The sequence below is a fragment of the Amia ocellicauda genome, chromosome 5 (genome assembly GCF_036373705.1).
Source record: "Amia ocellicauda isolate fAmiCal2 chromosome 5, fAmiCal2.hap1, whole genome shotgun sequence".
Lineage (NCBI taxonomy): Eukaryota > Metazoa > Chordata > Actinopteri > Amiiformes > Amiidae > Amia > Amia ocellicauda.
This window is the reverse complement of record NC_089854.1, coordinates 11,875,396-12,018,403: the sequence shown is the minus strand read 5'-3', so window position 1 is coordinate 12,018,403 and position 143,008 is coordinate 11,875,396. Positions and strand designations below refer to the sequence as shown.

The following is a 143,008-nucleotide window of genomic DNA, read 5'->3' as shown; positions in this document are numbered from 1 at the left end:
AATGCCATACTTATGGGGCTAATTTGATCCCATAAACTGTGTTCATGTTAGTGACTAGTAAGATTGTAAGATGTTGGGGGTAATTTTGTCCAATATTTGAAACTTCCCCTTGTTCTGTGCAGTGGATGTACTATGTGTTTCTGTACTATGTTCGGTTGTGATGTCATTTCTTGTTTGCCTCATTTCATTTTCTGTTAAACTCACTTGCTCTGTCAGTATTTCTGCTGGGTTCCTTTATATTAGTGATGCTTTAAAAAAAAAAAACATTTGGTTCTGAATGTCTTGGTTAAAGGTGTCATACAAAAACAGGTAACATACAGTGACACTTGTGGGCTATCTATCTTTCTATATTCCTCTGGTAATCTAACTGTCTCTTGTTAGGTTAGAGTAAAAAGATTAAAGGACACAATAAATATGGTTCTAGTTTATAACAGTGTCGTTTGCTTTCATGTCCATAATGTAACGTGGTGTATTGTGTGTCCCTATGCTGTGTCTCTGTGGTGTAATGTGGGTCTCTGTGCTGTACTGTGTCTGTGCTCTCCTTGTTGTCCACAGTATCCTGGACTTGAATGCCTTCGAGAGGCAGAACGCAGAATATATTCCTGGGCATGGTGTCAGAGGAGGGTACCAGTGAGTGAGAGCACCACCGGGGCACAGGGCAGACACCTCAGTGTAGTGCAGTGTAGTGCTCAGTGTAATGCAGTTCAGAGCATTTCAGCGCCAGGATTAACTCCAATCCCCAGGATACAGAAACACACATCAAAAGACAACAGAGGTTCTTCATTATTGTTGACATGAATGGTGTCCCTTAGTTAGGCTCAGTTAGGAATTATTTTGTGATGCCCACTCAGAAGAAGTGCACTTCACTCATGCATTACACCCTGGACTGTGTCACAATTAATATACACTCCCATCCCTACAGTTGCCTCCTAATATACCACCAATACACTGGTCAAGTCCTCCCTTAGGATCTGGACACAATTTAGATGACAATTTAGTCTACAATCATTCTCAGTAATGTCCTTTCTCTATCAAAACCATGTATTTCCCACCGTCCAAGGCAAGACAAGGTATTTTATATTTGTTATGATCATGGCATTAAGTCTCTCAGAAATGTGTATGTTGACAACAATTTTGCTTAATTTCAACAACTCTCTTGCTAATTTGAGTTCCCTCATAACCTCTTATTTCGTTACTTACAGGTCTGTGACTTACTCGCAACAAGATGCCCCGGTTTCCCATATTACCTCCAAATTCTTCTATTGACTTGTTAACTTGAGTCCAAATTCTAAAGGCCCAGATCTACTCTAAACTATTTGTTTTACATTGCCCAGCATTATCCACATTACAAATGCTATGGGAACAGGTTTTAGGTGAAGAATTTACAGATGATGACAGGAATGCCATATTATCTAATTATTTTTCTGTCTGTGCTCAACATTTTGCATCGCAGTTATTTGACCAAGCTGAAACTCTCAAAATGTTCTCCTGAATTGAAACCAACATGACGGGGAACGCCAGGTGTGGTGAACCCAGGTGCAGAGCACAATAGACAAGTCAGGTCAGGCGAGGGGTCGATACCCAGCAAACGGGAACAACAAGGGCAAAGCAGAACTCGAGGTCAAGGGAACTAGTGGGTGGTCAAGAGATCGTGCATACAGGCTGGCCAGGAGAATTCAAGGGTTGGGGATCAAAGGACAAAAGCAGGGGACTGGTATACGACAAAACAATACTAGAGATAAGGCTCAGAAATATGACTATAAAGACTACAAGACTTCGCAATAAAGGCTGGGAACAAAAGGCTATATATATATACAAGGGGATAATGAGTAGGGAACTAGGAGCAAGGACTAATAAATCAATAATGAGGTGAATTGAAGTTTAGAGCCTAAAACACTGTGGCAAGGGCGGGCTCAGGCGGTGATCTTGGGAACTGTCAGGTAGTGGGTGTAATAATGTGACAGATTTAAACAAGCTCCAGCCACTCTTTTGCATATGTTCTGGACTTGTCCCTAGCTACACTCTTATTGGTCCTCTTGAAGCTGTATCACAGGTCTTACAATGGCAAATTTCCCTGTACCACTGATTGTGTTGTTTGGTGTTGTACCTAGCATGATCTATCTGTCCAAGGCATAGTCGAACAATGTGGCATTTGTAACTCTCCTGGCTAGATATTTAATTTGACTAAACTGGAAACAAGCTGCACCGTCGACTTACATCTGTTGGATTAGGGATGTCCTACACTTACTCAAATTAGACAAAATTAAGTATACCCTCTGTGATTCCACAGTGAAATTTTACACAACATGGCAGCCTTACTTGTCTTACTTTATCTGCCTCCAGTTATTATAATTATTATTTATTTCTTGGCAGACACCCTTATCCAGGGCAACTTACAAAACATAAGCACAATACAAAGTGCAAAAATACAGTTCATTGCAAGGCATCAAATATTACAAATTCAGAATTACATAATACTAAGTAAATCAAAGAATAATACATTTTACAAATTCAGATTTACACAAGTGAATTCAATAAATGTTGTACATCCTGGATAGTAAAAGCTAAGTGCAGACAAGATGTTAGGTCACAGTCAAGGGCTACGGGAAAGGGAGCATAGGGGAAAGCAAAATAATATGAGTACAAGTAACACAAGAAGCATGTTAAAACATAAAGTGCTATCCTACAGGAGAGTAAAGGACTGGAGGAAGGGGAATGACCTAATAATCTCCTACTTCATTGACTCATGTTCTCCATACTTCACCTTTAGAAGACCTGCTATATTTATATTTATTTTTCCTAACCTGTCATTCTCTTTTCTCTCTTCTCATGCATCTTGTCTCCTCTCTCTCTCTCTCTCTCTCTCTCTCTCTCTCTCTCTCTCTCTCTCTCTCTCTCTCTCTCTCTCAAATGTATTGTGTAATCTGTATAACACCATTTGTGAAATGTCTTCATTGTAATTATCAAAAATCAATACACAAAATTGGAGGGGAAGACAATAATGTTGAAACAAAGTGTAGGGGGTATTTGGAAATTGGCAAGACAGTTTCTCTATTTTAGCAAGTGCTAAATTTCCAAACTACCAGTAAACTCTTATTGACCCTTTAGTACTTCTTCTTTTGTTGCTATGCTGTTACTGTTTGTTTTTGTAAGGAGAAATTCTATATGTTCACCATGTGAGACTGATTGACTGAAGACTGACTGATTATGCCTGTGTGCAGAGACCCTTCTGTGAATGTCAGAGAAAACCCTGTCAGGCTGTGGTTATCTCTCCCTGCAATTGCTTAAATAAACAACTTTGACTGATTCTGCAACCCAACCTCAGAGTGAAGACTTGTTTTTTTCACTATAAGTATTATTTTAATTACCTAATTGTCTTCACATTCTGAGCCATCCAAAGTTTTGCTAACAAGGCCAGAATCTGATTTATCTGTGTAGAATTTAGGCAAGTGTATAGCCACCTGTGATAGATGGATTTCCTTTATCGTATAACCCAAGGGTCCCCGACAAAAAATGCATGAGGATAAACTCAGGTCTAAAAACAGCCTACTCCAATTTATAAGTATTTTCACAAGAATGAGAAGGATATGTTAGTTTTAAGCATCAGCCATCAAAAGAAAGAGGGTTGCATCCTCAGTTCAGTTCATTCTTGTGTTTCGTGTTTCTTAGCCCGTTCATAAAAGTGTAAAGTGTTTGAAATCTTTCACCCCTGTGTTAGTCCATTATCTCCTGCTAAGGATGACTGGAACAATATGCAGGGAAAACAGACTACTGTATTCCATCTAGAGCAGAGCCAAGTTTTCTCGTCTACCATGCTCTTGAAAATGTCTTGTTCATTTTCCCCTTTGTGAATTACCAGCTTGTCTTGTAATTTTAGTTGTTTAAATATTGTTGTTTTTAAAGACTCCACACTGTACACACTGCAGGCACAGCTGTATTAATCACCATCTTTACAGTCGCCTAAAAGTGCAGACTGACACGAGAACAGTGGAGGGCTCAGAGTTGTGGAGTGTGAGGGGCAGACGCCTGGCTGCCCCTAGAAGCCTCTATTAGCACTTCCCGCAGTTCCCATATTTGATCACAAGGGACCATAATAAACCTGCCTGCTGGAGTGGGGTGCTGAGATCCCTGCCCCAATATTGAGCAACAGCTGGATTGAAACCGAATCGCTGAAATACTGATTTTAACTGCGAAATATCAACACTTGTTTAATTGGATTAATTGATTGTTCAGAAATTGGGCAGTTATTAATAAAAATGAATTTATGATGTATTGATGTGGATAATGAGTTTACGATGAAGAACTATATTTTGGGTGGATGAATGAGACATACCTGCTGTTAGTACATTCTTATATGATGATCATATAGTTTAGTTCCTTATTCTTATACATCAGAAAGTTACATCTTATGCAGTTGCCAATAAACAAAATGAAGTGTGCGGTTTAACACCTTATATTCTTATCTCTGTTGAAGAAATGTACACATCACATCAGGTTTGGGTTCGAAGCAGTCAATATGCTTTATTCAGCAAAGCTGGAGAGAAAGGCAAGTTTCTCTAAGGCAGAATCTCTAATTCTTAGAAGCTTATCTTGCACATCCTGCACAAACATCACACTCTGTTACATACTTTACCCAGCAAGAAGTCTGAGGATTGACATCTGTTTCAACATCACCCTATGGCCCAAGTAGCTGACCTCCTTCTGGAACAGACTGCACTTTCCCGGTTGCTATTTCAGTCGGTATTCCCAAAGCATGTCACAAGCTATGGGTGGCAAATAGCAAGTGTACATGACAAGGACTACGCCACCCCAGTTTAATGAGAATGGGGCCTCATGTCCCCAACTTTAAACCCGCACACCGAGCCATTTCTAGGCATGAGTGACATAAGCAGCTGCTTAGGGCCCACAGCAATTTGGGGCCCCCCCTAGAAAACATAAATAAATGTAATATATTTTCAAATTTTTTACTTAAATTTATATTCATAAATTGTCATAGTGATCAGTTTTCAAATAATTTAGTGATTTTGTTTATGAGCGAGTCGTGCCCAGGGGCATCATGGAATCAAACAATGTATGCGCTAGAAACCTGTAATTGATTTGTGGCTGCATAGCGTATGTGTGTTAACAGTTTGGGTGTGGCAGAAAATTAAAACAAAAATCTTTTAGGATTGACCTAATTTTAATGTCAGAAAAAAGACCAAGAACATACCAATCTGGCACCAAAAAACTTTAAAAAGTTAAAAAATAATAATGAAGAAAAACAAGCACAAGAGAAAGGTATGCAATTCAGTCCCAGAATTTAATAAGTAATTTCCCAACAATAGAATTGCTGATATAAAAATGTTGATATCACTGATTTGACGATTAAATGTTAAAACAGCTTGCCATACCACTTGCACTGCTCGCTCCACACCAACTGACTGACTTCTGACTTCAGCCAGCCATCTATATAACCCTGATCTTCAGGGCAGGGGTGCAGGTGAAGCAATTAGCGGAGGAATGGGGGTTAGTCCAGGTGAGAATGTCATTCTGGAATGTGTGCTCAACAAAGAAAATAACACAAACGTGCAACCAATAATAATAAACAAAAATGAATACAAACACAGCAATCAGATAATCAAATAATTAGGTAATAAAAAGAAAAGTGTTATAGGCATCAACCAAACAAAATCATAAATTAATTAAGGTTGAGTCACGGCCCTGTCTGTGACATTATCTCCCTTCTTTCTCTTTCACCCCTTATTTCCCTTCTCTCTTTTTTCCTCCCTCTCTTTCCCTTCATCCCCATCCCTCTCTTTCTTACTGTCCACCACTCTCACTCCCCTTCTCTCTTCCACTCTCCCTCCACTTATAATCATTCTCTCTATCTCCCTTTCTCCTTCACTCTCCCTCTTTCTCTCAAATTCAAATTCAAAGTGCTTTATTGGCATGACCAGTACTACGTATTGCCAAAACAAGAGCGACAGATGTCAAACAGTTTCAAACGCAAACATATACATGTAAATCTACATACATACATGTATGAATACATACACCTATTTATGGTTAACAATTAACAACAATAAACAGATTGTTTTATATGCATGAATGTAAATTACTTAAATTAAACAATGATTCAGAGAAACATCATAAAAATACTCATAATAATATTAGTATAATTGTCTGTGTACAGGAGTGTCCCCTGTGTGAGTGGACTCAGTGTCCACTGTGTCCCTCAGGCTGTGGCAGGCAGCTGTATTCTGGACTGCTAGTGTTATGCAGCTGATCTTCTCTCCTAGGGCGACTGGGATTTTTTCAGTCTGGTAGGTTAGGAAATGTCTTACAGAGCTCTGTTATTTTGGGGAAAATGTGTATTATATGTTTATATTTTTTGCATTTAGAATACAGTGCAGCTCTGTCTCTGTCTCAGTATGTCCTCTCTGGGCAGCCAGGTCTCAATGGCCAGGCTGTGAGCTGAGTGAGCCTCACTGAGCCTGTATTTGGTCAGGATTTTACTCAGGTATTCTGCCAATGTGTCCTGTCCTTTTTGGGCCTGATAGCACTGCAACTTACTTTGTGCTTTTGTTTGTGTTGCCCAGTAGGTAATGTAGTTTTCTTTGTGCTGTGTGATAATTTGGTTGACTCTGATTGTGTGTGTTTTTGTGTTGCTGTCCTGACGGTGATTGGTGTCAGTGTGTGTTTGTGCAGTGAGACTCCAGACCAGCTGGCTGAGGGGGCTCCTCTCTGGCTCAGCTCTTGGTATTGCAGGGCCTTGTGGTGGTGGTAGTGTGGGTCACTGTTTTTTAAATGTAGCCAGAATTTAATTGGTTTTTAATATTAATCAATTGTGGATATTGGTCTAATTCTCCCCTGCATGCATTTGTGGGTGTTTTTCTTTGAACTCTCTCTCTCTCTATTCATCCTCCCCCCTCCCTCATGTTATCTCTCCCCTCTCTCTCTTTCTTCTCGCTCTTTCTCCCTCCCTCCCTCCCTCCCCAGGCTCCTCCTAGTCTCTGCTCTATAAGACTGACTCTCCTGCACTACAAAGCCTCCGTCAGTCCATCTGTCCAGCTCCTTGACACTGCGTCCATCTGTCCAGCGCCGACTCCATCTCTTTGTCCATCTGTCAGTGTGTCCGTGTGACTGTCTGTACCTCTCTGAGTGACCATGGCTTACTGCGCTCCTCCAGGTTACCAACCCCAATGCAACCCAGTGAGTAAGAAATCTCTCTTCTATCTCTCTACAATTAACCCTTGCTTTTCTCCCCATGTTAGTCTCTATTCCATCTCTTTCTTTCCACCTCTCTCTCCTTCTATAGTTGCCCCTATGCTTTTATTTTATTTTCCGTTTTTCTTTCTCCCACTCCCACTTTCCTTTTTTCTCTGTTTCCCCTGACTCTCTATCCCTCTTTTGTACCATCTCTTTCATCTCTCCTCTCCATTCACGCTACCTTTTCCTCCCTTCATCTTCTATTTTTCTGTCTCCTCTCCTTTTTCTCTAGATGTCTGCTGGTTCCTCTCTCTCTGGTCAGTGTGTGTTTAATGTCCTGTGTGTGTCGCAATATTGTTTGCGTGTATATAGTAAGTCAGTGTGTATGTGTAGTGTTGTAATATAGTGTTGTGTTTGTGTGTGTTATCCATGAATACAGTGATTTGTGTGTGTGTTATCCAGTAAAACACTGTTGTTGTGTAGTAATTGTTTTTTAGTAACCCAGTGCTGTGTGTTTTATGTGCAGACTGTGCCGTACCTGGGCCCATTGTGCCTGAGTCCAGGGATGTCTGTCTATATCCATGGAGTGATCCCTCATCATTGCAACAGGTGAGAATAGCTGTAGGTGTAGATGTACCTAATCACTGCAGGTGTAGTTACACACGGTATACACTGTCTGTACTCCCCACTGGAACACAGCGAGTGCAGGTGTGCAATCTATACAGTGAACACACACTAGGTGTACACTCTGTAGCTATATACACTCCACCACCTTCCTTGCCTCTCTCTCTCTCACTCACCTTCTTCCTGCCCCACCCTCCCTCTCTCTTTAATTCTAGTTGAAGCTATATTGGCAAGAATAAGTTCAATCACTGTTGCCAAAGCATTGATAGACAGGTCCAGTGCTCAAGAACAGGGCAAAGGGGAGCAGTAGCTACAGTAGTTTACAATACAATATTCAATTCAAATTAATTCAAAGGGGCTCCATTGGCATGATCAATCACAGTATTGCCAAAGTCTCTCTCCCTCCCTCTTCCTCTCTCCCACTCGCCATCTCTCAGTTGTAACCTTTTTCTTGCTGTTCCCCTATTTGTCCCCCTTCCACTCTCCCACACACCCCATTCCCCTTCCCCTCAGGTTTGCGGTGGACCTGCAGTGCGGTGAGTTTGAGGGCACTGACATCGCTCTGCACTTCAACCCACGCTTTGAAGACTGGAATATGGTGGTGCTAAACACCTTCAGGAACGGGGCCTGGGAGGAAGAGGAGCAGACTGAACTGCCCTTCAGAAAGGGGGAGAGCTTCGAACTCATCATCATCGCCAGCGCTGAGGGCTACCAGGTCAGAGAGAGGGGGAGAGGGCAGGGGGAAAGGAGATGGAGGGGAGAAGAGGGGCAGGTCAAAGAGGAGGCAGAGAGGCAGGTCTCTGTGTGTCTCTTAATGGTCCTTAATGATCATGATGTCTCCCTTTCCTCCTCCCTCCCCCTCTCTCTCTCAGATCAACGTGAATGGCTCTCACTTCTACTTGTTCCGGCACAGGATGCCTCTGGAGAGAGTGAGCATGATCAGGATCCATGGAGACGTCACACTGGAGGCTCTCAACATCATCGGGGTGAGGGAGGGAGGGAGGGAGGGTAATATTTGTCTTTGTCTCTCTCTGTCTATCTATATGTGTGTGTGTGAGTGTCTGAGGGATTAATTAATTAATAATAATAATAATAATAATAATAATAATAATAATAACAATAATAATAATAATAATAATAATAATAATAATAATAATAATAATAGTAAAGTGTGTGATTGGCATCATAGGGGCATGGGGGTCTCTCTCTCTCTCTCGCTCTCTCTCTCTCATGCTATATTCATCCATCTCTGTTATAACCTTTCTCTTGCTGTTTCTCAGTGTGATATAGTCCCTCTTTCCTCCACAGGGGGGAATGGTTGTGTGTCCATCTCCCACTCTCTCAGTGGGTCTTTCTGTGAGTTTTTGGCACTGTGTCTCCCCTACTTTGTCTGCTAATGTGTCTCTCACCAACAGAGTTATTGTGTTATTGTGTATCTAATACTGTGTGTAAAATATCCATTAAGAGTCACTGTGTCTGTCTGTTGATCAGTATGTCTGTCTGTCTCTTATGAATGTGAGGGTGTCTACTGCAGTTTGTACTACTTTGTATCTTAATAATAATAAATTAATACTAATATTTCCCTGTCTGGTTTGTCTTCAGCAGGGAGGAGGAATGGTATACCAGAGCGGAAATCTACCGGTGAGAGAGAGAGAGAGAGAGAGAGAGGGAGAGAGATGGGGGGGGGGATTTACAGACAGTGAAGGGGGGGATAATGAGAGTCGGTGACAGTGAGGCTGTACAGTCCTGCACAATCCCAGGGCTCTATATTGACTCTCTCTCTCTCTCTCTGTTTCCCACCTGTGTTGCTGCAGATCATGTGTGAAGCTCCAATCTATAATCCAGTGAGTACTGTGTATTTACTTGTTGGTAGTGTTGATTGTTGTTTGTGTGTGTGTTTGTAGTGTTTGACTATGCTGCATGTAGGTTTTGTTTTTCAGCTGTTGTGGTTGTGTAGTCATGCAGTGATTGCAGTGTGTATTGATCATGCTGTTGTATAGTTATTGTGGTGTGATATTCTGTAACGACTATACTGTGGATCTATGGTACAGTTGTGCAGTGATGGCATTATGTTATTGAGTATTGCCTGCAGTGATGGAGTTGTGTTGTGTGTGCAGCCCATCCCGTACTGTGGCATGATCCCGGGGGGAATGACGGCCAAGCGCACCATCATCGTCCGGGGTATGGTGCCCTATGGAGCCGACCTGTGCGTCTGTCCGCCTGCCTATCTGTCTGTCTGCATCTTTATATGTGTCTTTCTGCATGTGTGTGTCTGTCTTTCACTGTCTGTCTGTTACTGACTGACCTTCCTCTGTGTCACCCCCTCTCCTGCCCCTCTACCTGTGTCCCCAGGTTCCATCTGAACTTCATGGTGGGCAGCACACGTGACGTGGCATTCCACCTGAACCCACGCATATTGCAGGGCACAGTGGTGAGGAACAGCTACATGGGGGGGTGCTGGGGGAACGAGGAGACCGACCTGGACTACAACCCCTTCCAGGAGGGACAGTACTTTGAGGTGAGAGTGAGAGACACACGGACACACAGCACCAATGCACACACACACACACACACACATATACAGCATTGACTCAGACCGATTCCCACACATACACTGACATGTACACTTCCCGGTGCTGACTCTTTCTCTCTTCAATTCAATTGGCATGACAGTTATACATTAGTATTGCCAAAGCATTATATATATTTTTATAAGAAACAATATAACAATATTTAAACAATACAGAAAATACATATATATGTATATATATACCACTCCCCACACCCACCCTCATACAACACAAATACAAACAGAACAGGTTCCCGTCCTCCCCTCCCTCTAGCAGGTATGGTGTCTATACACTGTACTGTCCCTCAGGCTGTGACAGTTGCACACATATTTGGCAGCCAGTGGGGCTGTGTGTCCTTCTCCCAGCACGACTGACAGTGTTTCTGTGTTTGTCATTTGTGGGAATTGTGAGATGGAGAGACTGATTTTATTTATACAATTCTCCCGTGTTTGGGAGTTTTTTTTACAGGTCAGGAGAAAGTGCATCTCTGTCTCGACCTCTCTTGTCTCACAGTGACCACAGATCCTGTTCTTCCTGGCCAGCCAGCTCTGCCTGTGTCGGCCTGTCTCTGTGGCCAGGCTGTGGCCACTGAGCCGGTATTTGGTCAGGATCTGCCTGTGCTTTGTGTTTCTGACAGTCACCAGGTATTCTGTCAGGCTGTAGTTTCGACTGAGGGTCCGATAGCACTCGAGATTGTTTTGTGTTTTAGTGTTGGTTTCCCAATGGCCCAGATAAGAGTGTTTGAGGTGTTGTATAATTTGGTTCAGAGGAATTGGCATTGTTAGTGCAGTGCTGTCCTGCAGCTGACTGAGCGCAGCATCGCTCTGCTCAGAGAGCCTCAGGACCAGCTGGCTGAGGGGACTCTTCTCTGGGCTGAGCTCCTGGTTTTGCAAGGCTTTGAAATGGAGTGAGTTAGATACGCTATTTTTTAGGTGAATCCAATATTTCAGTGCACTTTTTTGAATAATGACCAATGGATAAAGGCCTAATTCAGCCCTGCGTGCATTGTTTGGTGTATTTCTCTGTACTTTCAATATATTTTTACAGAACTCTGCATGCAGGTGTCTGTGGGGTGTTTGTCCCAATTTTTGAACTCCTGGTTGGTGATTGGTCCCCACACTTCACTGCCATATAAAGCTATTGGTTGAATTATACTTTGCTCTCTCTCTCTCAGATCTCGGTACGCTGTGGTAACTGGTGCTACAAGGTGTTTGTGAATGGTCAGCGTTTCTGTGAATTCACCCACCGGCTGCAGCCCTTCACACTGGTGGACACTCTGCAGATCGAGGAAGATGTACAGATCTCCTACATCCACTACTGACCCCGACACTCCACCCCTCATCCACCAGTCTTCCATCTTGCGGCCACACCGTCCTGAATGCATCCTGTTTAGATCTCGGAAGCTAAACAGGGCAGGGCCTGGTCAGTACTTGGATGGGAGACCTCCTGGAAATACCAGTCTCTCATCTGTCTGTATTCCCTCAGCCCTTTCAATCTCTCTCTCTGTCTTCACAAGAGGCACAGAGGGACAGCCAATGAAAATCCCCCACACAGTAGCCAACCTCTCCCTCCTATTCCCACACCCACTGTGAGGAGAGGGCTGCACTGAGATGGGAGAAACCCTCGTTTATATAGTGCCTTAGCAACACCTGCCCCCCTAATCAAAACCTGTTAGAACATGTCATAGGCAATTGAATAAATAAATTAATAATTTTTTTATTACACCTGTCTCTTTATTTGTTGTCATTGGTCATTCAGATTAATCAATTATTTGTATTAATAGGTGGATGGATGGACAGGTACATAGGACAGCAGGTGTAATAGTAGCGTGTGTATCTTACAAAACTGATAGTGTGTAAAGTAAGCAGAAATCCCATATGTCCAATCGTACAGAAACTCAACCTTGTGACACTTCAGTATAATCTTGCATATCTTGCGTCTCTTTAGTGTCCCAGCATGGCGGAGTTCTGTACAGGGTGCAGAGACAGCCTGGATCAGCTTTTGAAGGCCACTCCCAGCCACTCCCAGCCAGGCCAGTTCTCCCAGCACGACTGACAGTGCTTCTGTGTTTGTCATTTGTGGGAATTGTGAGATGGAGAGACTGATTTTATTTATACAATTCTCCCGTGTTTGGGAGTATTTTTTACAGGTCAGGAGAAAGTGCATCTCTGTCTCTACCTCTCTTGTCTCACAGTGACCACAGATCCTGTTCTTCCTGGCCAGCCAGCTCTGCCTGTGTCGGCCTGTCTCTGTGGCCAGGCTGTGGCCACTGAGCCGGTATTTGGTCAGGATCTGCCTGTGCTTTGTGTTTCTGACAGTCACCAGGTATTCTGTCAGGCTGTAGTTTCGACTGAGGGTCCGATAGCACTCGAGATTGTTTTGTGTTTTAGTGTTGGTTTCCCAATGGCCCAGATAAGAGTGTTTGAGGTGTTGTATAATTTGGTTCAGAGGAATTGGCATTGTTAGTGCAGTGCTGTCCTGCAGCTGACTGAGCGCAGCATCGCTCTGCTCAGAGAGCCTCAGGACCAGCTGGCTGAGGGGACTCTTCTCTGGGCTGAGCTCCTGGTTTTGCAAGGCTTTGAAATGGAGTGAGTTAGATACGCTATTTTTTAGGTGAATCCAATATTTCAGTGCACTTTTTTGAATAATGACCAATGGATAAAGGCCTAATTCAGCCCTGCGTGCATTGTTTGGTGTATTTCTCTGTACTTTCAATATATTTTTACAGAACTCTGCATGCAGGTGTCTGTGGGGTGTTTGTCCCAATTTTTGAACTCCTGGTTGGTGATTGGTCCCCACACTTCACTGCCATATAAAGCTATTGGTTGAATTATACTTTGCTCTCTCTCTCTCAGATCTCGGTGCGCTGTGGTAACTGGTGCTACAAGGTGTTTGTGAATGGTCAGCGTTTCTGTGAATTCACCCACCGGCTGCAGCCCTTCACACTGGTGGACACTCTGCAGATCGAGGAAGATGTACAGATCTCCTACATCCACTACTGACCCCGACACTCCACCCCTCATCCACCAGTCTTCCATCTTGCGGCCACACCGTCCTGAATGCATCCTGTTTAGATCTCGGAAGCTAAACAGGGCAGGGCCTGGTCAGTACTTGGATGGGAGACCTCCTGGAAATACCAGTCTCTCATCTGTCTGTATTCCCTCAGCCCTTTCAATCTCTCTCTCTGTCTTCACAAGAGGCACAGAGGGATAGCCAATGAAAATCCCCCACACAGTAGCCAACCTCTCCCTCCTATTCCCACACCCACTGTGAGGAGAGGGCTGCACTGAGATGGGAGAAACCCTCGTTTATATAGTGCCTTAGCAACACCTGCCCCCCTAATCAAAACCTGTTAGTACATGTCATAGGCAATTGAATAAATAAATTAATAATTTTTTTATTACACCTGTCTCTTTATTTGTTGTCATTGGTCATTCAGATTAATCAATTATTTGTATTAATAGGTGGATGGATGGACAGGTACATAGGACAGCAGGTGTAATAGTAGCGTGTGTATCTTACAAAACTGATAGTGTGTAAAGTAAGCAGAAATCCCATATGTCCAATCGTACAGAAACTCAACCTTGTGACACTTCAGTATAATCTTGCATATCTTGCGTCTCTTTAGTGTCCCAGCATGGCGGAGTTCTGTACAGGGTGCAGAGACAGCCTGGATCAGCTTTTGAAGGCCACTGGGTTTCAGTGCAGGATGCTGCTAAAACAACAGTCACTTTGATAGTCACCCAGTGGAGCTCTTGGCACTCATGGACTAAATACATGCAAAGCAATTGAAACCATAACCATGCAAACAATGGTCTACAATTTCAGAAAAGCAAACCTTGAAGGTATGAGGCAGCACTTAGAAGACGTAGACTGGAGCACACTGGATACAGATTCAGTTGAAAATGGATGGTTATATTTTAAGAATATACTACTTGAGGCTCAGGAGAAATTTGTACCAAAACTTAGCAAATTGAGGACCAAAAAACATTGGCCAAAATGGTTTAATAGAAGTATGCAAAAAAATATAAAGAGAAAGAAAATGTTGTATAGCGCATACAAAAGGGACGGAGACAAATCAAAATACATAGAATATCTTGAGCTGCAAAGAGATCTTAAGAAAGGGATCAGGAAAGCAAAGAGGGAAATAGAAAGAAACATAGCTCTTGGAGCTAAAACTAATGCAAAGAGCTTTTTTCAATACTACAAAAGCAAGAGGACAATAAGGGAGGAAGTGAAACAGATAAAGGGCAAAAATTGAAGTATCTTGGAAAACGAACAAGATGTAGCACATTTTCTAAATGAGTATTTCACAGAGGTTTTTACAAAAGAAAAGACAGATAACATGCCACAGGTTAACAATCAGTCCAGGCAAATCCTAAGAGAGATCAGGATAAATCAGGAGGTACTAAAGGGACTAGCATAATTAAAAACAAAGAAATCACCTGGGTCAGATGGTATATTTCCAACAGTACTTAAAGAAATTATTTATAGGCCGCTAAGTCAAATATTCCAAATGACACTTAGAACAGGGGATGTGCCAACTGACTGGAAGACAGTAAATGTCAAACCAATCCACAAGAAAGGGGACAAAACTGAGCCAGGAAATTACAGACCAATCAGTCTCACCTGCATCACCTGTAAAATGTTGAAAAAAATGATTAGACAGGAGGAGCATCTTAATGAAAACCACATTCTTGGAGATAGTGAACATGGGTTTAGACGAGGCAGATCATGTCTTACTAATTTATTAAAAAAATTTGAACATGCAACTGCAGCTGTAGATCATGTGAAAGCATATGATATGATATACTTAGATTTTCAAAAAGCTTGTGATAAGGTTCCACACCAAAGACTGATCCTCAAATTGGAAGCTGCAGGCATTCAGGGTAATGTAAGTAGATGGATTATTAACTGGTTGATGTCTAGGAAACAGAGGGTGTTGATTAGAGGAGTCGCTTCTAACTGCAGTGAGGTTGTTAGTGGAGTTCCACGGGGATCAGTATTAGGGCCTTTGCTTTTCCTAATCTATATTAATGATCTGGACTCTGGGATAGTTAGCAAACTTGTCAAATTTGCTGATACTAAAATAGGTGGCTCAGCAGATACAATCTCGGCAGCACAGGTTATTCAAAGGGACTTAGATAATATTCAGTTGTGGGCCGACACCTGGCAGATGAAATTCAATGTGGACAAGTGCAAGGTAATACATGCAGGTAACAAAAATGTCCACTATAATTACACTATGGGAGGAATAGAACTAGATGAAGTAATGCATGAGAAAGACCTAGGAGTCTATGTGGACTCCTCACTTTCTCCATCCAAACAGTGTGGGGAAGCAATAAAAAAGGCAAACAGGATGCTAGGGTATATTGTCAAAAGTGTAGAACTGAGAACAAGGGCAGTGATGTTCAGACTGTACGATGCACTAGTTAGAGCTCATCTGGATACTGTGGACAGTTCTGGGCTCCACACTTCAAGAAAGATATTGCTGCTCTAGAGGCAGTTCAGAGGAGAGCAACCAGACTTATTCCAGGTCTGAAGGGAATGTCCTACTGAGAGACTGAGGAACTGAACTTTTTTACCCTGGAACAGAGGAGACTATGTGGGGACTTGATCCAAGTTTTCAAAATCATGAAGGGCATTGAGCACATCAAACCAGAGGAGCTTTTCCAGATCAGCAGGAACACAAGCACCCGGGGACATAAATGGAAATTGGGCTACAAGGCATTCAAAACAGAAAACAGGAGACGCTTCTTTACACAGAGAGTTGTCACAATCTGGAACAAACTCCCCAGCGATGTGGTAGATGCTGAAAATTTGGGAACATTTAAAAATAGACTGGATAGGATCCTTGGATCACTCAGTTATTAATGGACACCAAACGAGCACGATAGGTCTTATGTTCTTATGTTCTCCAAGGCGGATCTCCTCTTTCGTCCCCCCCCTCTTTCTCACCTTCTGCTGATCTCACTATCTCAATTCCCTTGGAACCTACGAATCTCCTTCTTCCGCTAAGAACCTAGGAGTCACCCTCGATCCTGTGCTCTCCTACACTCGGCACATCACTACGCTGCAGATTCTTATCGGATCTCGTTGTGGTTCCACCACGCTGGGCAGAAATAATGGCACAGGATGCAAACCAACAAGAACTTTATTTGCGAACAGGCTGGACCTAAACTTCACTGACTGACTCAAGTTTCTAGCTCTCGTTCTCTCAACTCTCATGCGGGAACCGGGGCACCCCTATTTATTAGTTTGTACCCTGGGACTGGGACTGGCAATGGGGTATATTACTAATTCACAGAATTGTGTGTATGTGTTGGAAACATTGCTACAATGTTGTGTGTTAGCAGTGGGGGCATTTGAAGGTGTTTTTTCATCCCGTCCCCCCACCCCCTCTGGAGTCCTTACCTTGACTATACATTGACCAAGAATTTTGGACCCTGACAAAAAATAATTGACTACCCCTGGCTTACTACTGTATCTCGTGTAAATTCTAAATTTGTAAAATGTATTTTGATTGAACTGTACTGTATTATTGCAGTTTGTATTACTCTTATATTTTGTAAGTCGCCCTGGACAAGGGTGTCTGCTAAGATAATAATAATAATACTGATAATAATAAGTTAATAATAATAATAACAACAATAATAATAATTTCCTTCTGTCACTCAAGGAAGTGACCTCAGTGACCCTCAGAGACCCACTGTTGCAAAAATGCAACATTTATTTAAAAGTGAAATACTAGCATTCCCTGACTAAATGTAGATTAAAAACTACATATCCCAGCAGCAAAAAGTGTATCATAGCAACACTTTTGGAGGGAATACATTCACACAGCATTTAAAAGTCAAACATGACCGCCTCCCTCTGACTCCCCTGCTCCTTCTTTTGGCATATTTCCAAGTAAGTATTTGACCTGTAATATTTTTTCCCTATATTCTAAATATGTTTCATTGTAGAATAATTACATAATCTTGAAAAAATATACAAAACATGATTGTGAGACATTTTTTTGAATGTTGCAAAAATGCAACAATGGGCATGAATGGCTGCCATTTTCATGTATTATTTATACAATAGGCCCCATCACTGAATCATGGGTAAATGTTTGCCAATGATAATTGTAAGAGGAATATAGCCTATTATGATCATTCATTTGCGCAAAGTATGTTGTGCTCCAATAAAATCTTCAAAATAAAATATGACTATAGGCAGGTGTTTTTCAATTGACAGTGAAAGTGAGGGTGAAAGCCAGGGAGAAAGTGAGAGAGAACATGAGAGTAGCGAGAGTAGCGACATTGAAGATAGGCCTGGCTCAGCACAGTACAGGCAGAATGGTCCGGGTCAAAGTCAGCTTCGTTGGCAAAAGAAAGAGTTCATAAGATCCAACACCAGCTTCACAGGTGTTGATATTGAGGATCCCTCCAATTGCACACTGCAAACACCATTGCAGTATTTCCAGAGATTTGTATCCTCGGAGATGCTTCAGAATGTGATGGTCAACAGCAATGAAAACAGTGTCCAGAAACATGGGAGAATTGTTGACACGGGATGTCATGTATCTGAGAATGGGTATAGTGCAAATGCCTGGTGTTAGGGTTTACTGGGAAACCGACACTCGTTATGACCCTGTAGCTTACGTAATGCCTCGTAACCGCTTTCAGTCCTTACTTTCATCCATCCACTTCGCCAACAACATGACTGCTTCAGATGAAGAAAAAAAGGACAAACTTTGCAAGATTAGGCTGTGGTTAGATGCATTCAGAGAGAACTGTCTACAGATAGTGCCTGAGGAGCATAACTCTGTGGATGAAATGATGATTCCTTTCAGGAGGAGGTTCAGTGGCATTAGACAATACATGTGTGGGAAGCCCCATCCTTGGGGCATTAAAGTCTGGGCAAGAACAGGAATTTCTGGGATACTCTGTGACTTTGATGTTTACCAAGGTAGCATAAAGTGTCGTGTGAAGTCTGACCTTGGTTTATCAGGAGATGTAGTTATAAAGCTTGCATCTACATTGTCTGCAGGTCACAACTACAAGGTGTTTGCTTCTTTACTTTCTTTACCTTAACTTCTTTACATCTGTGCCCCTGGTTGCCAAGTTTCTTGAGTGCGGAATCCACTTTGTTGGAACAGTATGACCTGTGTGCCTGCCAAACCTCAAATTAGCAGAGGATCTGAAAAAAAAGGCAGAGGGAGCTTTGACTATAGGGTAGAACAGAGTAATAATATCTGTTGTGGTACGACAACTGGGCCATTACTCTTCTCTCCACTTTTGATGGTCCACAGCCACTTGACAAGATTACCCAGTGGGACACATCCACAAAGTCCTATGTGGAAGTCAGCAGACCATCCATTGTGAAGACGTACAACCAAGTCATGGGTGGCATTGATTTGCTTGACTCCTTCACAGCCAAGTATAAGATCAGTATCAGGTCCACACGTTGGTACTTGTACATTTTTTGGCATACCATCATCCTTGGAGTGGTCAATGCTTGGCTGTTATACAGGCTTGACTGCAAAGCCCTGCAGATCCCTGAAAAAGAAGTCCAGAAAAGGAGACACTTCCAGGCACAGCTGGCAACCTCTCTCATCCAGATCAATAACTTAAAGAAAGGCAGACCATCCATGGATGAGGTCCCAGGCCCCAGTGTGAAAAAGATGCCCCGCAATGCTCCTCCCCCTGATGTTCACCGGGACACTTGCCACTGAAGGCAGAAAAAAAAGGTTGCTATGTGTAAGGATGGCTATACAACAATCGCATGCATTCATTTGTGCTTCACTGATCACAAAAACTGCTACCTTTACTTTCATATGTAAGGCAAGCAAACAAGTATTGTTTTTAATTGTTTGCTTTTAATGGTGATGAAATGCATTAATTGCATATAATTTGTCACACTGATTATTTTGTATTATGCTGTATTAGAGTTTATGCAATTTCATGTTAATACAATTGCATTTTATATATATATATATTTAAAAATTGAGTCAATGCCTAATGTTTGGACTTTGTTTAAATCACAATGGTAAAATTTTGTGACCAATAAGTCCCGCTGCTGCATATTTGCAACGTTCTTACAAAATCCACCCCAAAACTGAAAATGCCCAAAACTAATTATTTTCTTGATCAGAGGCTTCCTAAAAACAGTTTAAAAAGGAGGGATGTGAAATCATTAATTCAATCAATGCTTGGGTTTCTGAGGGTTAAGTACTGTTCATCAGATGCCGACAGCTTTTTGGGTCTTCCACTGCATTGCTGGTCTTCAACTTGCCCAGCTTCTTCATATTCCTTTATGACAGCTGGAACACCACATTTCGAAAATTAGGTTAGGCAGGCTATTGCTCACTGAGAATTGCCCTCTTGATACAAAACTATGATTTTATGTCTGTAAAACTGTGTTAGCTTAGCCATTTCCAAACCAACTGATATATTTGAGATAGCTAGTGAATAAACACTTTTAAAAGGACGAAAACGGCAGCGCAGGAGTTGTGTTGCAATTGGAAAATAAGTCTTTATTACAGGCCAGCCTGGAAGAATAACAGAGCGAACAGTTCTCTTCCGAGTTTTACATTTTATAGTTGTAAACAAAAGGTGAATAATGTGCAATCAGCAGAGGGCAGTGTCCTGGATGTGCAAGTGGATGTTATCGTTACTGTTACTGTACTGTGTACAACCCTAGCCTTTCTACTTCCTCTTCCTCCTTTGGACGGTAGGGTTACCAAATAGTGGGGGTGATGTCACCGTTTCCTCTGCAAAGCATTCTGGGATGCGCAAAGGACAGTAGGGGGAGAGAGAGGTTCAACTAGTTTTGCACGTGGAACCAGACAAGGAGAGAAAAGTGGCTGTGCAGGGGGAGAGAGACACAGACAGACAGACAGACAGAACTATACAACACAATATTTTACATACTCCATTCAAAGAAATATATACATATTCACATACATTTGAATATTTATGCAGAGCTGAGATGTCTTTTATTGTATTTAAATTTCTGACAAGACCTCAGGTCTTTCAGCTAGAAGAACAAAAGTTTGGTTTCCAAACCTCTCCTTGAGGCACCACAGCCATCCTATGTATTTGTTAAATTCCACAACTAGCACACCTGGTTCAGCTAATCAATACCTAATTAAGTGGAATTTAACAAATTCATGGAATGGCTGGGGTGCCTCAAGGAGAGGTTTGGAAACCAAACCTGTATTCTTCCAGTCATCTCACAAGATATCAATTACCTTTTAGAAAACACAATAAACTCTTCTTACTTTCTGTTGTAATCATGTTTATTTGTATTTATTCTAATGTTATACAGTGTTTTTACAAGCAAATAAACACTTACTGCCCATATAGATAGTGTGACAGTGTGGGGGGTGTCCACACTGTCTGGGTGTGATTTAAGTGACACAGACGCAGGAATGTGGGGAAATAAGTGTGTTATTATTTACAGTCCTCAGTGCGCAAACAAAACAAAACCAAACAAATCCCTAACTCCTCTCGAGCCTAAACTACACATTTAAATGGGTCCCTCTCTATAATCCAAACAAAACAAAAGCACTAAAGACAGCAACCAAGTCCAATCCATAGTCAGTGTGTGGAAGCAAAGTTCGTTGTCCAGAAATCAATCTCATCCACATCGCTGGGGAGTTTGTTCCAGATTGTGACAACTCTCTGTGTAAAGAAGTGTCTCCTGTTTTCTGTTTTGAATGCCTTGAAGCCCAATTTCCATTTGTGTCCCCGGGTGTGTGTGTCCCTGCTGATCTGGAAAAGCTCCTCTGGTTTGATGTGCTCAATGCCCTTCATGATTTTGAAGACTTGAATCAATTCCCCACATAGTCTCCTCTGTTCCAGGGTGAAAAGGTTCAGTTCCCTCAGTCTCTCCGAGTAGGACTTTCCCTTCAGACCTGGAATAAGTCTGGTTGCTCTCCTCTGAACTGCCTCTAGAGCAGCGATATCTTTCTTGATATGTGGAGCCCAGAACTGTCCACAGTATCCAGATGTGCTCTAACTAGTGCATTGTACAGTCTGAACATCACTGCCCTTGTTCTCAATTCTACACTTTTGACAATATACCCTAGCATTCTGTTTGCCTTTTTATTGCTTCCCCACACTGTTTGGATGGAGAAAGTGAGGAGTCCACATAGACTCCTAGGTCTTTCTCATGCGTTACTTCATCTAGTTCTTTTTCTCCCATAGTGTAATTATAGTGGACATTTTTATTACCTGCATGTAGTACCTTGCACTTCTCCACATTGAATTTCATTTGCCAGGTTGTCGGTCCACAATTGAATATTATCAAAGTCCCGTTGAATAGCCTGTGCTGCCGAAATTGTATCTGCTGAGCCACCTATTTTAGTATCATCTGCAAATTTGACAAGTTTGCTAACTATCCCAGAGTCCAGATCATTAATATAGATTAGAAAAAGCAAAGGCCCTAGTACTGATCCCTGTGGAACTCCACTAACAACCTCACTCGGGTTAGAAGCAACTCCTCTAATCGACACCCTCTGTTTCCTATACATCAACCAGTTAATAATCCATCTACTTACATTATCCTGAATGCCTACAGCTTCCAAGTTCAACATATTATTTGCATTTTGTTTTGTTTCTATCCCTTTTGTATGTGCTATACAACATTTTCTTGATATTGTTTTGCATACTTCTATTAAACAATTTTGGCCAATGTTTTTTGGTCCTCAATTTGCTAAGTTTGTGTACAAATTTCCCCTGAGCCTGAAGTAGTATATTCTTAAAATATGACCATCCATTTTCGACTGAATCTGTATCCAGTGTGCTCCAGTCTAACTCTTCTAAGTGCCGCCTCATACCTTCAAGGTTTGCTTTTCTAAAATTGTAGACCATTGTTTTATACTTGGTCCTTGTTTTTTGAAAGAATGCTTCAAAGCTAACCATATTGTGATCACAGTTTGCCATTGGTTCTCTAACTAGATAGTCCCTCTGACTCTATCTTGGTCATTTGAAAAGATCAAGTCAATGCATGCACTCTCTCTGGTTGGTTCCCTCACAAATTGAGTTAGAAAGCAGTCATTTACCATTTCTATTTCTGCTTCTGTAGTCCCAACTGGGCTTTGCCAGTCTATGTTTGGGAAATTAAAGTCCCCCATTATAACAGCCACATCCTTGCTACATGCAGTTCTGATTACATTGTACAATGCAACATCTTTCTGAATATCAGAGTTGGGTGGTCTGTAACACACTCCTACAACTAATCCTCAAGATCTTTCATTGAAAAATTTAACCCTCAAAGATTCTGTTTCATTACTAGGATCTAATGTGTGCTATTCTGCCTCAGTCATTTTTGACATATAATGCAACCCCACCCCCTCTTCGATTTTGCCTGTCCCTCCTAAACTGTGTGTATCCTTTCAACTTGTATTCATCCACATCATTTTCTATAAGTCATGTTTCTGTCACTCCTACAACATCATATTCACATGCCAACACTGTGGCTTCTAGGTCTAACATCTTGTTCCTTATACTCCTGGCATTGAGGTACAAACATTTCAGGACTTTCCTACCAGCAGTTTCCCTTTGCTTTCTTTCCATAGTGGAACATCTTGTCAGAGCTCCCTGCCCCCCCTGGTCCCTAGTTTAAAAGATTCTCAATTACTCTGCACATATGCTCTCCCAATGCATTAGCCCCCCTTCTGTTTAGATGTAGACCATCTGGTTTGCACAGGTCCCATCTATCCCAGAAGAAAAACCAATGCTCCATAAATCTAAAACCCTCTTCCCTACAGCAAGATTTCAACCATGAGTTAAACTTTCTAATCTCTGCCTGTCTCCCTGGCCATGCACGTGGTAACGGAAGTATTTCAGAGAAATCTACCGTGGAGGTTCATTCTGCTCTTTAGTTTCTTTCCTAACTCTTTAAATTTGTCTTGCAGAATCTCTGCACTTCCTTTTCCTATGTCATTGGTTCCAATGTGGACCATGACCAGTGGATTCCCCCTGGCTATGGCCAGTAGCCTGTCTACTAGTTTAGGTAGATCTGCAACCTGAGCACCAGGCAGGCAAGATACCACGCGGGTCTCTTTATCACTAGAACACACTGTGTGATCTATGCCTCTAAGAATTGGTGAAACTGCCTGGACCTAGAGACATGTTTGAGGTGAGTTTTAAAAACCCTCAAGTGCTGGAGAGTTTCTGGAGTATTTATCGAGAAAAGAAGGATTGCATGCCCCTGAGTGTCTTTGTAGTTGACGCTCTGACTGATATTGAAATTAAAATCGTAACAAATTCAGAGTATGATGTAGAGGTATGGCTGAGGAGACACTGCGAGATCCTTTCAGAGAGTAGGAGAGTCAATGATGAGGATGGGGTTTGGACCGGTGCTCGGCGGTGGCAGGTGCGCCTGCAGGTGGAAGTGGCCGCCATCGGTAGAGTACGCCACCTGCCGAGCACCATAGGTTTAGGTGCAAACGGGGCTTGTCTTCTACCATGGCATGCCCAAGCTTTGCAGGAACTGCGGGGCCCTGGGTCATTTAGCCGCAGCCTGCACTGTTATTAAGTGCAAGGTCTGCGGCGGGGAACATCAGACCAGGGCCTGTAAGCAGGAGAGGGCCTGCAACCTGTGCTGTGGGGGAGGGCACCTTTTCAGGAATTGTCCCTCCTCCTATGCAAATAGGGCACGGGCCCACAGGGGGAGTGGAGAGGAAGAAAAACAAATTGAGGCTCCTCTAATGGAGAGACCTCAGGATGTGGGTAGAGAGGAAACAGTCCTCAGGAGTCTCATAGGCTCCCTCTCCGACTCTGGGTCAGAAGTGGAGGCAGAGGGGGAGAAGTGGACGTGTGTGGCAGGAAAGAGGAGAAGGGCAGAGAGGAGGAGAGTGAGTGGGGGGGGTGTAATGAGTATACGGGTTAATTCTGCTAGCTCCCCCCACTAGCTCCTCCCCAGCAGCCGAGACCTCTCCCCCTCAGTTTTATACGCCCCTTTCCGAGTCTGGAGCGGAGAGTTGTGGGCCTTCTCCACTCCCCCTTAGTTTAAAGGCTGTGGGCAGCCTGGTGGAGGACTGGCCCCCTAATAGCAACAGACTTTCTCAGGGGAGGGGACAGGTCTGCACTCCCGGTGGTAGTGTGAGAGCCACAGGTCCTCAGGAGAGGAGAAACAGCATCAGTGTCTTTGACCACAAACAACTTAGGGCCGCAATGGTGGAGTCACTGGCGCTGGGGGTGGAGGCCTGTGGCAGAAGACCGCCGGGAAGGGAGAGACCGGCCCCCTCCCCAGTAGTATTAAGATCATCGAACAGGGTCTACCCAATTGTCTCCTCGGTCGCACACAGGGCCTCTGCTCTGCCACCTGCTCGTTGGGCCTCGGTTGCAAAGGAACCAGGGAGAACTCCCAGCACCACGTGCTCTGAGCAAATGGTTGAAATCATGGGTGCGAGCGCTAAGCTTGGTGAGGGAGAAGAGAGAAGTGGAGAAGAGGAAGGGTTCTTTACATGATTGTTATGGAGCGGGTAATTGCCCTCACTGCCATTATGACTCTAGTTATTTTATCTATAAATGTGAGGAGCATTGCTGAAGTGAAAAAGAGGGATGATGTTTTAAACTCTCTGGCTGGTATGAAGGCAGACTGTTTATAGGAGTGTGGCATTCCGTTCCAAAAAGAATACAAAGATCTCCAGGACAGTTGGACCCTGGATGAGTCCTTCTGGAGAGGACGGGATTGCTGTACTCCTGAAGAATCCCTTCATTGAAGTTAAAAAATTTAGAGTTATAGAGGCAGGCAGGTTGGCCATAAATACAAGGGGGCTGTATTGAGGCTGGTCAACGTCTGTGCCCCCACCAGCCAGAGAGAGAGAGTCCTCTTTTTCCCTCAGCTACGCCCGCTCCTGATCGGCATCTTACCAGTTATCATTTCAGGAGATTTCAACTGTGCCCAGAGGGATGTAAGCCCTGTAACGATAGATCCCGCAGGGATCTTGCATGCTTTCGTGGAGGATTTTGAACTCTGCGACGCAGGTCAGGACCTGGTCCCCTTGTTCACCTGGGTGAGTTCTTCTGGCTCCTCCTTCTCCAGGATAGATCTCGTCCTCCTCAGTAAGCCACTGGAGAGGACCGCCATGTGTTCAGAGGCGGTCTTCTTTTCAGACCACAGGCTCTTGATGACAGAGGTACTCATCCCGAGTCGGGGCCTGGGATCTGGAAGCTCAACACCTCTCTGCTCGATGACCCTCATGTAGTTAAGACCTTTAGCAGATGCCTCGAGGAGTGGAGAACCCTGAGGGACCTTTCTGATTCTCCCATAGAGTGGTGGGAGATGGTGAAGAAAAGAACCAAGGGCTACTTCATTCAGCTAGGGAAACGGAAAGCTCGCAAGAGGTGGGTGAGATATTCCCATCTGGCCTCCAGATCGGCGGCTGACAATGCCATGCTGCTCAGGGGTGTCATGGCCTACTCGAATGAGAGAAGGCTTCCCCTGGTCCTGATCAGCTTGGACCAGGAGAAGGCCTTCGACACAGTGTGCCACGAATTCCTGCAGCTGGTCATGGAGAGGATGGGTCTCGCTCTTGGCTTAAGGAGATGGGTTAAGATCATTTACAGCAGCCTAAGAAGCAGGGTCCTTGTGAACTGCCACCTAACCAAACCATTCCCGGTCAGGTCGGGGGTTTGACAGGGTTATCGCCTGTCGGCCCTGCTGTACATCCTCTGTTTGGAGCCATTGATGCATGCGATCCGCCGGGACACCCGGTGACAGGTTTCCATCTCCTGGGCGCCGGCGGAGAGCAACTGAAAGCCCTGGCCTACATGGACAACGTGGCTGTGGTATGCACGGACGCGCTGTCCATGGCCAGGGTGGAGGAACTGCTGAATGGCTTCTGCAAGGCGACGGGGGCTGCTGTCAATAAGGCCAAGTGCGAGGTCTACCTCTCTCAGGCATGGCCTGTCGGCCGGGGCCCACCAACCATGTTCCCTGTGAAGCCATTTATCAAGGTTCATGTACAGAAGGGGCCTGGCCCTGTTTGACACCTGCCCCTACAAGGGCTGCCTGGGAAGGGAGACAGAGGCTCACATTTTTAGGGACTGCCCCTCCGCTTGCAGGGTCTGGATCCTGTTTTTCCCATTCCTCCGCAGGTTTGCTGTTCCTGCGCGGGTGACCACCCAGCAGATCCTCTACGGTCCAGCAAAGGGTTTGACATCTACACCCCTGAGGTGCTGGTGGCATGTCATCTGCACAGTGAAGAAGGCCCTGTGGGAGGGACAGAACATCTGCCTTTTCAACAAGCAGGAGCTGGACCCAATAGTCATTGTGGGAGGGGTATGGTCCTGGTTCGAGTACGTCAATCTAGAGATCCATCAGAGGGACAAGGATGAAGCCTTTAAGAACTGGCACATTCAAGATCTGGGGGAGCTCAGGATCCTGTGATGGGATCCCGCCTCCGGGGACGGATACTCCCCCTGCTGGAGCCCAAGTCCAAGACCTTTCTTCTTTATTAAGAAATTATTGCTTTTAAAAATTATTAATTGGTTTTAATGAAATGTATTTATTTAAAATGCACTTGTTTTTATTTTCTGTTAATGTAAAATATTTAACCTTAATAAACAGTATAATATTTATCCCCCCTTTATTCCCATAATTTAGTTGAATTAAATTAAATGTTGTTGTGGGACTAGAGTGTTAAAATATTTTCTGGGGGATATTTTCCTTTCAAAAATAAGATTGCACCAAAGGCATCAGAGATCAGACTGTGAATAGAAATAATCAGATCCAGTTTAACACTATATGCTTGAAACCATGATGTTAGTGTAGATATGACAACTAAATACCCAAGTTCACACTCACAGCCAGCTTCTTATCCAACAATCCCTTTTCCTTCTACACCTTCCTCATCTTTAAGGGACTGTAATTCAAATACTAGGTTGTAAGCAAGATCAAGCAGTACAGTACATAGACTATATAGCTAACTATAAATATAGCTAAATGGTGAATATACATTTATATATGGTATACTGTTGGTCAGCACAGAGCTCTATGCAATATCTGCATAAGACTGGGATAAATTATATTGAACACCACTGCATTTTGGGGTAATTAACAATCAATGCAATTAAAAAAAACAAAAAAAAACAAATGTGCAATCATTTGTCAGGATTCTTCCCTGGCTTTTGCAGACACAGCAGTATTGGCTTTATTCAATATAATGTACTTTGCTTCCTCATACTCTTCCATAATAAGTGCTGAAATAGGCAGCATTTTTTTTTTTTTCTAAACCTTCGCCAAATCCTAGTGTCAACCCACCACTGAGCATCCTTTTGTGTCCAAAACAAGAACGTGCACTTATCCTCGATTAGCAAAGTCTGGCTTAAGTTAACTCGCTAATTCAATCAGAGATAAGGGATTTTCAGTTCTTCCAACAAGCTCATTAACTTAAGCCAGGATAAGTCAACTTAGCCTGGATTTGTTAAACCACGTGCCAAGAACATTTAAGATCTTATATTTATCACCTCGTATGGGTGACCACGTGAACGCGGCTATGCCACCTTATTTAAATAGAACGAGGAACCCACAAATTTTCCCCCCAGGCATGCTCAATGGGACCAAGGCACACACAGATAAAGAACAAACAATTTATTTTACAGAATTCCAATTGCAGGTTGCTGCAGATCAAGTGTGTGTTTGCTGAAAGAGAAGTCTCCAGCCTTTTATAGCTGGTTCGCAGGGTTAGGAGGGCAGTTGAAAGTAATTGAGCAGGAGGAATACGGGTGAATCCATGTGAGAATGTCGTCAGGTGGTGTGCGCCCAGCAAATAATCAATCAATAAACCCATAAACCACTTAATAAAATAGGCTAATTAATGAAAATAAACACAATGAAACCACCACACAGCAAATAAATAATAAAATAATAAAGCAAACAAGTGATAAGTGAAATAAGTGCAACAGCAATACAACAAAGGAAGAAAGGATAGTAAATTAATTAGTGAATAATCAACCAATTATTAAGTGATTAAGGCCATAACACACTGCTCGTGACATATTCAAATCACTCAGCCAAGGCATTTTTAGGAATAATAAGTACCAATTTTATTCACAAATTGTAGATGAAACATTTAAAATAATAAGCGACAAACATCTGATCTTGCGTCTCAGTGACTGAATTCCCGAACTGAGCAGGGTCCTCTGTACACGTCTGGGTTCAATTCTAGATAAACAGAAAAACAAAAAAAATATCTGTAAACTACAAGGCATTCAATAATTGCAATGCCGTATTTATTCTTGTAACTATAATCTTAATTGTCCGTATTTACCACTTAAAATAATTATGACAAAGTTCCCTTCTCTCCAGTTGCCATTACGTTACATTTGTGGCTAATTCAGTGTCCCCTTCAAAAAAACAAAAAAGAACAAGTAGTTTCAGTGGGTTCGTCACACACTATGCCTATAGCGAAGTAGTGGAAAGCTGGACTGAGATAGAGGCCCTCACTCCCATTCTTCCAAGGTGTCCATGCCCACACACACACACACACACACACACACACACACACACACAGAAAGAGACAAAGACAAATATTACCCTCCCTCACTCTCTCACCTCGTTGATGTTGAGAGTCTCCAGTGTGACGTCTCCAATTACCCTGATTGCACTCACTCTCTCCAGAGGCATCCTCTGCTGGAAAGTGTGGATCTGATTGCCATTCACATTGATCTGAGAGAGAGAGAAAATGAGAGGGGGAGGGAGGGATAGAAAGAGACATCATGATCATTAAGGACCATTGGGGAACAGACAGAGTCACAGAGATCTGCCTCTCTCCCTCCTCTTCCACCTTCTTCTCCCTCCCCTTCATCTCCTTGCTCCCCTCCCTCTCCCCCTCTCTCTGACCTCGAAGGCCTCAGCGCTGGCGGTGATGATGAGTTGGAAGCTCTCCCCCTTTGTGAAGGGTACTTCTGGAACCACATCCTCTTCCTCCCAGTATCCGTCCCTCAAGGTGTTGAACACTATATCATTGTCATCAAAGCGTGGGTTGACGTGCAGGGCGATGTCACTGTCCTCGGAATCGCCGCACTGCAGGTTCACTGCAAACCTGAGGGGGACGACAAAAGAGATGGCTAATGGGTGGAGGGAAGAGGGAGGGAGAGAGACTTTGGCAATACTGTGATTGGTCATGCCAATGAAGCCCCTTTCAATTGAATTGCATTGACTACTGTATTGTAAACTACTGTAGCTACTGCACCCGTTTGCCCTGTTCCTGAGCACTAGACCTGTCCAGTGAATTGAACAGAGAGGAGAGAGAGAGAGAGGGTGGGGCATGAAAAGAGAGAGAGAGAGAGAGAGGCAAGGAAGGTGGTGGAGTGTATTTAGCTATAGAGTGTACACCTAGTGCATGTTCCCTGTATAGATTGCACCCCTGTTGAGTACACCTGCGCTCGCTGTATTCCAGTGGGGAGTACAGTGTACACCGTGTGTAACTGTACACCTGCAGTGGCTAGAGTATAACTATGCTCACCTGGTGCAATTATTATCGATCACCCCACTGATGCTGACAGACATCCCCGGACTCAAGGACAATGGGCCCAGATACGGCACAGTCTGCACACACAACACACAGCACTGGATTACTACACAACAATACTGAAATTACTACACAACAGACACACAGTGTTTACTGGATAACGCACACACAAATCACTGTATTCATGGATAATACACACAAACACAACACTACATTACTAGACTACACATACACACTGTATTACTACACACCAATACTGTATTACTATATACACACAGAATAGAGTACTGCGACACACACAGCACATTACGCACACACTGACCAGAGAGAGAGGAACGCAAGAGAGGGAGAGAGAAACCAGCAGGACTCTAGAGAAAGAGGAGAGGAGACAGAAAAGACAAGGTAGAAGACAGAGGGAGGAGTGAATGGAGAGGAGAGAGGAATGAAAAAGTACAAGAGAGAAAGAGACAGAAGGGAAACAGAAGAAGGAGAGTGGGAGTGGGAGAAAAAACAAGGAAAAGAAAAAAGGATAGGGACAAATATAGAAGGAGGGAGAGGGGGGAAAGAAAGATATGGAGGAGAGATTAAGAAGGGTGAGAAAAGCAAAGGGATAATTGTAGAGAAAAGAGAGATTTCTTACCAGATCCATGGTCACTCAGAGAGATACAGACAGTCACACGAACACACTGACAGATGGACAAAGAGACAGACTCGGTGTTGGACAGATAGACGCAGTGTCTAGGAGCTGGAGAGACGGAAACTCGGTAGTGCAGGGGAGCCACTCTTATAAAGCAGAGACTGGGAGGAGCCTAGAGAGAGAGAGAGAGAGAGGGGGGAGGGACACAGCCACCCTGGCTGCCCAATAGGTCACTGCCTGCCACAGCCTGAGGCGCACAACCTGACACTCTGCACATGATGTATTATCTTTTTGGATCTGTTTTTTAAAATAGAAAGGAAACGGAATGGGCAGGATAGATAGAGATATTTTCCACTGGCATATCCAACCCAAGCCAAAACCATGTCAAACATTTGTTTTGAGCCGTAATGCATTAATGTGGTAATATAAATTTTGACCCAAACAATTATTGTGCTCTATGCCTTGGCTCCAGCTTCCCAGTGACCCTCACCAGGATAAGTGGCTTTAAAAATGGATGGATGGCAAGTCTCCTTGAATTGAATTAAGGCATCTGCTAAATGTGTAATAATAATTACATAGCTAGAAGAACAGCACCTACCATATACTCACTAATAATACTTAGTTATAAAGTTACAAAAGTTTACAAACTCTATGGTTTAGAAGATGACCATATGGATAGGTAACATATGGGTGCATGCAGCATTGTGCTAACCTTTTAATATTTTATTTTCAGGCAAAAGTAAATGATCAGAAACCTCCAGTTTGTGAAAATAATTTGTGCAGGCCATTCAGGAATCTGATGACAAATACCTGCAACGTCTCTGAGAACTGAAAGAAAGACAATCAGGGATCCTGATGCTGCAACTTCTGTTTCATTGAACAAAGATTTTATTTAGGTTCTGGGACAATTGGCACAGGAATTGATGGTAAAAAAGTACAGAACCCATTCCACTGGATTTAAAATTTTTGATTTTGTTTTGTATGTCTTTGTTATATTTGGTATATAGTTTTATTGCACTTTAAAGTTAATGTTTTTTTATAGTTAAGTTGCACTTTAAAGTTGTTTTATTTTATATACAGCTCATTTGCACTTAAAATAATGTAATAAAGTTTAATTGTGTTTGCACAACATATTAGTGTTTCTTAAAAAAACAGACATGGTAGTAATGTAAAACAAATGTTATTGTACAAAGGGGGAAAATGACTAACAGGTAACAATACAGAATTTTCTGAAACAGAAGGTATTACAATTATTTGGTAAATTAACAAAGGTTGCATACAGTTAGTACTTCTAAACATCTGTTGTTATTATTATTTCTTGGCAGACGCCCTTATCCAGGGCGACTTACACAATAAGCCCCAATAATTACACAGTGCTAAAGCATGCAAGAAGAGCTTTGCGGACATCACTCCCTTCAGTCCCACCCATCTCTGCTCTTGCAGCAGGTACAGGCCAGTTCCTTCTAGTTCCAGATGAGCAGATGTGCTGTGTCTAGTATTGATATACCTTTGAAGAATTTACCGCTCTGACCAGTTTCACAGGCGTTGTTCCAAATTCTTAAGTAGGATGATGTTGTGTATTCAACAGACGAAAAGGTTAAAGAAAAGAGAGGATTGACAAGAATAAAAAATCAGCTCTATTTACAAACTTACAACAGCAGCAGGGCATAGCGTTTACAATGTACAGTGTCCATTTTACTCCTTGTGTTCTAGAAACGTACACAACATATACAACATCCAGGTACAGCCTTACATCACTTAATCATCTCAGTAGCCAATAAAATATGAATAAGGTTTCCCTCTCTATGAACATGCCATCCAATTACAGGCAACCACATACCTTTTAAAATAACGAAGTTTAGCTTAAACTTTGTATGTTAAAACTCTTTATACACTACTGAAGACTATGCTGTTTTATTGTTTGATCAAATAGTAGAACTACACAAATACTACATAAATGTAATATTAACAAATACATAACACAAACTGAATAAAATAAAGATTTAAAAGAACGATGTGCAAATGGCATTGCAAATTGTTTTTTTAAGTGGTATAAAGTTTCCGACTTTAAAAGGAGCATTTAAAATACACTTTTTAGATTAAAATAAATACTATATGTAAATTAATGAGTTTCAATGTTGTTGTTTTTAAGGGTTACAAATGTGTGCTTTCAGTTATGTTTTGTGTGGAGGTTCCTTCCAAAAATACTGTAGAGATCTGGGACTGTGGGGGGTGTGTGTGTGTGTGTGGGGGGGTGTCTGTCTGTGTATTGGGGGGTGGCGGTTAATGGTGTGTGTGTGTGCTTGGTGGTTTGCATGTGTGGAGCATGTGCATGCTAGCTAGTGTAGCGGGGAAAGTTCCAGGGTTAAGGGTTAGCCCTGCGTGGGAACACGGGGGCGCCATGATTGGAGGAGCCAGTCACGGGGCCAGAGGGCTTAAATAGGGGTGCCCTGTTCCTGTGTGTCAGTTCGAGTTGGGATAGTTAGTTCAAGTTAGTGGAGTGAGTTTGAGAGTTAGTCCAGTTCTGTTGAAAGAGTGCAGAGCGTGTGAGTGTTACATGCTTGAGTGTCACTCCAGCCTGATAAAGCACTGTGCTGAAAATAAAAGTTCCTGTTGTTGAACCCTGCATCCTATTCATTATTCGCTGCCTTACGAGGAGAAACACAAATTCGTTACAATACCAACATATGACTTGACATTAACAATGATCGCATCCGATTGCAATGTTTCGCTATTTGTTTTAAAAATAATTTGTCACACACTTTTCATCACGAGCGACAATTTTCACCGATAATTCATCATCAAAGTCAACAACAAAACATTGTGATCAAGACGTTTTCTGTTAGAAATTACTACTTAAGCTGTGCTAAAAACAAATAGTGCTATAAGTACATATTCATTTAAATATCACATAAATAAAACCCCAATAGCACTATTAATAAATAATAAATAACAGATAGAGTACATATTCAATTCAGTAGCTACATAAATTAAATCTGGTCACTTCCTGTCTCTCGATTTAAATCGAATACTTCTTACTGTCCAACAGTGATTTCAAAACAGCCTTTTATTAAATCTTATTTATCCACGGAATTTGTAGTCTGTGTTTCAACTCTTTAATCTCACCCTTTTTATCAATAACTCCGGCTACATGCCTGTAAGCAGACTTCCTACAGAAAACTGCCATGCCCAGAATGCATCACTCTGTTGGCATGTTTAGATGTCGTGCGTTCATTTCACACAAACATTTGGTTATTATCATCACCCTGGTTCCCTGAAAAAGAATACAACCTTGACTGAATGGGAAGAGCCTTCTGACCTGCCGATCATGTGAAATCTTGTACTAAAGCTGTCATACAGGGGCCCTGCTTGCAGGAGGAGTCCCACTCTTGTGCTTGTTGAAGAGGGAAAAATTGACTTTCCTAAAATCAAACTGGACTATGCATTAAACATGGCCCTCACTTGCAGATGGGTTGGTGACCAGGTTTGCATAAAGACAACCTGTTCAGAAACAGGTTTTGCCAGTCAAAATTGCAGACAATGAGGAGTCGGGTTGTTTGCTTGCCTGCTTATGTAACATAGCAACCCTGAATCAAAAGGTATGTGACATCCTGCTGTGGTAGGAATGGGATGTCTGCCTCAGAAATTGGACAATCAAGCAAGCACATCTCCAGTCCATTTCTCTGTCTCACTTTACATCAATATCATATGATTGGTTGTCTTAGGTCCCACAAAGTAAAATGTGTCCCTCCCAGACAATACGCCCATCAAAACTACATGTACATATATATATACACATCTGTATTTCTGTCAATGCATTAAGAGTTGCTACATTGCTTCATGGGTGATTGGGTGCTCTTCCCTTGCATTGAATGCATTGAATAAAAAATCTGGAGCGGAGAATCAACCTGAGTCCTGCGTCTCTGTGGATAATGAATCAAAAAAGCACTACACTGTGAAGTGTCTCCTCCTCACAGTAGCAACCTGCCATGTCTTCTTTCACCTGGGTCATGACAGAAGGCCAAAACCCGCCCCCTCGGGTGATTGACAAGCATTAAAAAGAAGTTCGTTTGCCAAATGAAACTGAAAGATCACTTGGTAAACAACACAATAAATTAATGAACTGATTTATGAATTGATTAATTAATTTACGAATTGACTAATTAATTTATAATGCTCCATAGTAATGAATGGATCAGATGTATTAATCGCCAAGTTTTGTAAGGTTGTAGGGTTTGTTGTGCAGTCGGTAAAGCGCCTATATTTGGATTATCATTAACATATAGTTATAGCGATAATGAGGGATTACAAATATAATTAAAATATACGATTCTTCATGTGATTGATCACATAAAAATTTGTCTCTGTTTTAAACATTTTAATAGTTTTAAATAGTGTAAACAGGGGGAAGCTAAAAACCGTGACATTTAATAATTTTGAGATAATTTACAAGACATCAGTACATTTAATTTAAATCCAGGACGAATATTTCATGTTTGCGTGTATTTATAACAAAAAAAGCAATGTATTTCGTAAGGGCACATTGTATTGCAGTCTGATGCAGTCCTTTCTCCGACAGATTTCGCGATCTTTTCAAACACTCTTAAATGTCTTTCTGTGCCAAGCAATTAACCCTGTGTTGCCAGATGAATCGTTTTCCCAAGGTAAACACACATAGTCCTTCTTGTGAAAAGTTTCTAGCGCATCTCCCGCATCGAGAGCGTCCGCCATTACTGCAGTTACAATGTCAGAGTGCAGACGCGCTGCGTCATGACGTCACAGTACTGACCCGGACCAGTTTGGGACTCAGCCGATACGATATATGAAACTGCGCTCCTGAAACTAGTTCGGGCACAGGCGGAGGTGCAGCTGAGCCCTAGTGGAAACCCCCGGCATGGCACGGCCAGTCTGAGGTGCAGCTAAACGTGGCTAGTGGAAACGGGGTAAGAGAGAAATGGACTGGAGATGTGCTTGCATGATCTTAATGCATTGACAGAAATACAGATGTGTATATATATATGTACATGTAGTTTTGATGGGCGTATTGTCTGGGAGGGACACATTTTACTTTGTGGGACCTAAGACAACCAATCATATGATATTGATGTAAAGTGAGACAGAGAAATGGACTGGAGATGTGCTTGCTTGATTGTCCAATTTCTGAGGCAGACATCCCATTCCTACCACAGCAGGATGTCACATACCTTTTGATTCAGGTTGCTATGTTACATAAGCAGGCAAGCAAACAACCCGACTCCTCATTGTCTGAAATTTTGACTGGCAAATGTTATGCACATTTGATCTACAGCCAATCCACAAGTGAGGGCCATGTTTAATGCATAGTCCAGTTTGATTTTAGGAAAGTTCATTTTTCCCTCTTCAACAAGCACAGGGGCAGGACTCCTCCTGCCAGCAGGGCCCCTATAAGGCAGCTTTGGTACAAGTTTTCACATGATTGGCAGGTCAGAAGGCTCTTCCCATTCAGTCATGGTTGTCTTTCAACTTGAAATGAGATCACAAAAGATTGTTAAGGAGCATGTTTGTTGGCATGGCATTATTGGTTTGATGTCAGACGTATGATCCCCATAGAATTTACAGTAGTACACTGAATAGAGCTAAGTGGTAGTCCTGTAGGCTAATTTCATATTCCAAACAATGTAATATTTCTTGTTAAAATAGAATGCAAAAATGTCAGCCAAATCACTTTTGGCATCAGCTCTTAACTCATATTAATTGCATATATTATATTGTACTGAGCCCACAGTAATGAGTTTGCATTGTATACTGTATGTCAGGTAGTTAGTTCTAACACAAAGGTTATGAAGCAAAGTTGGCCTACGTGGTGCATTGGTCAATTAATAGAACTAACAACTAAAGAAAATATAGAAAACAGTGTTTGGAAACTGCACTGTTCTCGTTGCATGTGCTGACACAATTTAACAGCAAGCCAAACTCCATCCATTAAATGCAGAAGATTCATCTTAGTTTGCAGCTTTAATAAGATCCTGGAATGCATTCATGAATTAGAAGTGAAACTGCAACATAATACAACACTGGAATGTATCAGAAATGTGAGATAACGTACATCGTTCACTGCCACATGCTAAATGAACTTAGGATACATAAATTTTTGTAAGTAAACTAATTTGAATAATAATGAGGAAATTAAGCAGTTGCTCTCTTATAAGCATCCAAATTACAGCTAGCTAATACACTGCAAATGCACTAGACAAATAGCTAACATATACTGCTAGTGACAACACTAAGGCATCTACTTTCAAACTGTAAATGTAAGTTTTTCTGAAATAACTATAAATTGTTATTATAATAATTTATAATTATTATTTCAGAAAAACACTAACTCATCCGATGGCTTTTGTACTGGAAACATGAAACACATACCAGTGGCGTAGCATTGCAGTAAGTGTCAGGGGTGGAAAGTAACGAATTACAACTACTCTCGTTCCTGTAATTGAGTAGCTGTTTCGTGTACTTTTGAGTATTTTTCAAATCTGGTAATTTTACTTTTACTTAAGTATGTTTTGAGTGAAGTATTGTACTTTGCTACTTTTATAAAGGCATTCGTTACAGAGTACAAATTTTGTAGGCTGTCATGAAAAAAAAAAATGTGGGTGACAAAATGACCAATAAATGAAGGAGCAATACATTCAAATGTACAGCATCCCGCCCACAGCACTCCAATCACGGCCAATCACAGTGTGTGTGTGATGTTACGGTTGGTCAGTCAATTAATCAAAGATTTCAGGTCAGTCCTCCAGTCCAGCGGCAGAAGCTAAGGTACGTTAACTAGCTAGCTATGAGTATTAGTGATTAGGGGTGTATATTATTAAATCCAAAATGAAGATCGATTGATTTCGACCACCGAATTTAAAGATGGGAGTCGTGATTTATTTATTTATTTATTTATTTATTTATTTATTTGGCTTTGCCAAACCAAAATTAATTCAAGTATCAGCAAAAACAAAACGACAGTAGACAGTAATTATTACAGGACACTGTGTTGAGAAGCGCGTTTTCTGCATTGATGTGCGCATCTGTAAGACCGAGCCATTTCAAAGCGCTTTCACGTTGCTGGGCTATGTTTCAGTTTTATGCTATTTTTATAACTGATTCTTTATGGTTTATAATTGTATATGTCTGTTAATATATATGCATACCGATTTATACACCAGTTTACACAATTTATTTTATTATTATTTCTCGTTTGTGTATATGCTCTCATTTTGATACATAATTGAAGAATCGCAGGTGATATACACTCACCTAAAGGATTATTAGGAACACCTGTTCAATTTCTCATTAATGCAATTATCTAACCAACCAATCACATGGCAGTTGCTTCAATGCATTTAGGGGTGTGGTCCTGGTCAAGACAATCTCCTGAACTCCAAACTGAATGTCTGAATGGGAAAGAAAGGTGATTTAAGCAATTTTGAGCGTGGCATGGTTGTTGGTGCCAGACGGGCCGGTCTGAGTATTTCACAATCTGCTCAGTTACTGGGATTTTCACGCACAACCATTTCTAGGGTTTACAAAGAATGGTGTGAAAAGGGAAAAACATCCAGTATGCGGCAGTCCTGTGGGCGAAAATGCCTTGTTGATGCTAGAGGTCAGAGGAGAATGGGCCGACTGATTCAAGCTGATAGAAGAGCAACTTTGACTGAAATAACCACTCGTTACAACCGAGGTATGCAGCAAAGCATTTGTGAAGCCGCAACACGTACAACCTTGAGGCGGATGGGCTACAACAGCAGAAGACCCCACCGGGTACCACTCATCTCCACTACAAATAGGAACAAGAGGCTACAATTTGCACAAGCTCACCAAAATTGGACAGTTGAAGACTGGAAAAATGTTGCCTGGTCTGATGAGTCTCGATTTCTGTTGAGACATTCAGATGGTAGAGTCAGAATTTGGCGTAAACAGAATGAGAACATGGATCCATCATGCCTTGTTACCACTGTGCAGGCTGGTGGTGGTGGTGTAATGGTGTGGGGGATGTTTTCTTGGCACACTTTAGGCCCCTTAGTGCCAATTGGGCATCGTTTAAATGCCACGGCCTACCTGAGCATTGTTTCTGACCATGTCCATCCCTTTATGACCACCATGTACCCATCCTCTGATGGCTACTTCCAGCAGGATAATGCACCATGTCACAAAGGTCAAATCATTTCAAATTGGTTTCTTGAACATGACAATGAGTTCACTGTACTAAACTGCCCCCCACAGTCACCAGATCTCAACCCAATAGAGCATCTTTGGGATTTGGAGGAACGGGAGCTTCGTGCCCTGGATGTGCATCCCACAAATCTCCATCAACTGCAAGATGCTATCCTATCAATATGGGCCAACATTTCTAAAGAATGCTTTCAGCACCTTGTTGAATCAATGCCACGTAGAATTAAGGCAGTTCTGAAGGCGAAAGGGGGTCAAACACAGTATTAGTATGGTGTTCCTAATAATCCTTTAGGTGAGTGTAGCTCGTCTGTTTGACCTCTGATCGGCTCAGCATGTTTCTAACTTTCCTTTTGAATTCAATCATGACAACCCCAGAACTGTTCATGCAAGTCTATAACTACTTAAAGTGTGTTTCATAAGCCCTGACTGTTAATGTACTGATAATAAACTGTTATTGTTGATTTCCCGGCTGGCAGTGTTAAAATAATTGTTCGATTTTTGTCAAGAAATGTTATTAATTTGGAGACAAGTGTGTAAAGAAAAATAAGAAATAAAATTTGAAAATTGAACTGAATCGAAAATGTGTGCAATCGTTACACCTTAGTGAGCAAACATTTGAAGAGCCTCGTGGCAAAACGTGATAAAAGCCAAACCAATGCTAAAAACATTTTTTTAATTTTTTTATTCGCAACATTTGACATTCCTGATTGATGTCAAAGGGCAATGTATTAATTTTAGCCAATCAGCATCACACTCGTTTTCAAAATAGCACTGATCTCTGAAACAGTGAAGTTCACACGATCACAGTGAATACATCATTCAGCAATGTTGACGAAATATCAAACAATTTCACAAATTACAAACCCATACTTTCTTTTTGGAAAGAGATGTTTGTGTAACATGCCTCCTGTCCTGACCAATGATGTCCCCCACAATAAAGTTATATCAACGTTTGTTAGTGTTCTAGGTAAGTTAACAGTGATTTCATTTTTATTTATTTATTTAAATAGCAGCAACAGACATTTAGAAATAAAAATAATACAAACTTTTAAATCAATAGAAGTTACTTTATTGTTATACATCTGTGCACACTGGCCATGATTGAGAATATATTTATTTATCTATCTATCTATCTATTTATTTATTTATTTATTCTCAATTATGTAACAATAAAGTAACGGTTCTATTGATTTAAAAGTTTGTATTATTATTAGTATTTCTAAATGGCTGTTGCTGTTTTTTAAATAAATAAATACATATTCAGACAGGTGACAAATTTAAAGAAAAACCTGAATACATGAGTGGAGGAACATAACGAATGCAGATGCCTCCAAACAGGTGTACTGCATGATATAATTAAGATCCTATGATACTCGGTGGCATTTATAAAAATACTGAGCAGGTGCAGTTGACCTCGATTTGGATCAAGATGGCAAAAGGAAAGGATCTACAGTGAGGGAAAAAAGTATTTGATCCCCTGATGATTTTGTATGTTTGTCCACTGACAAAGTCTATAATTTTAATGGTAGGTGTATTTTAACAGTGAGAGACAGAATAACAACAAAAAAATCCAGAAAAACGCATTTCAAAAAAGTTATAAATTGATTTGCATGTTAATGAGGGAAATAAGTATTTGACCCCTTCGACTTAGTACTTGGTGGCAAAACCCTTGTTGGCAATCACAGAGGTCATACGTTTCTTGTAGTTGGCCACCAGGTTTGCACACATCTCAGGAGGGATTTTGTCCCAGTGCTCTTTGCAGATCCTCTCCAAGTCATTAAGGGTTCGAAGGCTGACATTTGGCAACTCGAACCTTCAGCTCCCTCCACAGATTTTCTATGGGATTAAGGTCTGGAGACTGGCTAGGCCACTCCAGGACCTTAATGTGCTTCTTCTTGAGCCACTCCTTTGTTGCCTTGGCTGTGTGTTTTGGGTCATTGTCATGCTGGAATACCCATCCACGACCCATTTTCAATGCCCTGGCTGAGGGAAGGAGGTTCTCGCCCAAGATTTGACGGTACATGGCCTCGTCCATCATCCCTTTGATGCGGTGCAGTTGTCCTGTCCCCTTAGCAGAAAAACACCCCCAAAGCATAATGTTTCCACCTCCATGTTTGACAGTGGGGATGGTGTTCTTGAGGTCATACCTCCTCCTCCAAACACGGCGAGTTGAGTTGATGCCAAAGAGCTTGATTTTGGTCTTATCTGACCACAACACTTTCACCCAGTTCTCCTCTGAATCATTCAGATGTTCATTGGCAAACTTCAGACGGGCCTGTACATGTGCTTTCTTGAGCAGGGGGACCTTGCGGGCGCTGCAGGATTTCAGTCCTTCACAGCGTAGTGTGTTACCAATTGTTTTCTTGGTGACTATGGTCCCAGCTGGATTTTTTTGTTGTTATTCTGTCTCTCACTGTTAGATACACATACCATTAAAATGATAGACTGATCATTTCTTTTGTCAGTGGGCAAACATACAAAATCAGCAAAATACTTTTTTCCCCTCACTGTAAGTGACTTTGAAAGAGGGGTCATTATTGGGGCACGAATGGCAGGAGCTTCAGTCACAAAGACACTCAACTGGCTGGTGTTCTCCACAAGTGGGCGAGTGCATGTGTGGTGACACCAAGAGAATGGTACAGGCCTGACTGCTGGACCCCTACAGTGAGGGGGTCCGGAGGCTCTGTTATGCTCTGGGGGGCATTTTCCTGGCATGGTTTGGGTCCACTTGTCCCCTGAGAGGGAAGGGTCTCTGCAAATCACCTTTATCCTATGGTGACACATTTCTCTCCTGATGGCAGTGGTCTCTTCCAGGATGACAATGCCCCCTTCCACAGGGCACGACGGCTCACTGAATGGTTTGATGAGTATGAAAATGATGTGAATCATATGCTATGGCCTATATATATTTAGAGTCAAGCGTTTGCTTGGAGATCATGTGACGATACTTTGATAAAAGTAATGTGTACTCCAAGTACTTTTTAAATGAGCTACTTTTTACTTGACCAGTTTTTAAGACCAGTACTTTTACTTCTACTTGAGTAGGATTTTTCAGTACTCTTTCCACCTCTGGTAAGTGTGTATACTATATGGGCCATACATGGGTCTGCAACACCTTCATGCACTACCACAGTTTTATGCCATATGAGCGTAGTGTGGGCTACCATCGTCAAAAAAAAAAAGTGTGGGGTAATGTGGTAAAAACATAGTAAAGTGCAGTGTTATCTGCTGTGGTAATAAAAGCACAAAGGGGTTACCAGGTGATTTATGGAGTTATTGTTTACTTTATTATGATCATTTATTTCCTTCTTACTGTCTAATGTGCAATTATATTCATATATATTTTCACCATATGAATTATACACTGAACCAGGGATATGCAGAGGGGTGGCACAGGCCACCCTTTTTCTGTGAAGAGCCCTATTTGTCCTGATCGACCCTCCCCCTTTCACTGAGTGACAGTTCACATAGGCAACTGAAATAAATTCATGAGGGACATAAGGGATTTCTGCTTACTTTACATACTATCAGACATGCTACTATTATGTCTGCTGTCCTATGTACCTGTCCATCAATACAAATAAGTAACTAATTGATTGGTCATTCATACTAATATGAATCACCTGGTTCTCCTCCTACCTCAGTGACCGGACCTACCAAGTAACATGGCGAGGTTCCTCATCCACCCCCCCAACCTCTCCTCACAGGCGTTCCCCAAGGCTCCGTCCTGGGTCTGCTCCTGTTCTCTCTCTACACTCGCTCCCTGGGCCCCCTCATCGCATCCCTTGGTTTCTCCTACCACTTCGATGATAGGAAGATCTGGGCATCATCAGCCTTTCCCTCTTCTGACCCTCTCATCCCCTCGCATCTCTTCCTGTTTGTCTGCTATCTCCACCTGGATGCACTCGCACCACCTCAAGCTCAACCTCTCCAAATCGGATCTCCTGTTTCTCCCCTACTCTTCCTCACCTTTTGCTAACCTCTCCATCTCGATCCCCTTGGAATCCACTACACTCTCTCCTTCTTCTTCCACTAAAAATCTCCATCACCCTCAATCCTGTGCTCTCCTACACCCAGCACATCACCACCCTGACACGCACCTGTAGATTCTTCCTGAGCAATATACGCCGAATCCGTCCCTTCCTCACCGACTACTTGACTCAGCTGCTCGTCCAGTCACTGGTCCTCTCCCGCCTGCACTACTGCAACTCCCTCCTGGTCGGCCTGCCTGCAACTACTACCCGCCGCTCCAGCTCATCCAGAACTCTGCGGCTCCTCTGGTATTCTCGCTGCCCTGATTCGCACACGCTACCCCACTGCTCCACTCCCTCCACTGGCTCCCGATACTGAAACGCATTCAGTTCAAGACATTGACCCACACCTACCGCGGTCTCAACCACACTGCACCAAGTTACCTTCAGACACTCTTCTCTCCATACATCCCCCTCCAGACCACTGCGGTCTTCTGGTGTCAGAAGACTAACTCTGCCTCCTCTCCACTCCCCTTCCTCCAGAGCCACTCCTTCTCGTCCCTGGCCTCTTTTCAGACAGTACTTGTAATATTAGTCCTTTTAATCCCAGTTAGATAGCACTTCACAGAGTTTTATTATGCTTCTAGCATTTTTGATTGTTTTCCTCCTAGCTCCCTTTCCCGTAGCCCTTGACTGTGACCCTATATCTTGACAACACTTAGCTTTTACCGTCCAGGATGTATGACCTCACTTACTGTACTCGCCTGTGTAAATTGGAAGTTGTAAAATGTATTATATTTTGAATTGCTATATTTTACATAAATTGAATTTGTAATGTTTGATGCCTTTACTTAACTGTATTTTTGCACTTATGTTGTAAGTCACCCTGGCTAAGGGCACCTGCCAAGAAATAAAAATAGTAATAACAAATAGAGACAGATGTAATTAAAGATTTATTCAATTGCCCATTAATATATTAAAACACTCAATTATTCCCCCCTGATGTTTTGATTAGGGGGGCAGGTGTTGCTAAGGCACTATATAAACAAGGGTTTCTCCCATCTCAGTGCAGCCCTCTCCTCACAGTGTGTGTGGGAATAGGAGGGAGAGGTTGGCTACTGCGTGGGGGATTTTCATTGGCTGTCCCTCTGCGTCTCTTGTGAAGACAGAGAGAGAGAGAGTGTGAAAGGGCTGAGGGAATACAGACGGATGGGAGACTGGTGGATGAGGGGAGGAGTGTCGGGGTCAGTAGTGGATGTAGGAGAGCTGCACGTCTCCCTCCACCTGCAGAGTGTCCACCTGTGTGAAGGGCTGCAGACGGTGGGGAAATTCACAGAGACGCTGACCATTCACTTACACCTTGTAGCGCCAGTTACCGCAGCGCACCGAGATCTGAGAGAGAGAGCGCGAGCGTGTGTGTCAATGTATGCATGTGGGAATCAGTGAGAGTCAGTGATGTGTGTCCGTGCGTGCGTGTGTATGCATCGGTGCAGTGTGTCCGTGTGTCTCTCACTCTCACCTCAAAGTACTGTCCCTCTTGGAAGGGGTTGTATTCCAGGTCGCTCTCCTCATTCCCCCCCCCCCCATGTAGCGGTTCCTCACCACCATACCCTCCCGTATGCGTGGGTTCAGATGGAATGCCACGTCACGAGACCATAAATTTCAGGTGGAACCTGGGGACACAGGTAGAAGGGCAGGAGAGAGAGGGACAAAGAGGAATGTCAGATGGTCACAGGCAGACAGGCAGACGCACCGGTTGGCTCCGTAGGGCACCATGCCCCGGATGATGATGGTGCGCTTGGCCATCATTCCACCCGGGATCACGTCACAGTACGGGATTTGCTGCACACACACACACAACGACAACACCATCACTGCATGGCAGTACTCAACACCACCATAGATACACAGTACAGTCATTACAGAATAACACATCACAATCAAAACACACTGCAATCACTGCATCATTATGCAACCACTGCACAGCTGAAAAACAAAGCATTAGACTGGAGCACACTGGATACAGATTCAGTCGAAAATGGATGGTTATAATTTTAAGAATATACTACTTGAGGCTCAGGAGAAATCTGTACCAAAACTGAGCAAATTGAGGACCAAAAAACATTGGCCAAACTGGTTTAATAGAAGTATGCAAAAAAATTAAGAAAATAAAAATGTTGTATAGCTCATACAAAAGGGATAGAGGCAAAACAAAATACAAAGAATATATAGAACTGCAAAAAGATCAGGAAAGCAAAGAGGGAAATGGAAAGAAACATAGCCCTGGGACCTAAAACTAATGCAAAGTGGTTTCCCCCCCCCCCCCAATACTAAAACAGCAAGAGGTCAATAAAGGAGGAAGTGAAACAGCAAAAATGAATATTGGAAAACAAACAAGATGTGGCAAAATGTTCTAAATTAGTATTTCACAGAGGTTTTTACAAAAGAAAAAAAAAAAAAAAAAACTGATAACATGCCACAGGTTAACAAATCAGTCCAGTCAAACTAAGAGATCAGGATAAATGAGGAGGAGGTACTAAAGGGACTAGCAGAATTAAAAACAATCAAATCACCTGGGCCAGATGGGTAAACTTTCTTATGTTCTTTACAAAACCTACATGCAGCATAGTCAAACACTACAAACACACACACGACAACCAGTACTACAAACAACACTGCACACACAGTACTCACTGGATTATAGATTGGAGCTCCACCCATCATCTGCAGCAACACAGGTGAGAAACAGAGAGAGAGAGAGAGAGAGAGAGAGAGTCAATATAGAGCCCTGGGATTGTGCAGGACTGTACAGCCTCACTGACTCTCCTCATCCCTCCTTCACGGTCTATAAATATCCCCCCCTTCATCTCAGTCTCTTCTCCCCTCTCCCTCCCTCTACCCATCTCTCTCTCACCGGTAGATTTCCGCCCTGGTATCCCATTCCTCCTCCCTGCTGAAGACAAACCAGACAGGGAAATATTAGTATTAATACATTAATAATAATCATTACTATTATTAAGAACAAAAGTAGTACAAAACTGCAGTAGACACCCTCACATTTGTAACAGACAAACAGACACACAGTGACTTTTGGATATTCTTGCTTGCCATCCTGTAACAGACACACAGTATTAGGGACACAATAAAACACACTCCTACACACATACACGCTGTTGGCGAGAGCAGGCATGTGCACAGATAGACCCCATGGGGGGGCTTTACTCAACGAGTGCCCTCCTGGCCGATATTTAATAATTGTATTTTATATGACCTCCGGGTGGCAAAGACACGCGGCCCGGGGTTAGATGGCTTCATTGCTCTTGAGCGATCCCTCAGGTGCAGTACCATGCACTTGTGGATGAGCTCACTGATGCTACCCTCATAGCCTGCTGTAAAATAGTTTTGCTTAATGAATGCATGCATGCATCCAGATCCAAAAAAACGTTTCGGTAGATGAATAATCCAATATCAGGTAATATTATTGAGAATGTCATGTTTACTTGTTTGCATTGTTTTAATTACGAATGCACATTAAAACAGCGATTATGTTATCAATAGAATTATCAGTATAAATAAACTGTTGGGATTGCCACCTATACTAGCCTACTCGTAAGCAAGCTGGTCTAGCAAATCATCATTAATGATAGTTAACGTTACCTCCTTGTCATGCAGGACAACTTACAAATATATATGCAATGTCTGAAGCATGTAGTTAAGTTTTGCCTCAGTTATGTTATAGTCCACCTAGAGCTGAGGTCTGAAAGTTAAAAACGCATTGTTTAGTGTAGTATTGTTATAAACTGGCAAATAGGTACTACGTGCACGTGTGTGTGTGGACATAATACGGTTTGGTTTCTTTTCCTCTCTGGGTGATGCTCAAAAACACATTACTGACGTCATACAGCCGTATCTGTACTGCAATTCTCAGTGTAACAAAATGATACAGAACATGAAAACAGAAAGTTGTGAAACCCCAAATTCAGGGGGCTTTATGTATCAAGCATTTCAGTGTAGGACTACTGATCTAGGATCAAGGTATCATTTAGAACGACCCAACGAGGTAAAATTGGGTGAGATTTATAGTGCTGACCTGGGATCAATTTATATATACAGTATAGTGTATATATAATGATCTGATAAATGATCTGTAATCATGGATAACACACACAAACACTATTACTACACACCTACATAGTGTATTACTATATACACACACACAATGGAGTACTGCGACACACACAGCACATTAGAGGTCCCCCCCTATTTTTGCCCGATTTTACTGTTGTAGTTAGTTAAAAGTAAAAATATGACGAGGGCTAAAGGCAAGTATCTTATATGGAAACACTCAGAAAATAAATTGTGCGTTTGCCCCAAAGTTAGAACAAAAATCAAATTAGAAGAAAAACAAGTGCTTACAATGACAATAAATTCATTTTTTTTCTTAACACTTGTAGTGCTCCAGGCAGATTTTTAACACTGAACAGTGAAACGTCAAAGTCTTATGAACTTGTGTAAACAAAAAACTCAAATCTGACCTCCAGAACAGAAATTACAGCCATTTATACGAGATAGAATACTAGTAGAATATAAAAAGGAAAGAATTAGTAAAAAAAAAAAAAGAATACTAAACAGGGAAACAGAATTCCAAACATCTGGCTTTTGAATATTGTCACTTTAGGGCGGGGGTACTCAATAGGCGGACCGCGGTCCGGATCCGGACCCAGACGCAATACAATTTGGACCGAAGCCAAAATCAACATTATATAATTTAGTCATGATCCAAGCGAGTTTTCATTGGTGCGTGATTTCACGCCTATATTGTTTTCCTACTAGATGTGGTTTATCCATCTTCTGTGTCTGTCCAATCCAAAGATCCAATCAGGAGCTGTAATAACTGTAATCACCATGACAACTCACTCACTCGTTGGCCGCGCTGTGTGTGTCTGTGTGTCTGTGTCTCTGTGTCTCTGTGTCTCTGTGTCTCTGTGTCTCTGTGTCTCTGTGTCTCTGTCTGTGTGTCTCTGTCTGTGTGTGTCTCTGTCTGTGTGTGTCTGTGTGTCTGTGTGTCTGTGTGTCTGTGTCTCTGTGTCTCTGTGTCTCTGTGTCTCTGTGTCTCTGTCTGTGTGTCTCTGTCTGTGTGTGTCTCTGTCTGTGTGTGTGTGTGTCATTCGCAAAGCAGGCGCTAATCCATCTGCGGTACTTCCTTGCTAGCGAAAATCATGGCGTGCTCAAAACCTGACAAAAAGAGAAAAGTCGATTCTGAAAATCGCGAATTTAAGACAGAGTGGACTGACAGTTATGCATTTGTGCTGCCAGTGGGGAGCACAAAACCAATGTGTTTAATTTGCAACGAGACGGTTGCCATTGTCAAGAGTGGTAACGTGAAACGTCATTATGACTCAAAGCATGGACACTTTGACCACAATTACCCGCTTAAATCTGAGGTAAGAGCCAGAAAAAAATCAAACATCTGCAATCATCATACCATGCAACATGCAGTGTAATAGTTAGATCAGCCACCCAACAAGAACGTGCAACTGAAGCTTCATTAAGAGTGGCATGGGTCTTAGGAAAGCACAAGAAACCATTCTCTGACTCGGAGATTGTGAAGGAATGCATGAATGAAATAGCAATTGCCCTGTTTGAGGGAACTCAAAAAGATGACATCATACAAAAAATAAACCAAATATCTTTGTCTGACTCCACTGCTGTAAAGCGAACTGAAGTCCTTGCTGAGGATTTGCTTGACCAAATGAAGTCTGCAATAAAAAAAGGCTAAATGCATTTCATTGGCTTTGGATGAATCCACAGACAACACAGACAACGCACAACTTCTGGTGTTTGTCAGATTTTTTTGATGGAGAAGGGAGAATTCTGTGAAGATGTGTTAGGCCTCACAGCCCTCCATGGACACACAAGAGGGGATGATATTTATGAAGCACTGATACAGATGTTGAGAGACAGAGAGATAGACCTGAAGCATGTTATTTCCATTGCTACTGATTGAGCTGCATGTATGACTGGAAGAGAGAGGGGATTAGTGGCACGCTTGAGAGCTCATTACCCTGACCTAATAGCATATCATTGCATAATTCATCAGATGGTTTTGTGTGCCAGTCTTGAAGAAAAGTATGCAGAGGTCATGACAACAGTAATGAGACTTGTGAACTTTTTGAGGGCATCATCTGCTCTGCAGCATCGCTTGTTGCGCTCATTCCTAACAGAGGTGAATGCAGAATTTGATGATTTGCTCCTTCACAACAATGTCCGGTGGCTTAGTAAAGGCAAGGTACTGGAGCGCTTTTGGACATTACGGAAAGAGCTGGAAATCTTTCTGTTGGATCAGAAGAGTGCAAAAGCAAAACAATGTGTGGAATTTATGCAGAATGAAGAAAAAATGGAAATTGTTGCATTTTTATCTGACATTACCTCCCATCTCAATGATCTGAACACATCAGCTGTCTGTGCCTTTCAGAAGAAACTGGAGCTGTTCAAGTGTGACTTACAGCAGGACCTGCTTCACTTCCCAAAGCTTTTAAATCAAACAGCAGGAACACATCATCATCACAATCATGCTGAATTCCTGGACAAGCTGATAAAAAATTTCCAAACTCGCTTTGGAGATTTCCCTCTGGGAAAACAAGTCTTACTATGCATGGAAAATCCATTCCTTGTCAAAAACATCGCAGAATTTTCAACTGAAGCCCTGAAAATCTGCCCATGGGCTAGTGCTGCTTCTCTTCAATCAGAGCTAATTGAGCTTCAGGAAAACCTTGCACTGCAGGAGTCTCCCTGTGACCCTACCACCTTCTGGACTAAGATGGTCCCTGCAGCAGGTGTCCCTTCCTTGCAGAAGGTGGCCCTTCAAATTCTCACCATGTTTCCCTCAACATATTGTTGTGAGTCAACCATGAATATGGTGAAAAACAAATACAGGAGCACCCTCCGTAATGAACACTTACATCAGTGCCTCCGCCTGGCCCTCACACCTTTTATGCCCAAGTTTAAAGAGCTGGTGGCACAAAAAAGGTGTCACTTTTCACACTAATAAGGCCAGACCACATCACCTTTTGTACATAGTTTGAACGTTTTGTGGGATTTACCACCTTTTTTGTTGGAGTTCTGTTTTTGGATTTTGTCTATCACTGTTCCGGACCCTGGACACAAGGAAAATTTGGTGAGTGGACCTTTTAGGTTTCTAATTGAGTACCCCTGCTTTAGGCATTACATTAGACATATGCTATGCTTTACAACAGCTCCTGTCTATGTTGATGCAGCGCCAGCACGCTGCCATGGCATTTTATTCTTGCCCAGAGCACACGGTCAGTGGCTCGCATAGTGCTGTAAACAGACCCGGCATCTGCGATTCGTTTTCGAAGGGTAAGGGCTTTTCCTTTTGCGTCAGATTCCATTTATCTACTTCGGATTTGGTTTTCTTGCTGTATCGCGTCTTTCTGCTTGCGCCCTGCCTTCCTACTGTGGGAGCGCTCACAAACAGCTGAGCGCAGCCTCGCCTGCTCGGATACGCCCGTATTTTGGGATCATTAGAAAGCTACAGCCCTGCAAGAACTTGACAAACACGTTCGCCAACGATGGACAGGATTTGGGTAATAGGGCATGGACTGCGCTCCCCTCTCGCCTCTGGGGCGTCACCAAAAAAAAACATACGCGTTTCTTTGAGAGCCGGTATCAGCGCTGCTTATACGGAATTGGCCACAACTAGGCTCATTCGAAAGAAAAGAGCTGCGGTTCTCGGGAGTGACATCTTTGAGCACCCATGGGAGACAGGATTTGAGTAACCTAACGTAGAACGCACGTCCCGCCTCCGGGACGATTTGCAAAGGACAGACCCCAGAGAGTTACACACACTGACCAGCGAGAGAGGAACGCAAGAGAGGGAGAGATAAACCAGCTGGAAGAGGATAGGAGACAGAAAAGACAAGGTAGGAGACGGAGAGCAGAGCGGAAAGAGACGGTACGAGAGAGAGAGAGAGAAACAGAAGGGAAATGGAGAACAAGGAGAGTGTGACAAAAAACGATGAAAAGATAAGAGCATTGGGACAAATATAGAAGCAGGGAGAGGGGGGAAGAAATAGATGGAGGAGAAATTAAGGGTGAGAAAAGCAAAGGGATAATTGTAGAGAGATAGAAGAGAGATTTCTTACTCACCGGGTTGCATTGGGGTTGGTAACCTGGAGGAGCGCAGTAAGCCATGGTCACTCAGAGAGGTACAGACAGTCACACGGACACACTGACAGATGGACAAAGAGACAAACTCGGCGCTGGACAGATGGACTGACGGAAGCTCTGTAGTGCAGGAGAGTCAGTCTTATAGAGCAGAGACTGGGCGGAGCCTGTGGTGGGAGGGAGGGAAGGAAGGAAGGAGGCAGAAGAAGGAAAGAGCGGGCAGGATGGATGAAGAAAAAGGGAGAGTGGAAGAGGTAAGGAGAGAAGGGGAGTGGTAGACAGCAAGAAAGAAAGATGGGAATGAAGGAAAACATGAGAAGGGAATATGGGCTGAAAGAGAGGGCTGCGTTCTGTTGTCCTCCCTATCCCTATTGTACGCAGCTGTCCGGCTGTGATTGCGTCACACCCCCGTCACTCAAACTCCGCTGTTTCGTGTTCGTGTCCCATCTGATGTCCCCGACAAATGGCCGTCATTTCTCAACTTGGAGACAGAGAGGCGACAGACCGCAACGTCAGTTCGTGTTGCTTCCTGTTTGTAATTACCTCCCGTTTTCTTCTCTGTTTTGGTTTCGTCACATTGTAATCTGTTATTGGTTTTTGTTCAGGTCAAAACGGGTGAGATACCCATGGGTTTACACGTAGGGATATATGTTGTCTATCACATTAGGTATTTAGGTAGGGGCGGTGATCACCCCTTGTGTTCGTGGTCAGGGTTATTTAGATTAGCTAGTGTAGATAGTTAGGGTCTGTCCAGAAATACAAGTCAGGTAGTGGATTCCCTTCTAGACTAGCTTAGATAGGTTTTTGTTTTGTGTCAGTATTAGATGGGTAGTGTTCAGGTACATTTCCTCTGTGGGTGTTTGTTTATTATTGTTATGATGATGATGATGATGATGATGATGATGCTGTCGGTCCGGTTTGACTGTTGTTCATAGTTGTATATACTCCGCTCCACTTTGTAAAGAAACCCTGTCTGTATATAGTTGACTGTCCGACGCTCGACCCTCGGCCGGCGATTTCACCCATCAATCACTCGAGTCGTCCGTCGTTGAACTATAAACGCGCAGCGATGCTCCAGCTACTTCAGTTGCACGTTTCCATGTGTCCTGATTAATAGGAAAACATATTGCTGATTGACAGGCTGTCTAAATGTCTAAAATACGCCCAGAATCATTTCAAATTGGTTTCTTGAACATGACAATGAGTTCACTGTACTAAACTGGCCCCCACAGTCACCAGATCTCAACCCAATAGAGCATCTTTGGGATGTGGTGGAACGGGAGCTTCGTGCCCTGGATGTGCATCCCACAAATCTCCATCAACTGCAAGATGCTATCCTATCAATATGGGCCAACATTTCTAAGGAATGCTTTCAGCACCTTGTTGAATCAATGCCACGTAGAATTAAGGCAGTTCTGAAGGCGAAAGGGGGTCAAACACAGTATTAGTATGGTGTTCCTAATAATATATATATATATATATATATGGTGGGTCTGCAAACCGTGAGCTCTATACTCAAAAATGTCGGTATTTCAGTGATATTGTCAATATTTTTTCAGAACTTTTTAATTTTAAGCAAACTTAGTCGGCGTGCAGCTCTGGGGTCCAGATGCCTCTCTGTACTACTCAGACTCTTGGCTTTATAATGTTTTGCACTGCGCCAAAGTACTTAAACTATTAAAAAATATAGGATAGTGTAACATAACATCCTTGATCACCTCTCCTGACCACCCGGCTTCTTCAGATTTCCATATGGCGTTCTTCAGACTGGCTTAAGCCTGAACGACTGCGATGCATTTTACAGTAGGAATATATAAATGTTTTGCATTGAATTTGATTTAAATTGGCCTTACATCAATTACGTTTCTTGTAGACTTTTAATCCAAGTTCCATGCTTATACTGTTCATGTTCTGTAATATATGCTACTCTAGTAACGCTGATTGGCTAATTCATATTCTCTAACTGTAATCATACTATTAATCTATACTCACTTTTATTAAAAGGATCGAGGAATGACATTTGGGCATAATATGCCCACTTTATTTTTGGCCCATCAGCTCCACGGCCTCTCCTTAGGAATATTGTTTTAATGTCTGGCATAAACATCCCTCAAACATTTGAAACGTTTTTGCACTTTTGCTAGAATAACAAGACGTATTAAACATGTGTAACATATACCACAACAGTGCTCTTAATTATCTAGAAATATGATGTGAATAGATATGGTGTGATTATATTTAGATAATGTAAATGTGTGTACATTTAATTTCAATTTGAAAACGAATGCGTATTTTTTTTAATAAAGAAAATAAAGTTGTGGATCAGCCTTGTGCATTAAATAAACTTTATTGTCCATGACCAAAGTAATAAATCGTCAGCGACGAGGTCGAAGGTCAGTTGATTGAACTCTCCGGGACGCGACCAGCGACTGTCGCCAGAATATAAACTGCAGCGACACCACAGCGATGCTCGCCGGGCGCTTTGCTCTTCAGTGACGGAGTGTAAACCAGCCATAAGTGTTGTTTTTTCACTCACCTCACTCTCCCACTACTACATCTGTGTGTTCAGTGTTATGTCCCCCTCCTTCCCTTACATCAGCCACTTGAAGTCGTAACATAATTGGGGCTCCCTTGTGAAAATGTAGTATACTAAAAGTACACTTGGGTTAAAATAGTTCAAAAATAGTATGCTATTAGTATAATATTTTTGTACTATTTTCACCCAAGTGTACTTTAAATAAACTTCTTTTTCGCTCCTCTGGGAGTTATATTCTCTGCTGTAGCTGCACGCAGATAGTTGTAGTGGTTGTATGGGTGTTGTGCTGTGCAGGTGGTTTTTGCTGTGTATTTGTCACAATTATGGCTAGTTTTGATTTACGTCAGTGTCCCGTCTCTGGATCAGCTTGATGTGTGTCGCAAGGCTGATTTACATGCAATAGCAGATCACTGCTGTTTACAGTTCTGAGGAACATTGCTAAAGCTCAGCTTAGGCAGATCGTCATGGCTAAGTTGGTGGAAGGGCAAGTGCTCGTTGTGCCTCCGGTGTTGCCTGTCCCTGTCCCTGTCCCTGTCCCTGTCCCTGTCCCTGTCCCTGATCCTGCCTCTGTCCCGTTGCGCCGCGGACTGAGGAGGCTGTGGGGAGCGCGGAGGAAAACACTGCTGTACAGGCTACGGGTCCGGGGACAGTGCCACGCCGTCAGCCCCTCTCTCCTGGGTGTCTGGGTCCGCGGCGAGCCTAGACTGAAGACCCGTCGGGCACGTCTTCATCTAGAGGCGCAGGACAGGGAAGGGCAGGTTGGAGATTCGCAGGATTATGGCAAGCCGTTGTGACATTTCATCCTTAACTGGATGTTAATTAGTATGCATTTTTGATGTCAAGAATTCAATTTCTGATAGCCAAAATACAATTACTGATATCAAAAATACCAGATCATTCTTGATATCAGCAAATTGAATGATTGATATCAGCAATTATGGATTAAATGTCACAACGGCTTGCCATACAGGATGGAAACTGGAAGCGACGTCGCTCGCTTGTGGCACTGCGGGCGGCTCTTTCCTCGGTAGCTCCACCAGCAGCCCCCCGACACCTTTGATGCAAGTCAACAAATCGCTTTGGTGCCCCCGTTCCGTGAAACAGAAGTTGATTCCTATTTCGGTGCTCATTGCAGCGATGGCCAAAAGATATGTGGCCTCTTTTGCTACAGTGCAAGTTGTCTGGGAAAGCTCAGGAGGTGATGTCTGCGCTCTCTATGGAGCACAGTAGCCTTAACAGTATCATAGTACAAACTGTGCTCCATGAGCTTGTACCTGAGGCTTACAGACAAAAGATTAGGGACCTCAAAAAGTCTCCTAACCGGACTTTTGTGGAGTTTGCTAGGGGAAAAGGAAACCCTGTTTGGCAGATGGTGCGCTGCCAGTCAGGCCACTGATGTTTTCTCTCCGAGAGGTAGTGTTACTGCAGGAACGTTTGGTTATTCATCTGAATGAACAAAAGGTAGCATCACTGGCATAAGCAGCTGTGTTAGCTGACGAATTTGTGGTAACGCAAAAAAGTGTTTTTGTATCGTCCCATATGGACAGTAGAGCGGAAGTGCTTTTATTGTCACCAGTTGGGTCATATTGTTGCCGATTGCCCAGGCCTGAAACGTAAATTGCAGCCAACTCCCTATCCACCACAAGCACTGGGTTTGACTAAGACAGTTATGCCTGAGGTTAGGTGTGTTTCTCATTCTCCCGGCACTTACTTGTGCCGTCTTGTCCGACTCGGTTCTTGTCCCAGGGTTTGTAAACGATAGCTTGAGCTCCCCCTTGTGTCCTAATAATGAATCCAATGTGGGAGGATTGCTTGCTGAAATGAATGTCCCGGCTTTGCAGGTGAATGTCACTTTGCAGGTGAACAGCTTGTTGTCTCACAGCAGGCGGATTCCAGCCTTACTAAGTGTTTTTCAGGGAGTTATCAAGGAAAACGTGGCTTATTTTGTTGATGATGGTCTCCTACTGCGTAAGTGGACCCACGTCACTGGAGAAAGTGATTGGTGTGTGGTGTATCAAATCCTTGTCCCCACCGCTTGTCGTCAGCATGTTTAATCCTGACCAGAGTTGGAGTGGGTTTGGAAATAATGCAACAGACACACAGGAGAGAGAGACAGAGAGAGAGAGAGACAGGTGAGCAGAGGAATAGAGAAAGAGTCAGATAGATAGCCCATCACTGTATGTTGTTTGTTTGTTTGTTTAGCTGACACTTTTATCAAAGACATTCAAAACCAAATTATTTAATATTTTTTAAAGCATCGTTAACTTAAAAGGGCCAGTAACAGCAGACATACACCTCACAGTGCAGAGCAAGTGGGTTAAACAGACAATGCAGAAGACAGAAGCGCTACAGTAAGTTAACAACAGAGCCGAGCACAAAGCCCAGTTTGAGTACCGCTGGTCTAGGACACAAAAACAGTGTTTATAGTGATGTGATAAATTAGCTGTACAGAATCTGTGATGTGAAGGTCACACGACTACCTATATTTATTAATAAAAAAACAGTGTACATATGTATTTTAAAGTATATTTATCTTAAGAATGAACTGACCTGTTACCCCTCCCCTTCTACGAGGCGCACAAACTACCTTCACCATCTCCCCGCAAACATGCACGCAGAATCGTGGCCTGGTGGTGAAATGGAGGAATGTATACTGAGCTGATCAACACTGGATACATTTAATATTATTAGTATGCATGTGACACAATGATCACTTATTTCCTTCTTATTGACCAATGTGCACTTAATTCTTAATACCAACTTATGATTGCTAATTGTTCTTTTTCACCATTTGAATTATACACTGAACCAGGGGCGTGCAGGAGGGTCAGGGCCGCCCTTCTTTCTGTGAAGAGTCCTATTAGTCCCTCCCCCGATCTATGCCTTGAACCATAACCTGCAACTTGGAGCACACTTCACCAGCACACCCCCCAACACCTCCCCCCGGCCCCCCGACCAAAGTGCCCCTTCGCTTGTTTCAGCCACTGCCCCCCCGCAAAGCTGGACGTGCCTGCACTGAACACAGATATGAACGCAACATGCAAGTTTCCAAGATTTCACTGAGTGACAGTTCACAATCAACTGAAATGAATTCAACAGGGACATAAGGGATTTCTGCTTACTTTACGTAATATCAGACATGCTACTATTATTATGCCTGTTGTCTGATGTACCTGTCCATCAATACAAATAAGTATTGAATTGATTAAGAACATAAGAAAGTTTACAAAAGAGAGGAGGTCATTCAACCCATCGTGCTCGTTTGGTCTCCATTAATAACTAAGTGATCCAAGGATCCTATCCAGTCTGATTTTAAATGTTCCCAAATTGTCGCTTCAACCACATCGCTGGGGAGTTTGTTCCAGATTGTGATGACTCTCTGTGTGAAGAAGTGTCTCCTGTTTTCTGTATTTAATGTATTTAATTTCCATTTGTGTCCCCGGGTGCGTGTGTCCCTGCTGATCTGGAAAAGCTCCTCTGGTTTGATGTGGTCGATGTCCTTCATGATTTTGAAGACTTGAATCAAGTCCCCACGTTGTCTCCTCTGTTCCAGGGTGAAAAGGTTCAGTTCCTCAGTCTCTCAGTAGGACTTTCCCTTCAGACCTGGAATAAGTCTGGTTGCTCTCCTCTGAACTGCCTCTAGAGCAGCGATATCTTTCTTGAAGTGTGGAGCCCAGAACTGTCCACAGTATCCAGATGAGCTCTAACTAGTGCATTGTACAGTCTGAACATCACTGCCCTTGTTCTCAATTCGTATGATTAGTATGAATGACCAATGACAAGAAATAAAGAGACAGATGTAATTAAAGATTATTTATTCAATTGTCCATAAATGTATTAAAATATTAAATTATTATATTTAACTAACAGGTTTTGATTAGGGGGGCAGGTGTTGCTAAGGCACTATATAAACGAGGGTTTCTCCCATCTCAGTGCAGCCCTCTCCTCACAGTGTGTGTGGGAATAGGAGGGAGAGGTTGGCTACTGTGTGGGGGATTTTCATTGGCTGTCCCTCTGCATCTCTTGTGAAGACAGAGAGAGAGAGAGAGTGTGAAAGGGCTGAGGGAATACAGACGGATGGGAGACTGGTGGATGAGGGGAGGAGTGTCGGGGTCAGTAGTGGATGTAGGAGAGCTGCACGTCTCCCTCCACCTGCAGAGTGTCCACCTGTGTGAAGGGCTGCAGACGGTGGGCGAATTCACAGAGACGCTGACCATTCACAAACACCTTGTAGCGCCAGTTACCGCAGCGCACTGAGATCTGAGAGAGAGAGAGAGAGAGAGAGTCAGCACCAGGAAGTGTGTGTGTCAATGTATACATGTGGGAATCAGTGTGAGACAGTTCTGTGTGTCCATGTGTGTGTGTGTATGTGTTTGTATGCATCAGTGCAGTGTGTCCATGCGTCTCTCACTCTCACCTCAAAGTACTGTCCCTCTTGGAAGGGGTTGCAGTCCAGGTTGCTCTCCTCATTCCCCCAGCACCCCCCCATGTAGCTGTTCCTCACCACCATACCCTCCCGTATGCGTGGGTTCAGATGGAATGCCACGTCACGAGAGCCGCCCACCATGAAGTTCAGGTGGAACCTGGGGACACAGGTAGAAGGGCAGGAGAGAGAGGGACACAGAGGAAGGTCAGTTGGTCACAGGCAGGCAGACAGGCAGGCAGGCAGACAGGCAGACAGGGAGACGCACCGGTTGGCTCCGTAGGGCACCATGCCCCGGATGATGATTGTGCGCTTGGCCGTCATTCCCCCCGGGATCATGTCACAGTACGGGATTTGCTGCACACACAACGACAACACCATCACTGCATGGCAGTACTCAACACCACCATAGATACACAGTACAGCCATTACAGAATAACACATCACAATCAAAACACACTGCAATCACTGCATCATTACGCAACCACTGCACAGCTGAAAAACAAAGCATTAGACTGGAGCACACTGGATACAGATTCAGTCGAAAATGGAATATATATATATATATATATATATATATATATATATATATATATATATATAACTTGAGGCTCAGGAGAAATCTGTACCAAAACTGAGCAAATTGAGGACAGAAAAACATTGGCCAAACTGGTTTAATAGAAGTATGCAAAAAAATATGAAAGTATGAAAAGTATGAAAGAAAATGTTGTATAGCTCATACAAAAGGGATAGAGGCAAAACAAAATACAAAGAATATATAGAACTGCAAAGAGATGTTAAGGAAGGGATCAGGAAAGCAAAGAGGGAAATAGAACGAAACATAGCTCTTGGAGCTAAAACTAATGCAAATAGGGTTTTTTTCAATACTTAAACAGCAAGAGGTCAATAAAGGAGGACGTGAAACAGATAAAGGGCAAAAATGGAAGTATCTTGCAAAACTAACAAGATGTGGCAAATGTTCTAAATTAGTATTTCACAGAGGTTTTTACAAAAGAATACCAGATGGTATATTTCCAGCAGTACTTAAAAAATGAGGGAAATTATTTATAAGCTGCTAACTCAAATATTCCAAATGACACTTAGAACAGGGGATGTGCCAACTGACTGGAAGACCGCAAATGTCATACCAATCCACAAGAAAGGGGACAAAACTGAGCCAGGAAATTACAGACCAATCAGTCTCACCTGCATTACTTGTAAAATGTTGGAAAAAATGATTAGACAGAAAATAGAGGAGCATCTTAATGAAAACCATATTCTTGGAGATAGTCAACATGGGTTTAGACTAGGAAGATCATGTCTTACTAATTTATTATAATTTTTTGAACATGCAACTGCAGCTGTAGATCACGTGAAAGCAAATATGATATACTTGTCATATATGATATCATGAAAGGCATTGACAACATTAAACCAGAGGAGCTTTTCCAGATCAGCAGGGACACACGCACCCGGGGACACAAATGGAAATTGGGCTTCAAGGCATTCAAGACAGAAAACGGGAGTCACTTCTTCACACAGAGTTGTCACAATCTGGAACAAACTCCCCAGCGATGTGGTTGAAGCGACAATTTGGGAACATTTAAAAACAGACTGGATAGGATCCTTGGATCACTTAGTTATTAATGGGCACCAAAAAAGCACAATGGGCTGAATGGCCTCCTCTCATTTGTAAACTTTCTTATGTTCTTTACAAAACCTACATGCAGCATAGTCAAACACTACAAACACACACACGACAACCAGTACTACAAACAACACTGCACACACAGTACTCACTGGATTATAGATTGGAGCTCCACCCATCATCTGCAGCAACACAGGTGAGAAACAGAGAGAGAGAGAGAGAGAGAGAGAGTCAATATAGAGCCCTGGGATTGTGCAGGACTGTACAGCCTCACTGACTCTCCTCATCCCTCCTTCACGGTCTATAAATATCCCCCCCTTCATCTCAGTCTCTTCTCCCCTCTCCCTCCCTCTACCCATCTCTCTCTCACCGGTAGATTTCCGCCCTGGTATCCCATTCCTCCTCCCTGCTGAAGACAAACCAGACAGGGAAATATTAGTATTAATACATTAATAATAATCATTACTATTATTAAGAACAAAAGTAGTACAAAACTGCAGTAGACACCCTCACATTTGTAACAGACAAACAGACACACAGTGACTTTTGGATATTCTTGCTTGCCATCCTGTAACAGACACACAGTATTAGGGACACAATAAAACACACTCCTACACACATACACGCTGTTGGCGAGAGCAGGCATGTGCACAGATAGACCCCATGGGGGGGCTTTACTCAACGAGTGCCCTCCTGGCCGATATTTAATAATTGTATTTTATATGACCTCCGGGTGGCAAAGACACGCGGCCCGGGGTTAGATGGCTTCATTGCTCTTGAGCGATCCCTCAGGTGCAGTACCATGCACTTGTGGATGAGCTCACTGATGCTACCCTCATAGCCTGCTGTAAAATAGTTTTGCCTAATGAATGCATGCATGCATCCAGATCCAAAAAAACGTTTCGGTAGATGAATAATCCAATATCAGGTAATATTATTGAGAATGTCATGTTTACTTGTTTGCATTGTTTTAATTACGAATGCACATTAAAACAGCGATTATGTTATCAATAGAATTATCAGTATAAATAAACTGTTGGGATTGCCACCTATACTAGCCTACTCGTAAGCAAGCTGGTCTAGCAAATCATCATTAATGATAGTTAACGTTACCTCCTTGTCATGCAGGACAACTTACAAATATATATGCAATGTCTGAAGCATGTAGTTAAGTTTTGCCTCAGTTATGATATAGTCCACCTAGAGCTGAGGTCTGAAAGTTAAAAACGCATTGTTTAGTGTAGTATTGTTATAAACTGGCAAATAGGTACTACGTGCACGTGTGTGTGTGGACATAATACTGTGTGGTTTCTTTTCCTCTCTGAGAATTGCACTACAGATATGGCTGTATGACGTCAGTAATATGTTTTTGAGCATCACCCAGTGTAACAAAATGATACAGAACATGAAAACAGAAGAAAGTTTTGAAACCCCAAATTCAGGGGGCTTTATGTATCAAGCATTTCAGTGTAGGACTACTGATCTAGGATCAAGGTATCAAGGTGTCATTTATAATGACCCAACAAGGTAAAATTGAGATTTATAGTGCTGACCTGGGATCAATTTATATATATCTACAGTATAGTGTATATATAATGATCTGATAAAGGCTCTTGATGTATTTAGGTGGGGTTCCCAGACACAGATGACTATAAAATGGAAAAACTCTATGCTGGAATTTTGGTCCAGGTCTAAGCCTAATCTGTGTTTAGGAGACCAACCCTTAATGATAAACATGTCAGTTATTAATTATTAACATAGTGTGTGATTATGAATGGCGGTGTGGCAACACCAGGGTGGGAATAATGGAAAGGGTGTGTGTGTGTGTGTGTGTGTGTGTGGGTGTGTGTGTGGGTGTGTGTGTGGGTGGGGTGGGGGGTGTAGGGTGTCCCTTTTTTTAATTGAGCCCCTGCCCCCTAAAATGTCTGTGCATGGCCCTGGGTGAGAGATAAAGTTGTGGACACACAGTACCAACAACTCACACAAAGACTTACTGAGAGAGAGAGAGAGAGAGAGAGAGAGAGAGAGAGAGAGAGAGAGAGAGAGAGAGAAAGAATGAGGAGAGAAAGTGAGAGAGAGAGAGACTCACCCCCATGCCCCCCATGCCCCCCATGCCTCCTGATGGGTAGACCTGCATGCCCCCCTGTGGAAGAAAGAGAGACTACATCACACACTGAGCATGAGGGAGAGAGCCAGGAAGAGAAAGTATAACAAAGAAATGGAGATGGAGACGGGGAGAGGCGGAATGTAAGGATGACAGGAAGAGGGATGAAGATGGAACAAGATAGAGAGCGACAGACTCACCCCCATGCCCCCCATGCCGCCCATGCCTCCTGATGGGTAGCCCTGCATGCCCCCCTGAGGAGGAAAGAGGAACTGCATCACACACTGAAGCTATTTTCACACCATCAGTTCAGCCCTGCTTGCGTTCACATTGGCCTGGTGCTACATCACACCAGTTAGGATTCACATGAAAGTGTTTGAACCCTAGGGGAGCGCTACCTCTTAGGTTGGAAATCTCAACCCCAGTCTCTAGCAGGGGCGAGTAAGCTCGGGCAGCTTTAAGGAAAAGGGAGAGAGATGGGAAGAGAAAGGACAAAAGAGAGATGGAGATAGGGAGGTGCAATTTAAGGATTACAGAAAAGAGGGATGAAGACAAAGAGACACTCACCCCCATGCCCCCCATTCCTCCTGACGGGTAGTCTTGCATGTCCCCCTGTGGAGGAAAGAGGGACTGCATCACACATTTTATTTCTACTATTATTGTTATTATTATGATGATGATTATTATTATTAAGGTATATTGCAAATTCGATTTTTGACTTTCTGAATTTGAGAAAAGGAAGAATTAATGAGAGTGGGAGGCAAGGAGATAGAGAGGTTTGGAGAGAGAGAGAGTGAGAGAGACAGACTCACCCCCATGCCTCCCATGCCGCCCATGCCTCCTGACGGGTAGCCCTGCATGCCACCCTGTGGAGAAAAGACCTGCATTACACACTGAGCGAGAGAGGGGGAGAGAAGGAGAGGGGAGTGTGGCAGCATGAGAAAGATGGAGATAGAGAGAGAGACAGACTCACCCCCATGCCCCCCATGCCACCCATTCCTCCTGATTGGAAGCCCTGCATGCCCCCCTGTGGAGAGAAGAAGAACTACATCACAAACTGAGAAAGAGAGTGAGTGAGAGACAGAGAGAGAGAGAATTGAACTCAATCACCTGCATTCTTTCAAGGTATCTCTGTCCTCCTCCCTCAGACACTCACACACAGAGATAAAGAAGATTACCCTCCCTCCCTCTCTCTCTCACCCCGATGATGTTGAGAGTCTCCAGTGTGACGTCTCCCTGGATCCTGAGGGCGCTCACTCTCTCCAGAGGCACCCTGTGCTGGAACATGTAGAACTGACGGCCATTCACATTGATCTGAGAGATAGAGAAAAAGAGAGGGGGAGGGAGGGAGAGCGGGAGACATAATCATGAAGAATCATCAAGAGACACACTGAGACACACAGAGAACTGGCTCTCTCCATCCCTTCCTTGATCCCTCCCCACCCCTCTCCCCATCTCTCTGACCTGGTAGCCCTCAGCACTGGCGATGATGATGAGTTCGAAGCTCTCCCCCTTTCTGAAGGGCATTTCTCGAACCCGCTCCTCTCCCTCCCAGCATCCGTCCCTGAAGGTGTTGAACACCACCTTATCCCAGCCATCAAAGCGCGGGTTGAAGTGCAGGGCGATGTCAGTGCCCTCAAACTCACCGCACTGCAGGTCCACCTCGAACCTGAGGGGAAGGGGGATGGGGTGTGTGGGAGAGGGACAAAGAGGGGAACCACAAAAGAAAGGTTACAAATGAGAGATGGTGAATGGGAGAGGGGAAGAGGGAGGGAGAGAGAGACTACTGTATTATAAACTACTGAAGCTATGGTGCCTTTTTCCCTGTTCCTGAGCACGAGGCCTGTCTGTCAATGCTTTGGTAACACGGATTTAACTTACTCATGCCAATAAAGATTTTTTCATTGAATTAACTTGAATTGAAGAGAGTGGACAGAAAGAGAGAGGGTATGGCAGGAAGAGGAAGAGAGAGAAAAAGAGTGGGTGGGGCAGGAAGTGGAAGAGAGATCGAGAGATTGGGTGGGGCAGGAATAGGGTGAGTGAGAGAGAGAGGCAAGGAAGGTGGTGGAGTGTATTTAGCTACAGTGTACACTTAGTATGTGTTTACTGTATAGATTGCACACCTGTTGAGTACACCTGCGCTCGCTGTGTTCCAGTGGGGAGTACAGACAGTGTATACTGTGTGTAACTGTACACCTGCAGTGACTAGAGTACAGCTACACCTACAGCTGTGCTCACCTGGTGATATGATGAGGGATCACTCCATGGATATAGACCGACATCCCGGGTCTCAGGGACAATGGGCCCAGGTACGGCATAATCTGTACACAACACACAGCACCGGATTACTACACAAGTGTTTTACTGGATAACGCACACAAACACAACACTGCATTACTACACTACACACACACACACTGTATTACTATATACACACACACACAATAGAGTATTGCGACACACACAGCACATTACACACACGCAAGAGAGGGCGAGAGAAACCAGCAGGACTCTAGAGAAAGAGGAGAGGAGACAGAAAAGACAAGGTAGAAGACGGAGAGTGGAAAGAGACGGTACGAGAGAGAGAGAGAGAGAGAGACAGAAGGGACATGGAGAACAAGGAGAGAGTGGGAGAAAGACAAAACAAGGAAAATGATAAGAGCATTGGGACAAATACAGAAGGAAGGAGAGGGGGGAAGAAAGAGATGGGGGAGAAATTAAGGGTGAGAAAAGCAAAGGGATAATTGTAGAGAGATAGAAGAGAGATTTCTTACTCACCGGGTTGCATTGGGGTTGGTAACCTGGAGGAGCGAAGTAAGCCATGGTCACTCAGAGAGGTACAGACAGTCACACGGACACACTGACAGATGGACAAAGAGATGGAGTCGGCGCTGGACAGATGGACTGACGGAGGCTCTGTAGTGCAGGAGAGTCAGTCTTATAGAGAAGAGACTGGGCGGAGCCTGTGGTGGGAGGGAGGGAAGGAGGGAGACAGAGAAGAAGGAAGGGGGGGAGATAACAAGAGGGAGTGGGCAGGATGGATGGAGAAAAAGGGAGAGTGAAGGAGGGAGGGAGAAGAATTGTAGGTAGAGGGAGAGTGGAAGAGGTAAGGAGAGAAGGAAAGTGAGAGAGTGGTGGACAGTGAGTAAGAAAGAAAGATGGGGATGAAGGAAAAGGGGGAGGAAAAAATTAGAAGGAATATGGGCTGAAAGAGAGTGGGGAGACAATAGGGGAAGAGGTGGAACAGAGAGAGGGGTGGAGAAAAGGAGAGGGAGGGGAGGGATTGGAAGGAGAGATGTGGAGAGCTATGACTGTGACTCAGACAGAGAAGGAGGGAGAGGGGGAAGAAAGAAAGACTATGGAGTGGCAGTTTCTATCAGACTGCACGGTGTACATTAGCACAGAGGGACGCTGTCACCAATGGCTACTATTGTCCATCACAGCCCAGCCCCCTCTCTCTCTCTCTCTCACTCTCTGTGTCACAGTCATTCTCCAGTAGGCGAGAGTCTTGGGGGTGGGTAACGTCTACTAGCAAGTAAGCACACCTGTACCTGCTCCTATACCTGTACATCTACACACACACACACCAGGATTATATTTTGTTCATTTCCTCTTCCTGTCAGCTCTGAGGCTGATTGGGTGTTACCCCAGCCCTTAGTCTGTGACTCTACACCCTCACCCTGGGCTTTAAAGGACCCCCGTGGCAGTGTCTACAGTGGCTGGAGTATGGGAGCTTGTGCGGTAGTAGGAGTAGGACAGCATCTGTGATTTGTTCTGTTCAATTCAACCATAGTAGCGTCTTTGAACACGATACTCCTACTACTAATACTACTAATACATTATAAGTAATAATAATACATAATAATAACTGTAATAGCCACAGTCATCACCAGGATAGGTGGGCAATAAATGATAGATTTAGATACAGTTGGGAGTTTTTGCACATGGAAAAAAGGAGTGGGAGAAAGAGAGGGAGGGGAGCAGGCTGTACTGGGTGGGGGAGTAATGTTTGTCTTGTGGGAGAGGAGGTGGTAGGGCAGTGATGGTTTGGCCGTTGGGCTGGTGGGGCAAAGGCAAGACTGACACACCGGTCAGTGACGCCCTAGGGAGAATTGTCTCCATTCCCCTCCCCCTCCACCCTCCCTCCCACGTGAGTTGCCCAGTTGCGCCAGCTCAGGCCAAAGGGGAATTAATAATGAGTTTATTAGTATGGGAGTGTGCTTCAAATAATTTTCCAGGCCTGCTTTTCCGAGCCAGTCGATTACGGTGGGGGGTGGGAGCGAGGATGGCAAGACTGTGTGGGAGGAGAGAAAGAGATTGAGAGGGGAAATGAGAAAGGGAGTAGGAGAGAGAGAGAGAGAGAGAGAGAGAGGGGACTGTGAGAAGTGGGGAGAGATGGAGAGAGGGAGTGTATGGGGAGCTCCAGTAGAGCAGAGTTCAGTGAGGTTGACACAGTAAGATACACACATAGTAATGAACACAGTGAGACACGCACATGCACACACTCACTCAAACACACATGTGTTGCGCTGCCCTGTTGCTGCTATACACAGAGCGGTGTGGCAGCCCTATCTCAGTGCACACCCTGGCAGTGATACAGAAGGTGGGGGCGCTCCTGTCTGCGTCTCACCGAGAGCTGTGGGGGAGGAGACCCTGACAAATCAACTCCCTCGATAAACACAACACCCTGAAAACACACATGTATACTGAACACGGATCACAAATAACACTGGCCAACTTACTGTAGTGTAGTGTAGTATAGGGTACTGCAGTATAGTGTAGTGCAGTGCAGTATCCATGCTGTCCAGCAAAAGGATGTCATTAACACCACTAATGGAGAACTCACTTTTCCTTTCTATCGCTCATTATCTGCCCTTCCATATCTCTCCAGCGCTGCAGGGAGAGGCAGTGAGGTAACCATGGAGAAAGAGACGGAGTGTGTGAACAGGGCGATAGAGAGACAGAGGAATGCAGAGGGTGGGAGGGAAGGATGGAGCAATACACACACACACACACACACATACTCGCATACAAACACACACACACACGTACACTCACATATAAACACATGCACCCACACACTCACTCACTAATGGACATACACCTTCTCATTCAACTAAAAAACACACACGATCTCTTACATACAAACACACACACTTAAAAACAGGACATGCACACATATGCTGACAGACAGAGATATGCTCACACACACACATAATTACACTGTTACTGCCACAATAGAAACAAAACAAAAAATAACTACAAATCAGATTGTATTATTATTTTTTTATCAGTTCAATCTGCAATTAAATACAGGCTGCTGTCTGATAGCGTGCATACCCACACACACACACACGCAGTCACGCACACACTCACACTGTGCAAAACTAATATCATCACGATAGGGTGACACCACAGAATTTTGGGTGTCACTCAAATTCTGGACACATAATGGGGAGGTCAAAGGACAAATGTAGAAGGTAACAGGGTCACCTATCGTATTTCACATTCTCACTGCATTTAAATATTTCTAAAACTCAGGTTAGGAACAGAAACAGAATCACTGCGCTTGCCCCTTCAACGGGCATGGTAAGGTGCTGTGTTGCAGAGATTTTATTTCAGCTCCCAGAAAACAGAGAGGCTGAAATTAGGCAACAAGGCAATGTACACCGAAAGAATTGCAAAGAGTCAGTAAAGGGATGCCTTATCGATGTCATCACAGAAATACAAATACAACCTCAAATAATAATAATAAAACTGTTTGTTTATTTATTTATTCATTCATTTATTAATCGATTTCATTTCTGGGATTCAGGTGAACAGAGAGACTGGCAGTTTATGCAATTTTCAGACAGAACAACATTAAAACATAAGAAAGTTTACAAACGAGAGGATGCCATTCGACCCATCATGGTTTATTCTTCTTGTTATTATTATTATGATTATTGTTACTGCTAGTGGGTTTATATTTTAAACAGCATTCTTTACATCTTAGCTTTTACAAGGAAGCAAGACTAAAAGCGTTTACATTGAAACAGGAGACTTTACACTGAGAGTGGTGGGGGGCTGGAACTGACTGACTGCCTGATACACTGACTTTTAGATTGACAGACTGACAGACACACTGACTGACTGACTGATACACCATCCCTATAGCTATTCCTGATACATCCTATTTTCATTGTGCTGTACAACACTGTAAATGTACTGTAATACTGTACTGTACCACATTGTACCTGTACTGTTATACACTATACTGTACTACACTGTAACTGTAAATGTACTGTACTGTTCCACACTGTAACTGTACTGTGCTATTCTGAACAGTACTGTACTATACTGTAATGTACTAAACTGGACTGTGCTGCTCTGTGGGAGACAGACTGTCTGAACAGAAGCAGGTGCAGTGTCTGTGTCTCTATACGTGTGTACCTGTGTGTGTATCTGTCCAGCACAACTGATCACCTACACACAGTAGCAAACTGACCAGACTGGCTCAACACTGCCCTCTAGTGTGGATGTGCAACAGTGCAAGGCACTCCACACTACCTCACTTTCCACTCGAACCCCAAGAGACCGTAACTGTCCGCACTGTGAAATCTGTCAATCAATTTTATTATAAAGTGCCTTTCTTGACACACTTATCTCAAAGCTCTGTACAACACAGATAAACACACACACACACACACACACACACACACATACACAGACACACATCCCAGCATGACCCGTACTGGCAGGAATAATGACTGACAAATTCAACAAATCTTGGTTATTTACTTCAGTTCTCTCGTTCTCTATCTCTCTCTCTTTCATTCTCATTATAACTTTCAAAGACACTCTTCTGTCTATTAGAGGTTTTACATAAAGAACAGAAGGACAAAAACAAATAAATAAATGCATTATAATCACAATAATAACAATAAGAATAAAAACAACAAAAACAAGAAGCACATACCCTGCGGTGCACACAAGCTCATAGTCTGGGGAGGATTTTTAATATATATTTTTGCAAACAATTAAATATTTTTTAAAAGAAAAGAAATACATTTTAATAAATAAAGGGAAATGGAAGAAGAAAGAGAAAAGATAACATCTACTGCTACTACTGTTTCTAATAATAATAATAATAATAATAATAATAATAATAATAATAATAATAGTGAAGTAGACTGTCCACCACTGGCATCTGTTGTGTACAGGGTTTCAGTGGCAGCTGTATTCAATGTAGTAGGCACTGTGTTCTCTGTCACCTCCTCTGTAGACAGACAGCTAGACTAGCATGTAACGAACATGTAACTAGCGTGTGAGAGACTGTGTGTGTGTGTAATGTGTGTGAACAGCTCTAAGTTAAAGTGTGTCTGATACACGCGCAGGTATTTACAGAATTACAAAGCCCTCTCTCTCTAGCTCACGTTCTCTGTCTTGTGACAGTAGCTGGGGGCTGTACGTCTGTATGTGTGTGCAGTGCGTGTATCTGCCTGTCTTGTCTGTCTGTCTGTCTGCAGGGATGTGAGACAATCGGTAGGTGGCAGTGGCCAAGGGGGTGTTGGTGTCAGCTGTGGGATCACTCCGTCAGAATGCAGTCTTGATGATTTAATTGCTAGCAAACAGAGATACAATTAATCTCCCCCACTGAATGAACCATCTTCATTACTGTAGACAAACACCACCCCCACACTGCCTCACTGCTCTCCTTCTCACACACACACACTCAGTCACTCACACACTTACTCACACACACACACCCATTCACTCATTCAAACACACACCCAGACTAGCAGGTTTATCCCAGCAGATCCTCATATTGCTTTCTGAAACAATCTCCAGCAGGGAAGAAATCCCAGCATCTCTCCTGATACATCTTCCACACATAGGACTCCTAGAGAAAGAGGAGGGGCAAGGGAAGACGTTGGGAGGGAGAGAGGGAGAGGGGAGGTAAGGGAGGGAGGAGAAGATTGTGGAGAGTTAAGGGAAGAATGGGAAGGGATGGAGAGGGAGGAGGAGAGGGAAGGGGGGACGGGAGAGAGGCAAAGGTGGGAGGGAGAGCGTTAGAGAGGTAGGGGAGAGCGGGAGCGATAAAGATGGAGGGTTTGGGGAGGGAGAGGAAAATGGGTAAGAGAACAAGAGGGAGAGAAAGAGAAAGAGGTACTGTCAGAACTGGAAAAAGTAAACTTGAACAGATAAACAAGTAGATGGACAGATGGATACACTCACCTGTCCAGTGTGCTCCGTCTCGTCTTTATTGATTAAATACATCAGGAAGAACCTGCAGAGAGAGAGAGGAAGAAAGCACACACCATTATAACAATAACAACAACAATAATAATGCATCAAAAATTCTGGCTTTTCGCTATGGTCAGTCTCTCACATGTAGTTGGCGAGGTTGTGCTCCTCCAACGTGTGCGTCTCGAACCCGTGCGGAGTCGTGTCGAAGTAATCGCTGCCGATCCCACAGATAAAGCACTTGGTCTGATAGAGAGATGCAGCAGTCAACAGCAGGCCACTGGCTTATAATTGCCATTTGGATAATTTGTCCTTCAAATGGTTCATTATGTAATTGATTAATTGGCTGTTGAATTGTTTCATTATTTAATTGTAGGATTTCTGGGAGACGGACAGAGAGAGGGGGGATTAGTACTGTACCTCCATATCCTCCTTGACTTGCTCCTGCTGGTCTCTCAGCTCTCCAAAGGCATCGATAATCAGACCTACAACACACAGACACACACGGTCAGGTGAAATCCAACACTGTGCCCTCCTCCTGTGATCATCTGGAGTGTGTCAAGTGAGTCTCAAGTGTTCGTGTCATGTGTGTATCAGACTTGGTGTGTGTGAAAGATGCGTCTCTCCAGTGTATGTCAGGTGTGTGTCAGAGGTATCTTGGCATGTGTGCCAGGTGCATGGCTTGGCATATCCCAGGTGTGGGTCTCGGGCGAGTGCGTCAGGTGTGAGTGTGTCGGGTGAGTGCGTCAGGTGAGTGCATCAGATGTGTTACCCTGGATGATGGCCAGCAGGATGACAATGACGAAGAAGAAGAAGGTGATGTCAAACACCACGCGGTACAACTCGTACTCATCTCCCGCGGGGTCCTCGATCTCGTCTCCGATACCCCCCCCGGCACGCACACCCACATACATGTGAAACAAGTAACACTGAGAGGAGAGGGAGGGTGAGAGAAGGGGGAGGGAGGGAAAGAGGGAATGGGGGAAAGAGAGGGAGATAACAGTCAATACATGATATACAGTCTAACCACACATCCAGACACAATATGCAGTGTCACACAAACGCACAGAGACACACACACACAGACATACCTACACAGAGACAAAGAGACAGGGACACACAGATGCAGACAGAGAGCGAGACAGAAAAACAAAGACACAATTTCAAACATTGGCACACACTCTCTGTCACACACACACACACAGAGACACACACAGAAACACACTCACAGTCATCATGTCGTCGCACTTCATGTCTGGCTCGTCCTCATCTTCACTCTTGTTGTAGAATTTGCGGAAGAAGTTGAAGGCCACGACTGTGTAAAGATACACCACCACGGCCAGCAGCCCAACCGTCATCATCAGCTACACTCACACAGGAAGAGACAACGAGAGAGGGATGGAGGGAGGGAAGGAGAGAGAGTGTTTCAGTACAAGTGTGTGAGTATGTGTGTCTCTGTGACAGTAGTGCCTCGGTGGCGCCCCCTACCTGTTTGCCGTTGTGTGTGACGGAGGACAGGATGGTGCGCAAAGTCTTGACACCCATGGCGATATCCAGCAGGTGGCAGGCGAAGAAGAAGTTGTTGTAGTGGCCCAGCAGTGACATCACAAGGTACCACACCAGGTACAGGAACGACTGTGGACAGCACAGGGCACAGCAGGGTCAGATTTAGTGTCACACACAACGCACAACACGATAACACAATAACACAACACAGACATAACAACATGCAGCACAGAGCTGCAAGGGGTCAGTCATACACAACACACAACAACACAGCACAGCACAACACAACACAGACTGTGGACAGCACAAGGTGCGGGAGGGTCATACACACTACACAGTGTCAATAACACAGGACAACAGACATGACTGGTCAACAGCCCAGACACAGTCACACAATATTCCACAACAAAATACATATACAAAAAATACCTAATATATACACAATACGTAAGATAACACATCTACTCACATTGTCCGTGAACACCACTCCAAACTTCCAGATCTGGTATTTGATGTCGATGGAGGTGATCCTGTATCAGTGAAAGACAGAGCGAGAAATGATGAGAGAGATGAAGAGAAAGAGATTAATATGGAGACAGAGATGGGTGTGTGGTTCAGTGTAGTTTCCAGGCCATACCAGCTGAGCACTGAGTTGTCCGGTTCGCTCTTCTTCTCCTGTTGCTGAGCGCTGATGTCCAGTGAGGCCAGGTCCATGCCCAGGAGCTCTGCAATGCGCTCACGGCCGTAAATATCACCATACTTTTCCAGCACCTGAGACGGAGAGAGAGAGAGGGAGGGACAGAGAGAGACACACACACAGAAAGAGAGAGTCAGTAAACACTTCATGTGTTATGCTCCTGCAGCTTCTCTGTGTTCAGGGTTTAAAGGAGGAACACTCTCTCTCGCTCACCTTTCTCTTGACAAACTTGTCCCAGTAGTTACTAGGGAAAGACCTGTAGAGAAGAATCAAATACAGAAAAAAAAAAGACTTGATTGAACTAATGGGCACAAGTAAGAAACAGCAACAGTAGAGGAACAGAGAGATAGAGGAAGAAAGACACAGTGAGACCCAGAGAAACAGGCGAGACAGAGAGAGAGACACAGGGAGACAGTGGGGGGCTCGTACGGGGTGTTGAGGACCAGTCTGTCCCATTGTCCCTTGATGTCATCGTCCTCGGGCTGCTCAGTGATGTACAGGCCGTCAAACTCCAGCTTACGGGCCAGCTCCTTCTCTCGCTTAAAGATGACCAGAGGAACCTGGGGGAGGGAGAGAGAGAGCAAGGGGTGAGAGAGTGTGTGAGGTGAATGTAAGTGTGATTTTGTGTGTGAGTGAGTGTGTGCACTATGTCTTTCACCTTGAGGCAGTTGTATCCGATGATGCAGAGGAAGGAGATGAGGGTGTGCAGGATGGCGAGGAAGGACAGGCTGGGTTGCATGTAACCTGTGCTCTCCTCCAGGAAGAAATACACCGGACCCTCCTCTTCATCCTCCTCCCCCCCAGCCTCCTCCATCCCCGAGCCCTCCTCTTCCTCCTCAAACACACCGGAGCCTTCCAGAATGTCCTCCTCGCCTGGGGGTGAGTCCGACACCTGGCGAAAAAGAGAGAGAAGGGGAGTGAGAGGGAAGAGGGAGAGTGGCAAAGAGAAGTGAGAGAGTAAGAATGAGACACAGAGACATAGAAGGAAACAGTGAGACAGAGAGACACTGTCAATACAGGCGAGACAGACCAAAGGCCACAGTGAGACAGAGAAAGACAGGCAGACGGAGGGACAGACAGCAGTGTCTGTACTGACCCTGTAGAAGAGCAGGATGAAGTTCAGGGCGAATGCAATGAACAGAGCCAGGAAACGCAGGTTGTAGAAATTGCGAGAGAGGTAGTTCTACAGAGGAGGGAAAGAAGGAGGGAGGGGAGAGAGGGAGAGAGAAAAGGTGAGTTTTTGACTTTAATTGCTGTTTTGAGTTTTCACGGTTTTTCTTTTTGGTCTTAATTTGGGTTAAAATCAGTTTATTTCAGTTGTAATTTGGGTTTCTGTTTTGGTGAGAATCTGACATTTGTTTTCCTTTGAGTCTCAGTTCGGCTCCACTGTTTTAAGTTTCCTCCAGTTTCAGTCTTGATTTCTGGTCTCAGTTTGAGTTTGAGTTTTACATTTTAGTTTCGCTCACCAGGAACTTGATTCTCTGGATCTCCAGCTCATTCCAGAAGTCAAACCCTCCGTCGCTCACTGTCTTTTGTTCTCTCTTCACTTTCTTCTTTCTCTCCTTAAGCTGGGGTGGTTCCTCTGCCTCTGCTGCCTCCTCCGTCTCCTTCTCTGCCTTCTCTCCATTCTCCTCGCTGACAGAGAGGGAAAGTAGGAGGGAAAAGGGAGAAAAAGGGAGATAGATAGGGGAGAGAGTGGAGAGGTGGAATGTTATAGGGAAAGAGAGATAGGAGAAGAGAGTTAAAGGTAGAGAATGAGGGAGAGAGAAATGGTGAGACAGCAAGAGGGAAAAGTGTGACAGATAGAGGAGAGGGAAAGAAGATGCAGTATTATGAGGTAGCAAAAGATTAAAGGAGTTGAAGTAGGAGAAAATAAAGAGGTGGAGAATGAGGCAGGCGGAGAGAGAGAGAGAGAGAGAGGCGGGGGGTACTCACTCTGCTTTCTCTGGTTCTGGGGGGGGCTCCTCTATCACTGGGGGCTCTTGCTCTGACTCCTCTCCTGACAGCTGAGGGGGGGGGGATTAGAGAGGGTCAGTGTACTGTCTCTTTCAATCTAATTCTCTCTATCATCCCCTCCATCTCCCACTCGCCGTTTCCCTCAGCTTTCTTGTTTCATACTCATTTCGATCTCACATATACCCCAAACTCCCCACCCTTATCTCCCCATACCCCTAACCCTTTCCTTCCTTCCCCAGCCCCCTCGTTCCTCCTGCTCTCTCACCAGTTTCCTCTTGGCCAGGGGGGTACCCTCGGGGGTGGGGGGCTCCACGGTAGTTGGCTCCCCGATGTCGCCCAGGCCTCCAGGAGCATCAATGGATCCAAGGCGCCCCCCTTCCTTGCGCTCCCCGTACACGTCCTGACTCTCCCCCTCTGTCTCCTCACCTTTCTCCCCGTCCAGCGCGTCACCACCTGCCCCACCCCCCCCGGTCCCACCCTCCTGCTCCTCCCCGGCTCCGCCTTCGCTTGGCAGGTCACCATGCACCTCGTCCTGAGTGGGGTCGGGCATGCTGGCCAGCAACTCGGTCACTGTCATGTTCTTGGCGCCCTCCACCAGGCCTCCCCCAAACAGTGTGTGCCACACCAGCAGGAAGAAACCCTTGCAGATGCTGTAGACGAAGTGAAGGAGCCCCATCAGCACAGTCCAGAAGAAAGTGGCCAGCCCCACCACCATCTCCTTCAGCGTCATACGCTTCACCTTGCGGTACTGCCGTCGAAGGTTCCTGAACGTGAACAGGCCCAGGAAGTTGAAGACGCTGTTGGCAAAGTCTGCAAATGCTGAGCTGGACTCCACCGGCGCCTCCCCGTTACCCTCCCCTCCTTCTCCTCCTTCCGCTCCTCCTCCTCCTCCCTCCTCCTCCTCATCCTCCCCCCTGTCCCCCTCCTCAGTCTCGGAGATCTGCGAGGCGATCTGCATCTCAAAGATGGTGTCCTCGCAGAAGTTGACGAACAGCTCCATCTTCTCGGACTCGCCGCCCTCATTGACCACATCGAAGATGAACTGCCGCTTGGACTCCTTGACTTGTGGCATCTCCCACTGCGTGCGGTTGGCCTCTGAGATCTCGAAGTAGATGCGCTCAATGCGTTTGCTGGCACCCATGATCTCGATGCGGCCCAGGAAGGGACGGAAGTAGTTGAGCACGCTATCGGCCTGCTCCAGGAAGTTCTGCAGCCGCGTGTCGTGGGGGACATGCTCTGACAGATTGGTGAGCAGCACGGCGATGTTGAAGCCGATGTCCTTAGCCGGCTCCTGGAAGCGGTTGGCGAACTCCTCAAAGTTGATCATCTCATTCTCGTCGGCCTCGGAGCAGGACAGTAGGAACTGGATCTCGGAGGCACTGTACTGCTTCTGGCTGTCCATGGCCTTTTGGAAATCCTTCTTGGAGATGAGCCCCCGCGGGTCTGTCACGTAGTCCTGGAAGGCGTCCGAGGCCACGATGTCCTTCAGCTTGAGGAACATGTCAAAGAACTTGAGGATCATCTCCACGTTACTGGACGATTCCACCAGCATGTCCACCATCTGACGGGCGATGGTGCCGTTTACCACATTGCCTGGACAGAGAGAGAGAGGGAGGGAGGAGAACAAATATTAATCAGCAGACACACAGAAACAGAGAAAGACAGACAGATAGTGAGACAGACGGTGAGGCAGTGAGACAGTCAGTCTTACCCTCCAGCAGAGAGAGCAGCATCACCACCATGTCTTTCTGCAGGTCCAGCAGCTCCTTCAGCAGCCCGATCTGACTGGAATCCTGAGCATAACACACACACGCCACACACCAACACACAACACAAACAACAACAACACAACCACAGTTTTTACTTAATTTCCATTCGCTCACTTCCGGTTGTTGGGTGTTATTGATGGGCTTGGTTGTTGACGATTCAATACACAGTCAATAGACAGATGTGCGGCGATGACTGAGAATGAAGAGCGAAGGTAAAACCCACAAACAAATCAACCAATCAACCAACCAACCAACCAACACCTGGATAGGTTAACTAGTGACGGGGGAGGGGATGGGACAGAGGTTAGACTGGATACACTGGTTGACTGATTTATAATTTTGTAATGACTGTCGCTGTGACTGTGACCCCAGTTGAGGTGTCAGACTGGGAGTGATGGGTGAGTGGGGTGGGGGGGGTCAATGTGTCAGTGGTCTTACCTCTGAATGAGCTCTACTCCAGAAATGATCCTGGTTTGCATTTCAATAACAAGACACGCATTTCAACACCAGACACTCCACCACTACTACTACTACTAATACAATAATAATATCATCATAATCATAAGGATAGTAAGAGACAGTGCAGGGAAGCTGAACTGGCTCCCAGTGCAGCGGTACCGGTCCAGGCCCGGCGTGTCAGGACCTTCAGGGCTGCTGGATAGACTGGGCTGGACGGCACTGGATTGTAGTGTACTGGACTGGACTGGACTGTATTGTATTGTACTGTACCATTGTGTATTATATTATACTGTTTCTGTAATGTACTGCACTATACAGTATTGTACTGTACTGTAGTGGAGAGCCCTGCAGCTTTTAGTAAGACCTGGAGTGGAGTCCCATGGTGCACTGGGAGTTGATCGGTTTCCCTAGAAAACAACAGACAGAGAGACAGACGGATGGACAGAGACATGAACAGACAGACGGAGAGTGGAGCAGGATGAGACCAGGCCCCCCCCCCCAACCCCCCTACGCTGAAGCCCCATTTCAGCCTGCTGTGGGGGGGGTCCCTCAGTGAAGGAGCACCGCAGTGAACCCACAGGGAAGAGAGTCACAGTGTACATTCACTAACTGACTGACAGACTAAGACTTTAACTGACTGAGTGACTCCCCTCCTTCCCTCTCACTCTCTCTCTCTGCCATGTCTCACAGGCTGTAGGGTATGCCAGTGTAGACAGTTTTGGAAATCATCATGGTAATCTGACTCTTTACTCATTACCTCTGCATTCACCAGGGCAAGCCTACACTGGGGGCCACAGCTCCACCCTGCTCACAGGGGGTGGGGGTTTCACACAGCACAGTCAACATGTTAACAGCTGAACAGGCACACATCTGTGAGCACACGGGGGCACACACACTGTGCATGCATACACACAGCTGTAATTTCTTAGAAGGGAACCTAACTCTGCCAATATGGCTGCCCTCCTGGCTCTGCCCACCAGAGACTCTGCACGTGCAAGAGCCCAATATAATCCATATGTGGAGGTAAGATAAATGTTTTGGTGTATAGGTACTGACTGATCCCTGTTGTGAAAGCAGAAATGCAGCAGGCATGGCACTGCTGTGTTTGTGTCTGCTCCTTTCTCTGCTTGGTGTTCTTTCCCACGGACTTCTTCAATATGTCGAGGCTGTTTCAATGACTGGACTCTGAGTGTGTGTGTGTGTGTGTGTGTGTGTGTGTGTGTGTGTGTGTGTGTGTGTGTGTGTGTGTGTGTGTGTGTGTGCATGCTCTGAGGGCACTGTCAGGGAGGGTGACCTGCAATGTAAAAGCAACAGCTGCTGAACTGAGGCACAGTGAGCCCCCCGCCCCCTTCTCAGTGCACCAGCCCAGGGCCGCAGGACAGAGTGACTGACTGTACAGCACTGTACTGAACTACATACACTCTACTGCTCTTGACTGTGCTGCACAGTACTCTCACTCTGTTCGCAGACAGATGCAATATAATAAATTCACAAAAAGCATTGCCTATTTTTGCCCCAAATATGATTTTTTGTGTTTGGCCATTCACACTGAGGCACCAAGAAGGGGAAAAAGAAAAACAGAAAAAAAAAGAAAGATTCTCCCCAAAATAAAGACGAGTATGATGGAGAGCCTGCCAGGACCGCCCATCTCCAGAGAGCACTGCCCTCCTCTCTGTCTATCTCCCTCTATCTCTCAACACTACCCCATCTGTCTATCTACCTCTCGCTCTTTCTGAACTCCCTTCTGTCTCTCTCTACTTCTCTGTCCCTCCCTCTTTGTCTGACCTTTTCTCTGTCATCCTCTCTATTCCTTGATCTCTCTTCCCCACTTTGCATTGTAATTTCTCTCTGTCCCTCTCTCCCTCTCTGTCTATCTCTTTTCTCTCCTTCCTCGTCCTCTGTCCCACCATCTCTCCCTCTCTCATGGTCAGGAGGGGCCAGGGGTGAAGGGTTGGGAGGGGTCAGCAGGGCAGTGTGCTGTGGAGAGCTGGGCTGACCTGGACTGGCTGTTCCCAAGACGCAAAGATGTAAAAAACAAAAAACAAAAAAAAAGACGGGAAGAGAGAAGCGACTGATAGAGAGAAGCAGCGGAGGTCTATGCATGAGATGGCAGCTGTCAAGACATAGAATCTTACTCCGTTTCGAAGTCCAGGGACGGGGTGGGTCTGTCACACAGCAGAATAAAAATGTTATACACCAGCAACATTTTTAATATCATTTTTGTATTTTTAATTATTATCCTTAATATCATTATGTTTTTTAAATTAAATAATAAATTTTATTCCCATCTCTCCTGAATTTATTTATGTATTGAAAAACTGTTTTTGTATGGTACTTCCTTATGATAATTATTACATGATCTTATTGTTCATGTCTGTGCTGCTGTACAGTAATGGGTTACTACAGAGAACCCTCCTCGGTCGAGTCTGGCTGTTAATATTGATAGACAGACAGACAGACAGACAGACAGACAGGCAGTGTGTCTCAGCCGAAGCCCTATAAAGCCCAGCGTTGGAAGCCCCACACCCTCTGCTCTCTCTTCCTCCCTCCATCTCAACACAGACTGCACAGACTGAGGTAGGGAGGGCTCTCTGACTTAGTTTATGACTGAGGAACAGCTTGAAGCTGGGTGACTGCCTAGGTGGCTGACACACTGACTGAGTGTGTGTGATTCTGTACCCACGGGCTCTGTCACGACATTAAAGTACAGCAGCTTCATGAGCAGAAACAGTACGAGGAGGGTCAGGGCCCAGCAGCTGCCCTGTTTGACCCTGCTTCCTGTGAGGAGAGACACTATAAAGGGATTCTGGGAGAAATACAAAAATGCTTTGGGCCTCATAGGGCCATGGGGGGGTGTGTAACAACCGGGGTCCAACCACAAGGTTAGATAGACACAGACAGCAAGTACACAGACCAGTGTTGACTGTGAACAGACATGTGTCTATATAAAAACATATATACATGTGTATGTGCACATATGTATATATGTTAATATCTGTTTATACATGTGTTAAACAGACACTGTAAACTAGCCATCCAGCTCCCGACACCAGCCTCCCCCTCAGCCCTCTGCTTTAAAATGTGTTGCAAGAAAAGCCAGCGCTGTGTGGACTATAGTATAGAGCCCAGACTGGAGCCAGCGCTGTGGGGACTATAGTATAGTATAGAGCCCAGACTGGAGCCAGCGCTGTGTGGACTATAGTATAGAGTCCAGACTGGAGCCAGCGCTGTGGGGACTATAGTATAGTATAGAGCCCAGACTGGAGCCAGCGCTGTGGGGACTATAGTATAGTATAGAGCCCAGACTGGTGCCAGCGCTGTGGGGATTATAGTATAGTACAGAGCCCAGACTGGAGCCAGCGCTGTGGGGATTATAGTATAGTACAGAGCCCAGACTGGAGCCAGCGCTGTGGGGACTATAGTACAGAGCCCAGACTGGAGCCAGCGCTGTGTGGACTATAGTATAGAGTCCAGACTGGAGCCAGCGCTGTGGGGACTATAGTATAGTATAGAGCCCAGACTGGAGCCAGCGCTGTGGGGACTATAGTATAGTATAGAGCCCAGACTGGTGCCAGCGCTGTGGGGATTATAGTATAGTACAGAGCCCAGACTGGAGCCAGCGCTGTGTGGACTATAGTACAGTATAGAGCCCAGACTGCAGCCAGTGCTGTGGGGACTATAGTATAGTATAGAGCCCAGACTGGAGCCAGCGCTGTGTGGACTATAGTATAGTATAGAGCCCAGACTGGAGCCAGCGCTGTGTGGACTATAGTATAGTATAGAGTCCAGACTGGAGCCAGCGCTGTGTGGACTATAGTATAGTATAGTGGACTACAGTATCATTGAACCTGGCAGGTTATTGGACAGTATATCAGATAGTATATTCAGCAGTACATTTTAAAGCAGAGCAGTGGTTCTGGGCAGGAAGTGACCTCAGGATCTGTACAGTGCCCTGCCAAATTAAACCTCAGGAAAGAGGAATAATAAGAAGGACAGGAATAGAAAAACACAACAACACAAAAACAACAACTCAAACTGCAACCCCAGGAAAAAACACACAGGATGTCCGAAAGAGATTAAGGATCAGGAGGACGAGGGGCAGCAGCAGGAGGAGGAGGAGGATAATATTAGGGGTTACGGACTGACACCGCAGTGACAATTCACTCACTTCTATCGGGGAGTAATGTAAATAGATACATACTTTAACCTTTCATGAACACAAGAAAAACAGAGCATTCAGAGCATTAATTGACCAGTTGTCTATCGGAGCGGGTCAGCAGGTAAAAACAAGGCAAAGGCAAAAATACCTTCAGTATCAGTTAACCCCAATTAGCCAACCAACTGAGAGAAAGAGGCACCGATTGCAATTGAGAAAATTAAAAATATATACATTATAATAATAAAATAAGCATATATATGCTGTAAATAAAGAAAAAACTTGTATTTCACAAAAAATAGATCTCTCACGATGTTGCTTAGGGATGTCAGTTTGACGACTACGTGTGCCAGGGCTGCGATCAATCGAGCTGATCAGTTATTGGTGGCCCAAGGGACACTGCCGAGTCGAGCTTACTTGTGGCAGTGGGGCCCGTTCAGACAGACTCTCTCCCACTGCCATACACTGGCAGTGATACACACAGGCTAAACACAACCTGCAACTGCTGTGCGTCAGGACGTGTGTGTGTGTGTGACTGTGTAGATGTGCGTAAGCGTGTTTGTAATTGTGTCAGCATGCTCAGCAGAGTGGGTGAGCGTGTGTGTCAATGCATTAATGTGTGAGAGTCTGTTTGTCAGTGTGTGGGTGTGTCAGTGCAGCGGTGTTGTACCTGTGCCAGTTTCATCATCATGTGTGCGAAGACGTGCAGGAACCCGACCACCGCATCCCACAGGCGACTGTGAGCCAGAGACTGCTGATTACCTGTACAGGGACCCTGAGAGAGGTAGAGAGAGAGGGATAGGGAGACAAAGAGAATGGGAGAGAATTTAGGGGAGAATATCAATCTGCAGACACACACACACACAGGTGTATTCACCTGCACACACTGTCAGCGTCTGTACCTGTATATAGTCAGTGTACTTCACTGTATATGCCCTCAATGTATTGACTACAAATTGTCAGTTTATTCACCTGCAAGGACCTGGTCAGCGCACTCACCTGTGTGCTTGTTCAGTGTACTCATGTGCTGTAGGAGTACTCACCTGTATGTACTCAGTCAGGCTGTTGAACACCTGCTTGGCCACAGTCATGGCCTTGGAGAAGTTTCTCTTGCCCGGCTCATCGATTGTGTCCTTCCCAGAGTAATACCAATAGAAATCACTGATGGACTCCTGCTCAGAGAGAGGAGTGACAGAGGGAAGAGGGAGATTGAGAGTGAGACAGGGTGAGTAATGGAGTCAGAAGGCAAGACATGAAGAGGGAATAGAGACAGAGAAAGAAGCAAGAGAGGGGGGGAAGATAGAAGAGAGAGAGAATCAAAAGAGACTGGCAAAGAGAGTCAACAGGAAGATGGAAGACAGAAATAAACTGCCTAGACAGACGGTGATGAACAGAGAGGCGCAGTGTACCTGCAGGCGGAGCAGGAAGTCCACAGTACAGATGATGATGTTGATGGTGGTGGTGTTACCTGTCTGGGTCCTCAGGTAGTTCTGGAAATCTGCAGAGACACACAGAGAGACAGACTGTCACTGGAGACATCGGGACACACTGACAATGTACATAGGTAGAAAAGTGAAATTAATGACTGACCGTTATTGTGTCCCTCGCACATCAGCTGCAGGAAGCGGAAGAGGTCACAGGTGAATTCATCGTCCGCCATCACCTTCTCACCTGACAGAGAGAGAGAGCAGGTGGGGGAAAGAGAGCATTACAGAAAGACAAGGGTGTGTTTCGTTGTGTGAGTGTGTGTGTTTCATTGTGTGTGTTTGTTTTTTACTGTGCAGTGTGTGCATGTGTCAGTATGTTTATGAATGTGTGTGTACATGTGTATTTGTGTGTGTGTAAAGGAAGCTGTATATACCGCCCTCCACTCCCCCACCCCGATAATGTTAGTACACTCACCCAGAGAGAGAGAGAGAGAGAGACATGGAAAGAGGCACAAAGATACAAATAAAGAGACACATAGACAAAGACAGACAGATAGGGAGAGAGAGCCACATGGAGAGACAGAAAGAGGCAGAGAGACACAAAACACAGAGACAGAAGTAGACCGAGAGACATTAGAAGACACAAAGATAGAGCTTGAGTTTTAGTTACACAATAACTGCCCCCCACCAAATCTCTTGCGTCAGCCTGAGCCAGGCCCTGACACACAGCCCCACACTGCCATCTGCAAACTGAGAGGGAGACAACAGCAGTCGCACACACAGGAAACACCAATACAAACTCTCTCTCTCACACACACACACACACACACACACACACACACATTCTCTCTCTCTCAGACAGACACACTGTAGACAGTCATGCAGGAGTGATCTTCTGCACTCCACTAAGCCCTCAGTCTGATCAGGATTAATGGGGGGGGTGGCAGATCAGAGCGATGCGGTGAGTGCAGGAGGTGAAGGGGTGGAAGGGAGGGTTGAGTGGGGGTTTCTGTGAACATGTGAAAGCCAACAGGAGAAAATTCGTTAAGTTGTATTCCCCCTGGTTCTACCCTCTGTACTTGTTACGTCTTTATCTGTGTATCTGGGGAATTTATAAAACCACTACACTTCCATGCAGTATAATGCACTATACTACATTATATACTAAACTATATTAAACTATACTATACTGTACTGTACTTAGCTGTACTTTATTATGATTTACTGTACCGTACTAGGCTGTACTACACTGTACTGCGCTCTGGTATTATGAAAGTTTATTAAAACATAGTACAGTATCTCTTACTATATATACTGCACTGTGCTATACTGTACTATACTGTCCTATAAAATACTGTGCTGTACCATATTAGACTGCACTGTACTTTAACAGCTCTCAGTGGCATCTGATGAGAATCTTATTGATTATTATTGATAGGTTGCTTGTATTAGTCTGTATTGGATGTTTCCCCCCTGATCAATCAAGCGATCAGCTCGGAGCAGTCACTGGAGCAGACACATCGAGGCTCGTCAGGACACTCTCCACAACAACACAACACAAACTACACAAACTGCAAAAAACATTATGTTCAACTGCCCGAACCACTGAGGGCGAGAGTTCGCCCACGCTCACAGTCTGCCGAGCATCACCTGCGCTGTACGTTCCTCAGCTTACACTACTGATCAAAACTATTGATCGCTGTTGGTTGTGCAGTTAGACAGGTGAGGAAGCTGCTGGTTAATTCTATTGATCTGATTTAAGGTTCATGGTGTGCGACACAACAGCTCCCAGTGTAACTACAACTGCCCAGACTGACCACCGCTCCCATTCTGACATACCCCTTGTTTTGCATTACTAATACTCATATTGTTTATTTTGATTTTCCCTATGCCTCCTTTCCCTTAGCTCTTAACGATGCCTGCACTTACTAGCTTTTACATCTAGGATGTAGGACTTGTATTGTTTACTGTATATTTCCTATACACTTGTGTAAATTAGAATTTGTAAATTGCATTAATTGCTTGGAACTGTACTGTATTTTTGCCCTTTGTATTGCTCTAATGTTTTGTAAGTTGCTCTGGATAAGGGCGTCTGCCAATAAATAAATGATAATAATAATATTAAAAGAATCACGATCTTGCATGTTTGACTGGGGTGTCCTCTAACCAGACAAGCCTGAACACGCCTGTAGAACATGAGGGTCATGCCTGAGAACAACACAGGCAGGTGATTAACATTACTGTAACCCCAGCGCTGCAGTGATGTCATCAACCACCCTGGGGAATTGTGTGTGTGTGTGAACAAGACGGGCAGATAAGAGCGGGTCTAGAGTAATTCAGACACTTCTGCTGCCTTCATTTAACAGAGAAATAAGGAGGGGCTGTTTTCCCACAGCCAGCATGTCTAACAGCAGAGATCTCATTTAAAACAGTCAGATCAGAGTTGGAGCAGAAGTCCGCCGGGTTCTGTACACTGGGAGCTGTAGTCTTAGTTACTCAATGAAAACATCAACATTTAATTGCAAATAAATTAAAAAAAGAAATAGACCAATCGATTCTCAGCCTTTTGGTTAAGATCAAGTGTAAGAAAGAAATAGGCCAGCAATGTCAAAGTAATCTTTTTTGTTTGTCTGTTAGTCTGTTTGTTCGTTTCATTTCTTTGAATGCGAAATGAAATGCAGATGGACTCCATGATGAACTAGAGAGAGAGAGAGAGAGAGAGAGAGAGAGAGAGAGAGAGAGAGAGGAGAGGGGAACACTGTGTGGAGAGAATGAGAGATAGATATGGAGAAATATGGGTAAGAAAGAATGGAGAGAATGGAAGAGGGGGAAAAAGTGGTGGGAAACAGTGAGCAAGCGAGCGAGCGGGCGGGCGGGCGAGCGACAGAAACAGCCATAGAGAAAGAGAGGGATCATTATTTACCACGTTCACGCTGGATGACTGAGCGCCAGGGGAAGGAGGGATGAGGAGGAGGGAGAGGGAGGAGGAGCAGGAGGGGAAGAAGTGATGGGAGAGAAATAAAGAGGCAGTAGGTGAGAGAGAGGGGCAATGAGTACACAGCCGCTGCAGCAGTCTGGGAGTGTCAAGAAGTATACTGAGAAATAAACAGACTGAATTACAGAGAGAGAGAGAGAGAGAGAGAGAGAGATGGAGGGAGAGAAGGAGGGCAGTGGAGGGGGGTGAAGGGGGGTAGAGAAGGTGGGAGGGAGAAGGAGAGGGAGGGATGGAGAGGAAAAGGGAGAGTGATGTGTGTAGAAAGAGAGCAGGTGGGTACAGAGGAACTAAAAGAAAAAAAGAGAAATAACGAAAGAAGGGACAGAGCAGAGCAATCCAAAACAATCCATCTCATCCATTACAAAATTAATTAAGTATAAAATAAATAAATAAAGGTTGAGATGATGATTACAAATCTGAAAAAGATTACAAGACTTGAGAGAAAGAATATATATATATATATATATATATATATATATATATATATCTACATGAATGAATAAATGTAACATTAATTAAAATAAAAAATGAAAGGGGAGAAGCCGGTCAAGGCATCATTAATTAATTTAATTAATTACTTTAATTAATTAATTAAACTGATCAACCCCAGCTGAAGATGAGTGTAATGAGGGAGTTACAGTGTGTTTTGAGCACAGTATATTAATACATATGTAACAAAATATATATTCAATATATAACACCATATATGTTGCAGAATATAAGTATAAATATATATAACATACAGGCACTCCTCAACAAGAGAAAGAAGTCAGAAGCCGTTTTCCAACAGAAATAATCATATAGATGCTGTATGGGCTCCTCAACAAACCACCGAAAGTCTTATCTTATCCCATCTTATCTTCACCACCAGTTCAACACTCAGATTATTTGATTCTCAGAATTCTATATAGATTCTATATAAAATAAATTGATGAAAGGTAGGTTAAAATAAATATGATACAAATATGACATGCCTTAAATACAGGAGTTCCTTATTCCTTAGTTCTCTTAATTCGTTTTGGTGCATTTTTGTCCCTAAACGTCCCTCTCTTGCTCATCCGTGACTGCAGTGCATAAATAAACACCTCGGCTCTGACAGGCACACAGACCCTGGCTTCAGCACAGCAAGACAACACGTCTCAACGTGGATGTCTCCAAATGGAGAGGATACATTTCTGACGGAATCTCATATTTTTCTGAACAAGGGTGGTGGTCACCCCCCCTGCACCCTGTCACACAAAGCTATGCCACTGTCCGTCTCAGCAGGGTCTGGGGGCTACGCATGATTGGACAAGCGAAAACAGAACTCTGCGCTCGTTAGTCGGTAGGCGGTGATAAATGAGGACCTCGTTATTACCAATGTTCATTAGTCGAGGAACCCCTGCATAGATCCTTATATATGTGCATATGTATATTATATATATATATATATATATAAACATAGATCTATTCCTATATTTCAGGGATTCCCAAACCAGTCCTAGAGGACCCTCTGCCCTGCCGATTTTTGTTCCAATCAAGCTCTTAATTACATAATTGTGCCTTATATTGTATTCCAAGTTCAATTAAGGATTAAATTAAGCAATTAAGATCTCAGTTGGAACAAAAACCAGCAGGACAGAAGATCCTCCAGGACAGTTGTTAGAATCCCTGTTATATATACATATACAATTAGATATAAATATAATATACACTAATATACATATATAAGATTATTCTCAGAAGCAAGAACTACTGTCTATTGTATTGAGCAGTGGTTCTCAAACCAGGTGCTGGCGGAACACCAACCCTGCAGGTTATGGTTCCAACTGAGCTCTCAGTAACTTAATTTAATCCTTAATTTAAGTAATTTGATTACATTTGAATCTTTAAATTGTGTAACTGATAAAAAGTTGGTTCCTTAATAAGATCATTTCCTTATACAATTTTATACTTAACTTAAAAAGAATTAAAAGGCTCTGATTTAGGAAATGATTACTTCAATTAATCATTCAATTAAGTAACTGAGAGCTCAGTTGGAACAAAAACCAACAGGGTCGGTGTTCCACCAGGATTGAGAACCACTGGCATAGAGTATTTAATTGCATGAAAGCAGCAAACTTCTATATTATTATTATTATTGTTGTTGTTGATTTTGTTGGGGAGTGGGGATTGGGGACACAGTAAGAAAACGGCAGTGATTCCAGCTCTTACAGCTCTGACTGTGAGTGTGTCTATTTGAGTGTGAGTGTGTTTCTGTATTCCGGGAGTTAATCCTGGTGCTGAAAGGCTCTGAACTGCATTACACTGTGCACTACACTGCACCACAGGAGAAGAGGTGGCTAAACTAACCATAGATCAGTCACATGTGCTTCTGGCCTCTAAAAACTGATCATTATAGTGTGACTTATCTGATTCTCACAATAAGATGTGTGTACAAACAGGGGCTGTATGATATGAGCAGTGTGGGGTGTCAGCCCTGTGCCCCGGTGGCGCGCTCACTCACTGGTGCCCTCCTCTGACACCATGCCCAGCCCCTCCGCCTTGTTCTGCCTCTCGAATGCATTCAGGTCCAGGACACTGTGGAGACAGACACAACACGCAGAGTGCCATGAGATACAGCACAGCGACACAGCACTAAACGTCAGCACAGAACAGGACAGAGACAGTACAGGAAAGAGACACAGTACACCATAGAGACAGTATAGTATAGAGGCATCCAATCCAGCATGGAAACACTACACTAGAGCACAGCACAGAGAGATATATATAGTAAGGTAGCGTGTATATATATATATATATATACACACACACACACACATAGACGGGTGACAAATTAAAGGAAAAACCTGAATAAATGAGTGGAGGAACATAACGAATGCAGATGCCTCCAAACAGGTGTACTGCATGATACAATTATGCAATTAACATCCTATAATGCTCTGTGGCATGTATAAAAATGCTGAGCAGGCCCAGTTGACCTCGATTTTGGATCAAGATGGCAAATCGAGGTCTTAATTGATAAGTTCAGTTCATGAGGCAAAAACACATTTTTGGAGATTTTTTTTTTTTTTTTAACAGAACATGTTTGGGGAAAAGGTGGACTTTTGGTAACTAGTAATATTTAAATTGTATAAAGCCTGAAATAAATGCAATACAGTAAAATGTAGGACTTCATTTAACATCTCCCTTTATCTATAGGGACAGTGTGAGTTAGTAGATATGTTTGTACATTTTCACAAATAAGAACATACAAAATACAATATGGAAACTATTATGTTTTAACTTACCTTGAAACACATCTGTCCAGTCTGCATCTTCATGTTCATAATCATGTTCACCTTAATGTTGGCACTGATCACCCCCTCTCTCTCTCTCTCTCTCTCTATCTATCTATCTATCTATCTATATAGTGTCCGTGTCTCACTGACCTGCAGGTCTGCATCAGAGCCTGTACACTCAGGAAGAATCCCACCTCCTTCTTCTCCTTCAGATAGTCCAACATTTTCTGCAGAGGAGAAACACAGGGACACAAAACAGAGAGACAAATAAACATAGGAAGGGAGAAAGATAGACACATACACACAGACACACGACACAGACAGATGACACACACAATAATTATAATAACAGTAATTTTCAAGAAGCTACGGAGTGGCTGTGCTGGGGCGAGGAGTACCTGCTGAACCTCACAGTTGCCACCATTGAGGATGGAGATGCCCAGCTTCAGAGTGGAAGACACCATTGCCCCAGTCTCCCCTGAGAGAGAGTAGAGTAGAGTGTAGTAAATGTACTGGATAATACTATATTGCAGCGTGCAATGTCAGTGTGGTGTGTCAGTGCGGTGTACAGTATCAGTGTAGTGTGTCAGCGTAGCAGGCAGTGTCAGTGAGGTGTGCTGTGTCAGTGCTGGGTACCCTTGCAGGCGCTGATCATCTGCAACACCATCTCTGCAGCGCCGCGGTTGTGCAGCCGGGCCTGCTGGTACAGCAATCTCTGCTTCTCCATCTCTTTCTCCTGCAAACAGACACACACTGTAACTGACATACTGACACGGACATACTGACATGGACACGCTGTCACAGACACAGACACGCTGTCACTGACATACTGAGACGGACACGCTGTCACTGACATGCTGACATACTCCTCACACTGAACTGACACACCCACAATGTACACACCATCCACACACTGAACACACTGTTACCACACGGAACACACACACACACAATCCACACTGCACTCTCACTATCTCTCTCTGCAGTGTGTTAGTCAGGGAGTCGTTATGTGTTTCTGCTCCACGTTTGCGAGAAGCAAACGTTTGACTACAGTAAACAGGCCTGCTGACCTGACCCTGAGCTCACTGACCAACAGAGGGTCAGGGGCTGGACACACTGTTGACTAGCACAGCACAGCAGGGGGCTCCAGACCTGGTCCTGGGGAGCTACAGTACAATACAGCAGGGGTCTATTGTGCGTTGTGTTGTGAATATGTGTGCTACACACTGCTGTCACTGTGCTGTGTCTTTAAAGATGACAGTGTCTCTCTCAGCTGCTACTCAGAACAGCAGAGGCACACGAATGAGCCCTCAGGCAGTGACAGGTCAACACAACACAAGACACACAACAAGTACCCCCTAATGGCCCTGCTGAAACAAACTACCCCACCACACTGCAGTCCTAAACTCCCCCAAAATACCCCAATAAACCACCCACACCCCAGTCCCTCCCTCTCTGACCCTCCCTCCTCTCTGCCTGTCTGTGTGTACATGTTTCTCTCTGTGCACCTGTGTTTGCATGTGTGTGTCTGTCTCTGTGTGTCTATGTATGCATGCGTGTGTGTATGTGTGTGTGTGTGCACAGGTGAGAGTGTCTGTGCTTGTATTCTTGTGTGTGTGTGTGTGTGTGTGTGTGTGCACATGTAGCGCAGTATAGAGATATGAAGCCTGACCAAATGGGCAGCAATTTACTGTAGTCCAGGGTCCAAGTGAGACGCACAGTGAGTAGAGAGGGTTGGGGGAAAGGGGGCAACTCTCTCATTAATTAATAAACGAGAACGCAGTGAAGAAAGTGAGCAAGGAACACGCTAATTATCAAAAACAAAAACAAACTCAAACTAATAGATAGATGGAGAATTATAGCAAACACACACCCGTCACCCCTCAAGTGAATAAGTATACGGTGAGTAGTAGAGCCATAGTATACAAACACAGCTGTTGCTACCACTACTAGTAATAATTTATACTGCCACTATTATTACTACTACCAGTACTACTACTACTATTTATAATACTACTGCTACTCCTGCTATTACTATGACACCTACTACTACCACTTCTGCTACTATCACCACCACTAATATAGCTCAAGTTTATATACTGCTGCTGCTACTAACAATACTAGTACTATAACTTCTACTACAACTACCACCACAAAAACTGCTACCATAATTTACACTGCAACTAATACCACAACCAGTACTACTACTATACTATTTATACTAATGCAAATAAATTATTATTAATATTAACAAATTAACAAAGCCACAAAACAAAACAAATGCAAAGGGAGTTAATAATAATAAAAAAGAGTCAGACATGAGATAAAGAAAACAGATCAATGTAAATGAAGGAATGCACTGAAGGTCAGTTGAGAAGTGTCAGAGGTCAGAGGTGAGTATGAGGTCGTGCGTAACTGAGTGTCACTCAGAGTGTTGCGGCATCTGATTGGCTGGCTTCCTGGCTCCCCTCCCCTGGCCCCCGGCCCCCCCCTACCATCTCTGTCTGTCGCACCTCAAAGGACAGTTCCTCTCCCCCCTCCTCCTCCTCCCCCTCCTCGCCTTCCTCTCCGATGTGGCAGCTCTGAGAGAGAGAGACAGAGAGAGGAAGAGAAAGAGGGAGAGACAGAAACAAATACAGAGACACAAAGGTGGAGAGAGAGAGAGACAGAGAGAGACAGAGAGAAACAAACAGAGAGGGAAAGACAAAGAGAGATGACACCAACAGAGAGACAGATGTACAGACAGAGAGGAAAAGAAAGAGATAGCATTAGTCACTGCAGCAAAACACAAACATATCAATACACACACATCTGACTGGCTGACTGACTGAGACGCTGACTGACAGCGCAACCCCCACAGCCTCTCACCTTTGCCATAATATCAGCATATGCCATGTACAGATAATCTTCATCCAGTTTACTGTGGAGAGGGAAAGAGAGAAGGAGGGAGTGAATATCAGTCTCCTATTGTTTACTACACAGTTATTTGAAGAGTCCCATTGCTGTCTTGCAAATTGAGGGAGTGAGGGACGCTCTCACCTCTTCTCTGTGAGTGCGGTACGGCTGAAGTGCAGAATGAGCTGATGGAGGGGGTCAGGTTTCCTCTCTGTCTCCTCTTCCTCCTCCTCCTCCTGCTCAAGAGATTTCTGACACCAAATGAATGGGGGGTTGAGACAGAGGGAGAGAAGGTGAGTCACAGGTACTCTGGTACAGTGCAGTCCAATGACAGTGTGGTACAGCACAGTACAGTGACAGTGTGGCATGGTACTATAGTGGAGTAGGATACTTACAGACAGGTCGTCTATCATTCTGTCCTCAAAGGAGTATCCCTCTGTATGAATCCAGGTGCGCTTGTACCCCTCTAGGAACATGTTGGAGGCTCTGTGTCTGAGGGGGAGAGAGACAAAGAGAGCTGATCATATGTACCTGGGCAGGTGTGCGCATAGTTACTGTTCTGTGTTACTGGTGTGTATACAGTAGAGTTACAGTAAGCTGGGCGGGTGTGTGGAATTACCTCGGCAGGTTATAGAGAGGTGTCATTCTGAAACAGGCCACCACAGCCCGTCGCCGCTGCTTGGACAGGAGTTTGTGCCAGACAGCCTTCTTAGACTTGAAGGGGTGCTCAGTCTGAGAGAGAGAGAGAGAGAGAGAGAGAGAGAGGGAGGGATATAGAGAGAATGTAACAGAGAAGAGTAGTAATCCAGTTGATGCAGTAACCTAGTTGAGTGTGGTTACACTATGGTAACACCACCTCAGTGTGGTGGAGCACAGCAGACACCTCCAGCACTGTGTAGTTACCTGGGCAGGTGTGCAGTAACTAGGTGTGTTGACTGTGTAGTTACCTGGGCAGGTGTGCAGTAAGTAAGTGTTGCACTGTGTAGTTTCCTGGGCAGGTGTGCAGTAACTAGGTGTGTTGCACTGTTTGGATCCCTGGCAGGTGTGTAGTGGACAGGTGTGTAATATATATTTACAGAGGCCCAGACACTCACCAGCTCGATGTGGTAGAGCACAGCCGACACCTCCTGCACTCTCTTCACCACCTTCTCTGGGTCCTCTGAGTCCTCCGCCTTCCCAGACATCTCCCTGTACAGAGCCATCTGCCAGCGCATAGAGGGACTGTCCACCTGGGGAGATAGGGAGGGAGAGGGGTGGATGGAAAGGGAAAGAAAGAGGGAAGGAGAGGGAGGAAGGGAAGAGGTGGAGAGAAGTGAGGACGGCAAGAGGGGGGAAGGGAAAGATTGGAAGTGGGAGAGAGAAGGCGTTAATACTCACTGCAGATACACATGCACAGACAGACAGACGGACAGAGGGCTAGAGACACTGACAGACAGGGGGACAAATAGACAGACAGATGCTCACCTTGCCCTGGAGGTGCAGGTTGTTGTGCAGGAACTCTCTCACCTCCTCATCTGTGTCTTTCTGTCAGAGGGAGAGAGACAGAGAGAGAGAGATGATAGACAGGTTGTCAGAATGGGTGTCAATCTCAGTGTCAGTGCGTCTTAAAGTGTCAGTCTCAGCACGTCAGTCTAAGAGTAGTGCATCTCAGTGTGTCAGTCCCAGCACAGTGTGTCTCAGTGTGTCAGTCCCAGCACAGTGTGTCTCAGTGTGTCAGTCTCAGCACAGTGCACCTCGGTGCATTAGTTTCATGCAGGCAGGGCGTGCCCTTACCAGGGAGTAACGTATCTTGGCCATGTTGATGAGCTCCTGGTCGGCAGGTGAGCACATGTTCAGGCCGATGGGGAGCATCTTCTTCAGTGAGGCCACGATGAGGGAGGTCTGCACAGAGTACCGATCCCCCCGCCGCTTCTTCTTGGTACGCTCCTGGTCCGAGCCACCCGACTGTAGAGGAGAGGGGAGGAAGTGGGGGGAAACACAGGGAGTTCAGAGGGCAGGGGTCAGAGGTCAGATACTGCCTCTGAGGAAGGCGTGAAGGTGGGCAGGGGTACAGAAGTCAAGACCTCTGATTCAGGGTTCAGAAAAGTGTCAAGAGTATGGAGCATTATAAGGGTGAAAATTAAATCGTCAATTTGTAAATTAATTCATAAATTAATTAGCCAATTTGTAAATTAATTTATAAATTAATTAGTCAATTTGTAAATTAATTAATCAATTCATAAATCAATTCATTAATTTATTGAGCTGTTTGCCAAGTGATCTTTAAATTTCATTTGCCACTTTGAACTTCTTTTTAATCCTTGTCATTCATCCTTGGACAGCTCTTTGGTCTTGGCCATGGTGGAGAGTTTGGAATCTGATTGATTGATTGCTTCTGTGGACAGGTGTCTTTTATACAGGTAACGAGCTGAGATTAGGAGCACTCCCTTTAAGAGAGTGCTCCTAATCTCAGCTCGTTACCTGTATAAAAGACACCTGGGAGCCAGAAATCTTGCTGATTGATAGGGGATCAAATACTTATTTCACTCTTTAACATGCAAATCAATTTATAACTTTTTTGAAATGCGTTTTTCTGGATTTTGTTGTTGTTATTCTGTCTCTCACTGTTAAAATACACCTACCATTAAAATGATAGACTGATCATTTCTTTGTCAGTGGGCAAACGTACAAAATCAGCAGGGGATCAAATACTTTTTTCCCTCACTGTATACATAAATCCAATACCTACTTAATAAATAACTTCCACACTACGTGGAATCGAACCCACAACCTCAATTTCATAGCAGTGTTTCTAAACCACTACAACCGCACATACACTGTTAAGTACCCTACTTACGCAGCCAACTGTCCTAATTATGGGTAGTCTACATGACTGAATTATTGGAATTATTTTAAAATAAATGTATAAATTGAGAAAAAGATGTGTGTATGGGGTTACAGCGCTCTATTACATATGCTTTTTAGACATTCATAATACAGCACTTACGAGACTTTTAAGAACTTATCACGGGTCAAAACGGACTAGTCGTCCCTCCCTGCAGCACAGCAGCCCCGCTGCACAATCACAGCACCATCGCTCGGACCCGCCCCCTGCGTGCGATTGGTGCCCCGGGAAGGTCAAAACCCGCCCCCTCGGGTGATTGACAAGCATTCAAAAGAAGTTCAAAGTGACAAATGAAATTGAAAGATCACTTGGCAAATTATGAACTTGGTTAATGAATTGATTTATGAATTGATTAATTAATTTACAAATTGATGAATTACTTTATTAATTAATTTACAAATTGATTATTTAATTTTGACCCTTATAATGCTCCATAAAAGAGGGCTATGATATCTGATTAAATGGATGGGCAAGGGGTCCAGGTGACATGACCTCTGAGGGCAGGGTTCAAGACTTCTGAGGAATGGGGGGGCAAGAGGTTGGTGGGGTACAGTGCTGGACAATATTTAAACTGTACCCAATCAGTGTATCTGTCCACGCAGCACTACAGGAACATCAATAAAAAATGATCAATAACATTATGTCAATCATTTTCAATAAGGTGTCAGCGTGACATCACTGTATTTCAGTGTTTCAAAAGGCCTTCAAAGACAGCATAGTTCTACTCCCATAACACAAGCAGAATAGGAGCTTCATAATAATAATAATAATAATAATAATAATAATAATAATAATAATAATAATAATAATGGTAATAATAATACATACTTGAACAAAACTAAGCACTTTGCTCTGTTTTATCTCAGTTCGGGAGGGGGTGGGGGAGGGAGACTGCTGTGATGGACCTGAGTCTCAGGTTAGAATGACAAAGGCATAACAGGAACATGGAGTTTGAACAACACACAGCTTCCTTTTGGGTGACTGGGTCGTTAACAGCTTTCACCCAGTTTTATTAATAGAGACATTTGGCTCAGATTACAGGAATAAAATAAAATAAATAAAAAGTAATGCCCCCAACTTACAGACAGAGACCTTATTGCCATCAGGAAGATACACTTATGTCACACCCAGCTACCCTGTAATCGTGTATCTGTATTAGGAATTTTTTAACAGTTTATAATACTGTTATTAGGCATCTATTACAGTTATTGGAAGCCATGAGGAGATGGTGTGGGGGGAGGTAGGGTTCTGGTTGTAATTGGACAAAATGATTTGTATCCATTTACAGAGGGGGGTCTGCAGGAGAATGGGAGCGTAGGAATGGATTATTATTATTATTATTGTTGTTGTTGTTATGGTGTGTGCGTGCATACTCTGTGCTAGTCATAGGGGAGTCACACCCAGGGCCGCGGTTCTCTGTTTTCCTTGTTCTAGGTTTCTAAATTGGTCTAATTAATTAATTTCTGATCAATTAACCATGTTGCGTCAGTCGTCGCTCACACATTGTTGTACAGACACAGTACAGTACAGCAGGGTCTCCTGGCAGGTCCTAGAGAGCTACAGTACAGTACAGTACAGTAGGGTCTCCTGCCCTGGTCCTGGAGTTATAAAAAAGTGCAGTGCAGTGCAGTATAGTACAATGCAATGCAGTATAGTGCAGTACAGTTCAGTGCAGTGCAATACAATGCAGCACAGTGCAGAGCAGTGCAGTGCAGTATTACAGTACTGACTGCACAGGCACACTGACCCAAAACAGCAGGACATTAAAGCACCAGTGTCGTGACCTGCTCTAATGTCTCCTCTCTCCTCTCTCTCCCTTCTTCTCTTTCTCTCTCCCTCAAACACGATTCAATTAAATTGTCATCTTCAATCAATTACATTCAGTAATAGGTTGAATTGGCACAATAATTGAGTGGCCAAAGTAGCTCTATCTCTACTGTTATTTCTGTTTCTTCATTAATTCCTCTCTCTCCCTCTCTCTCTCTCTCTGCCTATTTCATGGTCTTTTTGTATCCCTCTCCCTCTCTGTCCACCAATCTCTCTTTCTCTCATTGTGCCTCCTGTGCCACTGTGTGTTTATTACTAATGAAATCTCTCTCTCTCTCTCTCTCTCTCTCTCTCTCTTTCCCTCTCCCCATCCCTCTGCTAATACTGTGTGCTTTAATGGTGACAAAATATTTAAGAAAAGTCTGTTGTTCTGTGTGGAAATGAGGGAGATCTGCGGTGTGCAGAGAGGATGGGAATGGGGATGGTAGGGTGGGGTAGGGTGGGCAGGTCTATTGGTCTCTCCGTGCTTTCTGGAGGCGGGGGGGATGACGACGATGACAGGGAAAGATAAAGACTTTCTCTTAAATATCTTGAGCAAGAGTTTGAGCAAGAAAACAAAATAAAATTCCCCTCAGCCAGGTCACTATCACTCTATCTGACCACCCCCTTCTGGCTCCCTCCATATACCTCTATCTCTCGTTCTCTCTCTGTAAGTAAAACAGAGCAGGGCAAGCCTAAACATCCAGGATGAGAGTGGGGTGGGGGGGATATTGGGGGGTTGTAGCCCTAGACATAGTTCAAGTACATTTTTGTGGGCGGGGGTCAAAGGGTACTGATAAGAGTGATAAGCACAGGGGAGGGAGACTACAGTCCCCAGTGTACAGAACCTCCCAGGCAGATCTGACTGTTTTAAATGAGATCTCTGCTGTTAGACACACTGGCTGTGGGAAAACAGCTCCTCCTTATTTCTCTGTTAAACGAAGGAAGCGAAACCTACTCTTATCTACTCGTCTTGTTCGCCACAACTCCCCAGGGGGGGTGCTCTGGCTGGCGCTGGTTGATGACATCACTGCGACACTGGGGTTACAGTGATGTTAATCAGCTGCCTGTGTCGTTTACAGTTGCCCCTCATATTCTACAGGCGTGTTCAGGCTTGTCTGGTTAGAGGACACCCCAGTCAAACACACAAGATCGTGATTCTTTTAATAACAACCATGGGAAGTCAGTCTGGACAGTTGTGTACACTGGGAGCTGTTGTGTCCCACACTGCCCCATTAAACACCACACAGGCACCTTGGGTTATGGATGGGAGGATGGGGGGTATTGGGGGAGGGAGGCAGCCTGGGCAGGGAAATTAAATGGAGGGAGGTATAAAGTGAGGAGTGTGCAAGGAGGGGGAGGGGTTAGGACTGAAAACTAGGATTAAATCTAAAACTAAGATTAGCACTGAAATTAGGATTAATCCCCCCCTCCCCACCCCCCACACACACTAATTGCCCCTGGGGAGGAGGGGGCTGTGCACAGGCTACAGAATGCCAACCAGCAACCCCCAGCCAGCTCCCCTACCACCAAATCAACACCGCCCCCCCACAAAGAAATAAACATATTTCCAGCATCCAGTTACAGCACCCATGTATGACAAACTGCACACAGACCAATGGAATCCAGCTACATCACTGGCCTGTCTTACTGATTATTATTTTTTATTTTTTATCATTAAGTTTTCTTCCTTCCTGTCTTTCTCTCTTTCTTTTTTTTTCTCTGGGCCAGTGTGGCGCTGGGTGCCATGAGTGTCTAACAGGGGAGGGGGGGGTGTTTCATCACTCTTCCGTGCCCCCCCAACCCCTCCCTTCACCCCCCCTCCACCTCTCACACTGACTGAACCGTGAGTGTGTGTGTCTCAGTAAGGTAGTGAGTGTGTGTGTGTTTGCTTCGGTGAGCCAGTGAATGAGTATAAGTGTGTGTGTTTCTGTAAGCCAGTGTGTGTGTGTGTGTGTGTGTGTGTGTCTGTCCCAGTGAGCCATTGAGTTTGTGTGTGTATGTGTGTGTGTGTGTGTGTGTGTTCACCCAGTGAGAATGAATGTGTGTCTGTCCCGGTGAGCCAGTGTGTGAGTAGAAGGGCTTGATGAAGAGGCCCCCCCCGCTAAGGAGGAGCCATGCGATTTGGCACAGCGCTCGTGCAGAAATACGGTCTGACCTCTCCGTCCCCGGTCTGGACACAGCGCCACCCAGAGGACAAGGGGAAAACAGCGGAGAGAGAACATTGTTACATCATTACACAGCACTCCTCTCCTCTCCTCTTTCACTCACACTCTCTCTCTCTCTCTCTCTCTCTCTCTCGGCCCGATTGCTCAACAAAGTCCACTGTCCCACAGCAACAACTACCAATAACTAAGGTTCAGCTGTAAATTAGTGAAGAAACCCATTCTTACCTTGGTTCATGTATGTTTTAATACAGAGAGCAGTCCTCTCTCACTCTCTCTGAGCTAGTTTGGTGCTGGGTACTATGCAAATCTAATGGGGGGGGGGTTCATCACTGTTCTGTGCCCACCCTAACCCACCCCCCACCATCTCTCACACTAACTGCACTGTGTGTGTGTGTGTGCATCTCAGTGAGCTAGTGAGTGTGTGTGTGTTAGTCTCAGTGAGCCAGTGTGTGTGTGTCTGTACCAGTGTGCGTGTGTTTGTCCCAGTGAGCCAGTGTGTGTGTGTGTATGTGTCTGTCTCAGTGTGCGTGTGTTTGTCCCAGTGAGCCAGTGTGTGCGTGTGTTTCCATTGAGCCATAGAGTGTGTGTGTGTGCCCAGTGAGTATGAATGTGTGTCTATCCCAGTGAGCCAGTGTGTGAGTGGGAGGAGTTGATGAAGAGGCCCCCCCCCACGTGGAGTCATGCAATTGGCACAGCGCCATAGGTATATATATATAGAACTAGATCCGCCAACAGACAGTTTTGAGTGAGATTTCGATCCGCCATCTTGGGTGCTTATAAAAACGTGAGAGTAAACAGTTTAACAAAGATTTAAGTATATTAATATTTATATTAATATTTAACTGGTTTCAATATATTTACATATTTTATTAAATGTTCTGGAAAACAAATAGTACCAATGTGACTTCATAAATTACAATAAAACTGGAATAGGAATAATGTCGGCTTAGTTGATTATTTTCAGGTGTATTGCGAGTTAAAGCACCCTCACCTTGCAATAACATAATATTCAAAATCAAGGAAGTCAACTGGAATCTATGGTTTAGAAATATGCTGCAATTGACAACTTTGTTAAATACATTTTTAATAGTGTTATTGCAAACTAATTTTCAGTGCTGTCATTTGTTTTACATACACATACAAATATGTATTAATCAGGAATTCTGGTAACCCTAAAATGAACCAAATGTATTTGATGTATTATTTTGTATTGTTTACTTGCTTTCTGGATTACTGAAATCATGACAATTATTTTAATAAATGTATTTTTGAATATTTAATGGAGAGCTCATTTTTGTTTTTTATATACTTTTTAGTATACAGAAGGAACTAACCAGGCCACTTGACTCTAAATTTGTATATTTTATGGATTTTATAACTGTCATAATTATGATGCATTACAGTATTTGTATTATTTGTTATGGATTTTATGCACGGTGTATTATCATAAATTACAATGTATTACAGTATTTGTAAAATATGGATTTAATATATGCTTTTTTTACAGTAATGAAAAACATTGCTGTAATTTATTACGTATAATGTATAGATTATAAATGAAAAGAATGAATAGTGGAAAGCATTGTTAAAAAAAGTTTAATTTAGAAACTGATACGGATTAACAGTGTCCGTTTCATTTTAAATCCTGTTGTCTTGAAAAGTCCGGTCTAATCACATATTTCATGTGAATGTATTGAAAGTATGATTCCAGTAAGCATTCAATCTTTAGTTTAGACGTGAGTAATTTACATCCTTTGGGGGTAAATCTTAATTTAATTAAAGAAATCGACAGTTGGATATTAATGTAAAAGTATATTATCAAAGTTTATAGACACAATTGTATTAAAGCTACATGAATAAAACTCTGGGAGTATCTACAGGTTTACATTGGTGACAGCTGGTGGCAGATCTATAAGCATCCAAGACTGAAATCTTGTTCGACTGCATTGAAAGTTCAGTGTTGTCTGGTCTAGTTCTATATATATCTATGCACAGCGCTCGTGCAGAAACACAGTCTAACCTGTCCATCTCCGACCTGGACACAGCGCCACCCAGAGGACAGGGGGGAAACAGCGTAGAGAGAACATTTTTATATTACACAGCACTCCTACTCCTCTCCTCTCCTCCTTCACTCTCTCCCCCCAACTCTCTCTCTCTCTCTGTGTGCCCAACAGCCCCACATAGACACTGTCCCACAGCAACAGCTATCAATAACTTTCAGTCAGCAGTTAATTAGTGAGGTAACCTATTCTTACCATTGTTCAATTATGTTTTAATTTAGAGAGCAGTACCTAAGTTAGATATGTCCTCTCTCTGTCTCTCTCTTTCTCTTACATTCTCACTGTCTCTCTTTCTTACACGGTCCGTCTTCTCTCTCTCTCTCTCTCTCTCTCTCTCTCTCTCTCTCTCTCACACACGCAGTCTGTCTTTCTCTCTCTCTCGCTCACGCTGTCTGTCTTTCTATCTCTCTTCTTTGAGTTCTCCTGAGCACCATCCCTTCATCACAGAAGCGGAGAAGCAGCTTTCCTTCGTCCCCCTCTCTCTGTCCTCGCACTCTTAACAATTCAAACAGCAGTTCAGTCCAGTCCAACCCGGTCAGTCTCACCTTGCTCATCTTGCTCTTGCTGTCCGCTGTCAGGAAGGACATGTTGTTGATCTCGTTCATCACCACAAAGTTCTGCTCCTCTCTCTTGAAATTCTGCAGGAGGGAGAGAGGAAGGGACAAAGGGAGGGGGTCAAACAGAGAAAGAGGGAGAGGGAGATGGAGTGAGAGAGAGAGGAAGGGAGGGACAGGGAAGGTGAGAGAGAAAGAGAGAAAGAGAGAGAGAAAGAGAGAGAGGAGGAGGAGAGAGAGAAGGACAGAGAAGGAGAGGCAGAGGTTCTGTATTGATGTGAACGTTTTTGGCCACACCTGTGTGCTTGTGATGCCAATAAAACTCAATTGATTTGAACTGAACTGAAATGAAAACCCAAGAGAGGGAGAAGGGACTCACATGGGATTTGGACCAGAAGATGAAGACCTCTCCCACCATCCTGAACAGCTCCTCCGCATCAGGGTCAGGGAACGTCAACCACTTGGCCCTGCAGATAGAGAGGGAGAGGGAGAGGGAATGAGGGAGAGAGAGGATGAGAAAGAAGATACAGAGACACAGAGAGATGAAGAGGGACTGTCACACACACAGACACTGTACCTGTTGTTGTCCACATATCGGATGAGCAGGGGGTACAGGCCGTACAGGTCCCTGCACAGCACAGAGAACTCATCCCTGAGGATACTCTCGGCCTCGTCGGACTCTGTCTTGCCCTCCATTCTCAGCTGGTCCTCCTCGGCCACCACCTTCCCACAGCGTTTCTTCAGCTTCTCCATGGTGGGGATGAAGTGGGACTTCAGCATCTCCGCCATGGCTCTGCTCACTATGGGCTGGGCAAACACTGCAAGAAGGAGGAGAGAGGGGCTAGAGGGAAGGAGGAATGAAGATCTTATCTTGCATCCTCTTTTCTCACTCCAGCGCTCCCTTCCCTCTCTCCTCATCAGCCAGTCTCTCCATCCAGATCATCCCTCCATCCCTCCCCCACCCTCTGTAACCCTCTACATATTTTGCTATCCCTCCATCACACCCCCTGCCCTCACCGGCCAGTCTCTTCATCCAGGAGGCCTCTTCAATGCCCAGGTTGTTGACCATGATCTTCATGATGTTGCCCAGCAGCTGGTTGAGCTGCTCCGAGGTGACATCGGTGCACAGGCTGCCCTCTTGCTCGGGGTGGTTCTCTGGGCCCCTCTCCCACCAGCGGGGCAGGTAGTTGCAGAGCATGGGTAGCGTAATCTCAATGACATGGGGCATCTCAGTGTAGCGTGCCCCGGACTCGGCCAGGTCCCCGATGTCCTTCATCAGCACGTCTAGCTCGGGGATGTCTGGACACAAGTCCTGCACCTGGTTGGGCAGGCCCAGGACTGCAGGGAGAGAGGGAGAGGGAGTGGAAGAAGAGGGGGGTGAGGGAGGAGGGAGGGGAGCAGAGAGTGGTGGAGAGATACACAGAGAAATACAGACACACTGGGAGACACAGAGACACACAGAGATGCACGCAGAGGCACATAAAAACACACAAGACAGACAAGCAGCTGTGCTCACTGGCTCTCTCGCGGGGCGTCTTGGTCGTGTAGACAGAGAACATGTTGTACTCGTTGAGGTGTGGCTCCAGGAACGCCACAGGCATCGCAGACGCCAGCCGGGCCAGACACTCCCCCAGCGCCGGCCTCTGTCTGCAGGAGGGAGGTGATACAGAGAGAAACAACACTGGAACGTTTAAAACGGATGACTGACTGACTGACTGACACATTGACCCTGGTCCCCCGTCAAGGCTGTGACTGGTATGACTGCTGAGACTTACCTCTCTACATAGGGGTTCTTAGTGGTTCCCAGTGAGTAGATGCTGCACATGATGCGATAGCATGAAACCTGCAGATCATCCACTACACACAGACAGACACGCATAGAGAGAGACACAAAGAGAGAGGAACAGTCAATAATGCTGTTGGTTGAACAATGGACTGATTGACCTTCTAACATGTTAACTTCCCTCTCTTCCTATCCCTCCCTCCCTTTCCTAAATGTTCTTCCCCCTCCACTCTTGTCTTCTCCTCCCCACCTCCCTCCCCTGTCTTCCCCTCCCTGCACTCACAGATGAAGTCATCTCCGAACTGGTGCTGTGCCAGGTGCTCGAACAGTGAGGTGAGCACAGGCAGGAGGGCCACTGTGGTGTAGCTGATGTTCTGGGACACGCCCTTTACCTGTGCATGAAATCATCAAGTCAGACACACACCTGGACTCAGTAGCACAGTACCACACAGTGTAGTATAGTACAGGGAAGTATAGCAGAGTCCAGTACAATGTATTACAGTATAATACAGTGTAGTACAGTACAGTATAGTACAATACAGTCCAGTTCAGTGCAGTTCTGTCTAATCCAATGTAGTCCAGTAGAGTACAGAACAGTATAATAAAGTGTAGAAAGGAACAAGTACAGTATAGAAGAAAGCAATACAGTACAGTACAGTCAAGTGTAGTACAGTATAGTGAAGAGAGAGAGAGGAGGAGGTAATGTGCAGAGAGAGAGGAGGAGAGGGAGGGAGGTGGGGATAAGAGAGAGGGGGAGAAAGAGAGAAAGGCCAATGAGCGAGAGAGTGGGAGAGAGAGGAGTGGGCTGACCTGCGTGCGGTTCTGGGACACCTTGCCCAGTTTGAGGTTCTCCACGGTCTTCTCAATGTCCTCGGCTGCACTCTCGAAGAACGAGCGCAGCCCCGCCTTCACGATCTCAGGGCCAGATTTCATCACTGTCCTACAGGAGAGAGACGAGAGAGGGAGAGAGGTGATAGAGGAAAGAAGAGAAGGTGGGAGGGGCGGGAGTAGGGGAAGAAGGAGGAGGGGAGAGGGGAGGGAGAAGTGGAGAAAAAGAGTAGAGGGGGAGAGGGGAGAGAGGGAGAGGAGGAGGGGAAGGGTAGAGGTGAAGAGAGAGAGGGAAAGATGGAAAGGAGAGAGGGAGGGGTAGAATTTAATAGCTGACAGTTATTCAAAAAAGGTTCAATTAAGCAATTCAATCTTAGCAAATTAACCAATTCATTACATTTGTTCATTGGTAGTGAAGTATCACACATTTAACCAAACTATACTATACTGCACTATACTACTATGCCATGCTGTGCAGTAGTAATGTGTTGCCGAAAAATATATACAGTGAGGGAAAAAAGTATTTGATCCCCTGCTGATTTTGTACGTTTGCCCACTGACAAAGAAATGATCAGTCTATCATTTTAATGGTAGGTGTATTTTAACAGTGAGAGACAGAATAACAACAAAAAAATCCAGAAAAACGCATTTCAAAAAAGTTATAAATTGATTTGAATGTTAAAGAGTGAAATAAGTATTTGATCCCCTATCAATCAGCAAGATTTCTGGCCCCCAGGTGTCTTTTATACAGGTAACGAGCTGAGATTACAAGCACTCTCTTAAAGGGACTGCTCCTAATCTCAGCTCGTTACCTGTATAAAAGACACCTGTCCACAGAAGCAATCAATCAATCAGATTCCAAACTCTCCACCATGGCCAAGACCAAAGAGCTGTCCAAGGATGTCAGGGACAAGATTGTAGACCTACACAAGGCTGGAATGGGCTACAAGACCATCGCCAAGCAGCTTGGTGAGAAGGTGACAACAGTTGGTGCGATTATTCGCAAATGGAAGAAACACAAAATAACTGTCAGTCTCCCTCGGTCTGGGGCTCCATGCAAGATCTCGCCTCGTGGAGTTTCAATGATCATGAGAACGGTGAGGAATCAGCCCAGAACTACACGGGAGGATCTTGTTAATGATCTCAAGGCAGCTGGGACCATAGTCACCAAGAAAACAATTGGTAACACACTACGCCGTGAAGGACTGAAATCCTGCAGCGCCCACAAGGTCCCCCTGCTCAAGAAAGCACATGTACAGGCCCGTCTGAAGTTTGCCAACACCTGAATGATTCAGAGGAGATCTGGGTGAAAGTGTTGTGGTCAAATGAGACCAAAATCGAGCTCTTTGGCATCAACTCAACTCGCCGTGTTTGGAGGAGGAGGAATGACCCCAAGATCACCATCCCCACCGTCAAACATGGAGGTGGAAACATTATGCTTTGGGGGTGTTTTTCTGCTAAGGGGACAGGACAACTGCACCGCATCAAAGGGACGATGGACGGGGCCATGTACCGTCAAATCTTGGGTGAGAACCTCCTTCCCTCAGCCAGGGCATTGAAAATGGGTCGTGGATGGGTATTCCAGCATGACAATGACCCAAAACACACAGCCAAGGCAACAAAGGAGTGGCTCAAGAAGAAGCACATTAAGGTCCTGGAGTGGCCTAGCCAGTCTCCAGACCTTAATCCCATAGAAAATCTGTGGAGGGAACTGAAGGTTCGAGTTGCCAAACGTCAGCCTCAAAACCTTAATGACTTGGAGAGGATCTGCAAAGAGGAGTGGGACAAAATCTCTCCTGAGATGTGTGCAAACCTGGTGGCCAACTACAAGAAACGTCTGACCTCTGTGATTGCCAACAAGGGTTTTGCCACCAAGTACTAAGTTGAAGGGGTCAAATACTTAGTTCACTCATTAACATGCAAATCAATTTATAACTTTTTTGAAATGCGTTTTTCTGGATTTTGTTGTTGTTATTCTGTCTCTCACTGTTAAAATACACCTACCATTAAAATTATAGACTGATCACTTCTTTGTCAGTGGGCAAACGTACAAAATCAGCAGGGGATCAAATACTTTTTTCCCCTCACTGTAGTACTATCCATACTGTAGTATAATGTAAAATGTATAGTGTAAATGTCCTTTACAGTAGTGCTATACCACAGCAAGGTACATGGTACTAAACTATGCTCAGCTATAATGTAAAGTGCTGTGCTGCCCCCTGGTATTCAGGTGTTACCTGGCATCCAGCGATCGAGCCAGGATATGCAGACAATTCACTACAGCTGGGGCGTCCGTTCCTGTACACACACACACACACAGGGAGAGAACACCATCATATAAGTACTACTGAGCTCTCACACTATAGGGGTCAGTCTACAGACACTGACAGCAAGCAGCCTGGAGTTATACAGGGGAGGGTTATATATATATATATATATATATATATATATATACACACACATATATACACTCACCTAAAGGATTATTAGGAACACCATACTAATACTGTGTTTGACCCCCTTTCACCTTCAGAACTGCCTTAATTCTACGTGGCATTGATTCAACAAGGTGCTGAAAGCATTCTTTAGAAATGTTGGCCCATATTGATAGGATAGCATCTTGCAGTTGATGGAGATTTGTGGGATGCACATCCAGGGCACGAAGCTCCCGTTCCACCACATCCCAAAGATGCTCTATTGGGTTGAGATCTGGTGACTGTGGGGGCCAGTTTAGTACAGTGAACTCACTGTCATGTTCAAGAAACCAATTTGAAATGATTCCACCTTTGTGACATGGTGCATTATCCTGCTGGAAGTAGCCATCAGAGGATGGGTACATGGTGGTCATAAAGGGATGGACATGGTCAGAAACAATGCTCAGGTAGGCCGTGGCATTTAAACAATGCCCAATTGGCACTAAGGGGCCTAAAGTGTGCCAAGAAAACATCCCCCACACCATTACTCCACCACCACCAGCCTGCACAGTGGTAACAAGGCATGATGGATCCATGTTCTCATTCTGTTTACGCCAAATTCTGACTCTACCATCTGAATGTCTCAACAGAAATCGAGACTCATCAGAACAGGCAACATTTTTCCAGTCTTCAACTGTCCAATTTTGGTGAGCTTGTGCAAATTGTAGCCTCTTTTTCCTATTTGTAGTGGAGATGAGTGGTACCCGGTGGGGTCTTCTGCTGTTGTAGCCCATCCGCCTCAAGGTTGTACGTGTTGTGGCTTCACAAATGCTTTGCTGCATACCTTGGTTGTAACGAGTGGTTATTTCAGTCAAAGTTGCTCTTCTATCAGCTTGAATCAGTCGGCCCATTCTCCTCTGACCTCTAGCATCAACAAGGCATTTTCGCCCACAGGACTGCCGCATGCTGGATGTTTTTCCCTTTTCACACCATTCTTTGTAAACCCTAGAAATGGTTGTGCGTGAAAATCCCAGTAACTGAGCAGATTGTGAAATACTCAGACCGGCCCGTCTGGCACCAACAACCATGCCACGCTCAAAATTGCTTAAATCACCTTTCTTTCCCATTCAGACATTCAGTTTGGAGTTCAGGAGATTGTCTTGACCAGGACCACACCCCTAAATGCATTGAAGCAACTGCCATGTGATTGGTTGGTTAGATAATTGCATTAATGAGAAATTGAACAGGTGTTCCTAATAATCCTTTAGGTGAGTGTATGTGGGGGATTTGGGGAGTAAAAGACAGAGAAATGGTGGAGATAAGGGGGTGGCAATGGTTCCACTTCTGCTGCTATTATTATTATTATGCTGTCTGTCATTCAGGAGGGGGAACACATGGCGAGAGAGGGAGGGGATAGAGAGGCAGAGATATGGAGGGAGAAGGAAGAGGAAGGAATGGAGAGGGAGAAATAAAGAGGAAGAGAGAGGGAGAGATGGAGGGTGCAGCAGGACTCCATGCAGATTTTTCTTACCAAAGAGAGAGACTCTGTGCCTCACCAGAGCAGCCAGCTTACAGAAGATACTACAGCAAGAAAACGAGAGAGAGAGAGAGGGAGTGCAGAGATGCAGAGAGAGAGACGGAAAGAGAAGTTGAGGTGAGGAGGAAGGAGGAATAGATTTGAAAAAAATGAATAAAATAGAAAAAAACAAAAGAATATAGATGTGTCACCCTGCGGAGGGATAAACAGGTTTGTGTGTGACACTGCGGGGGGAGGACAATAGAGTGAGTGGGAAACTAAGAGTGAGAAAGAGGGGAGAGGTGAATGTTGACAGGGAGTGAGGCTGCAGTGAGTGCTGGGTCCTCAATGGGTCGTACACAGTGCACAGTGTTGCATACAGTGTGTAGAGTACAGTATATAGAGTGTTGTATGGAGTGTGCTATGCAGTGTTATACAGTGTGTTGTCTGTTGTACAGTGTGGTATAAAGTACAGTGTGCTGTACAGTGTGGTACCTGGCGATCATCTCTTTCTCCTTGTTGGAGGAGTGGGCGCCACTGCCCAGGACCTTGGCAGGCGTGGACAGGAAGTACAGGCAGTGGTTCTTAAAGTACTGGTTGATCAGCGGCAGCAGGATCTGACACACAAACAGACACTTAGTTACCATCCCCAGCCTTCTGATGAAGCAGCAGGAACAGGGACAGTAACATGTAACACCAGTAGTAGCAGCTGTATTAATAACATGTAATAACACAAGTAGAAGGCTTATAAACACCTGTTACAGTAGGAATAGGAGTAATAGCAGTAGTGTTGAAAGTAGCAGTGGCAGTAGCATTACAGTATTGTTATTTTTCTCTCTCTCACACCTTGGCAAAGAATTTGATCTCCTGTTCATGGGGGGACTTCTCCACTCGGCCACTGCTCACCACAGCCTCTACAGAGAGAGAGGGAGAGAGATGGAGAGGGAGAGGGGGGGAGAGATGGAGAGAGAAGATTAATCACCTGATTCCCCCACCCCCTCTCTATACCCCATCCTTCCCTCCCTCTCTCTGTACCCAGGTGAGCAATGAACTCCTGGGCGATGTCCATCCACTTCAGCAGCTTCTGCAGGAAGCCATAGGCAAAGCGCTTCTCAACGGAGGAGGTGTCCAGCTCCATGTCCTTCAGACCCCTGAAAAGTAGAGAGAAAGGGTGGGTTACAGTTAGAGAGATTTGCGGGACAGAGAGGGAGAGTGGGAGAAGGACAGAGAGGGAGACAGACAGATACAGGTGTGACCAGGTGTGCAGGGGTACCTAGTGACAGCATAGCCATTGATCTGCAGGAACTTGAGAAGCTCGTGGGCCTTCTCACGGTCGCGCGCCTTCTCCTTCGCCGTAAGTGTGTCGTATGGCACAAGCAAGGGGTGAGTTCCGCCGCCTACAGGACACACAGAGAATTAAACCCACACAGAATTACACTGCACCGACCAGTACACTGACTGAAAGACTAAACTGTGGTACAGACTGGTACACTGACTGCAAATACCCAGTGTGTGTGTGTTTGTGAGTGTGAGTGTGTTTCGTGTTCCTCTCTGACCTTTGGACTGCAGCTCCAGCTTCTTCTTCCGGCCCCAGGTGTTGTGGTAATTCTCTGCCAGCTGCTCTGCCATGGCCTGGAGAGAGAGAGAGACATAGAGAGAGAAAGATAGAGGGAGAAGGCAGATGAGAGGTAGGAGGACAGAAAATAGGCAGAAAGAGTAAGAAAGAAAGAGAGAGCGTCTTATGCCCCGTTTCCACTGGATAAGCGTCTGGACGTGTCCGGACCCGGACGCTTAAATGGGTGTTACCACTGGCTAAGCATCTGGACGTGTCCGGACGCGTCTGTGTTTTGTGGACGGTTAACTATCTGGTGCTAGACGTGGCCGTAAGCGTCCATCACGCCCACTAAGGAAATTATTCGCTTTCAGAAGCGGAGGTGTGTGCTGGACTTGTAGACACAGGGAAGAGATCAGCTACATTATGTCGGAAGATATAATCTCAAGTGCCATGCGGGATCATGAAGAAATTGTAGTTTTATTAGCAACATGGAGTGAAATCCACATAAAGTAACAATGATTGCTTACAGTTAATATCCGAGTGTATTAACACAGGACCGGTGCAGTGCCCTGACTAGTTAAAAATAAACTGAAGGATAATATTATTAATATTTTATGAACAGCTGGCCAGTGTTTCAGGCTGTGTTTTGTCAATGGTGTGCAGGACAATCCACAGAGACAGTCAGTATGAAGGCGAATACGATTCAGTTAACGTGTGCCCATTAAATTAAATTAAGTTAAATCAATTAATAAATAAATACAGCAGATCTGGGTTTCCCTCTAAAACATTAAGGACTGGTTTAATAAATATGTCCATAAGTCCATAAACGTCATGACTGAGACGTGCACACTTTAGTTAAATTATAACCTGCTATATTGTAGCTGGATGATTATTTGTGAAACATGTATATTTTGTTTCAACTGTAACTTGCGCTGGTTAAGGACGTCTGCTAAGTAAATTATAAATAATACGGCAAAAAGTATTGTTTGCAGTTACAAATCTGCAGAAAGAGTAATAAATTAAGGGAGTCAAGCTATGCCGTTTAAAATACATATATACTAGCACAAATGATGACGATAATAATAACAATACATATTTGCTATTTAGTATTATTGTTGCACATGGAAACGTATTCTTATGAGGACGTGCTTGTCTGAATATAATGCTGTCTATACACATTTAAATTCTTCCTAATATCTCTTAACAGAAACGTGTATTTATTACGCTGTTTACAAACATGTAAAGCAGTAAGAATAAAACAGACACACAAGTCCTCTCCACGTCAGGCTGTATCGCTCAAAGTGTTGTTTTCTGTCTTAGTTTTTAAAATGAAACACAAACCAAACCCACAGTCGCTCTGCTCCTCCCATAAGAGGGACAGACTTCATAACGGCCTGGTTTTACAAAAAAAGCTCTGGGACGCATCCGGCACGGCATGGCATGACATGGCACGGATGCTTAAGCCAATGGAACCGAGGCATTATTGTCTCAGTGTATCAGAGTCAGTGATTTAGTCTCTCAGTGTGTTGCAGTGTCAGAACATCAGTGCTTCAGTGTGTTAGGAACAGCGTGTCAGTCTTACCTGCAGCTCTCTGGACAGGGCCAATCCAGAGATTTCGATTGGCTGGGGGTTATAGCCATGGCTGGGGTCATAGCTTGCCTGCAACATAGAACAGAGAGAGAGAAAGAGAGAATATATGTTAAAGTCTGTTCCCCATTGCCCTGTTCCTGAGGACTGGACCTGTCTGTCAATGCTTTGGCAAAAACTAATGTAACTTAGTAATGAAAAACTTTTTCGAATTTGAATTTGGAATCAGACACAGAATCCTCTTCCTCTCCTCCCTTCACTTCCCCACTCGCCCCCCCTCTTCCTCTGATCTCCTCCCCTCCTCTCCTCTCAATTCTTGACCTGTGCCGTCTGTGAAATCTTCCTGGTCTTTTTCTTCTCTGTCTTCTCCTCCTCTCCCTCCCTCGCTTTCTCCAGCGTCCACTCCCATGCTATCATCGCCTTGATGGACTCCTTGATGGGCCAACGGTAGATCTCTTTGTCCTGGAGAAAGAGAGAGACAGAAAGAGAGATGGTGTGAGCCTGACAGAGACACATAGAGACCGAGTGAATTAGTGTGAGATGAAGAGAATGAGACAGGTGGAAAAAGGGAGAAGGTGAGAGAGAGACAGAGAGAGAAAGAGAGAGAGAGGGATGTCCTTGCCTTCTCAGAGAAAGTCTTGTAGGGTCTGAGCATCGGGTGAGTCTTGGCGTTTTCATCCAGCGTCTCTCCGTACGTCCAGTTATTCTGGATCTGAGGACACAGGAGAAAGACAGGAGACTGCGTCAGAGCTCAAATGAACTGAACTGCACTGTACTGTACTTTAGCACCCTCACTGAGAATGTGCTGTATTGTACTGTACTGTGCTGTAATGCAGTGTACTGGGCTGCACTGTATTGTACTATATTTATCTGGTTTCTAATATTTGATTACATTGTGATAGCGTTCTACAGCTCTCCCTTTGCCCCTCCCCCTCTCTCTCTCACCTTGTCAAAGGCCCACTTGTCATGTGTGTACTCTGCGTACTTGTTGATGAAGCCATCCAGCTTCTCAGGGATAATGGTGCTGTAATAACACACACACACACAAACACGTACACGCACACGCAGACAGGAACACACACGCACACACAGAGTAATTACATGTAGTTAAATGCAAGAATGAACATCAATACATAAATAAATGCATAAATACATACATATTTCTCGCTCATCCTTCAGCCCTGCACATCCCCTTCCCTCCCTCCCTCCCTCCCTCCTCTCCTCTTCCCTCTCTCTCTCTCTCTCTCTCTCCCCCCCTCACTTGGTGGTCTCGACGGGTTTGGGGTCGAAGTTGCCCTCTGCGTCCACAGAGGCCTTCTTCTCAGTCTTGGAGGAGTAGCTGGCGTCCACGTAGTCTGGGGGGATGGCACCCGCGATGGCACAGATACATGGCATTGCCATCTTAAAAAGCTCTGCATCGAATTTCTGACACAGAGAGGTGGGGGGGTAGAAAAGAGGAGAGAGTCAGGCAGTCCAGGTGTTTCTTAGCATAATCACCTGCGTGACCCTGGTCAAAATGATCCTGGGGTGACCTCTCACCTTGTGCGCCAGGGACTCAAAGATGCCCCAAAACAGCTTCCGGGTCAAGTGTAGCTCCTCCTCAGAGGTCACGCCGAAGTTCGCCCAGCCGTTCGGGAGGCAGTAATACTTCCAGCAACGCTCGTAGTGGTTGGTCAGCAGCTGCAATGATGATGACAACAACAACATGGATAGTGATTGGTCTAAGATCTACCCCTTAACAGTCAATTAGTCAGTAAATCTATCAGTTAGACAGTGTATCAGTCAGTCAGTGTGGTACCTTCAGGGGCATCTTGGCATACTCGTTCAGAATGGGCACATCAAACACCAGCCGTCTCAACAGGTGCTGCAACATGGAGGGGCGCAGGTACCTGTACAGAGGGAGGGAGAGAGGGGAAGAGACTAGGAGATTAGGAGACTGAGGGAGAAAGAGGAAGACACACAGAAATAGAGACAGACAGACACACACACTGACTGACAGGCCCTGAGAGATACATAGACACAGTCACTGACTCAACGCCAGACACACACATGGAGACAGGGACACTGACTTGCAGAGGGACATGAGGCACTCCTCGATGACGTCACGCTGGGCCTTGGTGAGAGAGCGCCCCCTGGAGAGCCGGTAGATGGTGTGCAGCATGGAATCCACCATGATGGCACGGTGCTCAGTGCCGGCGAACAGCGGTGCACACTTAGTCAGCAGTGGCAGCACAGCCAGGCACAGGTATCGGTTAAGAGCCAGGGCCATCTCTGTAGTACTGAACGCTGCCTGCAGAAAGAGGGAGAAGTAACAAACAGTAACAAACATATACACACAGACACAAACACGCACATGCAGTCAGCTGTCCAGGTGTCCAACTGTGCCTCACCGTGTCCAGCGAGGCGGCCGCCCTCATGTCAGGCAGGAAGCCGACCTCCAGCACGTGCAGCAGGAAGTCCTGGTTGTCGATGCCGTAGACACGGTCCAGGAACAGCACCATTGGCGCCTTGTGGTCTGGCACAAAGCTCGCAGACATCTTGGGCTCGATCGTGTTGCCATCTGGAGGCAGGGACGGAGAGAGGGGGGTGAAGATGGTGCGGGACAGAGGGAGCCAGAAAGGGAGGTGGGGGGGGGTAATAGGGGATGGAGGGAGAGCAGGAAATAGAGAGAGGAAGAGAGAAAGGAGAAAGAGAGGGGGAGTGATTGAGGAAAGAGAGCAGGAAGGGAGCAAGGGAGTGAAGGAGTGAGCAAGGGAGGGTGGGTGGGAAGGAGGCGTAGGGGAGGGAGAGAAAGGTTGGGAGATGTTGAGAAGGATGTGGCCATCTTTCCCACTCCCTTGTATAAGGCTTCTGAGGGAATACTATTAGCTCTCTCCCCTCAACCCCTCTCTCCCCCACATCACTTCTTACCTTTCCCAAACGCTGGGATCTGGACAGACAGGCTGATGACTCCCACCAGGTCCTCTATGGGAACGAGGGAGCGCAGGATGGCTCTGATTCGCAGGGCCTCCCCTTTCCCTGCTTGGATCAACTGGACAGAGAGAGAGAGAGAGAGGGGAAGGAAGGGGGGTTATCATTATTAACAATACCTTTCCTGAAACAAAGCTTAATTTACAGCCAGACATCAAATTATGAAAGAGAAAGAACACATTTAACCACATAGCCCTCACACCCTCCCTCCCTCCTTCTCGTTCAAATTCAAACTCACAGTAACTTTATTGGCATGGCGTGACCGCACTGTGTGTTCAAATGCATGACACGCCGCAAAATCTTCAAAACATTCCTCGTCTGACTGCCTTAAAACCACATTCTCCAAATCTCAGCTAGGAGTCTGTTTTTGTTTTTGACCAATACCAAAAGTTAATCGGCAAACTAGTAGTCTGATCGCTAATAGATAACGATAAAATCAATACAGCGAGAATACATTTAAACACAAACTCTTCCTCACTCACGTGCATCTCTGGAGCACAGCGTCCCAGCAGGTCGATGAGAGCTGAATAGAATGACATGATGGCGTTCCCCAGATGCACTCTGTTCTCCTCGTGCTGTTCTTCTCCCCCGAACCTGCCGACCAATCACAGAGAGGTCCAGAAAGTCAGAGGCTGCGTCCAAAACTGCATACTACATACTATGCACTAAAGTTACACTGAAGTATGTGCTTTAAGCTTGCAGATTAACAGAACGCATTCATTTGGACGCACTAACTATGTAATCAAATCGCATCCTGTTGAACTTTACCTTCGCGGTTTAATGACGACTTCCTGTGAACAAAAGACACCACGGTAAATTTCACTATTTAACTCAAATAAATCATTCTTAGCATACCTAGCCTATCTGTACAGTTTTTGCTACTTACAACCGAAAACTGTGTTGTCCGTTAATGTCTCACACATGAAATGACCACATCAGGCATTCGGCCTTAAGGGATTAAAAAGTGTCCAGTGCTCCCATACTTCGTTTTCGAAACGGAAGTAGTATCCATCCGAGTACTTTCGCATACTATTACACTCACCTAAAGGATTATTAGGAACACCATACTAATACTGTGTTTGACCCCCTTTCGCCTTCAGAACTGCCTTAATTCTACGTGGCATTGATTCAACAAGGTGCTGAAAGCATTCTTTAGAAATGTTGGCCCATATTGATAGGATAGCATCTTGCAGTTGATGGAGATTTGTGGGATGCACATCCAGGGCACGAAGCTCCCGTTCCACCACATCCCAAAGATGCTCTATTGGGTTGAGATCTGGTGACTGTGGGGGCCAGTTTAGTACAGTGAACTCATTGTCATGTTCAAGAAACCAATTTGAAATGATTCCACCTTTGTGACATGGTGCATTATCCTGCTGGAAGTAGCCATCAGAGGATGGGTACATGGTGGTCATAAAGGGATGGACATGGTCAGAAACAATGCTCAGGTAGGCCGTGGCATTTAAACGATGCCCAATTGGCACTAAGGGGCCTAAAGTGTGCCAAAAAACATCCCCCACACCATTACACCACCACCACCAGCCTGCACAGTGGTAACAAGGCATGATGGATCCATGTTCTCATTCTGTTTACGCCAAATTCTGACTCTACCATCTGAATGTCTCAACAGAAATCGAGACTCATCAGACCAGGCAACATTTTTCCAGTCTTCAACTGTCCAATTTTGGTGAGCTTGTGCAAATTGTAGCCTCTTTTTCCTATTTGTAGTGGAGATGAGTGGTACCCGGTGGGGTCTACTGCTGTTGTAGCCCATCCGCCTCAAGGTTGTACGTGTTGTGGCTTCACAAATGCTTTGCTGCATACCTCGGTTGTAACGAGTGCTTATTTCAGTCAAAGTTGCTCTTCTATCAGCTTGAATCAGTCGGCCCATTCTCCTCTGACCTCTAGCATCAACAAGGCATTTTCGCCCACAGGACTGCAGCATACTGGATGTTTTTCCCTTTTCACAACATTCTTTGTAAACCCTAGAAATGGTTGTGCGTGAAAATCCCAGTAACTGAGCAGATTGTGAAATACTCAGACCGGCCCGTCTGGCACCAACAACCATGCCACGCTCAAAATTGCTTAAATCACCTTTCTTTCCCATTCAGACATTCAGTTTGGAGTTCAGGAGATTGTCTTGACCAGGACCACACCCCTAAATGCATTGAAGCAACTGCCATGTGATTGGTTGGTTAGATAATTGCATTAATGAGAAATTGAACAGGTGTTCCTAATAATCCTTTAGGTGAGTGTATATTCACATTGTGTATTTGGATGTACCACTAATGGTGGCGTACTGTTTTGGCAAGTAGAAAAGTCAAAGGTCAACAAGCAGGTCAGACAGGTGAGCGATGACCCTCTCTGCTACTTCTTTCCCAGTGAGTCTGTCTCTCCCTCCCTCCCTCTCCCACCCTCTCACCCTCCCTCTCACATGGGGAAGCGCCTGTCTTTCTTCACAGTGGGCCCGTCCCTTGCCGGGTCCTCAGAGATCTTGATGGCATCCTCGATGGCGGCCAGCAGCCCGTTGCCGCCCTCCCCTCGCAGTGCCGGGCCAAAACACTCCGGCCTGCGAATCAGCAGCCGCACCACAACATTAGCATTCTCCTCCACACTCTCTCCTGCATCGCCGAGAGGAGAGAGAAAGGAAGGGAGGATGGAGAAGAAGGTAGAGGGGACAAAAGGAGATGCAAAGTGAAACAGAGACACACAGAGACAGAGACACACAGAGGCACAACCAGTCAGAGAGGCGGGGGGACAGACCATTGACGAAGACGGCAAATCGCAGGAAGTCCAGGTATCTCTCCCCTCCCACGGGGTTCCAGCCGATGTCAGGGTAGCCCTTAGCCAGCAGCATGGGGCAGCTCTGCAGGCCACAGCCCGCCAGGTATGTCACCACCTGCACAGGTACAAACACAGTAAGTAAAGAGGGAGCTATGCCTCTCGGTCAGCCTCCTCCTTAAACTCTTTCAGCCTGCCGTGCTTCCCTCCCTCCCTCCCTCTCTCTCTATCTCACCTTCTCCAGGTCCTGCTCCTGCAGCGCCAGGGCAAGCTCGTTGTTGTCGATGACGGAGGCAGCCGCTACGTCCAGGGGGGTGGAGCCTCGCATCCCTGCAACAAACACAAGCGCAGTACCAAGTCACGCCACAGATGGGAGACACAAAGACCGACAGGGAACTGCACTGGGCGACACCGTGTCACCCCACTATCACTCAGCCCCCACCCTCCCCACAATCCCACACTCCTCTGCCCCCGCCCCCCCCCCCAACCTCACCCAGGCCGATGCCGCTGTTCTGCAGCAGGTAGCTGAGGTGGTCGAACATGGAGCGCTGGTTCTGCCGGCTGATCCTGCAGAAGTAACACAGGAACCTACAGCAGTTTGTCACCATGCGCGGGAAACGGATCTCCTGGGAAAGAGGGCGGGGAGTGAGATTCAGCTAGTGAGAAAGTCTATCAGTCAGTTGGTATATCAGTGTGTCAATGCGGCGGTGTGTCAGTGCATCAGCGTGTCAGTTCCTGTGCGTACCTTGGAGTCACCCCCTCCCAGCACATTGACCATGACCTCCATGACCGTCTCGTGCATCCCCAGAGCACGCATCAGGTTCGGGTGCTGATAGAACACCTTGTTGTTCATGATGTTCCTGCAGAGAGGAGAGAGAGGGGAGAGGAGAGGGGGTGTGAAGAGGGAAGAGGAGAGTGCCCTACACAAAGCTGTATAGAAACTATGCCCCCCACTTCCCCACACTCCCCCACCCTCCGATCTCTACCCGATGCTCTGAATCATCAGCCTCTCCTCCTCCGGACCCATCTGCACAATGAGTAAGGAGCGGATCTGGCCCAGGCACTCCAGCAGGTCCATGGTGTCCTGCACAGACACACTGTTGATGGCGTAGGCCTTGGGCAGAGCACGTATCAGCTCTCCCAGGCCGTCATACTGCCGGTGCAGCAGGCTGAACATGAGGCGCACCAGCTCTGGGTCCTGGATGAACGACTGCTGCGCCCACAGCACCATGGTGTGAGAAATCAGCTCCTGCAGGGTGCCTGCGGGGGAGGGGGAGAGGAGGAGGTAAAGGGTAGAGTTGGAGAGAACGGAATGGGATGGAGGGAGAGGCTGCGGGTAGGGGGAGGAGTTAGGTGTTAGATGGAACAGAGGAGAGACAATCCCAAACTGAGACTGGAACCTAAATACAGACAGTATGAGAGTGAAGGAGGGGAGAGAGGGGGAGGAAGGGAAGGAGGCAGTGACAGAGGAGTGACAGACAGTGATGGAGGGATGGGTGGAGAGCAGGACAGAGGGAGGAGCTCACTGGGCTTGGTCTCCTCCTCCGGCTCTTGCTCCTCCTCCTCCTTCTTCTTGCGCAGGCTCTTGACTTTGTCCACCAGGCTGCGAAGACGCCCACCCAGGGACGTGTCCACCTCCTCCTCCTCTTCTTCCTCCTCAATGTGCACGCCTGAGGGAGGGAGGGGAAGGTGTAAAGATACAGTCTTCCAATTCTTTATTTCAGCCTTATTAAATTCAATTCAATTTACTTTATTGGCAGGACAATGGAAATAATAAATACAGGAATTAACTAACTCTAAGAACTGAATTTATACAGAGCACAGTGTTTCAGTTGTAGTACAGTGTTGTGCCGTGCAGTACAGTGTAGTACAATGCAGTATTGTGCTGTTTAGTGTAGTATAGTGCAGTGTAGTGCGGTGAGCCTGACCGCAGTGGGTCAGCAGGTCGTTGTGGAAGTCCAGCAGTTCGTCTCTGATTGAATCGGGGACGGGGCATTCCTCCTCATCTGGACAGTGCTTAAAGTTCAACAGCATGTTTATCTGCAGAGAGGGACAGAGAGAGAGAGAGAGAGAGAGAGAGAGAGAGGGAGGGAGGGGAAGAGAGAGAGAGAGAGAGGGAGGGAGGGGAAGAGAGAGAGAGGGAGTTACTTAATTTGTGTGTCCCTGTGAGTGTGTGTGTCTCTTTCTCTTGCTGTGTTTGTCTGTCTGTGTATCTGTGTTTGTGTCTGTCTGTCTGTGTGTGTTTGTGTGTGACTATTACACATGGTATGTGCATGTATAGTGTATATGGCATGTGTAGTGTATGCAGAACGTGTGTTGGCTATGTAGCGTGTGTGGTGTATTTAGTGCGTGTGAAGCATGTGTGGCTGTGTTTTATCTTTGTAGAGAGTGCGTGGCATGCGTGTCGCGTGTCTGAGTAGCATGTGTGGGGCGTGTGCGTAGTATGCGTACGGCGCGTACCTGCTCCTGGGGGGGCGAGCGGAACTCCCGTGTCTTGCGCGCTGTCTCGGCTGCCGTCATGGTGAAGGCCATCATGAGCTCGGCGTAGCGCTGGCGCTGGTTGGTCTGCACCATATTGACGAAGCGGTCGGAATACGCAATGATGGCCTCCACGCGGTGCCGCAGCTCACAGTCACAGAAATACTGCAGCAGGTTACACATCTGGACAGGGAGAGGGGAAGAGGAGAAGAGAGGAGGGGATGGCGGAAGGAAATGGAGTGGAGATTGTCATCTTTCATACCGTTGTCTGTCATATGAATTAGGATGATGCTTTTTATGCTGACTATTATCCTGACCTGTAGTTTGACAGACTCTGGCAGCGTCATCTGCAGCAGTCCCTCCTCCAGCCCCTCTTCCTCCTCCTTGGCCTCCTCTTCACCAGCCTCCTCCTTCTCCTCCTCCTCCTTCTCTCCGTCTGCCTTCTGCCCATCTCCCTCCGGTGGCCCCCCCTCCTCCTCCTCCTCCTCGTACTCCTCCTCCTCCAGCTCTCCCTCCTCTGCCTCCTCCTCTCCCATCCCCTCATCCTCCATCTCCTCCTCCTCTTCTCCCCTGGCCTCCTCCTCCTCTTTCTTTTCCTCCCCTTCCTCCTTAGCGGTGGCCATCTGCTCCTCCTTCTCTCCTCCACCCTCCTCCTCCTCTCCTTTTCCTCCCCCTCCTCCTCCTCCTCCTCCGAAGACATTGGGTTCGATCATCTTCAGGATGTGTGTGACGTCCTCGTCCTCAAACACGCCCATGATGAGCAGGGTGCTGATGAGTTTGAGCACAGGGACGAACTGGAACTCCACGCTGCCCCCTACTGGGTCACGCGTGTGCTGCCCCCCATCCTGCACCGCCTCCGTCAGCATGTTGATCGCCTTCGTCTTCAGGACCTGAGTAGTGGTAACAGATGTATAAAGCCGTGTATAGTATGTACAGGGATATAGTTTATACAGGTATGTACAGGTGAATAGTGTGTATAGGTTGTGTACAGGTGTATAGCATGTGCAGGTACACTACTGGTCAAACGTTTTAGAACACCTCAAAGTTTTTATTGAAATGTATTCAGTTTAATGTGTCAATGCACTCTGAAATTAAAGCATAGAACATATAAACAATTGGAGATAAAAAATAAATCATGGATTCATTCTGTTTAACAAAATGTAATCCCTTACACTGACAAACCCCTCTGGTACCGTTAAAAGGGCACCTAATCCATGTGCTTCTCTTTAATCCCATGTGTACTCTGCATTGTTGTGTTGTTTGCCAAGTGTTTGGTATCCCATGAAAACTGAGACTCTCAGCTTTCTAATGATGTGAAGCATTCTCTGATGTTAAAAAGTTGGTGTTCATACCCGGGGGGGTGGGGGAATACTTTGTCTGGGTAGGAATACAAAATCTCAGAAAATATTGACAATTATGACATATTCTGGAACCAGACAGTCTACTGATCAAGACAGGACCATCCAGGTTTTGGTAGAAGCAACACACACCCGTAGAGAGCTCAAAATGTCAAGATGGAAAACCCTGTTTACAGTGTACTAATACACAACGATTTTACATATCTGGATCTGAACTTCTCTGAGTTTGATAGAACATCAAATAATATATACTGGGTTAACAAAACAAGCCTATTTGCAAAGAAATCTGATCGAAACTGAGTGAAACAAGAGCTGCACGTAACACTGCCAAATACTCCTGTGTAGTGACACAGTATATAACTTTGAAATGTACATTATTTTTCATTTTTTGGTACCCTAAACTCTTTTTTAACCTCTGGCAGTTTAACGCTTACCTTTTACCATTTCAGGTTATTCACTGGACTTGAACTGCTTACATTTCAATAAAAACTGGAAAAATGGGGGTGTTCTAAAACTTTTGACCGGTAGTGTAAGTACAGGTGTATAGTGTGTCCAGGTGTATAGAGTGTACAAATGTTGTATAGGTGTATAGTGTGTACAGGTTTATAGTATGTATGGGTGTGTACATTTGTGTACAGGTGTATAGTGTGTACAGGTGTGTCCAGGTGTATAGTGTATGCAGTTGTATAGGTGTGTAGTGTGCCCAGGTGTTGTCCAGGTGTATAGCATGTACAGGGGCATACAGGTGTATATTGTGTACAGGTGTGTCCAGGTGTATAGTGTGTACAGTTATTGTACAGGTTAATAGTGTGTATAGGTTGTGTACAGGTGTATAGCATGTGCAGGTACACTACTGGTCAAACGTTATAGAACACCTCAAAGTTTTTATTGAAATGTACGCAGTTTAATGTGTCAATGCACTCTGAAATTAAAGCATAGAACATATAAACAATTGGAGATAAAAAAGAATATATTGTGTACAGGTGTGTCCAGGTGTATAGTGTGTACAGTTATTGTACAGGTGAATAGTGTGTACATGTGTGTCTCTCTCTCACCTGCAGAGGTATGATGGGGCTGAGGGTGTACAGGTCGGGGTTGGTGCCCACGAAGCCTGTGGGGGAGAAGTGCAGCTTGGGGCGTAGGCAGGTGGTCATCCCCACGCCCGGCAGCCCATGCTTCTTGCCTTCCTCCCCCTCCCCGCCCCCGCCCTCCTCTCCTGCCCCGTCTGCCCCTCCCTGGGTGTGGATGTCAGGGTACAGGGTGATACTGCGCGTCTCCTCAGTCATGGGCACAATGAACTCATTGTTCATCATGAGGCGCGAGCGCTTGGCCGACTCCAGGTGCATGGAGATGAGCAGGTCGTAGTAGCCACTGCGCAGGGGCCCCGGCAGGAAGGTGTTCTCGATGGCAAACAGCAGCTGTGACTCGTCCACATGGCTGCACAGGGCGTGGGCCACGCGGTTGTTGCCCAGCGCGCACACGGCGCAGTACAGCTTCAGGGTGTGGTAGTGGAACTTCAGCAGGTCCAAGCGCTCCGACAACTCTAGGATATCAATGCAGCTTTAGGGAGAGAAGGGGGGAGAGAAGAGAAGTGAGAAAAGCAAAGTGTCTATTTCATTCTGCCCTGCTCCCTCACTAATTCCCACTCCATTCCAACCCTCTCCTTCTCTCCTCCACTGAATCCCAACCTCCTTCTCCCTAACCCTCTCTCTCCCACCCTCAGCCTTCCACTCCTCCTCTCTCTCTCTCTCTCTCTCTCTCTCTCTCTCTCTCTCTCTCTCTCTCTCTCTCTCTCTCTCTCTCTCTCTCTCTCTCTCTCTCTCTCTCTCTCTCTCTCTCTCTCTCTCTCAGTACCGGTTCTCCTCAGGGATGTGCAGACCCATCATGACCAGGGGCTCGTTGCATTGCACAGTCCAGCCCAGACGGTCGCTGATCCGGCCCGACTCTGGCACCAGGAACTCATTGGGCATCCGACTCCACACCACCGGCGCCAACAGCTGCACATCCAGCCGGGGAGGGCACTGGGGCACAGGGTTCCGGCGCTCACTGCGGAACATCGCCGCAGAGATGGGCATGATATTCTGACAGGAGGAGGGGGAGGGGTGAGAGATGGAATAGATACATTAATACACATACATACACCCATACAACCCCCACCCATACACAAACACAACAAGCTCTCCCCCCTACACACATGCCCACACCCCCCGAAACACAACCACACACACTCACACTCACTCAAACCCCCCCACACACTCACACACTGGGAACTCTCATTGGGCGCTCACCTTCAGCTTGCCGAGCTCCACCTGCAGCATGTTCTGGCTGGAAGGCAGGGCGAACACGGCCGGAAACAGCTTGGTGTTGGGCTCCACCTACACAACAACAACAACAAAAGCAAGATATTGTTATTGTCATTGTTATTATTAGTACTATCATTATTATAAGGTTCTGTTGGTGGCAGGTAGCTGGTGAGGGGTGACACAGGACACACCTGAACATCTAAACAGCTCTCTCATGTGTACATCTGCACACCTAATGTGACTCACCTGGAAGAAGGTGTTGATCTCCTTCCCATTGGCTGTGAAGGTCATGAGGCCGGTCACCAGGTCCACCAGGCAGCCAATCACGAGGTCCTCCTGGGTGATGCGAGTCTGTTGGGAGCTGTTACTGAACTCGCCCCCCCACACCATGTAACAGTTACTGCGCTTAATACTGAGAGAGAGAGCGAGAGACAGGGAGAGAGAGGGAGAGAAGGAGAGAGAGGGAGGGAGTGAGTCACAGAACGTAACACCATCTACACACCGTTTGTGAAATGCATACTCCACACTGAGAGAGTGGGAGAGAGGAAGGGAGAATGCGGGAGCGGCAGAAAGAGAAGGAGAAAGACAGATACAGAGAGAGAGATGGGGGTTCAGCAGTGGAGTATTATAGCCAGGCTCCGATCCCCTCACCTGTCGTGGATGTTGCCCTTGTCGTCGCCCATCGTTACAGTCACCGTGCGCACCTTGCTGAGGTCAAAGTTGGGGTCAAACTGGTGGTAGTCCGGGGTCACCCAGCCCACCCACACACCGCTGGGCTCCTGACCAGCGAAGATACGCACTGAGTAATAATACTGCAGAAAGAGTGGGAGAGGAAGAAAAAGGGAGGTAGTGAGTGTAGAACATCATTGAAACACGGTAATATTGTGTTACTATAAGAGTTAGTTTAGGGGTACAGTGTTATTTTAGTGATAATTGAAATATATTGTGTTTTGGGGGGACAGTGTTAGTATGGTAAAGTGCTCGTTTAGTTGTACGGTGACAGTATGGCTGATGCACAGAGAGACAAAGGAAGTCAGATACAGTTATGCTGTTAGTTTAGCAGGTATTTGTGGGGAGCAATTTAATTTGGGGATGCTGCGGGGTCATGGGGGGGGACGCACTGTGGTGGTGTTGAGGATCATTTCTGGGTCGTCTCGGTCATCAGGGACAACGTCCTGCACCAGCCTGGGTACTGTGGGAATGACTGGGGGTGGGGCTATGAATGCAGCTTTCTTAGCTTTGAACAGAAACCTGGAAAGAGAGAGAGAGAGAGAGAGAGAGAGAGAGACATTTCAATGAGAGCGTGATGTCATCCCTCAGACCCCTCCCTCCCTCACAATCACACTCACCCTCTCTTCTTGCTCTTCTCCGAGGCCACGTCCTTCTCGTTCTCCCCTCCGCCTGCTGCCCCTTTCCCTGCTCCCTCCTTTTCCTTGGCCCCGGGGATCTCTCTGGGCTGAGATGGCTCCTTCTCCCCCTCCGCCTCCTTGCGACTGGCCGACTTCTTCAGCTGCTCGAATTCCGAGTCGGGGTCCACCTCGGCCACCTCGTCCTCGGGGATGGTCAGCGAGTGGGTCAGCGGGGTGGTGCCTGCCTGGACCTTGAAGACCTCGTGGAACTCAATGGGCATGGACAGCCGCAGGAAGAGCAGGTCCGTGTTGGCGTTCTGGGAGCCGAACGTTTTGTGGGTCACCTTCAGGCAGGGGGGGCTGTCCACTGTGCCGTCCACTCTGGACACCTGGAGGAGAGGCAGGATGATGGTGGGAGAGGAGATTTTATGCCACATTTCTGAATTCTCTCTTTCCCTCCATCTCTATCCATCTCCTATCCCTTGCTGTCCCTCTCTATTTACAGTGAGTCCATGTGGCTGTGCTCTCTCTCTCTCCCATTACTCCCTCCAGCCCAGCTCCTCCCTCTATCTTTAGTATCTCCCTCTCTCTGCCTTACCTCCATGTGTCCGTGGTCGGGGGGCACGGAGACGAACTGGGGCAAGCTCTTGCTGAACCACATGGTGATGTCCCTCTTGGTGTTGATGGCGAAGGGCTCGAAGCCCTCCTGCAGGCCGCAGATGGTGAAGTAGCGCAAGCTGCTCACGTCCTGGCCCAGGTTGATGCGGCCCATCTGACCCAGACCCAGACTGCACACCGGGATAAAGCCTGAGAGAGAGAGGAGGAGAGAGAGGGTGATGGGGAAAGGGATGAGGGAGAGAGGGAGAGAGGGAGAGGTAGAGGGTGAGAAGGTGACAGGCAGAGGGAGGAGTTGAGGGAGATAGGGAATAGGGGTTAGGGTGATAGAGGAAGCAAGGGAGAAGACAAATGCATCACTCCTTCACCCTCTCTCCCTCTCCCTCTCTCTCACCCTCTGCCAACCCCACCACCACTCTCCCTCTCTCTCACCCTCTCCGATCTCGATGTCTTTGAAGGCCTGCTCAGAGCCCGAGTCGCTGATGAGCATCTCTCCATTCAGTGTGAACATGATGTTGTTCTCCGACAGGTCGATCATGCAGCCCACCACGTCCCCCGGCTGCCAGTTCCGCCCGAACGGCTCACTGCCGATGTGCCAACGCTGGGCCTGCGGGGGCGAGAGCGGGGGGGGGGCGGGCAGGGGAATAGAGGAGAGATAGAGGGGGTGAAGTAGAGCACAAATACAGCGAGAGTTAGAGAAAGAGAGAGCAAGAGGGACACTGAGAAACACAGAGAGAGAAAGGGAGACAACAGTGAGGACACAAGAGCATGGGAACAGGGGCAGGACAGGACATGACAGATTAGGAGCACACGCACCTTGCAGCCGTTGAAGACGTAAGCGAGATCATCGGCGCCCAGCTCAGTGTCGGCGTGCACATTGGGTCGGGCCCAGCCCACCCGCATCTCCCCCACCGTCACCGCCTCGAACTCAAAGTACCAGCGACCTGAAGTCACTGCGCATGCCTTCTCCACCCTGAACACCCGCACCTTGTCCGCCTTCACATTGCCAGGGCTCTGAGCACCTGGGAGAGAGGGAGAGGAGGATAAGCAGAGAGGGAAAGAGAGGGGGGAGCAGGAGGAGGAGGAGGGAAAGGGACTAAGATCACAATCATACAACAGACCCCCCTCAAACAGCTTGTATACAGGAAGACACACAAACAAACAGACCCACTTTCCACCCCACTCCCCTCCGCTCCCTCTCCCTCTCCCCAGGCTGCTCACTGGACTCCTGGTCAGGTGGTTCTATGTTGTAGCCGTAGCCAATGAGGGTGCGGACGGCCTCGCACACGCTGTCCCGATTGGTCTTCTTGGTGCGCTCGTCGAGCAGGTTATAGGGAACCAGGCGTGGATTCCTCTTATTCAGGATGTCCTGAGAGAAGGAGAGAGAGACAGGGAGAAGGAGACAGATGGAGAGAGAGACCAGTCAGAAGGGTGGAACAGACAGACAGTGGGAGTGGTCAGACACACACACACACACACACACAGACAGAATGGTGAGTCCCTGCAAAAAATAGTGTGCGGTCAGTAGAGAGAGTCCGACAGATAGACTGACCTGGACGATGCTGTAGGTCCAGCCCTGCCGGACTCTGTCCCTGGCCCACACGTTGTGTCCGTTCTCAGCAAGCCTGTCCACCAGCGTGTTCTGGGCGGGGGTCAGCTTGACGTGGGACAGGTCCAGAGGAGCAGGTTTGTACCCACTGCTCATTATATGCCTATGGGGGGCAATCAATCATTCAGTTAGTATTGTACTGTACTTAACTGTGCTGGACTGCTGTACTGGGGTCAGTGTGTAGTGGGGGTGTCAGAGGGTGCTCTTACGTTTTGGGCAGTTTAATCTTCTTGAGGTTCTCTTCAGCCTTTTCATCCGCCATTCCCACATGGCAGCCCAGAGCCAGCAGAGTCCTACAGACAGTGTGAGAGAGATGGAAAGAGAGAGAGGGATAGGGAGAAGGACAAAACAGATACACCTCAAAACTATCTCACACACACTCACACACACACACACACACACACAGTGGCATACTTGTTCTGTGCACAACAAAGCTGGTCCCGATAGTCTTTCTTGACACATTTTACTTCTTGAGTAGGTTTTAATAAGCTTCAGTTTGAAAGATAGTCTCTCAGCAGTGGCAGCTCCAACAGGAGAGGTTAGAAACTAAAAACAGGCCATGCAAATGTCAGGGAAAGAAGTCGATAGTGCCATATTTTCAAGAATGATGAGGTGGGCTAGCTCTTTGATCAAATTGATTTTTTAAATTTCACTGCTTAGAGATGTCTGGAAACTTTTGGAAACGAGGGCGATATGTCTCTCTGTGCTTAATGGAAATCTTTTGCTTTTTCGAGAAGCTCATTATCTGTTACTGACAGGAGAATCTCTGGTTGCAGAATTTCAAATCTCTGCAGGCCTGCAACTGCCTCTATGCCACATCATCGGTTACTAGCTGCTGCAGTACAATATGCAAACATTAATAAAATAGCTTCATTTTAATTTTTTGTTAGGGGTCCGTCTGTCTCTAATCTTTTACTGCAAGAGAACTGGCAGTGTCTTTAGCATTGTCAAATTCAGCTGTCAGTGTTTCAGCGGCATTTTTACTTTGCTGCTTTTACAAGATCAGCTGTTTCTCGTGGTAATATTTTAGAGACACCATTGACGGTTTTATGAATTTTGCATTGAAGGACTGTCAGAGAAACAAATGGAAGCATTCAAGATGATCTTTTCAGCCCCGTTGCAACTTCAACAAAATCTAAAAAAAATTTTGTGTATCGTTATAGCACTTGGTCTGTCATTTTCATAGTCAACACTGACATAATGGAAAAGTTGTCTCATTTAGTCAGCCTTACTAATGTCCTTAATAGCGTCTATTACTATGGAACAGAATTAAGCCTGTTTTATTCGATTATGATACCTCCTTCAATACTTTTTGACAGAATTTTGATAATTTCATTTGTAGGGGCTTGGGTATTGTTCAGTATTGCCCCTGTTCTATTAGTTGTTTAAGCCCTGGATCTTAATCTGCTAGGAGCTGACGAAAGAGAAGGCATTTCCATCACAAAGAGTTCCCCTGTGTCCCAGGAAAGGCAAGCTGTTAATGTCACACTAACTACCCATTTCAAGACTTGTCTCTAAAATGTCATTTCCTTATGGATTTGTGCTTCTATTTGTGTATCTACTGTGCGCTAGGTGTGCAGTGGCCATACACAATACATGCATCATTATTATGCATCTGTGTAATTTCATGAGACCTTTCCTTTAGCCCAAGCAGTCTTAAAACCCAAATTTGCTGTGACTACCAAATAACCAACAAGATTCACAATTCACAATATACCGAATCAAGTTTTGGCGAATAATTTCCATGTTATTATATATAGTCGCACACCTGCTTTTGTTGTGCAATGATATAATAATGTTACGAAAATCATTAACTGCCCTGTTCTTAATCTGGCTGTGTACATGATCCACAAACTATAAATCACTTAATTTCAGCATCGCTAATAAAAGTATCTGTTGGATAGTCTTCGTGAGTTTCAGCTATCTAATTTTAAATGTTTTCTATACTCTGCCTGTCCTTCACTATGTGCCTGTTCTACGTCATGAAATGGCACGTGTTCATTATTGTCGCTGGTTATATTTCCCTCTGTCATTTCTTTATCCCTCACCTAATTTTTGCTTTTCCCTACTGCCACTCACTCACTCACACACACACACACACAGTGCATACAGACACTCACACACACACTCACTTCAGCGTCTCTCCTGACATCTGCAGGTTGTAGTTCCTCTCGGGCTCAGGGAGGTGCTGGAAGTCCACCAGGCAGGGGTGCAGTTTCTTATTGTCATCACGGAACTGAGGGAGAGAGAAGGAGGATGCAGAGAGTGGGAGAGATGGGCAGAGAAAGAGACACTTTATAACTTATTATAATCATCATCATCATCATCAGTGATCCTTCTGATCATTATTCTTATACTTATTACGATGATCAATTATTTGTATTTTGTATCTGTTCTATGTGTTTACTGCAGCGCTCGGTGCAGCATTCAGTAGTTATAACTGTGTCCGGCGCAGTGCTCAGTCACCATCCCGTAAGTCCAGCCCTGCTCGATGCGCGTCACGGCCCACAGCTCGTGGATGTTCTCCGCCAGCTTCTCCCGGATGCGCTCCAGGTGAGGGGGCAGAACGATCTGGAACACAGCACAGCTTGATGCACTAGAGGCTTCATTCACAGCTTACAGCGCCGCCCAGTGTGTACAGTGCACTGTGTGTATTACTGCACAATCCAGTCCGGTGTGGTACCTGTATGGTGTCCACGGGGCAGGGAGTGAAGGCGGTATGGCTGAGGGACTGCGTGGGCCCCAGCAGGTTCCGGACTCCGTTGAAGTCGTGCTTGTACTCCTTGATGGGCTCGATGCGCATGCGCTCCTTGGGCAGAAGGGCCTCGTAGCACGGGGCGTAGCCCGGGGGGGGCAGGAACTTGAAATCGCCATGCCGACCGCCCAGTAGGAAGCGCACCCTGAGGAGGGGTGGGATAGAGAGAGAGAGAAGGGTTGTTATTTTCATGTGTAGATGATGATGTCTGCCCAGCGCCCCCACATTCTCAGTCCCTCCCAGTCTCTGTCCCAGTGTGCCCCAGTGTCTTACTTAACACCAGCGGAGAAGCTGACAGTGGGGAAGAACAGCCCGTCCAGGTTGAAGTTCTCAAACATGCCCTGCACCGGGTGCCCGTTGATGCGGAAGGAGATGCTGGGCACGCTGAGGTCCAGGCAGCAGCTCACCACATCGTCCGCACACAGCTGGTGCTGACCAGGGGATGCCACCGGCCGCGGAACTCGGCCTGGGAACAGGGAGGGGGGGAAGGAGGGTCGGTGGTGGGAGAGGGGAGGGAGAGGAGGCAAGGGGTTGAGGGAGGGAAGGGGGAAGAGGGGAGAGGGAGGGGAGAAGGAAAGAAGGGGTTTAGGGGGAGAGAGAGATAGAGTGGGATTCGGGACGGAGAAAAGGGAAGAGCGGAGAAGGAGAAGGAGAGGAAGAGGAAGGAGAGTTAAGGAGTAAAAAAATACCAACTGCTCTATCACTCCCACTCCGCTGTCCACAACCCCAGCCCCTCGCATCCCTCAACCCAGCTCCACCCCTCTGCTCACCTGACCACAGGTGCAGCCCATCGAAGCCATAAGAGTAGAGGTCGTCCCCCACGCCGTTGCCTCCCCAGCCCTCACCCCCGCCTGGATAGGGGCTGTAGCCCTCAGTGAGAGCCCAGCCCACACGCAGGTGAGTGGCCTGAGCCGTGACGAAGGGCTCCACATAATCCACCATCACCTCGAAATACCATTTCTTGTACTGGGTGGAGCCCTCACACGTCCCCAGGAAAATATTGGGCCTCACACTATGTGGAGAGAAAGAGAGAGAGAGAGAGAGAGAGAGAGGAGATAGAGGGGAGTGAGAGGGAAAGGAATATAGATGGGGGTGGAGGGAGGAGAGGGAGGGGAATTGGACAGGGAAAGAGAGAGAGAGGCAGGGAGACAAAAAGGAGATGGAGGTAGAGGGGCAGGAGGAAGGAGGAAGGGAGGGTAAGAAGGATGGGTGAATATGGGGTAGAGGAAGAGGGATGGGAGTAAAAGATGTTACTTTTCGCCACAAAGGTCACTGACTCCTCCTTCTCCCAGAACAGGAAGTTACCTGGTGACATAGTTGATGATGTTGGTCTGCAGTAGCAGGTCACGACCCGGAAGCAGATTCTCAGTGATGAGGTTCTGATTGGACCTCACAGCCACACCGTTACACACACAGAGAGAGCACAGCACATCCAGCACCTGCCACCAGGCACAGACAGAGAGAGAGAGAGGGCGGGTTAGAGGTGTACAGGTGTGGTGCAGTGTTATACAGGTGTGCTGTACAGATGTGGTGTAGTGTTGTACAGGTGTGATGCCTGACTTTGTGATTGCGACCATGCTTGTCCAGCAGGGAGATGATGGACTTGATGTGGTTCTCTTGGATGATGTTCAGAACCTCTGGACTCTCAATCAGCACACAATACAGCACCTCCAAAATCCCTACAGAGAGAGAGAGGGAAGGAGAGAGGGGGAGAGGCAGAGGGGAAAGAGAGGGTCAGAAAAAGAATGATTCATTCACTGTATTAAGATAGTGAGAGAGAGAGAGAAATGGAGAGAAGCAGCACGACAGAGACAGAAAGAGCTGGGAGCAACAGCAGGAGAGTGAGGCAGGGAGGGGGGTCAATACCTGAGGAGGCCTCTAGCCGGTCCAGCTTGCTGACCACCCAGTCCAGGTTGTCAGAGAACAGAGCGCAATTGGCACGGTTCCCCCTGATCAGAGAGGCTGGGAGAGAGAGAGAGAGGGAGGGAAGGAGTGAGATATAGAGAGAGAAGGGCAGAGAGGGAGAGAGAATGCTAAAACTATTGTTTTTATTGCTACTACTACTGCATTACACTGCTACTACAGCTACTGCTATGGGTGTGGTGTGCTCTGCATACCCAGCAGCTCGTACAGCAGGTTGACAATCTCCTTCCAGGACTCGGCCGCCTCCTCGCCCGCGAACTCAGAGAAGTGTGCTGCTGTGTTGTACACGTTTAGACGGTCAATACAGTCCAGCACCAGAGTGATCATACCCTACACAGAGAGAGAGAGAGAGAAACTTTCATATTCTGGAATACTCTGCAGACGTAAACATAAATTGCAAACTGGACAGGTGTACTGTGTGACTCCCCCTCACCTCCTCCTGGAACAGGTTCTGTCTGTTCCTGAGGGAGCGCAGTTTGGTCTGCTTCTCCTCATGCTCCAGCTCCTCCTCAGGCGGTCTGAAGTAGTGGATGAGGTCCTGCAGGCTGAGCACCACAGAGTCCATTGGCAGGCTTACCGTGCCACCTGCTTTGTTCTTCCCAGTGAGGGAGTCCAGACCCCTGCCAGGACGGAGCATGTGGACAGGTACAGGTGAGTGTGTGCACAGCCGCAAGTGACCGAGTCCAGGTGTGAATGTGTGTACAGGGAGCAATGAGTATTCAGGTGTGAGAGGTACATGCTTATAGGCACACGTGAGCACTGAACAGGTCAAGATAAGTGTGTGTGCAGGTACAGATCCAGGAGTCGTACTTGATGAATTGAGTGAAGAGTCCGGTAGTGCTGTAGATCATGCGGGCCGCCTGAGACTCCTCTTGCTGAGAGCGAGACAGAGAGAGAGCATCGTCCATGTGACCCTCCTGGTGCAGGATCGCCTGGGGGAGGGAGGGAGAGGGAGAGAGAGAGAGAGAGAGAGAGAGAGTGAGTGAGAGTTACTTATCAACTTATCAATGCCTGTTGTGCAGTGCAGAGCAGTGTAGTATAGTGAAATGTAGTTTTGTGTCTTTTATTGCAGTATATTCTAGAGTACTATACTGTAGTTTACTGTAGTGAGTTTAGCGTAGTCCAGCACAGCGTAGTGCAGTGCAGTGTGTTGAGTTACCTTTCTCTTGAGGGGCCCAAGCCGCGCTGACTTGGCGTCCACAGCTGCGTAGGTGAGCCACAGCCCGGTGGACACGTGCTGCACGAAGCACATGGACTCGCCATACTTTATCTCCGGTGAGCCCATGCCCTCCACATCACGCTTAGGGGTCACCTCTGACTTTTCCTGCAGGGGGAGACAGAGCGAGGAATTGGAGGAGAGGGAGGTGGGAGGTCAGAGGAGGGCGGGTGTAACAAAGAGGACAATCAGTCAGACAGGTGAACATACAGACACAGAGACACTGAGACACACATGGACAGACTGTTCCCAACCTCTCACCTTGTTGGCTCTGAAGCAGAATGCAGACATTTTTGTGTTGGCCCTCTCGGGGTCCACCACCATCAGCCCCTTCTCCTCCTCCAAGCACAGGTACCGGCCTGTGGTCACGTGACGCACGCGGAATGGTTGGCCCCACTTCATGTGGCTCCCGCTCCAGCTACAGCAAGACAGCAAGGACACACCTCAGCAGCAGGCACACAGAGAGGGGAAGTGAGGGGAGGGACACACACACACACACACACACACACATCCACACACCCTTACTGTTCAAGTCTCCTCACCTGATCCGCAAGGGCTCCAGTCTCCATAATGACCGGGCGTGGCTACAGACGGCCCCACCCTCATAGTGGGCTTGCCTGGAATCAAGCAGACAGACAAACATGTTCATAAAGTGCCTCCTAAGAGTGTACATACATACATACATACATACATACATACATACAGTCAGTCAGTCAGTCAATGAATCAGTCAGCTGGATGGTCAGTCAGTCAGTCAGTTGTTAGTTCATCCAGTCCGTCAGTATATCAGTCAGTCAGTCTCACCGGCGCTGCTCCTCTCCCTGCTCTGTGGCGGATATGGCCAGACACTCGTCCATGTGTCCATGAAACAATCTGAGGACATGACCACCTGTCAGGAACCCTGGAGAGAAAGAGAAAGATAGAGAGAGAGAGTGTGTGAGAGTTTGTGTGCGTGTGTGTGTATGAGTGTTAAAGGAGAGTGTGAGGGGAGAGACAGTGCCAACCCACCCTCAGCCAGTTCACAACCGGAGCACACAGGGTTCATGTTCCACAGAGTCTGCATGAAGGAGGCATCCACCATCAGGTCCCCACTGGCATAGGACAGGTGCTGCAGGGACAAGAGGATGAGAGGACAAGAAGGATACAGGCTCAAGCCTCATTCTCAACACCTAAATCTTAACCTTGCCTCTTGTTCCAATTCGACTTTCTAAAATAATGCATGGATTGATTCTCATTGCTCTCAGTTTGGGCTCATCATATCAGAGGGTTGTAAACGAATTGGGAGCTCACCAGGTATCTCTCCGAGGACACGCTGACCAGGATGAGGTCATCTCCCACCCTGACCTTCTCACCCTCTGACCTCTGCTTGGATGCTGGGTGGATCGTCCACCAGCACGCCTCGCCTGGAAATGTATAATTTATTTTACTGCTTTGCTAAGTTGTTTATTAATAATAATAATAATAATAAAGCCAACAGTGAGTTATATGATGTACAGTGACACCAACTCCCCAGCCTACCTGTGGCATCTTCCTGGAGCCCCACATCAAATGCCAGCTTGTCAGTGAGGGATCGAGATGTGGTGAGACAGCTCAAGTACTGAGAGGGGAGAAGGGGGGAGTTATTGGAGGAGAGAAAGATAGAGACAGGGAGCGAAAGAGGGAGAAGAGGGGAGTGAGAGAGGAGAACGAGACAGGGATAAAGAGAAGAGAGACAGTGTTAAAGCCCTCAATAGCAATGCCCAATCAAAGATGTCGTGTATGTCTGTGTTGGCTCAGTGTAAGTGTGGCGATGCCTCACCATGCCGGAGTGGGAGTGGCGCAGCAGGATGGCGTGGCCATACAGCAGGGTCCGGTGGCCTCCTCCCTGGGATGACTGAGCGCAGAGACACAACACACAGGTGTTACACAGCTGGCACTGCACCCACAGCACAGACAACACACTGCTGCCCCACTGGAGGGCGCTGCAGGACAGGCCCTCACATGGCACTGACACTGAACCAGTCAGTCAGTCAGTCAGTCAGTGTGTCACTCAGTGTATCAGTCGGTTAAACACAAGTGACTAGACTCCTGTAATACATGCTACACGCTACACAGTAATCCAGTTCTGGGGCTGATGAGGTGAGACAGTAACAGCAATGGACTTTTTTTTTTAAATACAAATCTGTCGGTACAAAAATATATAGAAAACAATCAAACAATAATAATCACATTGATATAGCTAAGTGCCCCAGTAAGAGAGTCTGACAGTGAGCTGCACCACAGCCTCCAGAGACAGAAAGCCAGAGTATCTTACCTTTCACACCATCCCGAGAGATTTAAAAGAGAAGACATTATCATCACTATTATGGATATTATTATTATTACTAAGTGAGTGAGGGAACGCAATACCTGGGGTTTCTCATTCCTACTGTGCCAAAACACACACAGTAATTATTATTATTATTATAATTATTATTATTAAGTGAGTTAACGCAATACCTAAATTCTAGTCTAGTCAGAACAGAACACACACAGTAATTATTATTATTATTATTAATTTGATTTGATTATGTTTATTTGGCGGGGGTTCCGGGAAGGGGTCACAGGGGGTTCAAATTTGGAGAGAGGAGAACAGGGCATTTTCCCACCGCAAAGTTAGTGGGATTCATCACAGGGATTGGGAGGGCTGTATATAGGGAATACAGGGTCACGCTTCTGTTTGGAGTTGGAAATTTTTCTTTGGGTGGGAATGAGTTGGGAAGGAGGCGTGAGGGTGAGTGGGGGTGGGTGAGGGCAGTGAGGATGGGGTGAGGGTTCTGGAGAGATTCTCAGTGTGTCCAGAGGCAAGAGGCCAGGGGATGGGGACGGGGAAGCATTAAAGAGGACAGACCACTGGGACAGGAAACAGGAAAGTGAGGTGAGGGGAGGGGTAATCACGGACACACACTGACGCAAACAGGATGGGCACCAATCGGAGAGAGAGAAGGAGCAGGAGGAGGTTGGAGGGCAGTGGAGAGAAAACGAGGGATGGAGTAGGAGGAGAGGGGACAGAGGGATTGACCGAAGTAGCGCTGCGCTTTTGTGGATTTAATTGGAAAAAAAATGTCTTTGGTTGAAACTCGGTTCCAATTAACACTGCTACTTATAAAATGAGAACTATCCTATATGGGGAGCAGGAAGGGGGCAGCAGAGGAAAGATTTGGCACAGGGAACCTGCCCCCTGCACCAAAACCCCCACCCCCAACTCAGAACACCATTCATACATCGTAGGACAACTCCACAGCTGGAATACCACCACAGACACAACACAGGTGTGAACAAGGTCTGAGTGAGGAGGCAGGGACCGGAGGAAGACTGGCGCAGCACTATTCCAGTGTGGAAATATAGAAAAACATACTCTGACCATTGGCTTGTATATATAAATAGCCATAATTCTCCTTATATGGACATGTGGGAGGGGCATATGAGATGATGATATTCTGAAGCCAGATCAGAAAGTAGAGATTCAGCCCTGTGTGTAGAGATGTAGATATGTGGACTTTTAATGGAAACAGTTCCTCATATTCTATATCCAATATACACTATCCACAGATCCTGTCAGAATATGTTTTTGTATATTGTATGATTTTAGGGATGGACGTGTTGAGGGAAAGTGGAGGGGATGGGGGTCAGGGATGGGCAGCATGGGCAGAATGAGCGATGAACAGAGACGTACCCATTTGTCCAAATCGACTGCCTATCGTTGGCAGAGGGTTGGGGGAGTGGGGTGGGGGGCAGGGGAAGGGGAGAGACAGGAGGCAAGAACATGGTTACACTGGCACGTCAGAGTGCGAGTCAGCGCAACTATACGAACCACAACATTAAATACAATTGAAATTAACAAAAATAAAGAAAAGAAAAGAAATAGAAGCAAGTCAACAGTTACACTGGCAATAGCATGTCAGAGTCCAAGTCATCGCAACTATACAAACAAAAGTAAGAAATAAAATAAAAATTAAAAAAAGATAAATATATATATATAAAACACCTTGTCTACCTGTGCTTATCCAGGTTGTACCTTACTCTACTCTGTCCAAACTCCCTCCCTCCTGACTCTGCCCCCCCATCCATCCCTCCCCACCGTCCCTCCCTCTCCTACCTCACTGCCCATCTCCACAGTGTTGGCCAGCATCTCCTGCAGCGCGCGGACTGACAGCGACTGCTCCAGGACGAGCGAACAGATCGCCAAGTCTGGGGGCACATTCTGCTCGGAGTGGGGAAGAGTGGGAGAAAGTAAGGTTCTTGAGCGAAAAAGCGCCAAAAGATTTTAATTCTCGAAAACATTAATTTTAATGCACTGAAAAAACAGAGTTGTCAGGCACTCTCTCGCACAAACTTGGGGTGTAGCTGATAGAGTTTTAGAAGTCCAGCGTTCAAGTCCAGCAAATGAACGGACTTTTGGTTGTAGTTACCAAAAGAAAACTACAGGTGTTTGGGGTCTGGAGGTTCACAAGCACATAACTACGTGAGGCAACATTTTCTGTAATGAACTTAGTTCGAACTTCAAATTCGTGCCCGTGGAAAAAAGATATTAGCAATAGTAGCAGCTATAGGAGTAGGTTTAGGGGGGAAGCGTCTCCCCCAATGTTGAGAGCACGTTCAATTGTTCCCCCAGTAACGTATGCCTGGCTCCAAAGGCGTAGGGGACGCATTCCCCCTATATTGACAGAAACTAAACCTACGCCCCTGGAAGCAGTAATAGCACTAGCAGTGGTAACAATAGAACTAGTCCATCAGCAGTAATACAGCTGTGGCCCTATAGCAACAGGATCTGCTTACAGACTTAACATCTCAATAATTGGACGTGTGTCAACAGGTCAGTTGACAGGTGGGACAGGTAGGACAGGTGGCATGGGTGTGTAAGGTGTTACCTGAGCATTGGAGGTGGGTTCCAAGAAGCACAGTCGATTGCCGAAGCCCTCGCAGGCCAGACAGAGCTTAATCTGCTCCTTCAGCACTGACGCCGTGCATTGCAGCACCACCTCATCATCCTGAGAGGGGGAGGGAGAGGGAGAAAGGGTGTAAGAGACCTACCGATGAACATTCAAAGCCTTTCAGCTTCTCAGTAAAGAATTAGAAGTCAGGGAGTGAGCGAGAGACAGAGAGAGAGAGAGAAAGAAGGAGAAGGAGAAAATGGCCCTGGAGTGACCAGTACAACACCTTTAAAACAATATTTACAAACCCTTTGTGTAAAATCTGAATTTGAGAGAGAGAGACGGGTAGACTCATAATCACCACCCCTTCTCTTTCTCTCCAAACTCTCCTTTCCCCTCTTCCTCGCTTCCCCTCCTCTTCCCTTCCCCTCTTTCTCTCTCCCTTCCCCTCCCTCTCTCCCTCCCTTCATCTTGCTCTTCCCCTCCTTCTCTCCCTCTCTCTCATTACCAGTGAGTCAGTAATGACAGGCACAGGGCATTCTCAGCTGCTGCTGTCAGTGTGTCTGTCTTTTTCTCTCTCTCTTATACTTTTTTCTGACTTTCTTCCTCTCTGTTCATTCTCTTTCCTTCTCTCTCTGTCTGACGTTCACAGTGAAACTGTTATTCTGGGAATGTTCTTTCTGGGGAAAGACCTAGCAGAATCAGGATGACTCTCAAACTCCACATCCTCTCCACCACATTATGACACAACTCAAGTCAACAAGAAACGCACTCTCTCTCTCGTCACACACAAAATCACTCATTTAGAGAGTCAATCAGGGAATCAGTGAATCGGTCAGGCAGTGTATCAGTCAATCAAAAGTGTCATAGGGAACAAAACTGCAGCCTCATGCAGGCCCACACAATATACTCACGTATTATTTTACCACAACACTACTGCACTGTGCCCCCCCACCCAATGATTCACAAAGAGAGTCTTTAACCCCCCCCACCAAAGCACATTCACAACACAATACGCACAAAAGATACTGATATTCCACTGAGGGATTTCCCCTGGACCACTCACCCCCCGGGGGGAGGCTGGGCTGCTGGGTGGATACAGGGAGAGAGACAGGAGGTAGGGGGGAGGCAGAGCTTAAGATAGGCTTACAGCTGCAAAGCTAAATTTATAATGGGAATGTGTCTCTCTCAGCAATGGCGCTCCAACACACGCAGCGCACACTGCCAATTTGCACTGTACACTGCATATACACACAACACACCCCACACACTGCATATACACACCACACACACTGAATATACATACTGTACACTGCATATACACGCTACAAACCCCACACACTGCATATACACACTGCGCACTGCATATTCACACATACACACACACTGCACAGTTGGTGTAAATCCACTGTATACAATTCACCACTGTTCCTATAGACTGTGACAGGTCACCTGTGCACACCTCTCCCCACCAGGCCGAGCGAAAGCAGCAGAACGAGGCTCAGTGCTCTGACTCCCACGGACACACATCTCTCTGCCCTGCACACTACACACCAATACTCTCAGCCCCCCAACTGCGCCGCTGCAGTGCGCACTACTGACTCACAGCACGACACTCCACACACAACACAACACAGCCTCCTGTTCAAGTCAGCTCTATTGCACCACACTACTGTGTGTTGCTTCACTGCACATCTTCTTGCACTATTGGATAGAGTTGACTGCCAGACAAATACAGTTTTCTTATATGGTTTGTTTGTCCATTTGTTGTGGTTGTTAAACAAACACCATTATGATGATGGTGTTGGTGATGGTGTATGGGAATTGCCCAGCCCTGATGTAGAAGAGTGGGGGATCTGAGTTCAGAGCTGCATGGGTGGAGAAGTGCTGATGATTAAGGGAGTAGGGAGGGAGAGATGGCTCTTGTGAACACATGAAGTTTGTACACTCGATTGGCGTCTCATCCCCCTCTGTCCCTCTATCACTCTCTGACTCCACTCATTCCCCCTTTCAGCCCCCATCTCTCTCTCTCTCTTCACCCCCCTCCCTCTTTCTCTTTTTTCCAACCCCTCCAACTTTTCCCCCCTATCGTTCTCTTCCTCCCCCCCTCCCTGTCTCTCTTTAGAAGCTGGTTGGGACAGTCTGGGCTCCTGCAGTGAGTGCTGTGTTGAGAAGGTCAGAAGAACTGTGTCACACTGAGGTACACACCCACAAACACACACCCACACACCACACATACCGCACACACACACACACCACTCAGATACTCCCCGGACTGTTGTAGAGTCACTGACTGGACTTCTCTACCCTTCTCCCTCTGTCTTTAACTCCTATTTTTCTCCCTCTCTAACCCTCCCTAAACAGCCACCTGTCTCTCTAACCCTAAGCTCTACTTCCTAACCCACTCCTCTCTGTCCACCTTCCCCAGTGCTCTGTCACTAACCCTCTCCCTCTCTCTCTCTCACTGCGTAACCCTCCCCCTCTCCCTCCCGCCTGCCTCTATTTTGGGCATCTGCACCTGTTGCTCAAGCATTCCCCTTTTTCGCAGAGCTGCAGATATTTGTGTGTCTCTGCGTGTGTGAGAGAGACTATGTATGTGTCTGTGTGTGTGAGTCTGTGTCAGTATTTGTGTGAGTATGTGTAGGTCTGTGTGTGTGTATTTGTGTCTTTAATGCAGCACATTACCACTGCCCCACTCTTATTCTATCTCCGTCTGTATATATATATATACATATAACATATTAACTCCCATTACTTTGCACTGCATAATAATTAATTCAGTCATTCATTCACTTTACTATGCTGCATTAAATCCTACACTGTTATCAACTCCTCCCCTCCTCCCTCTGTCTCCTCCTCCTCTCACCTCCTCCTTTCCTTTTCACTCACTCACTCGTTCGCTCTGCTCTCTCTGTCATTTCCAGAGAGTTCGAGTGAAATTGGGGCACTCCATCTCTTCCCAGACTGGGAGATTCCACAACATATATCCTAGAACCATTTCCTCTCTCTGCAGGAGTCCCCACTGTCCCCACCGTGCCCAACATCCCCAGTCTCCCTCCCCCCTCCTCTTTTCTCCCTTCAGAGCAATGGAGGAGGGGGAGAGACAGAGAGAGAGGGAGAGAGAGAGCTGCAGATTAATTGTCTAGTGCTAGACTCCTGCCACCTGCTTTACTGTACACACACTCAGCATGTACGGCACAGTACGGTACACACAAACACACCCTGACAGTGTATGGCACAGTACTGTACACACAAACACACACTCACAGTGTGCGGCACAATACTGTACACACACACGCAGTGTACGGCACATTACTGTACATGCACACTCACACTGTATAGCACAGTACTATACACAGTACAATACTAGTAAATAAATAAATATGTAACCTAGTTCCAGCCCCAGAGTCTTAGGTCCAGCAGGGTATCCACCATGAGCCTGTGACCTCCAGACATTGACCTTGTCCTAACAAGTAGCTCTTAGTTTAACCACAGCCCTGGACTGAACTCTGGCCCTGAGCTGACCTTTCCCAGGACCCTGATTGTGACCTGTGCCTGGCTATATAAAACACCTACAGAACACCACAAGAACAAATACTGCAGCTCCTCACCAGTGCGCTGTACTGTACTGTGCTATATTGTATCATATTGTACTGTACTTCACAATATTTTATTGTATTACAGTATATTGTACCATATTGTGCTGTACTCTACTGCCCCTTTTCTCTCTTCCACCCCCCTCCCCCTCTCCCTCTCTTCTCTCCCCCTCTTTCTCTCCCCTCCCCTCCCCTCTCCCCATCTTTCTTTCCCTCTCTTCCCTACCCCTTTCTCTCCCCTCCCTCCCCTCCCCTCACCTCTCGCCATGTCTCTCCCTCTCCCCCTTCTTCTCTCCACCTTCTCCCCTTGTCCCTCTCTAACCCCATCCTCCCTCTCTTCCCTCCATCTCTCTAACCCCTCCCTCTCTTCCCTCCATCTCTCTTTAACCCCTCCCTCTCCTTCCCCCTGTCCCTCCCCCTCTCCACCTCAATCTCCCCCCTCCTGCCTCCCTCTCTTCTCTCCCCCCTCCCTCTCCCTTTATCCCATTCCCCTCTCACCCCCTCTCTCAGACCTGTTGTCCAGTGTGTCTCCTCTCTCTGACAGGCTGTGAGGGTATTAATAGCAGTCTATGCTAACACGGTAACCACCTGCCCCATGTGCCCCCCACAGACCCCGGCTGTCTGTCTGCACACTCAGAGAGGAACTTTCTGGATCTGACTCTACCCCCCCCAACTCCCCACCTCGTCCCTCTCTTACCTAAACACACACTTGCACACGCAAACACGCTCACACACACACACACAGTCTCACACACAAACACTCACACAGTGTGCAAAACAGCAGTAGCATCAGATTCACTGTAATGACGGGCAGCTAACTTTTACATGATAATATCCATGCTGTCACTTCGGGCAGGGGACAGACAGCATGGAGACAGAGGACAGACAGGCTTTTAAAACAGCACACAGATACACAGACGGGTACAGGGAAGGATAGAGAGACAGACAGGTACAAAAATAAAGAGGAGGGGAAGAGACATAGGGACAAGGAGTCAGGGAATAACAGAGACAGGGAGCCAGAGAAAGAGAGATGGAGAAACAGAGGGAGACAAAACAAAGACACAGAGAGACAGTACAACAGGGACAGACAGGGAGACAGGTTGATCAGGGCTGACTCATGTATATATAAGTGTAAATGCAGCTGGAATTTGAAGTGCTCAGGAGAGCAGTCGCACAGTCACTCACACGGACTGGATTACACACTGTGTAGAGAGGGTCTGAAGTGCACAGCCACACTCACACACAATGGGGGGGGACAGAGACAGGTAAAGAGAGAGAGACAGAGACAGGCACACAGGTAAAGAAAGAAAGAGAGAGAGAGGCCGGGAAAGGAAAGATCGAGAAAGATAGTGAGATACATACTATAGATACAAACTTACAAACTGACAAAGACAGACAGACTGGCAGAAGACAGAGATGGACAGAGAAAGTAAGAGAGAAACATACTGAAGAAGTTGATTCAAGTGTCACTCTTGCACACGGTGTACAGGAGAAGTAAAAAGAAAGAGATAGAGAGAGAGAGAGGGAGAGTGCGAGAGAGCCATCTGATATGTAGGGCACAGTACATGGGGAATTCAGAGTTTAAAAATACTCCAGTGAACCAGAGTAGAGAGGGGCTCCAAAAGACACTCTCACACACACAGCTATACAAATAACACAAACAGCGCAGCAGCAATAAAGTGTCCTCATCTGTGAACCAAAGCATTCTGACATACACACAACACACACGGACCCATATGACACGTCACACACTACACTACACTACAAAGAGAGAGAGAGTCTCCGTTTAACAAACTAGTACACTTCTCAGGCCCTTTCCCTTTCCCTCTCTCTGAAGCATCGCAAATCCACTTAGAAACACTCACCGTCCTGAGAAACTGAATCTCCTCCTCTCCTTCCCCTCCTTCTGCCATCCTTCTCTCTCTCCACGGGTGACACCGCTCACCTCACCAGGAGAGGAAAAAAAAATTCCCGACAACCTTCCCTTCCCTCTCTCTCTCTCTCTCTCTCTCTCTCTCTCTCTCTCTCTCTCTCTCTCTCTCCTTCTCTGTCGTTCTCTCTCCTTCTCTCAGTGCCTGTCTGTGTGTGGGTGGCTGTGTAGAGTCCAACACCACACAGTGAGTGCGGTGCAGTGGAGTGGAGTGAGGGAGAGTGACAGACAGCTCTACACTTCTCTCTCTTTCTCTCTCTCTCGCTTGCTCACCGGGCGACTCAAGGAGTGGGAGGGGCCACCCCACTCCCTTTCACACTCATTAGCAATCCAGACCACTCCCCTTACCATATACAGGTGCTTGGTGCGCCCCCCCCCCAACACAAGCCCCTCCTATTCGTCTGACAACTAGAAATCTCGGTTGATGAAAGTAACATGACAACCTACTTCCCTCCTACCTCTCTCCCTTCAGTCAGTCAATCAGCGCATCAGTTGGTCAGTCAGTATATCAGCACTACAGTAGAATAGTCCGGTTACAGCAGTGTACAGGCTGTAGAAAAGGTACAGATAGGATACCTCAACTCAATCACTAAATTGAGTCATTCACACGGCTAGAGACCAGAAGGAATGAAAAGCAGACACTCCCCCCTTCCCTTGTACACAGCCTCCCTACTACACATACAAAAAAAACAAGATGGACTGACAGGCAAGCAGAATGACAGACAGACAGACAGACAGACAGACGGAGGCAGCAGCGAGAGACCAGGTGACTTTCTGCATGATGACGTCTTTCATTTTTCAGCAGACAGACAGACCAACACTCACACACAGAAAAGGACACACCACAAACAACACACAAACACTCACACACACTGATAGGACACGTTACAAACACCACACACAGGACTCACAGAACCAAGTACACGTACACACACACACACACACACACACACAGAGGGGCCACACCACATACGACACACACACACACACACACACACACACACACACAAGCAACACGCACCTCTCCCTCACCTCTCTCTCTCTCTCTCTCTCTCTCTCTCTCTCTCTCTCTCTCTCCCTCACCTCCACAATCTCCATCTAACTGTCATCTCTTGGCACTCTCCCTCTCTCTCCTGTCGCCCATAGCAACTCCATCCCGCCGCATACAGGG

General features: G+C 45.6%; 5 protein-coding genes across 21 annotated transcripts; 1 reads left to right on the top strand and 4 right to left on the bottom strand.

Moving 5' to 3' along the window:
* Positions 1–7,036: 7,036 nt before the first annotated feature.
* LOC136750569 (galectin-4) lies at positions 7,037–12,104 on the top strand. Its single transcript, XM_066705711.1, has 10 exons — positions 7,037–7,191; positions 7,715–7,797; positions 8,326–8,527; positions 8,685–8,798; positions 9,121–9,168; positions 9,415–9,453; positions 9,627–9,656; positions 9,930–10,018; positions 10,165–10,330; positions 11,557–12,104. Exons 1-10 carry the CDS (start codon positions 7,147–7,149, stop codon positions 11,701–11,703), a joined length of 963 nt encoding a protein of 320 aa, XP_066561808.1. The 5' UTR covers positions 7,037–7,146; the 3' UTR covers positions 11,704–12,104.
* A 16,300-nt stretch (positions 12,105–28,404) lies between these two features.
* On the bottom strand, positions 28,405–30,650 carry LOC136749464 (galectin-7). Its single transcript, XM_066703790.1, has 5 exons — positions 30,497–30,650; positions 29,851–29,933; positions 29,226–29,427; positions 28,938–29,051; positions 28,405–28,547 (listed from the first exon to the last, which is right to left on the bottom strand). Exons 1-5 carry the CDS (start codon positions 30,503–30,505, stop codon positions 28,542–28,544), a joined length of 414 nt encoding a protein of 137 aa, XP_066559887.1. The 5' UTR covers positions 30,506–30,650; the 3' UTR covers positions 28,405–28,541.
* Positions 30,651–44,325: 13,675 nt separating this feature from the next.
* LOC136750564 (galectin-4-like) lies at positions 44,326–51,025 on the bottom strand. The gene is made up of 4 exons (XM_066705705.1): positions 50,833–51,025; positions 45,578–45,616; positions 45,358–45,387; positions 44,326–44,505 (listed from the first exon to the last, which is right to left on the bottom strand). Exons 1-4 carry the CDS (start codon positions 50,875–50,877, stop codon positions 44,326–44,328), a joined length of 294 nt encoding a protein of 97 aa, XP_066561802.1. The 5' UTR covers positions 50,878–51,025.
* A 6,161-nt stretch (positions 51,026–57,186) lies between these two features.
* On the bottom strand, positions 57,187–64,541 carry LOC136749463 (galectin-4-like). Of its 2 annotated transcripts, XM_066703789.1 has the most exons (9): positions 64,340–64,517; positions 63,800–63,882; positions 63,026–63,230; positions 62,762–62,875; positions 59,828–59,863; positions 59,610–59,639; positions 58,078–58,166; positions 57,804–57,969; positions 57,187–57,646 (listed from the first exon to the last, which is right to left on the bottom strand). In XM_066703789.1, the coding sequence occupies exons 1-9, from the start codon at positions 64,382–64,384 to the stop codon at positions 57,500–57,502; spliced, it is 915 nt and encodes a 304-aa protein (XP_066559886.1). In that variant the 5' UTR covers positions 64,385–64,517; the 3' UTR covers positions 57,187–57,499. The 2 variants fall into 2 exon arrangements, with proteins under 2 accessions (XP_066559886.1, XP_066559885.1); XM_066703788.1 differs by lacking the exons at positions 57,187–57,646; positions 57,804–57,969; positions 58,078–58,166; positions 59,610–59,639; positions 59,828–59,863 and adding an exon at positions 61,856–62,173 and having other exon boundaries at positions 64,340–64,541.
* A 2,766-nt stretch (positions 64,542–67,307) lies between these two features.
* ryr1b (ryanodine receptor 1b (skeletal)) lies at positions 67,308–141,891 on the bottom strand. 16 transcript variants are annotated; one of them, XM_066703771.1, is made up of 108 exons: positions 141,773–141,891; positions 136,309–136,428; positions 135,537–135,641; positions 135,114–135,134; positions 133,218–133,292; positions 132,938–133,016; positions 132,710–132,822; positions 132,428–132,527; positions 132,224–132,320; positions 131,963–132,037; positions 131,682–131,838; positions 131,364–131,528; positions 131,015–131,136; positions 130,638–130,824; positions 130,399–130,534; positions 130,148–130,243; positions 129,842–129,960; positions 129,587–129,720; positions 129,052–129,293; positions 128,555–128,747; positions 128,210–128,426; positions 127,993–128,097; positions 127,659–127,762; positions 125,736–125,819; positions 125,470–125,629; positions 125,139–125,286; positions 124,734–124,939; positions 124,350–124,524; positions 123,901–124,109; positions 123,303–123,691; positions 123,075–123,204; positions 122,605–122,765; positions 122,200–122,365; positions 121,939–122,025; positions 121,505–121,731; positions 120,706–121,210; positions 118,610–119,182; positions 118,275–118,475; positions 117,743–117,854; positions 117,341–117,484; positions 116,801–117,074; positions 116,560–116,674; positions 116,308–116,440; positions 116,050–116,144; positions 115,797–115,932; positions 115,468–115,654; positions 113,516–113,627; positions 112,974–113,094; positions 112,454–112,623; positions 112,133–112,353; positions 111,862–111,952; positions 111,603–111,743; positions 111,325–111,488; positions 111,009–111,087; positions 110,686–110,775; positions 110,385–110,525; positions 110,058–110,135; positions 108,477–108,552; positions 108,194–108,317; positions 107,956–108,071; positions 107,767–107,834; positions 107,416–107,537; positions 106,936–106,985; positions 105,228–105,288; positions 102,973–103,102; positions 102,446–102,554; positions 102,155–102,236; positions 101,896–102,026; positions 101,397–101,717; positions 100,957–101,197; positions 100,759–100,846; positions 100,371–100,463; positions 97,756–97,770; positions 92,681–92,851; positions 92,372–92,431; positions 92,002–92,136; positions 91,527–91,639; positions 91,303–91,399; positions 91,052–91,158; positions 90,881–90,932; positions 90,508–90,594; positions 88,649–88,748; positions 88,411–88,490; positions 88,163–88,239; positions 87,238–87,311; positions 84,681–84,698; positions 81,921–82,001; positions 81,740–81,828; positions 81,374–81,502; positions 81,001–81,105; positions 78,310–78,339; positions 75,658–75,739; positions 74,212–75,539; positions 73,926–73,996; positions 73,457–73,625; positions 73,087–73,173; positions 72,649–72,882; positions 72,420–72,550; positions 72,204–72,246; positions 71,931–72,064; positions 71,763–71,823; positions 71,276–71,422; positions 71,017–71,151; positions 70,560–70,716; positions 70,208–70,272; positions 69,933–70,033; positions 69,779–69,830; positions 67,308–69,443 (listed from the first exon to the last, which is right to left on the bottom strand). In XM_066703771.1, the coding sequence occupies exons 1-108, from the start codon at positions 141,818–141,820 to the stop codon at positions 69,348–69,350; spliced, it is 15,360 nt and encodes a 5,119-aa protein (XP_066559868.1). In that variant the 5' UTR covers positions 141,821–141,891; the 3' UTR covers positions 67,308–69,347. The 16 variants fall into 16 exon arrangements, with proteins under 16 accessions (XP_066559868.1, XP_066559870.1, XP_066559873.1 ...); XM_066703773.1 differs by having other exon boundaries at positions 90,526–90,594; XM_066703776.1 differs by lacking the exon at positions 78,310–78,339.
* Positions 141,892–143,008: the final 1,117 nt, after the last annotated feature.

Coding starts and splice junctions, on each gene's coding strand:
- LOC136750569 (XM_066705711.1), top strand. CDS start 7,147: ATGGCTTACTGCGCTCCTCCAGGTTACCAACCCCAATGCAACCCA. Junction 8,528..8,684: donor CCAGCGCTGAGGGCTACCAG/GTCAGAGAGAGG, acceptor TCTCTCTCTCAG/ATCAACGTGAATGGCTCTCA. Junction 9,454..9,626: donor ACCAGAGCGGAAATCTACCG/GTGAGAGAGAGA, acceptor GTGTTGCTGCAG/ATCATGTGTGAAGCTCCAAT.
- LOC136749464 (XM_066703790.1), bottom strand. Junction 29,428..29,850: donor ATCGATAATAATTGCACCAG/GTGAGCATAGTT, acceptor CGTCCCCCTCAG/GTTTGCAGTGAACCTGCAGT. Junction 29,052..29,225: donor CCAGCGCTGAGGCCTTCGAG/GTCAGAGAGAGG, acceptor TCTCTCTCTCAG/ATCAATGTGAATGGCAATCA.
- LOC136750564 (XM_066705705.1), bottom strand. CDS start 50,877: ATGGCTTACTGCGCTCCTCCAGGTTACCAACCCCAATGCAACCCG. Junction 45,617..50,832: donor ACCAACCCCAATGCAACCCG/GTGAGTAAGAAA, acceptor GTTTGTCTTCAG/CAGGGAGGAGGAATGGGATA. Junction 45,388..45,577: donor ACCAGGGCGGAAATCTACCG/GTGAGAGAGAGA, acceptor GTGTTGCTGCAG/ATGATGGGTGGAGCTCCAAT.
- LOC136749463 (XM_066703789.1), bottom strand. CDS start 64,384: ATGGCTTACTTCGCTCCTCCAGGTTACCAACCCCAATGCAACCCG. Junction 63,231..63,799: donor ATCCCTCATCATATCACCAG/GTGAGCACAGCT, acceptor CCTTCCCCTCAG/GTTCGAGGTGGACCTGCAGT. Junction 62,876..63,025: donor CCAGTGCTGAGGGCTACCAG/GTCAGAGAGATG, acceptor TCTATCTCTCAG/ATCAATGTGAATGGCCGTCA.
- ryr1b (XM_066703771.1), bottom strand. CDS start 141,820: ATGGCAGAAGGAGGGGAAGGAGAGGAGGAGATTCAGTTTCTCAGGACG. Junction 73,997..74,211: donor CCCTGGCCAAGAGGAAACTG/GTGAGAGAGCAG, acceptor CCCCCCCCTCAG/CTGTCAGGAGAGGAGTCAGA. Junction 73,626..73,925: donor CCAGAACCAGAGAAAGCAGA/GTGAGTACCCCC, acceptor CCTCTCTGTCAG/CGAGGAGAATGGAGAGAAGG.